This window comes from Nelumbo lutea, chromosome 1, assembly GCF_056320005.1.
Source record: "Nelumbo lutea isolate HS-2025 chromosome 1, American lotus-T2T, whole genome shotgun sequence".
NCBI lineage: Eukaryota > Viridiplantae > Streptophyta > Magnoliopsida > Proteales > Nelumbonaceae > Nelumbo > Nelumbo lutea.
This window is the reverse complement of record NC_142684.1, coordinates 93,317,096-93,461,274: the sequence shown is the minus strand read 5'-3', so window position 1 is coordinate 93,461,274 and position 144,179 is coordinate 93,317,096. Positions and strand designations below refer to the sequence as shown.

The 144,179-nt window shown below is 38.6% G+C and overlaps 3 protein-coding genes and 2 long non-coding RNA genes across 10 annotated transcripts; all 5 read left to right on the top strand.

Annotated features, from left to right (window-relative positions):
* The first annotated feature begins 13,428 nt into the window (after positions 1-13,428).
* Positions 13,429-17,460, top strand: LOC148876181 (uncharacterized). The gene is made up of 3 exons (XR_016098478.1): positions 13,429-13,820; positions 14,154-14,220; positions 17,219-17,460. It is a non-coding gene; the product is annotated as an uncharacterized LOC148876181 (long non-coding RNA).
* An 11,370-nt stretch (positions 17,461-28,830) lies between these two features.
* On the top strand, positions 28,831-56,714 carry LOC148876180 (uncharacterized). The gene is made up of 5 exons (XM_088966583.1): positions 28,831-28,956; positions 29,590-30,010; positions 30,173-30,322; positions 55,208-55,626; positions 55,967-56,714. Exons 1-5 carry the CDS (start codon positions 28,831-28,833, stop codon positions 56,171-56,173), a joined length of 1,323 nt encoding a protein of 440 aa, XP_088822709.1. The 3' UTR covers positions 56,174-56,714.
* Positions 56,715-57,423: 709 nt separating this feature from the next.
* LOC148876179 (uncharacterized) lies at positions 57,424-58,178 on the top strand. Its single transcript, XR_016105180.1, has 2 exons — positions 57,424-57,995; positions 58,149-58,178. It is a non-coding gene; the product is annotated as an uncharacterized LOC148876179 (long non-coding RNA).
* A 24,025-nt stretch (positions 58,179-82,203) lies between these two features.
* Positions 82,204-93,783, top strand: LOC148876178 (protein ACCELERATED CELL DEATH 6-like). Its single transcript, XM_088966575.1, has 5 exons — positions 82,204-82,318; positions 90,385-90,879; positions 90,994-91,116; positions 92,157-92,584; positions 93,130-93,783. Exons 1-5 carry the CDS (start codon positions 82,204-82,206, stop codon positions 93,727-93,729), a joined length of 1,761 nt encoding a protein of 586 aa, XP_088822701.1. The 3' UTR covers positions 93,730-93,783.
* An 878-nt stretch (positions 93,784-94,661) lies between these two features.
* Positions 94,662-100,684, top strand: LOC148876177 (uncharacterized). 6 transcript variants are annotated; one of them, XM_088943369.1, is made up of 6 exons: positions 94,662-94,866; positions 94,972-95,032; positions 95,284-95,339; positions 95,482-95,553; positions 95,629-95,677; positions 100,419-100,684. In XM_088943369.1, exons 1-5 carry the CDS (start codon positions 94,784-94,786, stop codon positions 95,657-95,659), a joined length of 303 nt encoding a protein of 100 aa, XP_088799495.1. In that variant the 5' UTR covers positions 94,662-94,783; the 3' UTR covers positions 95,660-95,677; positions 100,419-100,684. The 6 variants fall into 6 exon arrangements, 3 of the variants coding, with proteins under 3 accessions (XP_088799495.1, XP_088799500.1, XP_088799508.1); XM_088943374.1 differs by having other exon boundaries at positions 100,411-100,684; XM_088943382.1 differs by lacking the exon at positions 100,419-100,684 and adding an exon at positions 95,842-96,251.
* Positions 100,685-144,179: the final 43,495 nt, after the last annotated feature.

Below are 144,179 nucleotides of genomic sequence, written 5' to 3'. Positions count from 1 at the left end.
GACTAAGAGAATTTACTAAAATCATCAACAAAGACTACATAATACTTGAAACTATTATTTGACTCTACTGGATTTGGCCCTTAAACATCTGAAAACACCAAATCTAAAGGACCTTTTGACTACACTGAGGACAATGATAATGACAACCTATGACTCTTGCCTAACTGATAGGCTTAACAAACTACTTCACTCTTAAATTGACCAACATAAGGTAAACCAATCTTTAACAAAACTGACCTCACTACATGAAGAATTGGATGTCCAAGCCTGCGATGCCAAACTTGAATTGAAACTTGTTCACCAACTAGTATTTTAGCAGACTTATTCAACAAACTACTACTAACTAGAAATTGATATAAAGCATCTGTACTAGACCCTCGTAGAACTATTCTCTCCATGTAATCCTTCAAGAGAAAGAAATCCTGATGAAATTCAAAATATAGATCATTATCATGTGTAAATTTGCTAATAGATAACAAATTTTTTGTCATCCTTAGAGCATGAAGCATATCATTCTCAATGCGAATCTAGGCTGAGAAGAATATAAAATTGACTACCCAACATGCATAGTTTGCAAACTTAATCCATTACCAAACCTTACTTGGTTACTACCACCATACTCTGATCAACTTTGGAGATTATCAATATCTGGAGTCATGTAGTGGATTGCACAAGTGTTTAGATACCAAGTGGGATCGAATGTAGTTGAAACTCCATGTGAATGACTGTTTAGATACCGTGGCTAAAGGTCAACAAAACCGTAGCCTATGTTCGCATGGCTATAGCCTTACAGCTATGGTTCAATTAATCTGTGGCTATACCCTATATAAAGCTACAGTATCTACCCGTAGCTAAAGGGGCAAACACATACCATATGAACCTTTAGCCACGAGCTGAACCATAGCTATGGTTTTTATATCCAAATGTATAAACACGGATTTTTACAAAACTGTAACTATAATTCTATTTATAGCTACAATTTGTTACAAAACCATAGCTAAATGTACTAACCTATAACTATGGTTTTTTTTGTTAAAACCGAAGTTAAATACTCTAACCTATAGCTATGGTTTTTTGAAAAATCGTGGCTAAAAGGTGCAATATATGCCCAGAATTTCTTGGAAAACCATAGTTAATTGTTTCAATTTATGGAAAAATTATGGCTATATTCCAAATAAAATAGTAAAATAATGACAATTAGGAATGCCACCTTAAAGCAACACCCTATTTTATTCATACATCACATGAAAATTATATAATAACAACTAGCAAATACTTATATTATTGTAATAATTCAATAAATGACACATATAATTTGAATACATACATTGTTCCATAAAAAAAATACATCCATTGTTTAAAATGTATTACAAATATTAAATTTCCCTCAATACACATTAAAGTCTACATGACTTTCAAAAAAGATAATGAAATTTTAAATATAAAAGAATTATCCATTGTCTTCAACTATGTGTTAAGCGTCACTGCATCTTTAACCTATAAAGAAAAAAAATTAGAACAATAATTAACTTGATGATCTAATTAAATATGCAATATACAATGAAAAAGTATGAAGAAATATAGGTAACAAAATCCACTAGTATTTTGTTTAATGCAAGATAAATTTTGAAATTCTAATCAACATGTAAAAAATGTCTTACAAGTGCCAATTTGTCTTATTGCATATAATAAACCATAATAAAAATGAGAAATATTGATCTCAATCACTTCATCCATGTATGGTGTTGCTCCTTACATATGCATTCAACAAGCATAACTACAGAAAAAAATATTTAATCTAAAAAAACTAACTAATACCAAGCAAGAATAAATCAGCATAAAAGAAAATCCTCCTTTTTTTTAACTCATTGCTATTATTATTTTTATCATTTTTATTGTTTTTTATATCCTTTTTATTTTCTTTTTGGTATTATATTAATTTATTCTCCTCGACCTATCATCTTAATAACCACACCTTACACCAGCAATCATCCTCGGCTGTAGTTAAATGTCGCCTAAATACAGATTCAACATTTCAGTCCAATTTCAAGAGATCAAATTAGGTTATCCTTCATTTCAACTCACATAACTCATATGTAATTTGCTAAAAAGAATTAAACATCCAAACTAAGAAAATCAAAAGCTAAGGAAAACATCATAAGATTCATGCTAAATTCAATCTAGGGTATTGTAAATATAAAATAAATAAAAATGAGTTTCAAAACTTAATATTCTTGTTTAAACATGACCGAATCATCATAGATGAGATCAACTAAACACTAACATGAACAGTAGCATTAGAAATAGAATCAGAAGAAAATAGCGTTGGGATCGGATTCATGTCAAGGGTCCATAACAGAGACAGTAAAATGAAAAGAGAGGAGAAAAATTACCGGGTTGGATTTAGGCCTTAATATGAATGACACAACATGGAATTTCTTCGTTTTGGCTGGTTCGTCTTCAACAATGACGGTGACAGTAACTGAGGTAGAATCCGAGAGGAAGATGAAGGACCTTTCTGTTGTGGAGTTTGCCTTGTCCATTACAGTGTAGCAGCGGGTAGTGGCGAGGACTCATCGCCGCCGCTCTGCTTTAGATTTGAATGGCTGGGAAGGTGATCAGTGCGGAAAGATAAAAAAAAAGATTAGTTTCAATGGGGAGGGAGATAATGGGTAACAGAGAGGTAGAAAGAGAGGATGAGAGGGATCTGGTGGCTAGAGGTTCACTTCCACTTCTCTACTCGTCGTCTATAGTTTGGCGGTGACAGAGCAGCGGAAATGGAGAAGAAGAAGAAGGAGAGGGAAAGAGGAAACGAGAGAGAGATAGAAGGAAGAAGAGGTTGGAACTGGGCCCAGTTGCCATGGTGGTGATGGAACAGAGGAAGAAAAAGGGGGACAATGATGGGAAAGGAGAAGAAGAAGGAAAAGAAAAAGACATAATAAGAGAGTGGGAGAGAGAGACCGGGAATGGGAGACCTTGCCGCCGCCACCGCTACTTCTGGTTCGAACGGGGGAAGAAGATGAGTAGTGCCTTTCCTTCTGTCGGAATTGCACAGTGAAAATAATGTAATTTGTATGTGCACAAAAAGAAAATAAAAAGCAGATAGCAATAAAGAAAGAAAGAAGAGAGAACACCAGATTTACGTGGTTTGGCCAAATTGCCTACGTCCACGGGCAACAACTCGGAGCTTCCTTCTTACTATAAACAGGAGAAAATACAAAGATGGCCTTACTGGAATCATACCTATACCCGACACTCAATACACCCAAACTCAATACTCCTTTCAACACACACTGAAATGAAATGGAGTATATATGAAATAACATAGGGGGGACCCCTATTTATACTTGAGCTAAGGGGTATAATCGGGTTTTTTTTTAAGTTTCTTCATAGTTAAGCAAACCACAACCGGTGGTTTGCAAATGGTGTGCCACCGTTCAATATGGTGTGCCACCGAACAGAATGGTGGGCTCAGCTCGATGGGCCACTGATTGCAAATTCGGTGAGCCACCGATTGGCCCACCTTTTTTTGTTTTTCAACATTCTCCCACTTGAAGACAATTTTCATAGTGAAAAAACTCACTCGAGAATAGCTGCCGATCATCTCTAGCTATGTGGCTTAAAGTCCTAGAGAAGTTCTGCACCAGATGAACTTCTCTCTCATCACTGGCATTGTCAATATATCAGCAACGTTGTTATTAGTGTGGATCTTCTGTAATGAGATCTGCACATCTTCAACTATCTCACGAACAAAGTGGTACTGTACATCAATGTGTTTAGTCCGTGCATGAAAGACAGGATTTCTTGCTAAGTGTAATGCGCTTTGACTGTCACAATGAATAGTCACCACTTCTTTCTTGATATGGAAATTTTCAAGCAACCTCTTTAGCCAAATACTTTCTTTCCATGCTTGTGTAGCTGACATATATTCTGCTTCTGTTGTAGATAAGGCTACTACAGATTGCAATTTTGATGCCCAACTCACTACACCATTAGCTAAAGAAAACACATAACCAGTAGTTGATTTTCTATCATCGCGATCTCCTGCATAGTTTACATCCACAAACCAACTAGTTTTAAGCTTTGGCCACTATAACAAATAGAGATTTCAGAAGTACCCTTCAAATACCGAAGGATTCTCTTCACCACAGTCTAATGATCTCTTCTTGGATTTGCCATAAACTTACTGACTGCTCCCACTACTTGTGCAATGTTTGGTCTGGTGCACACCATGGCAACATAAGGCTCCCTACTGCTGATGAATATGGCATGTGGGACATCTCTGTCTTCTCAGCTTCAATGCTAGGTGATTGTTCTGAAGACAACTTGCAACCAACAGAAAATGGGATACTGACTAGTTTGGAATCTTGCATGTTAAAGCACTGCAAGACCCTTTGAATATAACTCTTTTGAGTTATCCAGACTTTCCTGTTCTTTCTGTCCCTATATACCGTCATCCCAAGAATTTGATTAACCGCCCCCAGATCCTTCATGTCAAACGAGCTTTCAGTGTTACTTCTTTTATCAGTACCTGCAACTAGCATGTCATCAACATATAACAACAAAATGATGAAGTGATCATTACCAAAGTATGTGTAGGCACAATGATCTGCTTTGCATTTGCTAAAGCCCAAGCTCACAATAAAGGAATCAAATCGCTTATACCAACACCTTGGTGTTTGTTTTCGTCCGTAAAGTGATTTGGTCAGCTGACAAACCAGATCCTTTTTGTCGTCCTCAACAAAGCCTTCAGGTTGAGTCATATAAATCTCTTCTTCAAGATTACCATGCAAGAACGCAGTTTTAACATCTAACTGCTCCAGCTCCAAGTCAAGTACTGCAACCATACTTAATAGAATACGAATAGTACTTAATCGAACAATAGGAGAAAATATTTCGTTGAAGTCGATACCTAATTTCTGAGCATATCCTTTTACAACTAAGCAAGCTTTGTATCTTTCGATATTCCCACTAGTGTCCTTTTTGAGTTTGTACATCCATCTACAACCAATGGCCTTTCGATTCTTAGGTAGTTTGACTAAGTCCCAAGTTTTATTTTTCTTCAGAGCTTCCATTTCTTCCTCCATTGCCATTTGCCAATGACAAGCATTTGGACATTTGCATGCTTCCTAGTATGAACAAGGTTGGTGCTCTCCTGTAATGCAAGCATAAACTGTTACATAATTCTAAAGCCAGACAGTAGGTCATGTAGCTCTCCTCAATTGACCTTGATCACCGTGAGTCTCTCTTCAAAATTGTCAACATGTTCTTTAGGTACATCAACAGTTGTATCAATTTGTTGCTCTTGAATCTTTTGAAAAGATTCCACTTCAATTTTCTCTGTTGTCTTAGAGCTTGATTCTTTCTGCATCGAATTTTCATTGAAGACAATGTCTCGGCTAACAACTATCTTGTGGGTAATAGGATCCCACAATCTGTATCCCTTTGTACCTTCTGCAGAGCCAAGAAAAAAATACACTTTTTGGACATTGCCTCTAGCTTGGTCCTTTGTTCCTTAGGAATCCAAACATAAGCATCACAACCAAAGGTACATAGGAAAGAATAATCAACAAGGTTTCTTGACCATACCTCTTCTGGAGCTTTGTAATCAAGTGCCGTAGTGGGAGAGCGATTTACTAGGTAACATGTCGTATTGACTGTTTCTGCCCAAAATTACTGCTCCAGCCCAACTGCACTCAACATGCTTCTAGCTCGATCCATAAGTGTATGATTCATCCGTTCAGCAACTCCGTTTTGTTGTGGAGTTCGTGGAACCGTATATTGTCTCAGAATGCCATGCTCATTGCAAAAATCTTCAAATTCTTTCGAAGTATATTCTTTCCCATTGTCGGTTCTCAGACACTTGATTCTTTTCCCCTTCTGATTTTCAACTAGAGCTTTGAACTTCTTGAAATAGGAAAAAGTATCACTCTTCCGTTGGAGTAAATATACCCATACCTTCTTGGAGAAATTATCAATAAAAGAGACAAAGTATAATGAACCTCCAAGAGATTCCGTAGTAGCTTCCTACGTATTAGAGTGTATTAGATTTAATACCTATCTACTCCTAGCTTTAGACTTGTGAAAACTAGCTCTGTGGTGTTTCCCAAATAAACAATCTTTATAGAAATTTAAATCAGTAGATTTTAAACTAGGAAGTAGATTTTGATCAAGAATCATGACGGAATCGGTTACAGCATTTGCAACGATGGCATCGCCGACCATGGTATCCCCGATCAAGTGGTATAGCTTCCCTTGTAATTTGCCTTTTGCAATTACCATAGCTCCTTTACTGATCTTCAATTAATCATTTTCTCCAGAAAACTTGTAACTATCTTCATCAAACTTTCCCAATGGTAGGAGACTCTTTTTCAATTCAGGAACATACCGTACACCAAAGATTGTACAAGTGATGCCGTCAAACAGTAATTCTAACGTCTCCAATTCCCACTATTTTGCATGTGCTATATCGTCCATGTAAATAATCCCACCAACACACGATTGGTATGTGTAGAAGCGTCATATGGAAAGAAGCACCAGAATCTAATATCCAGTTATGCTTTAAATTTTCACAAGAATCAATAGACAGTACCTCACCATCTTTTAATGAATTACTTCATTCTGCAATGTTTCCTTTGGAATTATTTGAAGCCGGATCTTTGTCAAAGTTGGGCCGATTTTGTTCTACTTTGGGTTACCAACAATATTTTCGAAGGTGCCCCTTCTTACCACAATTCCAACACTTGAGTCCTTTCTTGTTGCCTATTGATTTGGATCTCATTTGATTTTTGATAGAGCCGTTTCTCTCATTTGATCTACCTCATACCATCATTACATCACCTGAAGAATTCTCACCAACTTTTCTATGAGATTCTTCCGTAAGCAACATAGAAATAATAGATTCTAATGATAGATCTTTAGTATTGCTCAGATTCATTATCAAACTATCCCAAGAGTCTAGCATAGAACAAAGAAAACAACATTTTCTTTGTCATCAATACGTACCTCTGCAACTACTAATTTGCTTACGAGAGTGTTGAACTCATTCAAGTGTACTTGCAAAGAGGCTTCGTTCTTCATTCTCAGATTGTAGATTTATCGTCGGAGAAAGATTTTGTTGAACATCGATTTTCCCTCATAGAGATTCCACAACTTGTCCCATAAACCTTTGGCAGTGATTTCCTCGGACACGTTGAATAGAACGGAATCTTCTAAAGCAAGAAGAATATTAGCCATGGCTATCTGGTTTTTCTTCTCAAAATCTTCGTCTTTCATATCAGCAGGCTTCTTCTCTTTTCCTTCTAAGGCAATTGCACAATCTTCTTTCACCAATACAACATGCATCTTCAGCTTCCAAATTGCATAGTTGGATCCGTTGAATTTCGGTATGTTGAACCGAGTAGAGCTCGAACTCGCCATATTCAACACGTGCAATACCGAAACAACAAATGTAGATTTCGACAGAATCCTGGAACATAACCGTGTGTCTCTAATACCAATTGTTGGAATTGCACAATGGAAATAATGTAATCTGTACGTGTACAGAAAGAAAATAAAAAGCAGATAGCAATAAAGAAAGAAAGAAGAAAGAACACCAGATTTACATGGTTCGACCAAAATGCCTACGTCCACGGGCAGCAACTCGGAGCTTCCTTCTTACTATAAACAGGAGAAAATGCAAAGATGACCTTACCGAAATCAGACCTATACCCGACACTCAATACACCAAAACTCAATACTCCTCTCAACACACTGTATACACTATACACTGAAATGAAATGGAGTATATATGAAATAACATAGGGGGACCCCTATTTATACTTGAGCTGAGGGGTATAATGGTTTTTTTTTCTTCATAGTTAAGCAAACCACAATCGGTAGTTTGCAAATGGTGTGCCACCGAATAAAATGGTGGGCTCAGCTCGGTGGGCCACCGATTGCAAATTCAATGAGCCACCGACTGATCCACCTTTTTTTGTTTTTCAACACCTTCCAATTCTTTGAATTAGCAGCTTCGGGAAGAAGATGAATAGTTTGGAGAAGGGAGACAATACACCGGAGCTGGGGTCCGCTTTGGTTCTCTGTCAAATGGAGTATATATAAAATAAAAACATTAACCAATAATTATGAATTAATAATTAAATTACTATGTATTAATATTAACTAATTAACTAATTATTTAATTAGATAGTTGAATAAAAAGTTTAATAATATAAACCAATATTGATTAAAATAATATTTAATATTTAATTAATGAATCATTAAATAACCAATTAATAAAATGAATCAATTAACAAATTAATTAATGGAATATTAATAATAATATTTAAAGTAAAATATAAAACAATACAAAAAACATTGAATCTGGGTTTATGAACTAATAAAATAAAATAAAACATTAACTAATAATTATGCATTAATAGTTAAATTACTATGTATTAATATTAATTAATTAACTAATTATTTAATTAGATAATTAAATAAAAAATTTAATAATATAAACCATTATTGATTAAAATAATATTTAAAATTTAATTAATGAATCATTAAATAGCCAATTAATAAAATGAATCAATTAACTAATTAATTAATGGAATATTAATAATGCTATTTAACTTAGTCAATTTACATGTTAAGGAAAACCCATGCTTAACAAAGCTTGTAAACATTGCTATATACTAGGGGTGAGCAAATGAGTAGGTTCTACATGGAACCAAATGGAACCAACCTCGAATCGGCCTTGAATCCCAATTTATTACAAGATAGGGTCTAGTTCCATTCTTAGAACCAACCCCCACCCAGGCAGTTCTAAGGTCTAAGGGTTTATCCCATTCAAACTAACCTTGGTTGGCCTTGGTGGAACTAGGGTTTTTAATTGGTTGGGGCCCGCCTTGATGGACCCAAATCGATTAGGCCGTTTTTTCCTAGAACCAATGGGTTGATTCCAAGTCCTAATTAGTATCAGTTTGGAACTAGTTCCACCTAGTCCAAACCTGAGCTATATACAAATAATATATATAATATAATATAAATTACATATAATATGTATAATGTATAATATATAATATTTAATGTATATTAAATGTACATATTTATTTATTTATTTATTATAATTAAGTCCATCAAGTTAGACTTGATTATCTCGAGAACCAATTGGTTTGCATCAAACGGATTGGTATTGTTATGGATGCAGACAGATCAGATCGAATTCGAATAAGGGTTTATCTGAATCCAATCCAACACTATTCGTGTCGGATCCAACTTGAAGATCTTATCAGATCTGAGAGGCTTCAATTTGAACTCAAATCCTATTAGTAAGTTAGATCTTTGGATATGATCCGATCCAAGTTGTTTTCTATAAAAATTAATAAATTATTAAAAGAAAATTAAAATATTCCATTTTAAATAAGGAAAAACAAAAATATAAGTATTTTTTATTTATTTATTTTCATCACACATATACATGTTTTTTATAAAAAAATAAATAATATAACAAAATTATAAAATACAAATAAATAAATAAATAACATATATTGGATCGAATCTTCTCGGATTGAATAAGAGCAATCTGAATCTGATCTAATTTCTGATAGGGTCCTATTATCCAATTCGATATAAAGATCCAACCAGGAGTGGTCTAAATTTGACCAAATAGGATCAGATATCAGAATGGATCATGAGCTGATCCATTTTCACCCCAGGACCCATGCCCCATACTTATATATATATATATATATATATATTTTTTTTTTTTTCATTGTAAATATTATAATTTGAGGCAAGGTTTGAAATTTCAATACGTATTAGGTTGTATCAGCTGATACATATCGAATTGGGGGCTTCTCAATATGCCCTATAGGGTGTATTTTGGGGTTTAACCTAGTTCATGGGGTAGACAAGCCTTAACCCAACCCCTCTAAACCAGGTTTGAAAAAACTAAAAAAACAAAAGGAGAAATGAGCCTCAGTACATGAGGTGTATCGATTGTATCGATGTTTTAAACCTTGATTTGGGGCCAAAAAATGTGTTTTTATAAAAAAATAGCGAGGTGATGTGACTTAAGCACTTTAGAACACAGATAGAAAAAAGTTACTCAACATAAAAAAAGAAACAGATCATCCAATAGGACAACCAAGTGGAAAGTTATGGCCTCTAGAAATTTACATATAAGGTAAATTAAAAATGGTAAAAAAATTCGTTGTTCACACATAACAGGACCGGTTCATTGGTTACCATGTTGAACTAGGTAGGTGGACAATTTTGGCCAATTATTTGGAGAAAATAGAGTTAGGGGTATGACCGACATAGCCAAGGGTTGGTCAACAAGTTTTGACTTGTTCTTGTATTCAGAACTATATTTATATGTTGTGCTGAAATTAGCATTGAATTGATAAAATGTTAAGAAAAAACTAAAGAACTTTTTGCAATGGATTAGATTGGGCATTATAGTTCTATGACTACCCTTGATATGGTCATCTCCATAACATGACCATATTAATTATTAATTAATTAAGCATTAATTTTAAATCAATACTTAATTATTAAGCAATTAATTATTTGTATTTTATAACTATTAATTTATTAATCATTTAATATGAAATTATTAAAAATTAAGTTTAATTATCATTAACTAATTAATAATATATTATATTTTCTCATTAATAACTAATTAATAATTAATTAATTAGCAATGATGAGTAATATATGATTTATTATTAAATAATTATTTTATATTCATTAATAATTTATCTACATAATTAAATTAATTTTTTATGATTAGTTTTTAATTAATTACATATTAATTGAAATATTTATTTGTATTTTACAAATTATTATCTTTTTATTTATGCATTTATGAAATTTTTAGTAATTTATTTGCTATTTTGTTTATTATTAAAAACTATTAATTGTTATTTTTTCATTAGTAATGAATAAATAATAATTTATTAATTATTAATTATTAGACATATGTATTTAGTTTAATAATTATAGTAATTAATAAATACTTAATATCTTTAATCAATATATATAATTATTATTTATTAGTTTTCCATACCTTACATTTTTTAATCATTACAATAAATATTTACTAGTTTAATAATTTTTATCAATTTAATCATTATTTAGTATTTAATTAATTTACAATATATTTCTTATTTTTTAAATATTTTATACTATTTTATAATCAATTTATTAAATAGTTTCCAAACATATTTGTTCCTCAAGGATATGATTGTTAAACATTTTTGGTATCATATTTATATTACTCATAACTAAAATTCGTGGCTAAAAGAGCAATTGTCATTTAACCACAAATAAGGTTGCTGTAGCTAAAGATCAATTTCATAGTTATAAGGCTATAACTATAAATAGCTTTTAGCCACGAAAAAAAAGACGTAGCAATAGGTCAGCTTAACTTATAGCCACGGATGTCTAAAAACCATGGTTATAAGTAACTATTAGCTACGGACAAACTATTTTTACTTATGGACAAAATGATCATAGTTAAAGCTTAACTTTTTGCCACAGATAGGAGGATGTCTGTGGCTATAGCCTAACTTTTAACTACAGTTTTGATGTCCATAGCTAAAGTACATATAACCCCATTTTCCTGTACTGTGAACATCATCTTCCCTTAGCTCGACCATGTATAGGTTCCGTTCTGTTGAAAACTTTGACCTTTATTCTTGACATTAGCAAATGGCTGAACAGGTTCAAAGGCATGGGCGAATCAAGCCATGCTTTGTGATTTAGTAGGATTCCAAGGACATGATGAACATCTAGCTAGTAGATCAAGGTCTGAGATCAGTTTGTGATAGTGGTCACCACCAATTAATATTCAAGCCCGAAGCCACAATGGAAGTAAATGACAAGATCCTCATGCGACATAGTTTCCACTACATCAGCTATACTATTAGCAAGACTTGGCCTTATGAGCATATTCTGTAATGGTAAGCGTGCCTTTCTCAAGAATGAATTTGATTCAGGAGTTGTAGCTTCCTCGAACGACAACACATTCACTTACTTTAGCTACGGTCGTAAACAATCGTAGCTAAAACATGAATATAGCCACGGTTTTAAAGTGTCCGTGATTATAAGTTACAAAAGTAGAATTAGACCTATAACCACGGTCGTTTTGTTTGTAGCTAAAGCTCTTTATTTGTGGGTAAAAGCTACTTATAACTATAGCCACAGATAATAGTTATCCGTGGCTAGAAATTGATTAGAAAATATTATAAAACAATGAGTATATTAAGAATTAATAAACTAATAAATATTTAATAAACAGATAAAAATTAATAAGCTAGTAAATATTTTTTAAAATAATATTTAATAATTAAGAATTTCTATTAATAATAATCAAACTATCAAATAATTTATTAATAATTTCATAAGTACATTAATAAAAAGATAGTAATTTATGAAATATAAATAAACATTGATTATTGTTTAATTAATTCAAACTAATCATAAAAAAATTAATTTAATTATTTAAACAAAATAATAATTTAAATAAATTGATAATAGTTAATTATCAATGAAAAATAATATTGACAATTAAACTAAATTATTTAATTTCATAAAAAATTATTTATAAAGTAATAGTATAGTAATTATTAATTAAATAATTAATAAATGAATACTTAATTAATTAATAATTGTATGTGCTTCATGGACCAAAGGCACCTTGGCTCACCCATTTTACCAAGAAATTAAACCCGTTTTTCCTCAAAATGTAATTTTTTAGCTTTTTTATTTATAAAAGATGAAAAACTAAAAAGAGTTATAAATAAGATCTATATATATTATTTATTCTATATATTTCAAAACTATATTATTTATTCAATATAATAAAACATATACACACTACCAATGCTTAAAAAGGTGAACCAAACCGGCTAGCTAGTCGGTCTATATACTAGTTCGATCCTACCGCTAACCTTGTTCTCTTAAAAAAAAGGGCCCAAGACTGTACACCTAGCTGGTCAAACTTAATAACCAATGAATCAGTCCTGGTTTTGTGTAACTACTAATCAATTTTCTCACTTTTTTAATTATACTTTGAATTTATCTTGTATGTAAACTTTTAATTTAATTATACTCTGAATGCACCTTACCTTGTTATATTTGCGGAAAAAAATACCTATTTTTTGGCGTCAAATCCTAATTTTTTATATTAAAATTTTCAAGGTAGAATAAAAGATATATGTTGTAATAGACTTTGAATTTATGGATTTAATTTATTTTGAATGGATAATAAATCAATAAAAAGCATTTTCCACACAACCCGCTCTTAAATTATATTAATTTATTCTATAATCCAAAATTATTGAATCAAATATTACATTAATTGGGAAAGAACCGAACCGGCATAATCAGTTTGGTTCGGTTCAGTTAAGTCTGGCAAAACCAACCCATTGACAACCCCAAGTGAGATGGGTTTTGTTCTATTCGAAACCCTCTCCTGCTCTTCGTCCTTACGGTCTGCTCTCCCTCTCCCGCTCTGTCTTTCCTCTCACTCTCAGTCTCAATACGCCGACCCCCGAAGTCGCCATTCGCAACACTGGCCATCGTAGTGGCTTAGCCCTATTAATCGAGCCCTATCTCAGCCTCTCTCATTCTCATTTCTCACTTAGCACTACCACCGCTGTTCATTGATCTGGCCACCCATTCATAGCCCTCGACCGCTCCGACCACCCATTCGGCATTGTCTAAGCAATTGTCTTGTCGTTTACTCACTGTTAAGGACTGGAGTTCGGCAGCTGATAGCGATTCCAGGTCTACCAACGTTTGGTTTAGAACAGGAAGATCGATTCCAGGTCAATAACCTTTCATGTAGCGTGTGAAGAAACCCATCTGTGTTTCTTTTTTTTTTTTTTTTTCTTTTTTCTGCAATTTTTCCTGTCTAATATGTTGTAGTTTTTTTAGATTATCTGTTTTTTTTCTTCGATTTCAATCATCTTCTCACAAAACCTCAAACTGTCATTTGTTCAGAAGCCACTTAAGAGTCTAATGAGAAGCTACACTTGTAATCCCTTTGCTCTCTCCTACTAATAACCATTATCACCTTCATTTTCGCTATTGTTCTTATTTTTAATTTCTTCAATCTAAACCTTCTGCTACTAATGATACTTTTCACAAAATCTGATCAGACGTGATTTGCGAATTTTGCTCAACATTTCGCCTACTCTAACCGAGGCTGCTGGTGCCATTGTTGATGTAAGTTTCTGTTTTTGGATCTCTACTTCATTCACTTCGACATTGTTTCTTCTTTTTCTAGTTCTGTTCAGATAAATGCAACAACATATTTAGTGGTGCCACCTCAGTTGTACAAGAGTTTTGGGTGTTGAAAAAGAACAAGGTTTCCTAAATGTACACATTTTCATCGACATATTTATTTCTATTCTGATATAGAATACCTATGGGGCGGGAGATTATTGTAAGACTTGGTGATTAAAATGGTACTTGATTTATTTACTTAGGGCTCTGAGGTTGCACAATTCTGAGGCTTATTTTGGCTCTATATGCCCATATAGCTCTGTCCCAAACAGATTCCACAAAGAAAAATATATTTTTGAAACTTCTGACATACTGAAGCTTAGAAACATACTGAATGATAGAAGGATACACAAGTAAAGGTGTGGTTGAAGTGAAAGAAAGAGAAAAAGAAAAAAAAAATGAAAGCTAGTTAATTAATAGAGATATTATCCAAAAGAGAGCAAATAGGCAGAACGGGATTCATGTAACCGGTTGCAAATAGTTATACGAGATGAAAATGGATGGACAAGGAGGATTTGTAGCCATTAGGCTGTTGCAAGTTTCATTTGGCTCAAATTTATATCATCAATAGTATGGAAGGAGCAACACTGTATGGGTAAAACTGGCATGTTTAAAGTGTCTTTTCAATTAAATATATTCAAGAAACAAATGTCTACTGGTGAGTGCCTTAGGTGAACAAGCAGATATTGTCAAGTGTGGATTTGAGATGTTAGTAGGAGGATCGGCCAAGCTAGTAACAACCTGCAAATCCCATTCCAATAATTTGAGATGAAGTTGTACCAAAGGAATGAACAGAATATTAGAAAACCAATATAGAGATAAAATCCAAAAAAACTGCTCAACGTAGAGACAAAATCCACATTTACCAGTCCAGGTATCTGCAGAATAAGATTGATTCCAACTTACACAATGTACACAAGGAATAGTCTTCAAAAGAAGGCATTGTTTTCACAACAGCTGGATTCACCCATTCCAAAATCTATGCATTTAAATTTCTACAAAATACTTGCATATCCCACCTAAGTGGTCTACTTGTTATTGTAGTGAAGTACATTTCATTAAAGAGAAATGCTAGTGTTATTAATAAGGAGTGTTGTGGGCCTTATTTCCTTAAATCACAAGAAAAATGATAAAACCAAATAGGGGATGTTTTGCAAATAAATGGGTTATGTGCAATTTAGTTTTGTTATTTTGTGATTAAAGGGGAAGGGTAGGACCAATGAAGCAACCATCAGTCCCCATTACAAAATTGAGTTCCCAGACCTGCTCCTTTGTTCTGAACCTGGTTTAGTTGTTTCCCAAACCATCTTACCTGAACCTGTCTCCCATAGCCTAATGTAACCAGGATGGATGAAGGTTCAGTCATAGCTTTGTTATTGATACAAAAATGAGTTTAAAATTTCAGAACTAAACAGGGAGTTGAAAGCTCTTGAGGGTATAATGGTGTCCACCACCAAGGAATCTCTTAAAATTAAACTTTGATGGCTGTAGTCTATGCAATCCTGGAATTTTAGGCATTGGAGGAGTTTTCAGAAACCATGAAGGAGGGGTGACTGCTATTATTCAGGACTAATCAAGTAAAAGAAATCATTGGAAGCTGAATAAATTGCAGTACTTTAGGGACTGAAGTTGGGCTAGTCACTTGGGTACAAAAATTTTATGGTGGAAGGTGACTCAAAGACAACCATTAAGTGGCTATGTGAAAACTGTCCAGTTCAATGGAAACAAAAGCACATGGTAACGGAAGCAAGGAATACAGCAAGGAAGCTGAATACTACAGTGGTCTGGTCATGAAGAATGGCAAATTATGTGGTCCAAACCAATTGTTTTAGGAGACTAGAAATAATGAATGGGAGGGTAATGTAATGGAAAGAAAACGAACTACCAATCATGGTTGCCACTAGATATATCCCAAATTGCACTTGGATCTTAAAACAACCAAAATCAGTCATAGGTAAACTTACTAAAATCCTACAATAGTAAATTCTGTGTTGGCACTTGAAAGAGTCAAAGACTAAAATAATTGAATCAGCAATAGTGATCACTTATCCGTTGTAGATGCAGGGATCTGGTAGATCATTCCAATGGATTGGCCCACATGAGTAATTGTAGTAGGCAAACAGCAATCTCAAATCTGTGGTAGCAACCTTATACCATAAATGCCGAAGCAGAGATATCTTCAAGGTGTCTGTATGGTTCTAAATGTGCCAAAATCCAGTCATAAATTATAATCAGAGATCTGACCACCATTGGCAATCCAAACTAACTCATAATCAAACCAACGTAATGGGAAAACGCTAGCCCAAGTTGGAGATGATGGTTTTAATATTGCTTTTGGTGTGATTGCTGTTTACTTGGCCTAATAAGGCTGCAAGAGAACAAGTACCTTGCGGACTAACCCCCCCCCCCCCCCCCCTTTTTTTCTTTTCTTCTTCCGGGAAACCAAAATCTGAAAATGCAAATGGCAATTGGCCCCATCTTTCTCTCTCTCTCTCTCTCTCTCTCATCAGAAGGTTGTACAATGTACGTGGTGTTTAGTTTCCAAGTTCCAACCGTATCCCATTAGAGAAGACTCCCAAAACCAAAAGTTGTTCCATCAAAACTCAAAAGCAACATTGCTTCATGCAATTCATCCTGGGCATTTAGTTAGTGTTAGAGCATCTACCTCAATTATTTGGATTGGAGCAATTGAATTTCTGGGAGCATGGGGCTCAGGTTAGAGCTCAGGTTAGATTTGGTTGTTATAAAATTTGAAGAATTGCTTCATGAGGCCTGAATCTACATTCTACAATTCAAGAGATGGTTGTATAGATTGTCTATTATAGGGTGGCAGGAAAGAATTAAAGTTAGAGATAAAGCAGGTGGTACTAACTGGCACTTCTGATTGATGCATGATTGGGACCCCAAACTCATTGTATGGTTTCCCTTCCTGAAACAGAGAGTGAAAGCTTTGACTAAGATTTAAGGGAGTGGTGCTGCTCTGCCTCACTACTTTCACTCACTCATCGCTCAAGCGCTCGGATCAAATCAAAGCACTCGGCTCAAGCGCTCAGGATTGAGTTTCATGTATTTAAGAACCTTGAACTTGTAATAGATTTTAAACACATGGATATATTAAAACACCTTGAGATGCAATTCATTTTTTCATTATAAAATCTTTTATTGGAATTCTGAAATCAAGTTTCATCTTTTATTATGAATTGAATATGTTGTGCTTATATTTGATGCAGGAAAAAAAAATGCCATCAACCATATATCAACAATTTTAGCTATGAATAGTTAAAAACCGTAGCTATGATTCATGCTTTTTTTGCTAGAGACTACTTAGACCATAGCTATAGGTTCTTATTTTAGCTACGGACAACCTAAGTTCATGGTTATAGTTTTTAACTTTTAGCTACGATCAAAGTAAATTGTAGGTATAGATTCATATTTTTTGTACGGTCATCTCAAGGCCGTCGCTATAGATCTAAATGTTATAGCTTTGGGCATTTCCAAACCGTACCTATAGAGCAACATTTAACTACGGTTGTAAAACAAACTGTAGCTATAGTGTCAAATTTGTAGCCATGGTTAACTAAAAAACCGTAGCTAAAACTTCACATATAATTATTGAATTGGTCTTTAGCCACAGACATAAACCGTAGCTATAAATTAGTTTTAGCTACGGATGATAGATATTACCTATAGCCACCACGACTTTAGCTACTGTTTTGTGACTGTAACTAGTCCATAGCTATAAACCTATAGCTACGGTTTTTTGGATTTTTAGCTATGGTTTTGTTCGTAACCAAAGTTCATTTTTCTTATTGTGATTGTAGAATAGGATTTGGAAAGAGAGTTCCATACTTAATAAGAGGATCGCAGACCAACTACTTGTCCCATAGTGGTTTCGGTCAAGGAAAAGAAGAGACAACTGAGAACAAGTTGATCCAATTGAAACCACTTTTCATATGCTGGATTAATTACCTTCTTGCTTGAATCATTGGGATCTGGGATTTCCTTGGCAGGAGCAATGCTGGAACCATCAACTATGCCCATTAGTTTGAGTATAGAGGTTGGGGATGAATTATGCTCTCCAAATTAAGTAGTTTTTTTTTTTTTTTTTTTCTCTTCCATAAAAAAGTAGTTTTTTTTTCAACTCAACCAACAGATAGTGTGTCATGCACATTCGGTAACTGAGGAGGAGAATTGGAATCATCACAGTGAAGACATGAGTCACCGGGAGGAAGCAATGAGTGAAGGGTTTGATACGTGTGTCATGCACTTTCCTTTGGGAACTATTTGAAAAAATAAAAAATCTAACAAATAAATAAAAGATTACTTAACCAAATACAAAGTCAAAGAGACAAAGACTCAGTAGACAACAAATTGAAAGAAAAATAGGGATTTTATTTCATTTCAATTTGAATAATACAAATCATATAATGGTTGGATGAATAAAATATGGAAATTAAAATGGAATAAATTGATAAAACATAAAAAAATACAATATAGTTACAAACTGAAAATAAAAAATTACATTATTAAAAAAATCAAGTAATTTAAATAAAATTAAAACAAAATTTACAATAATTTGAAAAAATGTTATACAATTATTGAGTATACAAAAAATATTGATTTCATCATGTTCTTTAAGTTCCACCTAGGCCTCCATCTCGTCGACTTTGATCATCTACTTCAGGTGAAATATCAAGTGTATTGTTATGCCCAACTTTGTCTTATAATCTATCCTTAGCATCCAACAATTTTTAAAGTAGATGCGCATCTCCAAACTTTTATCATTCATGCAGTTTTTCTTGTTGTCCAACACCTTAGTACCTACACTTAAACAAGATTTCGATGGAATTATAGTCACAAGGGGTTAGTAGATCACGTGCCATGGCGGTAAGAATTAGATAATTTTTTTCATATTCACTCCATCAGGTTAAAATATTAAAATTATTCATTTCTTTCGAGGTGAAGGAATTAACAAAACTATAAAAATTTGCTTGTAAATAAAAACTAAGTTCAGTAAATGAACTTGCTGATGAAAAGGCAATAGATTTCTGCCTCCAACGTATTTGATGCCAAAATTTTTCTTTTCCACTTACTGGAAGTGGTGCCAGAAGTGGACGATGCACTTGCGCAAGGAAATTTCTTGTGCCCTGTTATTTCAGTTTCATACAAACTATACATTTCAATTAATAAATTATTAATATCTTCTTTTTTATTTTCAATTTCAATATTCATATTTTCACAAAATGTTTCAATTAACATATCTAAACCATCTTTCCTAATCCAAGGATCTAATATTGTAGCTAAGCAATAAAGAGGAAAAATGTTCTAATATTTTCTATATCAATTTTCCATTATTTCAACTATACTTTTAGATTGTGAATTGTTTTTATATTTTGCAAAACAATCACTAATCATCATTAATTGATAATCTAAATTACAACTATTTGGGTAATAAACACTCGATAATTCAATAGTTCATCATAAAAAATGTTTTAAAAATCTTTTTAACAAATTTATATTTCCTATTCTTAATTTTAATATCATTTGGTATTTTTGCATTATAAAAATCAGTAAGAATTTGTTTGTAACAAATACAATTTTCTAACATAATATAGGTATAATTTGATTTATGTTTAACATATAATACAAAATGTTTATATTTTAAATCATAATTTTGACATAAATATTTAAATTCTTTTTTTCTTTTTTTTTTCTTGCTCTAGAAATTTTAATATATACAATACAATTTTTAATTTTAGAAATATGATTAAAAATAATATTTAAAGCATCCTGAATATGTAAATTTATGATGTGGCATGCATATCTGTTATGAAATAATTTACCATTTAAAAATGGTTTTAATTAATATTTTAAAATATTTATTGCTAAATTATTATTACTAACATTATCTAAATTAATAGAAAATAGTTTATTGTCAATTCCATAATCATGTAAAGTATTTAAAATACTTGTAGTAATAGTTGGGCCAATGTGTTGCCATTTAAACCTACTAAAACTTAAAATTCTTTTTTGTAAAATCTAGTATTCATCAATTAAGTGATCGGTAACACAAATATAACTTATATTAAATTTATAAGTCCATATATTAGAAGTAATTACAACTCTAGAATTAAGATTTGATAAAATATAAATTAAAGTTTGTTATATGAATAAAAAAATATTAAATCATTTGATCTAATAGTATTCCTAGAAACTTTTTAAAATTGTAGATCTATAGAATTATGTAAAAATCTTTCAAGTTTAGTATCTTCAACTAACAAAAATGGTTGTTCAATATGTACCATTAATATATTTTGCTAAATTCTTGTATTTCTTCTTGAGAATATTTAAAAGTGTCAAAAACCCTATGCCCAATTTGTGTTTGTGTTGTTTCTTTCCCATCTTCTTATTTTTTTTCTTCTTCTTCTTTCTCATGGGTGAGCAAATGTCTACCCAAGTAGCAGTACCGCCCTTGTTTCAATAGTTGAAGTTTTTCCTACATTTTTGGCAAATGACTCATTTTCCCTTCCCCATAACCTCATCTACTTTAAATACTTTTCAAACTAGGCTAATCAACCTAGTGGCATTCTTTTTCTTTCCCTTAGTATCATTATCAGTACTAGGGGTGAAAATTCCATCAATATCAATAGCATCCATATCGTTTCTAACACTATCATGTTGCGATTGAATATGGTCAGCATTGAACTTGTTGATGTTAGGGAATTGGTTTTAGAAGGAGCCAACCATTTTATTAAATTCTAAAAGATAAAAATTAATATAATTGCACTTACTCGGATTGCAAGTTTGGAATCTCAATTTGATTTCAACGATTGAAGCCTCAAAGCCTCCCAAATTACTAACTTGAGATACTTGAGTAAGCATTTTTTTTGTTGAAACTTCATTAAAATTAGAGAGTAGAGTGTAGAGAGAGAGAGAGTATGAGAATTAGAGAATGTATGAGAGATTGAGACTTGAGAGAGTATGAGAACTTGAGAAGAGAATTGTTGGATTTGTGTGATGAGAATGGTAGAGGATAGGGCTATTAATAGGAATTGAAAATAATTTAATTGCCCAAAATACCCTAAAAACCAGTCATTTTTTAATTGTTAAGAAGGGTATTTTGCTTAGTATAAAGTTATTTATCACTTTACCTAAATGCCCCCAAACTAGCAATTATATAGTTGTTGGAGGGGCATTATTATCATTTTCTCCCCTAAAGCCAAAATACATGAACACCCCTTACAGCTATTGGGGGTATTTTTGTAAAAAACCCTAAAATCTTAAACTAGCCATTGAGAGGGGTACCCCAACAAGTAGTTCGTTGGGCAGACCACGCTCGGTCCATAGGTTGTGTTGTGCTATGGATTGGGTCGTGCAAGCATGCGGGTTGCAGGCGGTACGGCACGCCGTGGACATGAAACCTCTAGTCTGATACGTCCTACATTTTTTCATGCCAGGCCAGCCAAAAATTGTGCCACGGATGGCACATCCTATCTTATAGCTCTAGAATCAAGGTATATCCAAATCTGATTCAACATTGTTCTTGTTGGACTTGATCTGATAGGCCTTGGTTTGAATTTGAATCCTATTGGTAAGTCGGATCTTCGGATCTAATCTGATCCAAATTGTTTTCTTTAAAAATTAATAAATTATTAAAAAATAAATAAAATATACCAATTTAAATAAAGAAAAACAAAAAATATAGGTTTTTTTAATTATCTTCATCATATATATATATACATTTTTTATAAAAAAAAATAAATAATATAATAAATTTATAAAATTCAATATAAATGATATATTTATAAATAAATAAATAACATATATATATATATATACAGTATATATATTTATATTTATAAATATATAACATATATTGGATCGGATCTTCTCGAATAGGATAAGGAGTGATCCAAATGCGATCAGATTCTATTATCCGATCCAAAGATCCAAACAAAAGTAATGCAAATTTGACCAAATAAGATCGAATCTTGAATCGAATGATCTTATCCATTTACACCCCTTAGATGATTATCATAGAGTTTGGATTGCAACCAATAGCTTAGAGAGGATGAATTATAACTGGAAAGAAATAGAAAAGGCAGAGTTCTAATGTAACTAGTATCAGTATTACTCGTAGCTTCAAACTCTAATGTGAATGTGTTGATGCGGTGTTCTCTAATAAGGTGAGACTTGCAACGAGAAAGCTGAATGCTGAATGTGAAACATTAGAGTGGCCAAAGCTAAAGAGACACACATCCCACATACAATGAATACATTAGCAAACCGTGATTAGTTGTTGAATGACAGTTATGGTGGTATTGCAAGGGCAGAATTGGGATTTTATAAATTTTAAACGGGTTAGATGACATTGGAATGTAACTTTCAGTAACTTTCGCAAAGGTAGGGTATTTTTAAATCTAGTGGGTAAGACTATAAGACATATTTAAGTCAAAGTTTCAACCCTCCTGTAGGGGTTCGCTTGTCTACCAAAAAAAGTGATAACTAGCTCCTCTTCTCTTATCCATCCAATGCTCTTCAAATCTTTCTCCTTTTTTGTTTTCCTTTTTTTATGAATTTTTAAAAATAAAATCCCACAATTTGAAAGACGGATCCAATGTAAAAGCATTGAGCATACATGGCGGTGTATTTCTTTTATTTACTTTTACTTTTTCTAAAGAAACAATACTTGTCTTCACATTTAGAAAAGAAAGGAACCGATACTTATCTTGTTATTGAAACTAGTAATACTTCTTAAAGGCAAATAAGAAATTGATACTCCTCAACAAGCTAATAATTTTCTTACTTTACCAAACAATCCCAACTTGTGTATGCTGAAAAGGGCATTTTAGTCTTACAATAGTTTATCAATAATTTTCTTACTTTATTTACTTGGAAAAAAAAGAACATGGATAAATGCATTTATCCAGACAAGTATTTCATGGGAAACCCTTATCCGGATAATTTTATTTACCCAAATAAATAACTTACCAAAAAGTGAACGGGTCTAAGTGATTTATCCACTTAGCAGAAGAAGAGTAACACTTATCATGGGAAATAAAAGAACATGGATAAATGCATTTATCTCGACAAGTATTTCATGGGAAACCCTTATCCGGATAATTCTATTTACCTAGATAAGTAACTTATCGAAAAGTGAACGAGTCTAAGTGATTTATCCACTTAGCAGAAGAAGAGTAACACTTATCAAAAGAAGTAACACAAAAATTTACAAAAGGGAAATGCACTTTCGGTGATCCTCCCTACAAAAAAAAAATGCATGATTGACCAACTTTGCCCCCATCCACCACCAGTGTGGAAGAACAAGGCCTTAGAGAATGTGCCCATTAGGGTCAATCCACCCACCTTGGAATCCACCCATTCAATTGGCAGGTCAATATGGGTCGAGTAACCCATTAGAGTCATTGGAAAAGGGTCAAGGTGGGTTGGGTCGAGGGTACCCAATAGAGTCATTGGAAAAGGGTCAAGGTGGGTTGGGTCGAGGGTACCCAATAGAGTCAGGGTGGGTTGGTCTATACTCACCAAATCTCAAAAATACGATTATAGTTAAAGTGACTTGGACTCAGGTCTCTTAGCATGCATACATCTTATTATGAATCCAAACCACCATATCACCTTTCATTTGTGGTTTCAAATGAAATAAAATAGATTTTATTAAATTTCATGTTTAAATTCAATTTTACACGTAAACACTTTTACAAAAGCAATTTTAAAGTAATTTTATGAAAAGTACTTTTACGAAAGCACTTTTATAGAAGCAATTTTACAAAAGTACTTTTACATGAAAGTACTTTTGTGAAAGCACTTTTATAGAAGTACTTTTATAAAAGTTCTTTTATGAAAGTACTTTTACAAAAGCACTTTTACACGAAAACACTTTATGAAAGTACTTTACAAAAACAGTTTCAAGAAAGCATAAAAGCACATTTATAAAAGTACTTTTACAAAATCACTTTTACAAAAGTACTTTATGAAGGAACTTTTACAGAAGTACTTTTGTAAAAGTACTTTTATGAAAGCACTTTTGTAAAAGTTTTGTACTTCCTGCAATTTTCTATAATTTTTTGGTATTTTTTGCTTTTATTTGCAATTTTTGGGTATTTTTCTACATTTGAAAATTTCTAGTATTTTTTTTGCATTTTCTACAATATTTATGCTTTTCTACATAATTGCTGCATTTTCTGGTGTTTTTTATGCATTTCTTGTAATTTTCTGGTTTTTTTTTTGCATTTTTTTGTAATTTTCTGGTATTTTCTATATATATTTTTTTCATTTTTTGTAATTTTTGTTTTGTGTTTTTTGCATTTTTTTACTATTTTCTAGACTTATCTACAATTTTTGCATTTTCGAGTATACGGGTTGACTTGGCCCGTTGTTTGTCACGCGGTAGTCTTGAAAGAGATAATTCTCTCAAAAATGTTTTTTAAAATATATTGATCAACCCAACCCGTTTCTGTCATGTGGTAGTCTTAAGAGAGATGATTTTCTCAAAATGTTTTCTTTTTCCGAGTATGTGTCAACCTGGCCCAGTTCTTTTCACGTGGCATCATTGAGAGAGATAATTCTCTCAATGATGTTTTTTGTCACGTGGTAGTCTTGAGAGAGATAATTCTCTCAAAAATGTTTTTTAAAATATACGGATCAACCCAACCCGTTTCTGCCATGTGGTAGTCTTAAGAGATGATTTTCTCAAAATGTTTTCTTTTTCTGGGTATGTGTCAACCTGGCCCAGTTCTTTTCATGTGGCATCATTGAGAAAGTTTATTCTTAGAAAAATTATTATTTTCGAGTATATAGGTTGCCTTGACCCATTTCTTCCACATGACAGTTTTGAGAGTTGCTCATCTCAAAAATTTGTTATTTTCGATATATGGGTCAACCCAACCCGTTTCTTCCATGTAACAACCTTGAGAGAGATGTTCCTCTTAAAAATTATTATTTTGGGTATATGACCCATCTCGCCCCATTTTTGTATTTATAGGTGAATGTGGTTAAAGGTCAATATGGATGGGTCAAGTGGGTCAATATGGGTGGCTTATAACCTTCTAACAAGGATTGATGATAGGTCATGGTGAGTTGGTGAGTCAATATGGGTGGTTTGGTATTCAACCCTTACCCAACCTAATCTAATCCACCCATTTGCCACCCCTAGCTTGGGTAATAATTATATTGTTTTTATGATGCATGCGTACACAAATTCTCTAGTCTCTACATGTTTAGTTGAACTTAATGGTTATGCGAGGGGCTGTGTAACCAATAATGACATCTCACATCAGCAAATACAACGATTGTGCTCAGGTAATTCAAATTTGATCTACCTTTTCTCTCTCTCTTGAACAAACAAATATAGTATAAGAAGCAAAGAAAATTCATTAGATCTAAACATGACAAAGTAGAAAAAACTCTAGGAAAAACCAAACCAAACAAAAAGGGGCTAGTGAAGACTTGACAAACAAGAGGGGGTTGTTATACAAACCTTGGATTTTATATGCTAACCAATAAACTTTGTCTTATAGGCATGTAAGATTTGGGGCCTGTTCATTTCCTCTTAACTCTTATCACTTAAGAGGAATCTTACAACTTTAAGAATAAATGGGCGTTCAATTCCTATTACACTTCTCTTAAAGAAGAATCTTATAACTTTTTGTTAGTAGCAAATTTTATTTTGCTTACCAAATATACCCTAAAAACACAAAGCACTTATCCTTATAACTCAAGGATGTCATATGCAATAATAATAATAATAATAATAATAATAATAATAATAATAATAATAATAATATAATATTTGTCCCATGATAGTAGTATGGGATGTTGTTGTGGGGTATATATGTGCTTGGGTTTTCTCCCTTTAACAACTAGTTTTTAGGGGTGAATTCTCTTAAGGCACATAACAAATGGTATCAGAGCCTGTACTATGCCTCATAGTTGCAATCGTGTGAAGCAGGTGATGACATCGATATTGCAGTGTTCAGTCGGGATTAGGTGGACTAGTGCAAAGCCTACCTACGTGGGCATTGGGTCTGTAGAAGTGTGGTAGGATATTATGATCCATTTGTCACATTTTAGTAGTATGGGATGCTGTTGTGGGGTATATATGTGCTTGGGTTCCCTCCCTTTAATAGTTAGCTTTTAGGGGTGAATTCTCCTAAGGCACATAACAAATAATTAATAATAATAAAGGATGGATTTCTTTGTTTGCTTTACTGCAGTTTCCCCTATTGGTTGACGTGGTAGTCTCCACATATGGATCTAGCATCTTTGATCTAGGAAAGTGATAGATCAAGGCTCTTTTTGTGTGCGAGAGAGAGATTGAAAATCTAATGTAAAATATATTCAATTCTTTTTTGGTTTGTTCTGTTAATTTATTACTTTCGTTCGTTTAGATTTGTGATAGGTTACTTTGCTTTTATAGAGAATCCAAGCTGAAAGAGAAAGTACAAGGAATAATTGTAGCTTGCTATTCCTGATATCCAAGTGCCCAAATTAATTAAAGGGTGAACCTGAAGTTTGAGGACAGGAGGGTTAATTAATACTTTGCCAAGCCTATGTGTAATTAAAGTCGTCTATGTAACAGCTTAAATTAATTCTACTACTTTGAAGAATCGAGTCCTTATCTCCTGCCCATACAAAATCTGTTCTCGTCTATCCACATAACATCGCAGTCACACATGAAGAACATCTCATCCTCATATATAGTATTATGCAGGGGAAATGCTCTCAATTCACGGGAATGGTGTGTTGTGGATAAACATGAACAGAGTTCTCGTGAACAGAAAATCCAGAGTCTGAAAAATCTCGTCAAGGTTGACCGTTTGGCTAAAATAATATTGATTGTAAATATTCTTTTATGCCACCTCCCATGGTAATTAGTTGTCATTTGTAGGAAGCTCAGAAACAGTTTGGGCTGTTTTTTCTACACTTTCATAGAAATGCATAAATGGCTGTATCAACATTAAATTTCCTTCTTCATTTTTTTTTTTACTAAACATTGCTTATATACTTTGTAATTAGGCCTCACCTCTCAAAGCCAAAAACCGCAGGTTGAAAGCCCCTCCAAATGGTAGGGATGATTATTGGCTGGCCTGGCCTAGGCCCACTCCAATTAGATGGAACTAGCTAGTTTTGAAACAGATTTACCAAAGGTATCTAAATGTTTTCCATTATTATTCGGTGTCCACTAAAATCAAGAATTTTCTGTCTTCTTTTCTTCTTTCTTCCTTTGAACCCATGCATTGATACAACTAAATTAGAAACTATCCTATGATTTTAGATTGAGCCTTTTAATGAGATTCTTTCTATTTATTGGTTATGTATTCTTTCTTAGACATTTATAATGTTGTTTATGCATTATATAAACTTTGTTTGAAAAACCATGTAGTTTTGAAAAATATATTATCATACTTATTTAATATTATAATAAATGAATTGTTTAACACCCCATTCCTTTTAATATTCATGGATCAATCGTTAATCATGAATCACGGAAGGAATATCGCTGCATAAACATTAAACAAAAGATGTGATTCCTTCTTATTTCTTGTTCAACAACCTCTCCTTTTTAAAATGTTCATATCAAAGCTTGTCTTTTTCTAATCAACAACCACCAACAATCAAGAAAATATCTCTAGCTAATCGAAGCTTTATTTAGTTTCTTGTGACTGGGACCTATGAAGGAATCAATATCAGACTAGGAGAAGACAATATTAGAGTGCTTGAATAGTGTTTAATTAATGGGAAGTGGGAGTTTTGGTTGAATATTGTTTAATTAATGGAAAAGTGGGAGTTTTTTTGTTTACATACTCTTCAGTCAGTCTACTCTACAAGGGATGAAAAAGCTGTTTTCAGTTTTCACACTTGTGTTCGCTAACTGTAAATTACACATCCACATATCATAATTTATGCACACCACACACATATCTAGAGTCATTCATGGGACCTATGAAGGAATCAATAGCTTTTTGTTTTGTGCTTGGGCGGTTGAAGGCCCGCTAGCCCATGCCCCTAAAGCGCGCCTGAGCCTGACCCAAGACTCATAGATGTGTTTGATTCTTAATGAATTCAAATCTGTTGGATTTCTTATTGAATCAAATTCAGACATACCTATCCTTATGCTCTTATGAGTTTCTTCCATGGTTTTCCGATTTTTAATATTGCTCTAAATAAAATATAAACGAAATATATATTTTACACTAAGAAATATTAATACCATGATCATGAAAAATAAATAAAATCCAAAATTAATGAGGGCGCTATCATTTGTTACAGTACTAGTCGTGTTTTCTTTTGTTAACTCAAGATTTCTCATGCCTTGGCTATTATTTTCAATTACGTACATAACATGACAGAAAAGGATCGATGTCATTCACAAATAAAATAGCACCACGTGCAATCGTCCCTGAACTCCTTACAAAGGATAATTATAAAAAATGGAGAGTTTGACTAAGAAACTACTTTCTGGGTGAAGAGCTTTGGGAAATTGTTGATGGAACAGAGCCTATCCCTGAAGCTACTCAACCTCAGTACAAGATGTGGAGAAAGAAGAACGCACAGGCTCTACACACTATCCAGATTACATGTGGAGCTGATATGTTTTCTCAGATTGAACTAATTGATGTAGCTAAAGATGCCTGGGACAATTTGGCCTCTATTCAGGTAAATGTCTATTATAGGACCCACTCTTTTTCCCTCAAATTTTGCCATTGGATTTTGCTTTGTTTCAGCTTTCAAGGGAATCTCAATTATTTCGGAAATTTTAAACTGCTTGTCTACCGCCAAGATAACTTATCATCTCAGGTCTCAACCCATTCCATTCATGTATCATCATGTAAAATGGGTTTTAGTCCTGACTCCACAAATAGAAGTGTGAACGTTTTTTAGACATATATCTGTACTGTTACAAAAGTTTCGCCATTCAAGTTTCAATTAAACAGCAAAATTAAGATTACTCGGTCATTTTAGATTTTGGGTTTCGGTATCAATCGAAAGGGATGCTGTCCACTCTAGCAAACCAAAGGGCAAAATACCACTCCAATTGTCTACCCGGCCTCATTTTCTGGATGAATTTTTGGACAGAAAAGTTATGAACAAGTATACAAAGAAAGCTTTATATATTGACCTAGGATAGTGATCAGATTTCCGATAATTTAATTCCTGCCTACAGAGTACAGACCATGGCAGCTAGAAATATGATTGAGTACTGAGGGTTAGTGCATCCATCATAATTATCTCCGAAACATAACTTGAAAGTTTGCTAATTGAATCAAATTTGTGACAGATAATCTCCAGGACTATAGTATGTATCTGCCCCTACAGAAGGCGGTCGACCAGGGTGAGTGGGAGAATGCCAAAAGATTCATTGATGGCCATCCAGATGCAGTGAGGGTCAAGATCACAACGATATGGGATACTGTTCTACATATTGCGACTGACAATGGCAATGTTCTCATGGTGGATAAGCTGATACAATTAATGTCCGCAGAAGACCTGGAACTGAAGGACATTAATGGTGACACAGCCCTTTCCCGTGCTGCCTTGGGTGGGAATACAAAGATTGCGGAGTTATTGGTTAGAAAGAGTACAGGTTTGGTATGCATACCAAATAATTATGGTTTTATCCCAGTTACTGTGGCTGCTGGCTTTGGCTTCAAGGATACGGTGCGCTTCCTTTACTCAGTCACACCAGAGGTTGAATTTGATCCTCAGAAAAGTAATAATAATGGAGCCAAACTTCTTACTTAAGCAATTACTGCTGAGCCTGAGATCTACGGTGAGGGCATAATGTTATAAGCTTATATTTTAGGGTAAAGTAGCAGAAGCACTTCATCACAATATATACTAACACCCTTATTGTTGTTTGTTTTCTTCCAAGATGTCGCTCTGGATCTACTCCAGCGCTACCCACGGTTAGCTATTACTGAAAATAAAGATGCTGATACAGCACTGACTGCACTAGCTGAAAGGCCTTCAGCATTTCCAAGTGGAAGTCAGCATGGCATTTTGACACAATGGATCTACTCAAGTAGGTGCCCCCATTTCTTCTTTCGGTCACACTCATTTGAGTGCAAGAATGATTTTTCTTTTTTTTTTTTGTTTATATGATAAAATAAAAAATTATTAGAAAAGAAAAAAAAAGCATATATAGGAGATCCAAGCAGAGCTCAAATCAATTAAACGGAAGCCCCAACACTGCCAGGTAAGGATGGCAATTTTCCCCATTCCCGACGGGCACCCGACTTCTCCGACCCGGTTGGATTGTGGATGGAGACTGAGGTCCCCACCCTACCTCAACCCAATTATATATATATATATATTTAATATATATTATTATATTATTTATATTATATGTATCAAAACATATTTAAAACATTATTTATAATTTAAAATTTGTATTTGATTTAAATAAATTTATTTTTCTAAAAAATATTGTTATCTAAAAAATTTCGGGGATTCGGGTCTGCATGAGGAACCCGTCCCCACTGGGGATTGGGGATGGAGCACAAATTTTATCCTTGGTGGAAATCGGGGAGAGGATGAGATTAATTTAAGAATCATGGTTGGGGATAGGGAATATGATCCCCCGCCCTGAACCCGCCACATTCCCATTCCTACTGCTAGGACCCAACCATAGATCCTCTACCCCTTCTTTTGGTACTCTTCAAGTCTCTAGGACCTATTTGATGAACAACGCTATCTACATACAAATCCACAATTTTCCTAGGTTTTTCTATTACACGACAAACCCCCAAAGTGAAAGTTGATATCAGCTTCGCCCAGAGAGTCATTTTTTGTTCGATCTTAATCCTCCATTTGCCATTGATCCAAAGCAGCCCACAAATAATCCCCATTTCTCGGGCACTCTTTGCCTAAGAAGAAAAGACCTAAGGTCTCACTCATCTGAACTGACTCCTTTACAAGTTTACCCTAGTACCCTACTCTCACAATACGCTTATGCTCCGAAATGATCACTTTTACCCCATCTTCTCTCTCCACAGAGAGAAGATGTCAGCGAAGTACTTTCTTTTTCGACACTCGCACAAATGCCACCAGGGTTCACCCTACCACCATCTTCACTCATAGCTTCTAGGCCACCTCCACCTGAATCGAGCAATTAGCAAAAACATTGATTCAAAGGATTTCATTGAATTGCTTTAGAGATGCTTACACAAGAAGATTGAGTAGAAAACATGTTTTGATCAGAAAGCCCGAGCATTCTTTAGGCTTATCGAACCACATCAAGCACAACCACTAGAGAGACTCCGTTCAGTCTGGTGTTTGGAGACAAGAAAGTAATCCTTGTAGAGATTGGGTCCCTCATACTCCAAACCAAATTCTACAATCAAGAAGTAAACAACAAAGATATACGGATTGAACTCAATCTATTGGAAGAAGCCCAAGGCCGAGCACATGTCAGGATGGTGGCACAACAACAAAAGATGGCCAAGTACTACAACACCAAGGTCCACGAAAGAGAGTTCAAGATAGGGATCCCGTTCTTTGCAAGGTCATCATACCTGAACCTGGTGAGGACAAACTCAGACCCAATTGGAAAGGGTAGTACAAAATAATAGTACATTCTTAATTTATAAGAACTCAGAGTCAACCTTGCCAAAGACTTCTGGGCACCTACCGTCCTAAGGTTGGGACAAAGTCAATCGAAGACCACGGCTGGCCTGGCTGAAAAGCATAAGATTTATAAGGCTACGTGCCATTGAGCTCCCAACTACGACCTTTGAGAGCTCAAAAACACTTTGTCTAGTAGGAACCAAGGTGGTCTAACAAGAATTTTCGCCAAGTGATCATGACCAAGAACCATAGTTAAAAACAAAGCAAAGTGCACAAGAATGGAGTCAAAAAGAAGAAGTTTTCATTCATTTCGAGAAGATTATTGTACAAGGCAAAATCTCGGCATCCCGAGTTATACATCAAATCAAAAAAGAAAAAATAGAAAAGAAATTGTGGTCATCACTACTCGTCTGCTGCGTCGTTGGCATGAGTCTTCTCCTTGAACATGGTCACGTTATTAGGCTAGGCAAGTTGCTTTCCCGTCATCTCCTCAATGTCCCACGAGCCAAGCTTCTCCACCACGGGAGCCACCTCAGGGAACAAGTGCAAGACCCTCCTCTTGCACTGAGAAAACCCGATCTACTAGGAGTCAATGGCATAGTTGTTAAGCTCAATTAGGAATGCCTCAAATGCCTTGTACTCAGTGATCGCCTCCTTATTGGCCCAGACCAGCTTCACCTTAGCCTTTTTGGCCACCTTCTAGGCCTTGACCTAATTGTCTTTTAGATTGTGCACCTGACTCTTTAGCTTCCTCAGGCCGTCATCCCTATCCGCCATGGCATTCTTCAGTTTGGTCACTTCAGCTTTCAAGTAGGAGTTCTCCACCTTCCAAGCCTCAACCATTTGTCAAAGACTATGTATCCAATGTCACAGTACAGACAACACCATTCTTATGTTGTCTGATCTGAGGTGTGCTAAACCAAGGACACTGTTAGATAAGTCCTACCAACTAGACGAGGCCAAGGTGGAAGGACGAAGAAGTGCATTGAGGTAATTTGCAAATGCAAGGAGTATCAAAGGCCTAGGAAGTTGTTCCCTGGGTAGGCATTCCGGCGCTCAAGTTAATAAGGCAAATGGGTGTTCGGTTAAGACGAGCCAAAGAGAAAAAAACTAGTCTGAACGATGGTGAATGCAAGGGATGCAGAAGTAGGTTGAGATGAAAAGTCCTTTGTCTCAAGGAGGTCCCTCTTTACTCGGTGGGGCATGTCTTCTTCTTCGTGTGGGACTCTACTCTCTTAGTGTACCTTTCAAGATGTGACCACGATGAGCTGTGCTAATGTGGTCCGAAGACGCCGGCCACAGAGGCTAACACGTGGCAGCTTCGGCCAATTGAGGCATCACCCGAACACATGGTTCATGGGTTATTTGTGTAAGCTTACCTTGCAAATTTGGAAGCCGTTGTGGGAATGACCTTTAAAATAGGCACTAAAAGTCTTAAGTTTCTGGCCCAAATCTTGTGAATATACCCACCCCAATTTGGGTCCCAAACTAGAGAAATGAGCTTTACAATGCTCCCTAACCAAAGAAACTCAAGCTAAGGGTCCATTTCATTCGTAGATAGGACCAAAATCGAAATTGGATCACCTATTTTTGATGTATGTTTGGTTCAATTAAGAAATAAATTCAAATTCCATTTGTTGATGTTTGATTTACTAAGAGTTGCAATCAGAGTCAATTGAAAATTTTTTATTATGTATTAATCTATTTATTATTTTATTAATATTTTATGTATATATAATTATTATTTTATTACTATTTTGAAAATTTTCTATTTATTACTATTTTATTACTCTGTTATTATTATTATTATTATTATTTTATTAATATTTAATAATTAATAATTTGTATTTTATTATTACTTCCATTTTGTTATATTAATATTTTATTTGTATTTAATTATAATTATTATTTAATAAATAATATTTTTGATTTTTGTTATTACTTTGTTATTCTCATTTTATTAATATTTAATAATTAATATCTAAGAACTTGTTATTAATTTATGAATATTAATATATTGTTCATTTATTATTACATTAATAATATTTTTATTACTATATTTTCTTAATAATTTGTTATTTTATTCAATTTTATTGTTATTTTCTTATTAGTTTATTAATTTCTATTATTTGTGTTTGTTATTTTAAAATTAATTTATTATTATTGAATAATTCATGTGTTAGTATTTTAGTATTACTTTAATTATAATGTATTAATATTTTATTTGTATTGAATTATTATTGCTAATACCTTATTATAACAGTATTATTTTATGAATGTTTTACTAATATTTCATTACTATTTTATTAATACTATGGTGTTATTGTATTATTTAATTAATAATTTTTTATTATTATGATTTTCTTAATACTTACTAACATTTTATTTATTATTATATTTAACAATTCATATCTTTGTTTGTTGTTATTAATTTATTAATACTTTATTATTTTATTAATTTTAGGGTTTGGGGGATTTTTGTCATGAGTTCTTTACTGCTTGACGAACTTTGGAATGGGAATCTGATTGGGGCGAGGGGGCTAGAATGGCCATTCTCCCATGTGGGGGGCACCCATTCCCCAAAAAATGGGAATCAGAATCCGATTCTTGCTAAATAAATGGTAGGGAATCAAAATAGAAACCAAAATGTGCCATTCTGATTCCAATTCGAGGCACCTATTCCTAGAAACTGAATGAACAAGGTTGGGCTTGTAAAAGGCACCAAATATGTAGCTAGGCAAACCACTTTTGCTACAATAATGTTGTGCTTTCACTAAAACAAGAAAATCAAACCTTTTGATACAATGGTACAACACCTCAAATTAGATGACTTGACATTTTGGTGGGGTTACAAAAGAGAACTCATCTCTAGGAGGGGGACTTTGGTCACTTCTAAACAAAATGATAGGGGATAAAACCATTACAACGTGAACCTGACCAGAGGTGCTAAGGTATACCAATTCCATCTTCTCAACTCGATAACTACCTAGATGACTTTTTGACTGGAAGATAAAAAGCCTTAGGTTGTGTTCGGTTTGATAGAAAACAATAGAGAAACAAAAATGTGAGAGAAACTTCTCAAGAAACTGTCATATTTGTTAAAACTTTCTATCAACTTTTTGTTCCTATTTAATTGTTTCCCTCTCATTGCTATATATATCAAACCAAACATAACTTTAGCCTCTGCCACCGATGTCTTTGGACCATGTCAACACACCAAATTTTGGCTACACCACGAAAATGCATACTGAGGAAGTAGAGTCATACATGGACAAGGATACATGCCTCACTGAGGAAAGGGGAACCTCCCATGAACCTAAATGGGCAACCTCATTCTAACAACCCCGTAGACCTCATTTGAATACAATATGGATGTTTGGCTATATAAAGGCATCTCATCCTCGAGATAAAGGACTTTTGGCTCTCAACCATGATTCAAACTAGTATGTTCTCTTTGGTTAATCCTAACCCATCACCCATCTCCCTTACTAAGTTGAGCATTGGAATGTCTACCAGGGAACAACTCCTCGGGCCTCTAATCCTCTTTGTGATTGCAGATTACCTAGGTGCATGTCTTCATCCTTCCACCTCGGCCTCATCCCATTGGTAAGATTTATTTGACTATGTCCTGGGTTTGGGACACCTCGAATCAGACAACATTAGATTGGCACTATTTGTGGGAATGCACAAAAAGCCTATTCCCTATTCTCTTTCTCTTTCTCTCTCTCTCTCTCTCTTTCTCTCTCTCTTTCTTTGTCTCTCCCTCTCTGTGCCCTAGAAACAATGTACCATTTTTAAGAACATTGTCTACAACTCTAGAGCCCATTCCCCATCACTAGGATCTCGCTCATAGCACAACTCCCCTATATGGGAGGCTCAGCTACAAGCCCAAGTCAACCCCATCTAGTTCAACACTCTATAATAGGTCAACCACATCATCACAATGATGGTAGCACTGGGATAGAAAGGACAAGTCCCCCTAGCCACTACCCTAGTGGTGTAAGTGCCCACGATGGTTGATCCTTGGACTGAGGACCCCAAAAGGTGCCCTACACACCAATCGAAGACTAAGATCAAACATGAACAACCCCAACCATCTCGGAAGCTTGACTCCCAACCTTGGACTCAAGTGAATGATGCTCACACTCAGTCCTACCACACTAGCACTCGACTCCCTACCAAAGAATGACTTGGCCAAAGCTCCAACCATCAGCAACTGCAAATCTTGTTTGTTGAGTCCAACTCCGTCTAAGATTGACGAGCAGTGCCCAAGATAGAGAAATCAATGGACATTACCAGAACATGGAAATTAGGAGTTTGCAAGAGAAACTAGATGAGCTGGAACGCAGCTACGAAGACCTCAATGTGGCCCCTCTGGCAGCCCGCTTGCAAAGCAATGCCCTACAAAGGAGCTGGTTTTTGTACAAGAGATCATGGATGAACTCCTTCCCGTTGGGTGGAAACTCAAATAGTTTGAGAAATATGATGGGACCAAGGACCCCAATGACCACCTTGAAGATTCCACGGCTGTAATGATGTTGCACAACTCATCCAGAGGTCTTATGAGCAAGGCTTTCGTCGTGACCCTCCAAGAAGTAGCCCAGACATGGTACGCTACCCTACCACCACGCTCTATCGCTTCATGGGAGTAGCTTAAAGCATGACTTTTGGAAAAATTCACTTCTATCCATCAACATTGGAAGAGCTTGGCTAGTCTTATGTAGGTGCAATAGAAAGAAGGGGAGACACTGAAGGATTACCTAACAACGTTCTACACTGAGGCCCTCCAAATCTAGTGCTTGGATCAGTTAGTAGTTATAGCCTCCATCATGAATGGGCTGCGCTTGTCCAGGTTTAGATTCTCCCTGGAAGAGAATCCTCCTCCCACTCTAACTACAGACGTGGCACACACAATAGTACATAAATGCCAAAGAAGCCAAGAACTTCATAGATGAGAAGAGGAAGCTCAACATGACTGAAAGCACTTAGATCGTGGTGATGGAAATATAGACTGTGACGGCAAAAGGTAGGACCGCTATGGAGACCACAAGCCGAGGACCCAACCATCGATGTATCGCAACTTCACCCCACTCAACATGTCATGGACCGAGGTGCTGATGCAAATTCATGGTTGTAGTTTTGTTCAATGACTAGAGAAGATGAAGTCCCAAGGCAACAATAGGAACTGGGACAAATATTATGACCTCCATCACCACTTGGAAGACCTCGTCCATCATTGGTACCTCAGCAGGTTTGTGGACATCAAGGAACAAAGACCGAAAAAGAGCATGGCCGCATTGAAGTGCCTATAGCCCAAGACCCTCCGATCGAGGTCATTATTGTCATTTCAAGCAAAATGACTTCATGAGATAAGAGCAGCTCAGCCCAGAAGGCCTATGCCTGGCTGCACAAGGTTGATATAGGGAGCCAAAGAAGTCGTAGGGCGCCTTCATCACCTTCATTGATGATGACCTCAGTGTTAGACAATTTTGTATGCCCTTAGCTTCAATCAAAATTGATGTACTTTATGAGTTTATTGTAAATGAATAAAAGTGCATATTTGATTCATGTTCCCTTGGTATGTTTCTGTGTAATACCCTTAAACTGGACACTTATTGAGACTCGTGTTAGTTTAGAATGTTCACAGCCAGTGGGTCGGTCTGGGGAGACCTATCTTAACAAGGCTGACACTGTGGTGCCACCAAGTCGGTTGGGGTGGCTTGTCTCAGCTACCGGGATGAGACCCTAGGCACATACAGTGTGGGATTAATTGAATCTTTGAACTGAACCAGATTTCTAGTATTGCCCTGGACCTTGGAGATTGATGGGCAAAACTGGAAAGTTACACCCGACCCCTAGACTCGATTATGATACTGCACTAGGTGTCGGATCGGGCTGTCTTTGATGTACCAATCAGTGAGATCCTTAGCGGGGGTCAAAACCTGGGTATGTTGGGACAATCCGAGAATTCATCTGAGTGGGTGATCATAGTGACAGGATCAGCCCCTTTGTCGGACAAAGGTAATGATCGGGGATGCACTCTCACTGTTGGAAACCAAGACTGCCGGCAGCCGATTTCAACCGTTGAAATTTGTTTTGCAAAGTATATTTTATATGAGATATAAAAGTATATATATTATGGTTTCTAAAATATTTGCAAAAAGGTTTTTATTCCCGAGATCCATATAAGTAGAGAGTGCAACATTGTTCCTTGCAGCCGAGGGAGAGGTCCTCTCTTGTCGGGCAGTGTATGATCATTAAGGGCTGACAGGTTAAGTGTAAGACCATTGAGGATAATACCTGATGGGATAATCTTGCATCTGCCCACAATCCCTGAGTGTTACAAGGTGGCTTGGCCCAGGGACCACTTAGGGTAAGTGTTGGGCCCATAGAGCCCATTCGATGGGTTTCAGGGGGTGCATTGTCTTTAACAGTGTATTCGACCAGGCCTTGTAACAGAAGCTGGTCCAAACCCATGTGGCTGATGTGTAGATCAATGCTTGGGTCCCACGCCATACAAGGAAGCCCAACTGGGCAACAGTTAGGAAGGTTAAGTGAGCACATAAGCTTAATGGGCCTAAAGCCCATTTCGAACTAGGCTATTTATTTAGTTAATTAAAGGGGCGAATTCTAAGATGGATTAGTAGATAGGATATGGTCTTAATCCTATCCACTCAGAGAGTCCAGATCTGAATGTGATTTAGATCTAGAAACCTCCTAATGGGATTAGGAGAAAGCTAATCTAATCTGCAGATAAGATAAGGGTTTATCCTTATCACTAGAAGAGAAGGCTGATCCAAATATGGTTTGGATAAGTAGCTCCTAATGAGATTAGAAGCTGATCTTTTAAGTTAACTAAAGAAGGAGGGGGCGGTAGCCTTTAGGAGATATACATCAGATCCTCTTTAGTGCTGAAATCAAGAAGAGAGAATTCTGCACCCTGCGAATACTCTCTTGCCGCCTCCTTGTTCTTGCCGCCCTGTTTGCCAGTTCGATCTCCAGTTGTGGGAGAAGTCAAGATTGGATCTTGACATCAGTTCTTTGAGAAATGATTCAAAAGGAAGCTGTGCTCACGTACCATTCTACTGATTCTTGCGAAGAACAGATTTCTTGGGGAAGAACACTGCTGATTCTGCTCCATCCTGCACTGCGCCATATTCAGTGGGAGCAGTCTTTGGATCCTTCCTTGGGCGTGAACACCTTCGTTGGGAGATATTACTTCTCCGTATCAGGTATAATTTTCTCCTATTCCTTTTGGTTCAAATTTGATTCAGTTTAAGGTTCAAGAATGATCATTGAAAACATGATTTTCTAAATAGGGAATGTGATTCCCAATTGAAGGGAGAGAAAATTTTTTGAAATTCGCCCCCTTATTCCACAATCTTTGGGCGTCCATGGGATGAATCTCTCATCCCTTCAGTGGTATCAGAGCCAGGTTCAAATCTTGAGCCATTCTGTTTCAGATCTGAACCTGCGCAGTTAGGGAGAAGGTGTTCTACCCAATTTGCGCAGATATGATTTTTTGGGAAATTTGTTCCCAAAACAGATGGACAAATAATCTGAAATTAATTTTAAATAAATCTGATTATTATTTAGAAATGTTCTTTATAATTTTCTTGATTTATGGGTTGTTCGTACAAGAGGAGATCGAATTCTTGGTTTGCGCAGGGAACCTGCGATTTTGCAGTTCTTGAATTATTTTTGGGTCTGTAAATAATTTTTTTTTTTATTTTCTAGACTCAATGTATAGGTATTCGATCTGATGTAATTATTGATAAAATTAGGATTTCTATTTTTTTTTTATTTTGGACCGAAGATGGCGGCGCAGAAAAGAAGATTTCACAGAGAAGGAGATTTCGCAAATGGGAGAAACGCTATCTGCGATTTGCAGTTTGTGAAACTGCATTCTGTGATCTAATCTCTGTTTTGCAGGATGGATTGTGCGAACAACCCTGATTGACTGATTCTTGTTTTTCCTTTTATCAGTATTAATTTCAAATTATTTTCTTGAATTAAGGATTTAATTAAAAATCAAACCCTAGACCAATTCGAACCGAGATTCGTTCAAACTGTTTGGGCCAATTCTAGGGTTTAATCAAGGCTGAAAGTCAGCCTTAATTTCCAACTAATGGGCCTAAGGATTGATATTTAATTAAATGGTTAATTTGGCCCAGCTTGTAAAGGCCCAGTTTTAAATAGTTAAAACTGCAAAAGCCCATTTTAAAGGATAAATCTATATGGGCCGAATTGGGTAACCCTAATTCAGCCCATATACCTAGATAATATTAATGGTTAATATTATGGAATTTTAACGGGCTTCCAATGGGCCTTAGAGATAATTAATTGATTGGATCAATTTATCCCTGCATGAGATGTATGGATGTGTGATGTGCTGCGTACATGGGCCAAAAGTACTTGGCCCATGCTCATTCGACAGTGGCTCTTGCGCACACCATGGCTGAATGCACATCATTGCCATGGTGTCCCTTTTGGTCATTGGATGACTTTCCTCAGTGGTGGGCCCCACACCTCATCAAGAGGTTACGTGCGGAACCCTAGCCGATTCAAGGCCCACCGAAATCTGGCTTTATGAAAGTCAGTGGGAGCCACTTTGGTTTGACCTAAATCAAACTAGGGCGTAATTTTGTTCCCTCCAACTAATATGAGTGCATGTGATAGGGAGATTCATATGATGAACTCTCTAAAGGCCTTCCATCATTAGCATGAGGATGGGTCCTTCAGTAATGAGGAAACGCACCAGAAAATGGGCTATCCATTTTCTGTTGGGCTTATCTGAGTGTTTCATAAGATGATAGGGACGTCATAGACCGATGTGGGAGGGGCTTCATCAGAAAATGAGAACTCTCTCACGGTACCTTGGCGTTCACGAATATGATGGGTAAGCACTCACTGGACAGAAATGTTTACCTGAAAACGGCTCTGAACCTTGTCTGACAGAGGCCAAAGGGAAAACTCATATGATGAGTGGATATGATCCTTCACAGAAAGGTGGTGGGGTTATGTAGCTGAAACAGTTGGCTCCATGCACCCTATATGATTTCCCACATTTCCAGAGACAATTCGTAGTATCCGTCACTGAGAAATGAGGGAAATCTCAGAGACGAATAAATGGAAATGGATCGTAGATTAAAATCCATATCTATGAAATGAACATAAATCAAATTAAGTTGTGGACTGATGTTTGCTCTTTTATCAGAAAATGGCAAACGGATCTTTTGCAAAACTGCTTGATGACAACAAGTTGAAGGGCCCAAACTATGCTGACTGGTACATGAACCTTATGCTGGTCCTAGCTTCTGAAAAGTTGGACAAAGTGGCAAAGAATCCTGTCCCGGAGCGTTTGGGTGATAGGGCTTCTGAGGCCCGAAGGAGAGACTATCAAGAATGGGAGGAGAAAAACTCCCTTGCCCGGTGTTACATCATTGCCTCCTTGGACAACCCGATACAGAGGCAGTTCGATCAGATCGAACTTGCCAAAGACAGATTGGACAGTCTCAGGACAATGTATGAAGAGTAGAATCGTTCTACTCGACAAAAGGTCTTGAAACAGTTCATGACCGCACAAATGTCCAAGGGTCAACAAGTTCACGACCATTGTCTTCGAATGATGGGATACATCAGCGAACTGGAGGCTCTTGGATCCGGGCTGGACCTTGCAACCCAGATAGATGCTATCCTTAACACTTTGCCTCATTCCTTTAATCCGTTCATCATGAACTATAACATGAACAAGCTGAATGTCAGCTTACAAGAGCTCAGCAATATGTTGCAAAGAGCTGAAGAGTTGATTAAAAAGGATGAGCCTGTAGCCATGCTTGTTGAAGCTGGCAAGACAGGCAAGAGAAAGAGGAAGGCAAAGAAGCCTCAGAAGAAAGCCACTAAGAGCAAGAAGCAGAAGAAAGACAAAGCATCGGATGCCTGTCACTTCTACAAGAAGACCGACCACTGAAAAAGGAACTGTCCTGCCTACCTGGAATCCAAGAAAGGTAACTTCGAAACTTGTGTTATAGAAACCAATTTGTTGGTAGCTTTTGCGTCTTGGTGTATTGACTCTGGGGCTTCAACTCATGCTTGTAACTCACTGCAGGGGTTCAAGGTAAGCAGAAGGCTGAGTGAAGGGGAAGTCACACTTTACTTGGGGACTACTGCAACTGTTGTAGCCGCAGCCATAGGAACCATGGAGTTAATTTTTATAGAATGAACAATTGTATTGAAAGACTGTCTTTATGTGCAAAATTTAAGGAGAAATTTGATTTCTATCTCAAAACTGTGTGCAGATGGTTATTCTGTCTTCTTTAGAAATACGATTACTATTAAAAGAAACAACAGATTCATCGCATATGGGGAACTAGAGAACGGTCTCTATGTTCTACATCCTTCTCTAGAAACTAACATAACTGAATCTACGTCGGCTGAAATCCCCAAGAAGAGAGCCTGTGATACAGTTAATCCCACGTGTATATGGCATTATCGACTTAGCCACATCGGTATTGACCGAATCACAAGGTTGGTAAAGGATGGTCCTTTGGATTTTCTAACTGTAGAAGATCTTCCCACTTGTGAGCGTTGCCTACAAGGAAAGATGACGAAACGACCATTTAACGGTAATCCTGAAAGATGTACAGGCACACTGGACCTAATACATACTGATGTATGTGGTCCCCTGAGTGTTAGGACACGAAATCAACATGTGTATTTCATCACCTTCACAGATGATTTTTCACGATACGGTTACGTGTACCTAATGAGACACAAGTCTGAATCCTTTGAAAAGTTCAAAGAGTTTAGACAAGAGGTCGAAAAACAGTTAGGGAGAGAAATTAAGGCCCTTTGATTAGATCAAGGTGGCGAGTATCTCTCTGACGAATTCAGGGACTACTTAAAGGACAATGGGATAGTATCACAATTAGCTCCTCCTGCTACACCACAACTTAACGGTGTTTCGGAGAGGAGGAATAGGACCTTATTGGGTATGGTCCGGTCACTTCTCATACACTCAGAGTTACCCACATCCTTTTGGGGTTACGCATTAGAGACTGCGATTTCTGTGCTGAATCGAGTTCCAACCAAATCGGTTCCGAATACTCCATATGAACTTTGGACCGGAAAGAAAACAAGTGTCAGACACTTGAAGATTTGGGGTTGTCCAACACACGTCAAAAGAACGAGTGCAGATAAGTTGGAATCCAAGACCAGTCGTTGCCTATTTGTAGGCTACTCAAAAGGCTCTGTAGGTTATCTATTCTATGACCCAAGTGAGCAGAAAGTGTTCTGCAGTCATAATGCGCAATTCTTGGAAATCGACTATATCCTGGACACCCATCGTCAGGAAGTTGTTCTTGATGAGGAGAGCTCTGGAGCAGTGGGAGATGTCCCACAAGTTCCAGGTAGTGACCAACCTAGAAGATCCACTCGGGTATCCAGGCCACCAGTCCGTTATGGTTATGACCAGGATAGTTACCTGATGGAAACCTTGACTAGTGAGGAGGATCCCGTGACTTACACGGAAGCTATGTTGGACATAGATTCCCAGAAGTGGGTGGAGGCCATGAGAGCAGAGATAGACTCAATGGAGACCAATGGAGTCTGGACTCTAGTAGATCTGCCCTCCGGGGTAAAAGCAACCGGTTGCAAATGGATTTACAAGAGGAAGAAGGGCCCCGATGGTAAGGTTGAGACCTTCAAGGCTCGTCTGGTGGCGAAAGGGTACACTCAGAAAGAGGGCATCGATTATGAAGAAACCTTTTCGCCTGTGGCCATGCTTAAATCCATTAGGATCCTGCTAGCTGTAGCAGCATACCATGATTATGAGATTTAGCAAATGGATGTCAAAACTGCATTCCTGAATGGAGATCTTACTGAAGATATCTATATACAGTAGCCGCAAGGCTTCATTGTTGCAGGTCAGGAAAACATGGTATGTAAACTTAGTAGATCCATTTATGGACTTAAGCAAGCTTTTAGAAGTTGGAACATCCGTTTTGACTCAGCCGTCAAATCGTTTGTCTTTGAGCAGAATCCGGATGAACCTTGTGTCTACAGGAAGTACAGTGGAGATAAGGTTACCTTCTTGGTTCTGTATGTAGATGACATTCTACTCATTGGGAATGATGTAGGTATGTTAACTACGGTGAAAGTATGGCTATCACAACAATTTTCTATGAAAGATCTTGGAGAAGCCTCCTATATACTGGGTCTTCGACTCTATAGAGATAGATCAAAGCGGATAATAGGATTATCCCAATCTGCCTACATTGACAAAATAGTCAAAAGATACAACATGGAAAACTCCAAGAAAGGAAATGTTCCTTTCAGGCACGGAGTCACTCTCTCCAAGAAGATGTCTCCCAAGACTTCTGAGGAGATTGATGGCATGAAAGACATTTCCTATGCCTCTGCCGTAGGGAGCATCATGTATGCCATGCTGTGCACTCATCCTGACATAGCTCAGGCAGTGAGTGTAGTAAGCAGATTTCAGGCCAACCCAGGGCAGGAGCATTGGACTGTTGTGAAAAACATACTTAAGTACCTTCGAAGGACAAAAGAGTTTTGTCTAGTTTTCGACGGTAGCTCACTACAGATCCAAGGGTATACAGATGCCGATTTCCAGTTAGACCCAGATGATAGAAAGTCTACATCTGGATATGTTTTCACGATAGGATCGTTTGCTGCTTGCTGGAAATGCAGCAAACAGGGGTCCACTGCAGACTCCACGACCGAGGCCGAGTACATTGCCGCAAGTGAGGCTGCCAAAGAAGCCATGTGGATGAAGAAGTTCATTCATGAGTTGGGAGTAGTTCCGTCCAACACATCACCCATCCCATTGTTGAGCCATTGCTCAGGCTAAGGAGCCACGAGCCCACTCGAAGTCGAAGCACATCGAGAGGAAGTACCACGTACCACAGGAGATTGTTGGTAGAGGGGACGTCTTGATTCAGAAGGTAGCGTCAGCGGAAAATGTAGTAGACCCATTGACAAAGCCACTATCACAGAAAGTGTTTGAGAAACACGTGGAAAGCATGGGACTCCGATTAGTACCTGATTGTACCTAAGTGCAAGTGGGAGCTATTAGACAGTTTTGTATGCCCTTAGCTTCAATCAAAATTGATGTACTTTATTAATTTATTGTAAATGAATAAAATTGCATATTTGATTCATGTTCCCTTGGTATGTTTCTGTGTAATACCCTTAAACTGGACACTTATTGAGACTCGTGTTAGTTTAGAATGTTCACAGCCAGTGGGTCGGTCTGGGGAGACCTATCCTGACAAAGCTAACACTGTGGTGCCACCAAGTCGGTTGGGGTGACTTGTCTCAGCTACCGGGGTGAGACCCTAGGCACATACAGTGTGGGATTAATTGAATCTTTGAACTGCACCAGATTTCTAGTATTGCCCTGGACCGTGGAGATTGATGGGAAAAACTGGAAAGTTACACCCGACTTCTAGACTCGATTATGATACTGCACTAGGTGTCGGATCGGGCTGTCTTTGATGTACCAATCAGTGAGATCCTTAGCGGGGGTCAAAACCTGGGTATGTTGGGACAATCCGAGAATTCATCTGAGTGGGTGATCATAGTGACAGGATCAGCCCCTTTGTTGGACAAAGGTAATGATCGGGGATGCACTCTCACTGTTGGAAACCAAGACTGCCGGCAGCCGATTTCAACCGTTGAGATTTGTTTTGCAAAGTATATTTTATATGAGATATAAAAGTATATATATTATGGTTTCTAAAATGTTTGCAAAAAGGTTTTTATTCCTGGGATCCATATAAGTAGAGAGTGCAACACTGTTCCTTGCAGCTGAGGGAGAGGTCCTCTCTTGTCGGGCAGTGTATGATCATTAAGGGCTGAGAGGTTGTGTAAGACCATTGAGGATAATACCTGATGGGCTAACCTTGCATCTGCCCACAGTTCCTGAGTGTTACAAGGTGGCTTGGCCCAGAGACCACTTAGGGTAAGTATTGGGCCCATAGAGCCTATTCGATGGGTTTCAGGGGTGCACTATCTTTAACAGTGTATTCGACCAGGCCTTATAACAAAGGCTGGGCCGAACCCAAGTGGCTGATGTGTAGATCAATGCTTGGGTCCCACGCCATACAAGGAAGCCTAACTGGGCAACAGTTAGGAAGGTTAAGTGAGCACATAAGCTTAATGGGCCTAAAGCCCATTTCGAACTAGGCTATTTATTTAGTTAATTAAAGGGGCGAATTCTGAGATGGATTAGCAGATAGGATATGGTCTTAATCCTATCCACTGAAAGAGTCTAGATCTGAATGTGATTTAGATCTAGAAACCTCCTAATGGGATTAGGAGAAAGCTAATCTAATCTGCAGATAAAATAAGGGTTTATCCTTATCACTAGAAGAGAAGGCTGATTCAAATATGATTTGGTTAAGCAGCTCCTAATGAGATTAGAAGCTGGTCTTTTAAGTTAACAAAAGAAGGAGGGGGCGGCAGTTTTTAGGAGATATACATCAGATCCTCTTTAGTGCTGAAATAAAGAAGAGAGAATTCTGCACCCTGCGAATACTATCTTGCCGCCTCCCTGTTCTTGCCTCCCTGTTTGCCAATTCGATCTCCAGTTGTGGGAGAAGTCAAGATTGGATCTTGACATCAGTTCTTTGAGAATTGATTCAAAAGGAAGCTGTGCTCACATACCATTCTACTGATTCTTGCGAAGGACTGAGTTCTTGGGGAAGAACACTGTTGATTTTGCTCCATCCTGCACTGCGCCATATTCAGTGGGAGCAGTCTTTGGATCCTTCCTTGGGCGTGAACACCTTCGTTGAGAGATATTACTTCTCTGTATCAGGTATAATTCTCTCATATTCCTTTTGGTTCAGATCTGGTTCAGTTTAAGGTTCAAGAATGATCATTGAAAATATGATTTTCTAAATAGGGAATGTGATTCCCAATTGAAGGGAGAGAAAATTTTTTGAAATTTGCCCCCTTATTCCGCAATCTTTGGGCGTCCATGGGATTGATCTCTCATCCATTCACTCAGTGAGGGTACAAGTGTCACACGATGATGCCTTGGTAATATTGGTGGAGATCACCAATTTTGAAGTGCGTTGGATCCTCATGGACATGGGAAGCTTAGCGGATATTGTATTCGATGTAGCATATGAGAAGCTCGGCATAGGGAAGGAATGCCTTCAATAGATCAACACCCCTTTCGTAGGCTTTCTGTGGACATGCTAATACTAGAGGGGAATATCAACCTGCGACTAATGATAGATAATGACATCACTACTAGCACAGTCATGGAGGAATTCATCGTCATTTGGGTCCTATCCCCATACAACACCATTATTGGCCAACCAACATTGAATATGCTAGAAGCTTCAATCTTAACCTTCCACTTGGCAATAAAGTTCTTAACCGTGCATGGGGTGGGCATCACCTGAGAAAACCATCTTATTGCAAGGTAGTGCACTATGACAACCTACAAGGGAAGACCCACACAGCATGGCCAACCCATGGAGGACCTCATCTAGGTACCCCTCTTTGATGGTGACTCAAAGAAAACAGTCAAGATAGGGTCTCTCATTGAGGAAAGTCTCTAGAACAATATCATCCAGTTCTTAACAACTAACACTGATGTCTTTATGCGGTCTATAACTGACATGCTAGAGATCGACCCCAAGGTCACCCATTGGTTCAACATCGACCCACACTACCGACTCATGAGGTAGAAGAAGAGCAGATTCACCTCTGAATGGTGGCAAATGATAAATGAAGAAGTCCATAAGCTACTAGATGCCAAATTCATTTGAAAAGTGGCCTACCTAGATTGGCTCACGAATGTGGAGAATTTGCATTGATTTCTCCGACCTCAGCTAGGCTCGTTGGAAGGATAGATTCCCCTACCATGTATAGATCAACTTGTCGACACAATGGTGGGGCACAAGCTCTTGAGCTTCATGGATGCCTTCTTCATCTATAACTAGATATAGATACAACCTGATAACCAGGAGAAGAACCCCTTCATCACCAACTGATGTCTCTATTGCTAAAATGTAATGCCTGCCTTTCGGGCTCAAGAACGCCGACACCACTTTTAAAAGGATGGTGAACCAATTTTTAGAGAATAGCTTGGCCAGAACGTGGAGGCATATTTGGATAACATGCTAGTGAAGAACAAAAAAGGTGGAGCTACACTTGGCTGACTTAGAAGAGGTCTTTAGTCTCCTTAGGCAATACCGCATGAAGCTGAATCCAACGAAGTGTGTATTTTAGGGTTGGCCCCAAAAAGTTCCTAGGGTTTATAGTTACATAGAGAGGGATGCATAAGGAGGTACAATGCTTGAATCTAGAAAAATTCAAGCCATCCAAGATATGCAATCATTGCGGATGCATAAGGAGGTACAATGCTTCACAAGGCAGATAGCCACTCTGAGCAGGTTCATGCCAAAGTTTGTAGACCACTACCTCCCCTTTTTCAAAGCCCTCAAGCAAGTAAAGGATTTCTAGTGGACCAAGGAGTATGAACGGTCCTTTCAAGAACTGAAACATTATCCGAGCTCGCCACCCCTATTAACAAAGTCGACCTAGCGATAAACTCTTTCTTTACCTCTCTGCTAGGGACAAGGTGATCAGCTTGGTCCTAGTAAAGGAAGGTCATATTCAAAAACCTATCTACTACACTAGTAAGGTTCTTATGGACACAAAGATGCAATACTCAAACATGGAAAAGGTCGCCTTGGCCCTCGTTACCTCAACATAGAAACTCAAGCCCTACTATCAAGCACATAACATTGGGGGTACTCACCGATCAACCACTAAAGTAGATACCACAGAGGTCAGAGACATCAGGGTGGCTAATTAAATGGAGCATGGAGCTTAGCGAGTTTGACATCGACTATGCCCCTCAGCCAGCCATCAAAGCCTAGGCCTTGGCTGACTTCTTAGCAGAATACACCTTCTCGGTCTAAGACCTAGCCAAAGGACCCTCATCTTGGATACTTTATGTCAACGGTTATTCCAACCGACAAGGGAGCAATGCCGGTTTCATACTCCTCAGGTCATTCTCGAGCACACACTTTGATTTGAGTTTAAGACCTCAAACAATGAAGTAGGGTATGAAGCCCTAATGGTCGGACTCTACCTTGCATGAGAAGTCAGAGCAAAGAGAGTCAAACTCTTCTATGACTCCCACTTAGTGGTGAAGCCAGTTCGAGCTCTTTGCCATACAACAGATACTGAGAGCCAAGAACATCCAAACTAACGCCCTATCTAAGCTCACAAGCTTGTTGCAAACAGATCTTAGGAGCACAACTTGGATGGACACTTTAGCTCACCCCAGCATCTCTGAAGTGGCCTTGATAGTTCTCTTGGAGAAAAAGGAGTCATCCAAGATGGGCCCCACTTTGCAATATCTATAGAAGGATACATTACACGAAGACTTGACAGAAGCGAAGAAGCTCACTCATAGAGCAGCTCGATACCTCATCAGGGGTCATCTCTATTGCAGATTGCACACTCTACTATACTTGAGGTGCCTCCATCCAATTTAAGCCGACTATGTTGTTAAGAAAATGGATAAAGGCATTTGTGAAGACCACCTTGGTGCTTGAACCTTTGTATACAAAGCCCTCTAGAAAGGCTACTTTTGGCTCACCATGAAGTAGGACATAGCCCAGCTTGCCCAAAAATGTGACGGCTAGACACTCCAATTTGTACCACTACCCAATGGTCCCGCTAACAACAATTCCTAGTCCATGGCCCTTTGCTTAGTTGGGTATGGACATCCTCAGAGCATTCTCTATTGCTTCCAGGCAGAATAAGCTCCTCGTCGTCGTCATGGATTACTTAACCAAGTGGTTCGAGGTCGATCCCCTAGCCCACATCAACGTTCAAAACATTCAGGGATGCTTGTGGAGAAACATCATTTGCTGCTTCAGCATTCCTCGAGTGATCATCATTGACATTGACTCACAGTTCATTGATAAGATGTTCAAAGTTTTCTTAGCCAAGCTCAAAATAAACCATCGCACAATGTCTATGCATCGACCTAGAGCAAACTCTAACCCAACTAGGAAGGACCATGCAGGGTAACTATAGTACTTGGACCGAACTCGTACACATTGGAAGACCTTGATGGCAAACCAATACCGAGGAGCTATTAGGTAAACACTATTATCACGTAGTACACATATAGGCCTAACCAAGGCCTAATGATCACCACACACAAGCCCGATTGACTTCTAATAGTTGGGACCTAATAGTCACCACACACAGGCTCATTCGACCTCCAAACAGCCGAGGCCTAACGATCATGAAACACTCAAAGGACCGGCCAACCTTTGGTAGCCGAGGCCTGATGGTCACATCACAGAGGAAGACCCAACTGGCCATAAATAACCAAGGTTCAAAAACCAGCCAGCCCTAACTAGGCACGGTGGGAATGATGCCCTTTCCACTTATGGCAAGAGGGCATCCATCGAACTCCATGCACCCACCCGACACAGAGTTGAGACAAAGCTAATCAACCATGGCCAACATGACTAGAGAACATGAGCCCTACAAGACTAGGCGCCATCTAGTTCCCTACCAATGTCGAGAGCTCAGAAGCACCTTAACCACTACGACCCGAAGTGGGCTACCTATAGGATTTTTTCCAAGGATAGGAGACCTAGGTCACTAAAAGACCAAGGTGTACCTCAACTCGGCAAGCTTAACACAATAAATAGACATGCAAACTACAAGGAAAGGGATAAGAGCACAAAAAGTTTTCATTAATATTAAAAAAGTTTCACACAAGTATAAAAGCTCAACATATGGAGAGGTATACAAGAGCACAAGAAAAAGGAAAAGGAAGAAAAGGACGCTCATTCCTCTATAGGATAGTCTTCAACTCAAGCTTGACCATTGGTAGCCACAGTGGCTTCAGCAGTCATAGCTCCTTGCTCTTGGGGCAACTCCTCGAGATCGAACAGGCCAAACTCCGACACCACATTCACAGCCTCGAGAAATAGGCACATCACCTGCCTTTGACAAAGAGTGAAGTTGTCCTACCAGGAGTTGGTGGAATAGTGGTTCGGGTCATTTTGATAGGTCATCAAGGCTTTGCACTCAAAGATTCCCCCCTTCGTCCGAGCTACCTTCTCCTTAGCTTCTTCCAACCCCTTCTTCAACTACTCACAGGTCTCCTTGAGATCGTGGACGTGGCTTTGTAACTTCTAAATGGTCTTGTCCCTCTCATCCATCCCGCTATTTGGGTTGGATAACTTAGCCTTCAAGTGAGTGTTCTTGACCTCCCTTGCCTTGTACAAGCGCCCAAGACCACATAGATGGTCAACTAGATCGACCACTAAGCACACCAACTGCAGCAAAACAGGAGTTAGCGAAGACATAGGAGGTTGAGAAGAAGATCGAGGAAGGACTTATCGCCATGATTTAATGCACAGTCGAGCTTCCCAGAAAGCTATTGATATGGTTGTCGGTCTCCCTTTTGATCTCTAGGAGCATGACGCCTTAGGTGAACAACTCGACTACACCTTCGGTCTCTAGGGTGTTAGTAAGCCAGAATGTCCAACGTGACACATAAATGCACCCTCTTCACCGTGGCCACCCCCTTTGAGTCCACAATGATCACCACCTCAAATGACCTTGGCCTTTTTGATTGCTGAGAAGTAACCTTCACAGAACGGTGCTAGAAGTCCATGGCGTCTGACATTATGATTGAGGCCCTCACCGCTTCGGCTTTCCTCATGGTTGTAGCCTGCATATGCCTAACACAATCCTTATTGCCACCAGCTATGTCTGAATCCGCACAAGACAATCACACCAATCAAGAAATAGAATAAGTAAATGGGAGCATGTCATGAACTAGTCACAAGACAAACATATCAAACTGGAACTGATCAGCTGAGGGATGCATCAACCCGACATGAATCAACATATCAGGTGAAGTGTACTCCTTAATGTGCACCTGCATTACCCTTCTAATGGCTGCTATTTCCTCCCTTGACAGCTTGCCACAGTTGGAGCCTTGTCCTTTGTTCAAGGGAATAACCAACTCGAAAGAAAATGACTAGCTATCTCAGTGCTTGACAAAGAAGAAGTCCTCCTTCCATTGCTTAATCGAGGAGGGGGCTCCAATGAGCACCATAGGGTTTAGCCAGGCAGATAAATAGTAACAACCATGCTAGTGCTTATCCAAGTGGAAAAGTGCCTAAACATCGGCAGGGTGACCTGTATGTTCTGAAGGGTATAGTAGCGGAGTAGCCCGACTAGGTACCTAAATGAGTTCGACATCAATTGGATAGGCTGGACGTGATAACCCCTCAACATTGTTATAACTCCTTGGTCTAAAGGGAACCTAAGACTCATGATCATGTTGTTTTGTCTCATACACAAATCTCGCTAGGATGGGCCAAGGTGGCCCTCTCGCCTATATCACTAGGCACCTCAACTCAAACTCCTCGAAAATGCTATATGCCTCCCGGATGTGGACCATGTCTATCGATGAAAGACCGTAGGGAGCCAAGGTGAATTACTCCTCGAACCTCGTCTCAAGAACTTGCTCTTCCTCTAACTCTACCTCGGCCTCGATGTTGGACTCACTAGTCTCTTCGATGCCAACCTCTCTTTGGACCTTGGTCCCCCCGACCTCGGTCTCGTCCTTAGGCACCCTAACCTCAACAACCTTAAACCGACGACTACATTGCCTCTCACTCCTTGAAGTAAATCCATTGAATAGTGAATAAAATGAAGAAGGCAAGGTCAAAGACATCCTACCGAAGAAAGAAAGAAATTGGGTCACCTGAAACACCAAGAAAGAAATAGTTCAAAGTGTTAGCCGAACTTCAAGGAACACTCCCTCTCAAAATGCTAAATTGAAATGGATCGCTCACTATAGAGGCAGCCAACAGTCCAGATGTAGTGCTGCACTTTGCACATGTGTAAACTCGAAAAGATAAACGATGTGACTTCCAACCCGCATGGACTACGACAAAAGTGTTGAACCAGTCGAATGACCTACCGGCCCGATTTGCCGAAGCTTCAACCAGCCAAAGAAAAATTGAAGTTCTTTAATCGAGGACTTAGTAGCTCTTCCTCTCGATCGCGATTGAGCACTACACTCCTCAATTCTAGAACTAGGGGAGTGATGTTTGAGTGGTGCCTCAGCTAGCCAAAGCTGCCATGTGTTAGCCTCCGTAGCAGACATCTTTGGACCATGTCAACACACCTCATTGTGGTTGTGCCATGAAAAGGCACACTGAGGAAGTAGAGTGCTATATGAAGAAGGAGACATGCCTCGTCGAGGAAAGGGGAACCTCTCGAGAACCTTAGTGAGTGACCTCATTCCGACAACCCCACGGACCTCATTTGAATACAACACGGATGTTTTGTTATATAAAGGCGTCTCCCCCTCAAGGTAAAGGACTTTTGGCTCTCAACCTACTTCTGTATCCATTGCCTAAACCATGGTTCTAACTAGTCTGTTCTCTTCAGCTTGTCTTAACTGATCACCCATCTTCTTTACTAACTTGAGTGTTGGATACCTACCCGGGGAACAATTCCTTGGGCCTCTGATCCTCTTTGTGATTGCAGGTTACCTTGGTGCACGTCTTTGTCCTTCCACCTCAGCATGATCCCAATTGGCAGGATTTATCTGACTATCTCCTTGATTCAAAACACCTCAGATCAGACAACATCAACCTTACAATTTTAATATATTTAGTTAGGGAATAGAAAGACCATAATTATGTGATTTGGACAACTTAAGGGAAATTTTACCCATCATTCCAAAACAGATCTTTTAGAAAACTTACACCAAAAATAAGTTCTAGTCATTGTAACCATCTAATTTTATTACACTCGGAAATTTCCAAAAGAAGGTGACAATTGGAAAAATGTCTCTCTCTCTCTCTCTCCATAAACTTTTGGTTTATTGGAATAATATCTCCTAAAAGCAAAATCCCACGGACACTCTGTAAGCACATCTAACCACACATAGAGAACATCTATCAGGAATTTGAGAAACATGTACAGAAAATATTCTTAATGAACGGTTGGACTTTGTGTTTTCAGAGTTTTTGCTCTGAGGAGATTTGGCTCAGTCTTTTGGGTCCTTTGCTAAGTTTTAAGCCCCAGCTTTTAGTGAGCAAATCTTGGACATTGGCCTCGATGACTTGACCCAACTGCACTGCTACAACTAGCGGGGCCTTCATTCATGTATAGATTCTTATTGGAAGATTGAGTTTAGTTTTTACAAGCTAAGTTGCTTTGATTATCTTAGGTTATGTTTGGTTTGAAGGAAAATGCATGTAAAGGAATGAAAAGGTAGGAAACCTTAACAAACTTTGTATAGGTTTTTCTATCTTTCCCTTCCTTTCCCTACTTTTTCCTTCAAACAAACATAGCCTTGGGATTCGTTGTCATCATTCGAAGCTTGAAACTTATCTTTTAGCATAGAGAATTAATAGAAATTATGGATGGCTAATTACTATGACAATTGTCAAATTTAGTATTTCCTCTCAACTTTCTTTCTTTTGTACTTGAAAATACCCCTATCCCAGTTGTGAAAATCACCGGCGTAGACAGTACCGGCAACGGAGATCAAGTCCAAATCATCCACAGAGGTCTCTCTCTCTCTCTCCATGTCCGGATCTCTTTTATTTAAGGCATTATGCTAAAATGAGTGGTTTTGATGAAGTCTCAATGGTTAGTGTATTATATGGCACAAAGCCTAGCAGACCCTGACTCCTCTTTCTCTCTCTCTTGAAAGTATCCACAAAATTTGCTACCTGTCCCTTTGCTTGGAATAAAACAGCCTGTTGTGGGATGATCATGGATCCTCTTTAGCAGACTAGCTGGGTAAGAATCTTGCATAGCTGATCCATACCATCTTAATACTTCATTTAACTTGATCTAGAAAAATTCTCTGAAAGAAAAAAGAGAGAATTCTAAATACTAACAAAAGCCAAATCAGATAGTAAAAATTATCAGATAATGCAGACTTTTGGTAGGGCAACAGTTTTAGATGATAAAACCGCCATTATCAAGTGGTTGTTCATGTTTCTTGAAATGCATACGTTACGGGTGGCAAGTTATGTTGGCTCAAAGACCCTATTGCTTCTATAACCTAGATCAAGAGGCTACCTTGGGTAAAATTTATTCCTACTAGTAATAATATATATTTTCAACTTTTCATCATAAGTGAAATTCTTATAGTTTATGTTGGCTAGCGTGGAGTGCCTTTAAACTATTAGGTATGAAAAAAAGAAAAAAAAAACTTGGATCATTTGATCTTTGGTTAAGTCATGATATTTTTTTTCTTTTTCTAATTATTTTGTCAACTGCTCAGGAATTCAGCAATTGTACAGAAAGAAGCTGATATTGATTCAAGTAAAAGAAATACTAAAAGTCATTTGTTCTGAAATTGAGAAATTGGATGAATCACATCTTAACAAAGTAGAAGGTGACATTATTACAGGTGTCCAATTTGGGTTTGTTGAGCTTGTTGAAGTTATCAGGTCCATTCCCGTAGAATTATATGTCCTAGATCATAATAATCGAAACCTGATTTCACTTGCAATTGTACATGGACAACATAAAGTCTTCAACCTCATATATGGGATAGGTGCAAAATACAACCATCTCAACGATATTGATAACTTTGGCAACAGCATGTTACATTTAGGTGCAGAGTTATCACCTTACAAACAGCTTAGTAGAGTGTCTGGGGCAGCTTTGCAGATGCAACGAGAGCTTCAATGGTTTAAGGTCAGCTCTTCTTCATTAGTTAGTTCTAGATGATGAACAATTTGAGTCCAGATCGGTTGGAGGAAAAACCATGCATGGGTCCAGTGTGCATGATTTTGTTTCCAGCCAATCCGGTCCTGAACAATGTCATTTTAGTCTTTGCATGATGCTGATTGGTATGTTATATGTATCAGCTCACAAACCACTTTGCTATGATGTATTAATGTATATGTTTTAGTGCTGCGCTAAAATAATGAAATCAGAGCCTTCAATGTATTTTTGTGGCTCTACCTTGAATTAAATGAAGTGACATCAAGGTGGCATAATACCTCTAAAACTCTCGAAAACTGTCAAATAACAGGAGGTGGAGAAGTTCATACCACCCAAGCACAGAGAAAGTCGAAACAACAACGGCAAAACACCTCAAGCTTTGTTTACCGAGGAGCACAAGGACTTGGTCAAGGAAGGAGAAAAATGGATGAAGGACACAGCAGTCATGTATGCTTATGGCTACTCTGATTGCTACATTTACATTTGCAGCAGCATTCACTTTGCCAGGAGGAAATAATAATGATACGGGCATTCCTATTTTCTTACATACCACAGCTTTCTTAGTTTTTATTATCTCAGATGCATTATCGCTCTTTTCTTTTTCTACCTCAGTGTTGATCTTTTCAGGAATTCTCACATCACGATATGCAGAACAAGATTTCCTCGTATCATTGCCCAGGAGATTGATAATTGGTCTTGCCTCCCTATTCTTCTCAGTAGCAACTATGATGGTAGCCTTTGGTGCAACCCTTTTCCTTGTTCTTCATCATCGAGCTCAATGGGTAGCCATTCAAATAACTTTGCTTGGCAGTGTCCCAGTTTGTTTGCTTTACCGCAGTTTCCCCTATTGGTTGACATGGTAGTCTCCACATATGGATCTGGCATCTTTGGTCTAGGAAAGTGATAGATCAAGGCTCTGTTCATGTGTGAGAGAGAGATTGAATATCTACTGTAAAATGTGTTCATTGATTAGTTTTTCTTTTTTTGGTTTGCTATGTCAATTAATAACATTTGTGGGTTTAGATTTGTGAATTTGTAACTTAATTGGGATTGTCGAGAAGTAGTTTAATTTGGATTATTCCAATACTTAACTAGGCTGTTTAGATTGATAATCGAGAGAGAGAGAGAGAAAGACTATTTAATTACTGTTGTTTCAACAAGTTACACATTTTTTTACGATTTCATGATAAACAAATGATCCTAAACGCGACTATATGTAATAGTCATAGGTTACTTTGCTTCTGTAGAGAATCCATTCTCAATGAGAAAGTACAAGGAATTGTAGCTTGCTAATCCTGATATCAAGTGTCAAATTAAAGGGGGAACATGATGTTTGACGATAAGAGGGGCAGTAATTTGCTAAGCCTCTGCGTAATTAAAGTCGTCTATTCAAGCATCTCTGTTGCAAATGGTTTAGGAACCGTTTGGGGTGGGACTTTAACTTCAAAGATATGCAACTGCTTAAATTAGAGCCTGTTTGTCAAGTCTTTCTGCGCTGTCTTCCGTTTGTTTAAAAGTCCGAAAGACGAAAAATCAGTCTATTTCCGTTTGGTTCGCGCAGGATCTCGCCGCCGAAAATCCTGCGCCAGGCCCAATTTGGGCTTATTTCGTCGTGGCTTCCGGGTTTTTACGCCCTGCCCTCTTGGAGCTTCACCATACGTGTGCGACCGCTCACACGCACACAACTATGAATAGTAAACCCTCGATGAACCCCCCCAAACCTCTCTAATTCGTATACCTGACACCTCTTAGGTCTCACAGGTTCTCTTCCACTTCCCCCTCTTCCTCCTCGACCTCCTTCCCCTTCATCCTCTTCTCCTTCTTCTTCTTCTTCTTCCTCCTGCTCCGACATCGCTATCCTCTGCTTCGTCTCTCTTCCGTCGTCGCATCCACCACAGCTCCACTAATAATTTTTTTCCCTTTTTTGCAGGAGATTACAAATCCTCTGCTTCATTCTTCCGTTGTCGTCGCCTTTGACGCCGGCTTCTTATCGGGATCACATCCTCCTGACACCCCTTGTACCGTCGATGTCCATGAGGAAGACCCAATTATTCGAGCGATTCCGGACTCGGAGAGTAGTGATTCTATCGGTGAGTCGAAATGGTGGGCCGACTTGGCTGCCAGCGTTCATGTGTTCACTGGATCTATACTGAGGATGGAGCCTGCGGAGATGGAGATGATCAAGGCAAGGGAGGCTTGGCGGGTTGAAAAAGAGAGGCGCCTAATTGAATCGGAAGCCGAGATGACTCAGATGTTGCTGGAGACACAATTGCAGGTCGCCTCGTTTCTCTTGCAAAAGAATCAGAAGCGAAGCGAAAGTGAGTCAAAGATGAAGACGGGTAGAACTCCGATCGCCTCCTTGTCACTGTGTTCGTTATTTTTAAATTAAACGATGACTTGGTCGAATTTCTTTTTTTTTTTTTTTTTTTTTCAATTCTTAACTTTCTGAAACCAGTATAAGTATTTACATTGTGCTTTTTCCCTAACTCCAGATTTTGAGCATGCAGTAACAGTGCCGGTTGTCATGACTGTAACCTTACCATAAGTTCGAATTATCAAAACATGGACAAATAGCCCAGATCAGTAATGTGCAATAACCACGCTGATATTGTCCTCCAACGGATTCATGAATATGTATATTTACTAAACGTGCTTCTTTTGACTGTCAGATTCTCAAAAGGATTTGCCAAATGAGCCATTAATTTAACTACTTTGAAGAAGCTCATCAACTTGAGCTGTTTGGGAATAACAGCTAGAGCTTCTATATGACATGTTATCCCACTCAGCTCTAATTGTCTTTTTGCTAAAATAACATTGATTGTAAATACTCATTTATGGCACCCATGGTAACTGGTCATTTGTAGGAAGTTCGGAAACAGTTTGGGTCGTTCTCTTCTAGAACATAGAGACGCATAAATAACTGTATCAACCATGGCTTTTAAAACCAACCTAGAGACCGAACCATTCAAGGGTCTGGTTACCGGGTCAAACGGTCTGACCATTTGAATTGAACGGTCGGTCTGTTCTGACAAAAAATAAAAAATAATAAAAAATAAAAAATGGTTAAAACCGTTTGAACGGTTAACTGTCCAGGTCAGTGATTTATTGACCAAAATCAACGGTTTTTTAAGAAAATCCTGTTTTAGGGAAAATCGAAACTGATCACCTGACCTGTTCCCGGTTTTTCGATCCAACCATCCAGTCCGGTCTGATTTTGAAAACCATGGTCTCAACATTAAATTTCGTTCCTCAATTTTTTTTTTTTTTTTTTTTTACTTTACCAAGCATTTCTTTTATACTTTCTAAGTAGGCCTTACCTCTCAAAGCCAAAAACCGCAGCTTGAAAGCCCTTCCAAGTGGTAAGAATGATCATTGGCTGGGCCCGCCCAGGCCCAGGCTGAGCTTAATACCTATTATTTGTGTCATATGTAAAATAACAAAAAGTACACATGAACAGAAGAAAAAAAATTTGGGCCCAGGCCCATAAATTTTTTGACTAGGCTAGTTTTATTGACCTTAAACATTCGCTAGCCAATTGACCGAGAAGCCCAGCCTGATCTTAATAAGCCAATCTTAATGCTAAACTTTCTTAATAAATGAGAACGTGCTTATCGAAAAGAAGTGAAGAAATTGGGCCAATTCGAATCCAACCCAGATATATAGGCTCAATCCGACCCAAAGTTATTAGGTTTAGTAAGAGCTAGGGTTGGTGGGTTGTTCAACAACTCAGATTGGGTAAGGGTTGAATTAACTTCAATTTGGTCTGATTTGGTTCAACTTGCACCTCTAAGACAATGGTATCCATTTGTCTAATACTCAACCTGATTGGGTTTCAGTTTATCAGCTCATTGACTAGGGGCGCTCGTAGTTTGGTTAAGCCTATTTTTGAAACTGAACCAGGGTTCCCGGTTTATGAAAAACTGGTAACCGAAATTGAATTGAAGCCGAGCGGTTAACCGATTGATTGGTTCGATTCATCGGTTTTTTGATTTTTAATATTTACAAAATATTATAAAAAATATATAAATATATAATAAAAACTAGAAATATATAAAAAATATTATATTTAAAATAATAAATAATACTTGCAATCACGAGTAGCAACTTGCGATTTTTGCGATTTTGCAAGTGGCATAACTTGTGATTTGTGATTTCTCCCAATGTGTTTAAAAAAATTGTAATTTGCAATTTGTGATTTCATAAAGTCCATGGCCTGTGATTTGGGATTTCACAAAATCTGTTATCTACAATCTACAATTTCACAAAATCCATTACCTATGAACTACAATTTTGCAAATACTAGAGTACCTCTTTGCACACATGTGTGCACGCATTCTTACTTAAAATCTCAAGTTAGATTCAATAATTTTCTAGGGACAAGGCTTAAAAGAGGAGAAAACAAGTTAAAACAAAGGGGGTGTTCGTTTTTTGGATTTTGAGAGGCGAGAAAGTTGGTCAATGGGATTTTGGTTCCCATTGACCAAGAATCCCATGTTCATTTTTCAGATTTATGTGGGGACCAGGGAAAGTTTATTTTCCTATGTATCACTTACACGGGTAAGTGATACCCATCTCCTAGGTGGGTAAATAACTTTCCCACCTAGGAGGAAAGTTGCGAACACTTCAATGGGACAAAAATACCCCTTTTAATAATGGATCTTTATGGATAAAATGGTCATTACCTTATTTACTTAAGAAATAAAAGAACATGGGTAAATGCAATTACTTAGGTAAGTGTTTCTAAATACTTACCTAAGTAATTGCATTCACCCGGATAAGTAATTTACGGAAAAGTGAACGAGACCAAAAAATTTTGTTAAAAACTTTAAAACCAATTTCCAAAATAAAAGTATAGATGTATAATTTATTATGTAATTAATTAATCAAATACCTGATGGATTAAAATCTCTAATGGGATTAAAGTCCAACATATCATATTCAATATGTTCACTTATTGTTTTAGCAATAGTTGGGATTAGGGGGCGGCTACACTTTACATTATCATGGATAATTGGCCCAAACACTTGGGCTATCAAGTATCAACTTTACCTGGTCATCTCCTGTGCAGTTAGTTTTCATGTGTGCCACCAATACTCAATTAAATTTGATCAACAATCAAAGACCTCAAATCCTGAACTAAATCTAAGGTCAACATTTCTTAATCTGACAGCAAGGCAGAAATCTTTTGATGTGCCTGGTGTATTGTATCTTGGAGGTCTATTTTGTGAAAATTTTCTGTATAAGTCACCCTCAAGTAGGAATTGTTGGTTGGTCTATTTTTTCAAAGGTTCATGTGAATGAGATTGTTGCAACTCTTTTTTGTGGAAGCTGACCTAGATGGTACAATGTATAGGATTATAGGTGAATATTCTTACTAAATGGTCACAAAAATATGCTTATTCATGAGGAACTAAACAAATAGTTTAAGTGCTGAATAAGGTTGAATAACATGAAGCAATAGTATCTAAATGTAATAATTTAGTATTGCTACCAACTCATCTCAATCAAATAAGAGCATAAAACTAAAAGGAATACCACTCTCAGAAACAGTTAAAGCATCTATTGAAGACCTTGCAAATAAATTTATCTTATTGCACTTTTATGAATCTCAAAGGGAAATGGAATATTCACCTTAAATAGAGACCTGCATTCAAAGAAAAATACGAAATTCCATCAAACTCTCACTTTCATTATATAAAAAATTAAATTAATTAAAAATCTGAATTAAAACAAACGGACCCAAACTGTTCTCGGAGAACAGGTAAACCATGAATGGAAAGGATATGGCGTACGACTCTAAATGTAGGATTACCAAAACGAGCATGCTATTGAAGAATCGTGGCACATTCAGCAACATTGGACTAAATAATGGGTTGGAATGCATGCAAACTGAACGTATTGGGCAATTGATAGAGGCCATTCCTATGGGGCCCATGAAGAAGCTCCTTCCCCGACATATGATTCTTCAAAACAAAATAATCAGGGTGAAATTCAAAAATGGTGTTATTGTCACGAGTAAAATGAGAAATTGGTAAAAGGTTCTTGGAGATAGATGAAACATGCAAAATATTCTTTAATTGAAAGGTAGAAAGATGGATAGGAAATGGAAGAGGAACCAATGTGTTGAATTCTCAAACCTGAGTCATTATCGATTCGGACTTGATCCTAGCTATTGTATTCAGAATGAGTTTGAAGATTCTAGAAGCCTGGGGTCAATGTGATTTGTGGCCCTAGAATCAAGATACCAATTTACGTCAATAAGGGGAAGCAGGAGAAGCATGAAATGCTTGAGCACTGGTGGGTTTAGATTCACCATTATAGGAGATTTCAAAGTGCCTTTGACAAGTGAGAAGGAAATGTCCTGGTTTAGAACAAAGTTGACAAAATAAATTGGTGTTACGATTACCATTATAGGAGCCACGACCGCAGTCATTAAAACCACCATGACCATGATCACAGGAGCCTTGACCACGACCGGGATTGCTATTGTTGTGAGAGGATGAGTTGGTTTGAAGGAGCATGGGAATCGGTATGAGCAACATTAGTAGAGGGCATTTGAGAGTCAATAGAAGCATGACACTGCCGAAGTAAGATTTCAGGACAGAATAGTAAACCATTAAAGTCATCAACAGAGAGAATGTCAAATTCAATCTGTGTAGTGATGGGTGAAACAAAGAACTCATAGTTCGGACCAAGGCCTACTAATAAAGCAACATATCTGTAGGAGAAACTGGATCAGAAACACTAGCCAATCTATCAACAATGTTTCGGGCTTGTTGAACATACTCATTGTGATCGAAAGAGAGCCTTTCTTCATAGTTTAAATATGAAGTCGCAATTGAAGAATCCATGCTCGAGAAGGAGAGCCATAAGAACATACAAGGACATTCCAAGCAGCAACTGATGTTGAAAAACCAACAACCTGTGGTATCACCGCTTCAGTCAAGGAATAGATAATCCAACTCAAAACAAGTTGGTTATAGCGGTACCAATCATCATAGGTTGGATTGAAGATGGAGCGGGTGGTATCACTTGGATCAGGGATCTCCTTAGGAGGGGCTGTTATAGGCCCGCGAATAGGATCTCATCGCGGGTCGGTCTACGGGAAAAACCTCATGTTTTCTCTTGTTCCTCCTTTTTCTTGAGGAACCTATCTTGGCATCTTAATGGTGATTTGTTCAAGAGATCACCAACTCTCCTTGTTCTTTCTCGACTGAAATTTTCGATGCCTTTATTGAATATTATCAGTTCCTTAAATAGGAGATTACAAAAGATAAGAGTCCTACTTTTAGGAAGACTCCCTACTAACTTATACTACTAAACAGATAAGATAAGAACACTGAATAGATAAGACTCTCTACTAATCCTACTACTAAAAACAAATAAGATAAGAATGCTGAATAAATAAGATAGAACTGTATCTAACTGGAATTAGATAAGATGAGAGCTGAGAACACCCAATTACTGCTATTGCCGGCGGCAATACTTCTTCCCTATAAACACATCCACATCAGGGGCTTGAACAGATTCATCAACTAAACCCATAAAGTTGTAGGTGTTGAATAAGAGGTATGCCAAGAAGTATAGTTATCAGGGGTTAGCTTAATGGGAAGAAAGTGAGTGGCATTAGGGATGGCATTGATGGTGGAGGGGATGCCAAAGGAAGAGGAGGATGTGGTTGATGAGGTAGTAGAGTTCACAGGGGAAGAGGATGCCATCGAAAAAGAAATTTGAGATAGGCCTATCAGGTTCTGATGCCATCTAACAGTAATTGAGAAATTACACTCACTTCAATCACCGAGTGCAAGTGCTTGTATTAATTTATAGCTGAAGTGTTCGAATACAAAAAGAATTGAATCACACAGGGGTTAAGATAAACGTTGTACAAGATATACATTAGTTGGGTTAGATAGACTACTTAGAGTTCGTTTCATTCTGGGTTACATCGGTGGTAAGAGGAGTTTTGTTTATGCAAGGTTTCTTCACCGACGTGAAATGTGTGAGAGAGAGATTGAATATCTACTTAAAATGTGTTCATTAATTAGTTTTTTTTTGGTTTGCTATGTCAATCAATAACATTTGTGGGTTTAGATTTGTGGATTTGTAACCTAATTGGGATTGTCGGGAAGTAGTTTAATTTGGATTATTCCAATACTTAACTAGGCTCTGTTTAGATTGATAATCGAGAAAGAGAGAGAGAGAGTATTTATTTACTGTTGTTTCAACAAGTTACACAGTGATAAACAAATGATCCTAAACGCGACTATATGTAATAGTCATAGGTTACTTTGCTTCTGTAGAGAATCCATTCTCAATGAGAAAGTACAAGGAATTGTAACTTGCTAATCCTGATATCAAGTAGTGCCAAATTAAAGGGTGAACATGAAGTTTGACGATAAGAGGGTTGGGTTAGTAATTTGCTACTCCTTTGTGTAATTAAAGTCGTCTATTCAAGCATATCTGTTGCAAATGGTTTAGGGAACCGTTTGGGGCGGGAGTTTAAGTTCAAATATATGCAACTGCTTAAATTAATTTAACTACTTTGAAGAAGCTCGTCAACTTGATCTGTTTGGGAATAACAGCTAACTTCTTTGAGAGCTTCCTCTATATCACATGTTATCCCACTCCCGTGGTAACTTGTCATTCGTAGGAAGTTCAGAAACAGTTTGGGCCGTTTTCTCTTCCGGAACATAGAGACGCATAAACAACTGTATCAACAATAAATTTCGTTATTCAATTTTTCAATCTTAACACTAAACTTTCTGAAGAAATGAGAACGTGTTTATCGAAAAGAAGTGAAGAAATTGGGCCAACTTGAACCCAACCCACATATAGGCTCAATCCAATCCAAAGTTATTAGGATTGGTAAGAACTAGGGTTGGTGGGTTGTTCAACAACTCAGGTTGGGTAAGGGTTGAATTAACTTCAACTTGGTCTGATTTGGTTCAACCTGCATTACATAATATTCAATCTGATCGTGTTTCAGATTATCAGCTCGTTGACTAGGGGTGCTCACAGTTCGGTTTTGCATATTTTTGAAATCCAATCAGGGTTCCCGGTTTATGAAAAACCGATAATCAAAACTGAATTGAAGTCAATTGGTTAACCGATTATTTGGTTTGATATATCAGTTTTTTATATTTACAATATATTATAAAAAATATAAATATATAATAAAAAACTAGAAATATATATATAAAATATTATATTTTTAAATAATAAATAATACTTGCAATTTTTGCGATTTTTCAAGTACCATAACTTGTGATTTGTGATTTCTCCCAGTGTGTGACTTGCAATTTTAAAAAAATTTGTAATATGCAATTTGTGATTTCACAAAGCCCACGGCCTGTGATTTGTGCTTTCACAAAATCTGTTATCGACAATCTACAATTTCACAAACTCCATTGCCTATGATCTATGATTTCGCAAACTCTAAGCACCTGTTTGCACACATGCGTGCACGTGTTGCAAGGTAGCAAATCTGTAGGTTCCTACTTAAAATCTGAAGTTAAATTCAATAATTTTCTAGTATGGGACAAGGCTTAAAAGAGGAGAAAATAAATTAAAACAAAGAGTTTTATTAGAAACTTTAAAATCAACCAAATCAGTAGCCTACACAATACCCATTTACCAAATGAGGGTGTCATCCTACCCAATAAGATTCTACCTACCGCAATAACAAAAACTTGCAACACTTTGGTGGAAGGCCTCAAAAGATGTTAATACACATAATCTGATGTTCAAGCTTTGCAACTATCAAGAGATGTTAATACAGTTAGTAGTAAATAAACTGCAGAAAAAATTGAAGCAAGATATAAAAAAAAAAAGATAAAGCAAATAAGGCACACACACATACACATAAGACAAACAAGATTTATAGAGGTTCAATATCAGCCCCTGCCTACATCCTTTACCTCTTTCCACCCTTGAGGATTTTTCACTAGCCAGCTAGGCTTTCATTGGTGTCAATAAAGCCTTGACATCTAGCCAAACATCTAAGTGCCTGTAATACTTTTTCTAGTAGGACTTGTGCGTATCTTCAATACGTTGTAGTTGAGTTTTAGGGTGCCAACAAAACTTTAATGGCATTTAAACTTAAACACCTGCTTGCACACAAGATAATACAAGCATAGCACAATACAGGTTATTACACAAGAGACCTTTATGTAGGAAGATATAGCAATATAAAGCTCAAACTACTTAGTTGCAAGAATTTTCTCAAGATGTTCTACCTAATGAAGTGATCTACAATAGATAGGTAAGATTGTACAAACTCAAGAATCTCTTCAACAAAAATGACTTTTGCTAACTTGCTCTTATGTACAAGGATAATACGATTTTTTCCTCTCAATTCCTCTTGCTTTCTTTGAATCAATCTAAACACCTCTATTTGTAGAGGATATAAGAGAAAATGATCATTTTCTAGCCATTAGAGGGATTTTTTCCTTTCTTCAAAATGATTGAAATTTTCACCAACATAATGGAAGGCTTTCCAAAGATGGTAATAAACATTTGAACCTTCAAATGGTCACTTTTTGAAACTAATATCCATTTGAACTTTGTCTGTCTAGGTTAATCTGTTGTGCAGTTTTGGGTAATCGACTATCTCTTTTAGAAAAGGCATTTTTATGTCTCGATTATCGCAACAAGTTTATTATACCTTTTAGGGTAGTCAATCATGTCTGAATCTTAACAAGATATGCCTTGGTTGTCACAGTTATTTACCTATTCCTTTTGGGGTAGTCAGCTATGTTTCATAGACTTGGCAAGACATGTCTTTTAGATAACCTAACACTTAAAAACCTTGTAAATGTTTTATCCAAAGGTTTGGAAATTTTCCCTTTAGCTTTTAAATAGAATTTTAAGATTGTAATTTCTTATATAAGTTCAAGAAATCCTAGGAACCAAATCCATTCTAATCATTGATTTTAAGGTTGCCGAATATGAGATCAGTCTTGTTGAGCATCATAAAAAGTGTATCTTAAATAAGTGATTACATCAAAACCATAAATGACTAACACATTTGAACATATCTTAAACAATTGATTACATCAAGATCATTACAAGAAAAATGATTTTTAGTAGCATTCAAAACTGCTTCTCAAGGTCCCTAAAATTGTCCTTAAAGACTACTCGCAGCCAACAAACTACTGCTAAAAGAACTGTCGCTAGACGTTCTAGCAACAATTTTCTCAATTGTTGGTATAAACATAAAACTGCCACTAAAAATAATTTTAGCGGTAGTCGTGACTGCCGCTAATACTGAATTGATTGCCACTATAAGTTTGGCATACTTTGTTTTAGCGACAGTCATGGGCAGTTGCGACTGTCACTAAATCTTTTTTTCTTTTTTTAATACAATCCATAATTTCTTTTTAAATTATTCCTGCTTTCCTTCAAATAATATATTTTGTCTACATTCATCTAAATTATAATGAAATACAAAAATCAATACAAATGTAATTTAAAAACCTTCAAGTACAAGAAAATTCATTTCCAATATCCTAAAAAGTCTTGGGTGAGAAACTCTGGTTGGGAAAGTTGAAGATTCTCTAATGAAAGTTTCTATGAGCCAGTAGTAGATTGGACCGAGAGAGACAAGAGTGATTTTTAGTGAGAATTGATCGAAAACTTGTGTGTTAATCAACTTGGATTACATCTTTTTATAAGTTTTGGAGAGTTGTCACGGAGAGGGGTGTGTCTATTTGAAGAGGCTCTTTGTACAATCTCAAATTTAAAATTTGTGACAATTCTCAGTTAATATGACTATTAACATTTGAATAATGTCCCTTGATTAATTATTGAAGGAATGAGAGATCCATCATATGGATGGTCGAACCCTATAGGAAGGTTGGGCGAAATTTCAAAAAATTTTCTCTCCCCTCATCTGGGAATCACATTCCCTGTTTTAGAAAATCTGCATTTTCAAAAATCAATCTTGAACCATAAATCGAACCAGATCTGAAAACAGAAGCATGAGAGGGATATACCTGATACGGAGAAACAATATCTCCCAATGGAGGTGTTCACGCCCAAGGTAGGAACCAAAGATTGCTCCCACTGAAAATGGCGTAGTGTAGGATGGAGCAGAATCAACAGTGTTTTTCCAAAGAACCAGATCCTTCACAAGAATCAGTTGGACGACACGTGAGCACAACTTCCAATCAGCCTTTTCACAAAGGACTGATATCAAGATCCAATCTTGATCACTCCTACTGACGTGGAGATGCATTGGCAATGGCGGCAGTGGCAGGGAGAAATCAGCACAGTCTTACTGGAAGTCGTTTTCTCTCTTTTGTAAACTCTTCTCTGTAGCTGAGAATGTGATCTTCTAAAGGCTGCCGCCCCCTCTTCCTTTTATATCCTTAAAGGGATCAACTCCTAATCCCATTAGGAGTTGCTAATCCAAATCGTATTTGGATCTGAATTCCCCTTAAGTGATAAGGATAGACCCTTATCTTATCTATAGATTAGATCAGCCCTCTCCTAATCTCATTAGGAGGTTTCTAGATCTGAATCTGTATTTAGATTTGAACTCTCTGAGTAGATAGGGTAAGACCCTATTCTATCTACTATTCTAATCTCAGATCCGCCCCTTTATTAAACTGATCAAATAAGCTTAATTCGAAATGGGCTTTAGGCCCAATAAGTATATGTGCTCACTTAGCCTTCCAAACTGTTACCTAATTGGGCTTCATTGTATGGTGTGGGACCCAAGCATTGATCTACACATTAGCCACAATGGTTTAGCCCAGCCTTTGTTACAAGGCCTAGCCGAATTCACTGAAAGCCTAGTGAACCCATTGAGCCCATCACATGGACTCTAGAGGCCCAACACTTACACTAAGTGGTCCCTAGGCCAAGTCACCTTGTAACACTCAAGGACTGTGGGCAGATGCAAGATTAGCCCATCAGATATTACCCTTAATGGTCTTACACTTAACCTCTCAGCCCATAATGATCATACACTGCCCGACAAGAGAGGACCTCTCCCTCGGCTGCAAGGAACAGTGTTGCACACTCTCTGCTCACATGGATCCTGGGAATTAAAATCTTTTGCAAACAATTTGAAACTATAACATATATATTTATATCCATATATAAAATATATTTTGCAAAATAAATCTCAACAATTGAAATCGGCTACCAGTAGTATTGGTTTCCATCAGAGAGAGTGCATCCCCGATCATTACCTTTGTCCGACAAAGGGGCTGATCCTGTCACCATGATCACCCACTCAGATGAAATCTCAGGCTGTCCCAACATACCCAGGTTTTGACCCCATCTAAGGATCTCATTGATTGGCATATCAAAGACAGCCCAATCCGACACCTAGTGCAGTATCATAATCGAGTCTAGGGGTCAGGTGTAACTTTCCAGTTTTGCCCACTAATCACCAAGGTCCAGGGCAATACTGAAAATCTGGTTTGGTTCAGGGTTTCAAGTAAACCTACACTACATGTACCTCGGATCTCACCCTAGCAGTTGGGACAAACCACCCTAACACTTGGCGGCACACCAGTGTCAGCCTTAGCAAGATAAATCTCCCCAGACTTATCCAACGGCTACGAACATTCTAAACTAACACGAGTCTCATTATGTGTCCAGTTTAAGGATATTACATAGAAACACACCACTATAACATGAATCAAATATGTACTTTATTCATTTACAATAAATGTCATAAGTACATCAATCTGATTGGAGCTAAGGGCATACAACTGTCTAACAATTATACCTGATCAAGTTATGACCGTTGAATTAACTTAAATGTGAATGGTCATGGTTCGGCCACTAAGACTCAAACACACCCTTATGTGTAGTTCAAACCAATTAAATGCAGTTTTCTTAAGTCATTACTTGCAATCGCGAGTTGAACTTGCGATTTTGCAAGTGGCATTACTCGTGATTTCTGATTTCGCCCAATGTGTGACTTGCAATTTTAAAAAATTTGTAATCTGCAATTTGTGATTTCACAAAGTCCATGGCCTATGATTTGTGATTTCACAAAAATCTGTTCTACAATCTACAATTTCAGAAAATCCATTGCCTATGATCTATGATTTTGCAAACTCTAAAGCATCTCTTTGCACACATGCATGCATGCATTGCAAGGTAGCAAATTTTTAAGTTCTTACTTAAAAGCTCAAATTAAATTCAATAATTTTTCTAGAATGGGGCAAGGCTTAAAAGAGGAGAAAACAAATTAAAACAAAAAGTTTTTTTAGGAACTTTAAAACCAATTTTCAAACTACAAGTATGGATGAATCAATCAAATACCTATTGGATTTAATCTCTAATGCGGTTAAAGTTCAACAAATTTAATTTCATCCTCAAACTACATTAACCAAATTAGCAGCCTACACAATAGCGTCATACCTTCCCAATAGGATTCTATCGCAATGTCAAAAAAGTAAAGTTGTAGACACTTCTCGTGGAAGGCCTCAAAATAAGAAAATTCACTAAAAAAATCGGGCTTTTATGACATTTAATTCATGACGTTGATACAAAAAGTTGTAAAAAATAGTTGAACTTGTAAAAAAAATCAACTTTTGGCAACGATGAAAACCGACAGTTGCTAACATTCTCCTTTTTTTAACAATGTTTCTTTGGGTTTTAGGGATTTTACCCTCGTTAAAACTTCTTTCCTGTCACTTGTGCCAAATGCTTTACAGCTCCAAATTTCATGCAAACATCAATATAAGCACCACAAAAAAAATCCTTTTTCGCCAAAAGAAATTGGTGAGAAAGGGCCTTCTTTGATGTTATTCTAAATGTCATAAAAATGTTAAATAATTGTCAATGTAAAAGTGTAATTAGTTATTAATTAGAAATTATAAATATTTTATTAATTAAATAGTTGGTTGATTAATGCTAATAATAGTTATTTAATTATTGATTAATTGAATATTAAATGCCATTTTAATTAAATTTGATTAACAATTAATTGATTAGTAAGTAATGTTCTATATTACTTTATATTTTATTGTTGCTTATTAATTTGTAATATCTTATTATTTACCAAACTAAGTAATTACTAAATTAATTAATATTAATAAATAGGAACTTAATTATTAATTGATAATTATTAGTTAACATTTATTTTGTTAACTCTTATTATAAATTACTTAATTAAATGCTTTTCAATAAATGTAAATGAAAATGCTTAGCCCTACTTGAACCCACATCTGGAACCCAACATATGATTAAGGGTGCAAGTTGGGCAAGCTAGGTTGGATTTTAGATCCAGGCCAAACCCTAAGAATTAGGCCTGAGGCCCAAGTCAGGCCTAAGACTGAGGTCATGCCTATACTATTTAGTTCAAGCCCAATGTTGGGTTTGATGGCCTTACCCAAGAGGGGGTGAATTAGATATAGTTTTTAAAACTTAAACTCCTGAAAGAATTAAGCTTAAAACCCTTCTCCCAAAAACTGAAACTAAGTGTTCTTGTTAATTCAAAACAAGAGGCAATGGAATAAAGCTTACTTAGTAGATTCATTAGATAATTAAGAATATGTTCTCAACAATTAACTTTTCTATTGAATATAAATATATAGCTTCAAGACAAATAAATAATATTATATCTAGGGCTACAGTGGTTACTAGTTCAATAGATATATAACAATGATAAGCATAAGTAATTGCTCAAAGTAAATAGCAACTAAAAGTAATTGAAACAAAGAAATAAACAAGTTGTTAAGTGGTTAGTAGTAATGCAAGAATAAGCAATAAATGTAAATAATTACAAAATATAAATGGTAATTGAAAGTAAATAAACTAAAATGTAAACAACATTATTCGATAGAGTGCCTATTAAGATAGATGGAAAGACAAGACTAGTCACAACATAATAGCTAAGAAATAGACCAACTATTCAAAAGTAATCAACTTGAGATTCAAGTAGTTGTTAGCTGCTACTAGAATCTCAATAATGTAACAGATAATTGTTTGAAAGAGTAAATAACATAACTAAATAGTAAATAAAACAACAAAACTAATAATTATTGAAAAACTCTGGATCTGGAGTGAGAAGCAAACAAATCTTCTAATGCACCCTATACTTCGGCTGAGGAAGACATACCTATGACTTGGGTAAGAACACCTTTGTAAGTGATGAAACTATCCAGCTTAGTACCAATGATCAAAAGCTGGGTTGAAAATCTTCCTTGATAGATCCTCTGGGTCATTGATCTCTTTAGGGTGAGTAGGAGTTTTTCCTTCTACTATTACCATTAGTTTATGGATTCTGAGAATTGGTAGAAGTTGAGCATGCCATAGAAGATAGTTGTCACTGTTCAGTTTGATGGGAAAATAATGTGTGATGTTTGGCATCGATGTTGGTGCACCTGAAGTTATATCTGAAGTCAATGATCCAAGACTATTGTTACCTCCTTCAACTGAGCTATTGATTGACGACATGAAGAAGAGGCTTTGATACCAAGTTTGAAATAATAAGAATATTAAATAGAATAGGATTTTGAGAATGATTCGAATAGTTGCTTTACCATAACCATGATCAATATTTATAATTGAACCAAAAGACTCCAAATACAACACTAACTAGTATGGATTACAACAAAAGAGATGGGAGGATAATGATTATCTAACTAGTTTATCTAGAGAAGAGAGAAATCCTAGACAAACTATAATTGGGATTAACCATTTTGATTTGAGTCTTGAAATCTATCTGATGATGTGGTAACTATTGGTGACATATCACCTTTATCCTCAATACCCAACATCAATAAGTGATAGCTTGGCCCTTGTAGTTTGTGCTAGGTTAGATCAAATGCCCTCTATATTTATATATACCTGTTTGAAGAAACATTGATATATTCTTTAAGAAATAAATTGGAAAAGAAATCAAAATCTATGGGTGTTTACTTGAACACTTGATTGCAAAATATTTTCCTTTATGTGAAGATGATATGTTTGCAGAATATTCTTTAGGGTTCAGGTCCTCGGTCGGCTTCCCCAAACTCTACCACTTCGGATTGTGCCAAGGCATTCCCAGCGATGTCTCCCCTCGGCCTCATAGAACCAGAACTTTCATCAGGAGACTCACTACTCCACCAGTCGCACTTAGCGCCTCCAAGAGTAGTTCTCTCCCTCAATACCTAGACCTCGGGCCTCTGAGGTGAGCCCTTAGACCCGTTGCTAGAACTCTCACTACTGGACAAGGTGGAATGTGTGGTGCTAGTGTCAGAGAGATCAGGAAGCTCATAGCACTCAGGACCGGAATCTAAATACGACATGGTTCTAGAAGGAAGTCCTTTACCTAGTACTCCTAGCTGAAGAAGAAGGTTAAGGGTTCAACTAGTAAATGGCTAAGGTCTTTAAAGACTTAAGCATAAGCAAGCAAATGGCGGTGGCACCCTCAATCGGTGGCCCTATTTAAAGTAAAACAAATGGCTCAAATCACTTTGATCCAATGGTCATAGAGCTTCCAACCTAATAGCTTGAACTGATGCATGTCATGTGGCATTGACCTCGGGAATGCAAAATGATGCTGAGCGAGTTAGTCGGTCGCCCGCCGACCCCAGGTTAGAAACAATCCAACCCAATTGACCCATCGCCCATCTTGCATACATTCATAATCAACCGATCCATCGCCCGTCTCACGTACGGCCATGGCCGACCAACCCGTCGCTCGTCTCATGCATTGTCATGGTTAGTCAACGCCAATGCCTATCCCTTGTATGGATCCACAATGACACCTGTGAAGAACATGGCCGATGAACACAGATGCCTTATGCCTGTACAAGATACAGCTCTGCACCCTCTGCCTTCTGTGATTCTCCTAAGAGTTTGAGTCAACAACAAAGCAGTTGCCACAGGACGACCAAGTGGAGCTCTCAGTAGCCAAGGCCAATGTCTCTGTGCTTTTGAATGATGCTCTCTTCAGCCAAGCTGAGGCCTTTGCCTAATGCACCATCCAATGCCTTTAGGTGACATTGTGGCACTCTCTTCGGTCAAAGCCGAGGTCTTCGCACAACCCGCCATTGGACCTCGTCCAATACAGCCTCTAGTGTATGGGACAAGTGGTATAGGTGCATGTGGCAAGGCCCAGGATGGCACAACGTGGCACCGATTGGATTCAATCCTGACCGCCCATTGTTAACCACCTCCAAATATTCCCAAGGCAAGGTCAAGTATAAATAGGGGTGCCCCTCTCCAGGTAAAGTCATCTTGTTCATTATTGCTCTCCTGCTTATTAGCTCTCAAGTGACCTCGTCTTAGGCCTCGTCCGATCCCTTTCATACACTTAACTAACTTGACTGTCGAAATTTCTGCCCTTGGGATAACACCTGGGGCCTCTGACGTATTCTGTTACTCTCAGGTTGGACACATCAGCCTCGACTAAGGAAGCAAATTTACCTTGTTGCCTTCGGCCCCATTCTTGGCAACAATAGACACCACTCTCAAGCAATTCCCAAACATATCTCGGCATTATTACATACTTCAATTTGAGTAAAGCCAGTTTTGGATCTCAAATAGCTGATTTATAATCAGGTTGAACATGGATCCACCCCAATCAGTTCCAGTTATATGTATATGCATGCATATGTATACATAAATATAATATGCATACTAAAGTGGTTTAATAATGTGTTTTTGTAAACATTGCCAATGAAAAGAATCTTGTGAAAAGGTCATAAGTACAAATCTCATGGAAGTTAATTATTTTAACTCACTTTATTAGCAATATATAATATCAAAATTATCCATAATTCATTTTATTAACAATATAACATTCTGGTTTAATTTATTGATGTTATATATTACCCGAGTCTGAAATATGGATATAAATCCAATGGATAAGGCTCAATTCCATCCAAATCTTAATAAGATTGTATTCTAATCTAGGTGTGTCCAATTTGAACACAATTTGTTTACAGCTACAATGGCAGGATTGTCCTATATCTAGGATCTTGTGCTTGGAGAGAAGTTGAAGAAATATCAAATAAGTCAAAGAGGAACAATAGTACACAATGACTTTATGCAAAAATTACAAAAAAAAAAAATGAAAAGCCAATTCATTACAACATTACAACCAAGGTCATTGCTGTAGGATCATGCTAGTTAAATGATCTCACTTGTTTGAGGATATGGATCATGGTTTTGCTTTATTTTATTATCATCTGATACACTATGTTTGCAACTAATGCATTCAAAAAAATGAGGCCTTGTTTTCATTGTTCTTCATGGCATCCATCAACTGGAGTTTCAAAACTACTGACATGGTTTACAGCACCATAGAAAAGCTCTTCTCAACCTGAAAAAAGTATCAAAGATCCTTCAAATTGGCTCTCCTCTTAGGATTCAAATAACAGAGAAGATTGTTGTAGATGGTAACAACTTTGGAGGAAATCAAATTCCAGATTTCCTTGATTCAAAAGGCCCCCAAAATGGCATTGTGAAGGGATCATCTCTTATACAAACCAAGAATCTATAAAATTGAAAATAAGATGTATTTGTGATTCAAATGATTTGAATGGATAATGGGTGTTTAAATTTTATTTGTAATTGTTGTTTTTAATTTTTTGTATTTCATTTCTGATGGTGCGCAATCTGGAAGCTCCTAGCTGGAAGGTCTCATGCATGCTGTTAGTGTTGCGAGTTGGACTAATCTGTAAAACAGAGATCAAAGAGACCGAGGTGGATGACTTTGGAGATTGTTTCAATGCTTAAGTCAATACTCTAGTTACTAGTTGCGAGTTGAAAGTTTGAGTGCTAGAGAGCTTATATGCTAGTAAGGGTTGATCCCCTTTTATAGCTAAGGTGCCATGGATCTTCTCAAAACATTCTCGAGATCTTCGGCCCAAAACATTAGGATTCGTTATGCTTTAAGAGGAAAGTAACATATCCATTAATGGGGTTTGTCACTTCCCTTTGGTCTAGGTGGGATGAGGATAAGGCCGATGATCACGCGGCGTGATCCAAAGAAGTTCGGAGATAGCTGGAAAGTCATCGAGTTCAGTGACATGGTACTTTAGCGTACATGGGTAACGAGGTGCTTTGGTCCTGAGGTGACCAAGTACTCAAGCTCCCTCAATCTGCTAACGGGGTGCCATATGCTGACTCGTCATCCTACTGGTAGATTACATCCATGTGTCCTTTACTCACTAGGTCGGGCCAACTCACCCCTCATCAATTGCCCCCCCACTCCTCGTGTCAAGGGTCCTAACTTGGCATGGGGAGTTCATGCGAGTTCAGGTGGATTTGGCACAAATAGTTTATTCGACCTTAGTGGGGAGTCTGGCAATGTCGAGGTGGGGACCTCAGCACAAGTGAGAGAGTCTCAACTCATTGAGGTGAATGCCTCAACACGGGGTCCTGATTTCAACCCATCCGAGGGAGACACACCAAGGAAAAAGCGTGGGGTCTCTAGTAAGGGGACCTCCACTTCGTGCCGGTCTCGGGTACTAGACAACTTTGGTCCCTTCATCATGACGACGGATAGGCTGCTATCTCTTGTAGCTCGGTATAGGTTGCTCGGTGACCTTGTCTATAACATTCCTTTGGGAAGATTTCCTTGGGAGCACGATCACAATGAGATCATAGTCTTCGAGGAGCAGCTTATTGCTGGGCTGCGCTTCCTACCACCCTTTTATTGTTGAGGTTGTTAAGTTCTTTAACATCGCCATCAGTTAGCTTCATCCGAACTCCATCTGCAACATGGTAGGAACCATCTCTCTCTTTCATGAACATAACTGTCCTTTGACCCTTGATATTTTCTCCTCGATCTGTTCCATTAAGAAAAACTCTACTTGTACCCTCCCCAAGCATAGGTGAACTTATTATATGTCTCCTCGACTTGGCAACAAAATTTTACACGACCTCCCCAACAAGGTTCTGGCCTAGAAGACATGCTACTTCGTAGTTTGTAATACTGCGGGGTGGCCGTTTCTCACTCACTGGAGATTGAAAATTTAGGACCCCAACATCAAGTTCGACAAGGAGACTTAGAAGGAAATCCACGCTTGGGCGAAGCTCAGGTTAAAGTTCGATAACTTCATGTCTAAGGAGAAGCTCATAGAAGTCGGTCTGAGTCCTTCTGGTAGGTCATCACTTTGGTGCACACACTTGTTTGTTTTGTTGAGTTTGCTCTCACTTTGACTTTGCTAATCTTGTTGTCTCTATAGGTGCTATGGATAGAGTCTCCACAAGTGCACTCTTCAGAACTATGAAGAAGGGGAAGAAGAGGAGGGCAAGCAAGAAGCCTCGTCTTGAGGAAGTTTCGAGTTCGCCTATCATTGCTACCGAGACCCCCATGACCCCACCTATCATCAATCTAGTCGATGAAGATCCACATCAGAGTCCTCCACACCAGAGTCCACCACCTCACTCTCCCGACGAAGCTACAACACCTGAGCTCCAAGCCACTCTCAGGGTGAGCTATTCAACTGAGGGCTCCAAGGCAAGGCCAAGCATCCTAAGGGACCGATTCAGTCTCATGAAGAGCAAGGAGGTGGTCTACGAAGAGGAGATCATCCAATTCTTTGAGTTTCCACTTCCTGAGCTCGCACAAAAGTGGCGAGCTACTGTATGGTGGTACACTTTTATGCTTCGGGTACTTTTTTCTCTTGCCTTATTTTAATACTTAGAGGAACTTTCTCTTCTTTCGATAGATGAACTCTATGATCCATGGCCTAGTTCAAAAGTGTGATCGGCCAATGTGGAAGGTTGCAGAGGTTGAAGAATCTTCTAAAGCTGCTCAGCGCAAGCTGCACCAAATTCGTCTCCAAATCCATCAGTTGGAGGGTGGTGCTCGGGCTCAAAAGGAGTTGATCAACATCTTGATGGGGGAAAAGGAAAACCTTGAAGCCCTTTTGAAGGAACGCAAGACGACCTTTGATGAGGTGATTGAGGAGGCCCATGTTAAGGCTATTGATGAAGCTCGAGCCAAGGTGGTCAAAGAGTACAAGCAGTCGGAAGAGTTCGACAACACCATCCAAGAGGCCGATGCCAGGGCCGTTGAAGCCTATAGGAATTTAGAGGAACTCAGGGAGGCTTGTGTAGATGCTTATCGTAAAGGCTTCAAACTCAGTAGGTGGTTGACCCGGTGGGCTTCCCCCGAGCTCAACCTCAAGGCAGTCACCATAGTCAGGTTCGCTCAGGCCATGGCCGAGGAAGCTGAAACAGTCCTGGACTCCAAAGAAGAGGGGAGCGACGATGACTTGGGCGAGGAGATAGCGGAGGAAGTCGGGGAAGCCATGGAAGCTAACGCTGCTGGTGATGCCATGGAGACTAATTTTTTGGAAGGTATGGATGGGGTCGAGGAGTCCCGAGCTGATTGAATCATTGCCTCTTTTCTTGGACCCCTCATATATATGTAATGTCTCAAGCCTTCAAGCTCGAGTTAATAGATGTAGATCTTTCCCTCCCTTTTTTTTGCAGGTAGTCTGAACTTTCCTCTATCAATACAATGACGTAGATTTTTCCCAAAATCTTTTCTAAGTATGGATTATTCCCAAAGTCCCAAGCTAGAGAGCTAGACCCAAGTGCGAATAACCTGACCTTAGTGTACATTGAAGTGAGCAGACACTGTAGGGTATGTGCCAACCTATCTGCACATGAGCTACTTTTTATTTTCCCATGCCGAAAAGGTGACTAGGTCTTAACATGCCTATGTCGAAGAGGCGACTAGGACTTGTCTGCCCATGTCGAAGAGGCGACTAGGTCTTAACATGCCTATGCCAAGGAGGCAACTAGGACTTGTTTTCCCATGCCCAAGAGGCGACTAGGACTTATATTGTGTCGAGGTCTTTTTTTTTAAATCAACACCATAGCCCTTAGGATTAGGGAGTGACTCATAGTCCTCTCTCCAGCTCGGTGATCTTATGGACTTAGCGGATTTTTGGTTGTGTAGAAGTCGCGAACTCATAGGTAATATCTTCTCAAGTTGTCGACATTCCAGGCTCAAGGTACTTGTTTCCCTTCCATGGTCTCGAGCTCGCATGTGTCTTCGTCGAACACTTATCTTACTCAATACAGGCCCTCCCAATTCGATCTAAGCTTACCTACGCCAGGCTTAGGTACCACTACCTTATAGAGCACCAGGTTGCCAACTCGAAACTACCATTTTTTGACCCAGGCATTATAGTACCGAGCTACCCATTACTGGTAGGCTATAGTACGACAAGTCTCATACCTCTTCAATCAGGCCCAAGTTGGCCCTGAGCTTGTCATCATTTGCTTCTTGGTCATATGCCTCGAGCCTCAATGTTGGTACTTCAACCTCTACTGGAATCACAGCCTCCGTTTTGTATGCTAGGTTGAAGGGTGTTTCGCCTGTTGTGGTTTTGATTGTCGTCCGTTTTGTACGCTAAGAAAGTTTTCAGTCTGCGGAGGATAGCCCTATTTGTCACTTCGGACTATCCATTTGCTCATGGGTGTGCCACCAAAGTGAAATTTTGTTGAATCCCCATCCTGGCACACCAACTTTGGAACTTGATGTCTTCAAACTGTTTCCTGTTGTCTGATATCAAAACATTTGGTAGACCAAAATGGCACACGATATTCTTCCAAAATAAGTTCTACACGTTTTGAGCTGTAATGTTTACTAGTGGCTTAGCCTCCACCCACTTTGTGAAGTATTCTACTGCTACGACCAAGAACTTTCTTTATCTAGTTGCTAGGGAAATGGTCTAAGGATATCAATCCCCCATTGCACGAAGGGTCACGGGCTAGTCAGGTACTTCAAATTGGCAGCAGGCTGATGAAGTATGTTGGCATGCCTCTGGCATTTGTCACATTTCTTGACAAGCTTGCTTGCATCTACCTTCATGGTGGGCCAATAGTAGCCCTGCCTTAGTGCCTTTTGGGCAAGTGCTCTACCCCCCAAGTGTCATCCACATAGTCCTTCATAGATGTCGCAAAGTACCGGTTCAACTTTTGAATTTTGCAAGCAACATAGGTAGGGGAGCATGAAGGACCTCCTATACAGCCATCCATCTATAAGGACGTACCAGGCTGTTTGACGCTCGACCCTTCGAGCTGCACTGCGCTATGTTGGTAAGGTCCCGTGGAGCACATAATCAACAAGCGGGTCCATCCAGCTTGGTTCCGCTGGTAAGGTCCCTTGAGAATGCTAGGCCAAGGCAGGTCTTCTATGTACATAGTTCGCATAGTGTTGTCACTTGTGCTTGCCAACCGTGACAAGGTGTCGACCTTAGCGTTCTTGGACCTGGTATTTGCTTGACGAAACATGACTCGAAACTAGGTAGGATTTCTATGACTTTGGCTAAGTATGCTACCATAGTTGAGTCACAACCTTCGTATTTTCCGTTGACTTGATTTACTACCAATTGAGAGTTGTTGCACACGATGAGGTGTTTGACATCGATTTCCTTTGCCAAGTTTAGTCAGAAATTAGTGCCTCATACTCTGGCTCATTGTTCAACACTTTGAATCCAAACCGTAGAGCATACTCCAACTTCTAATAGAGCCTGGCGTGAGGTTTCTATACCAAGCCTGGGCTAACCCTTTGAATGTGGTGTAGAAAGACACACACATACATGCTTCATCTGCCCCGACAAGATGCATTTGAGACTGAAATGCATCCACATGATCGTTGGGGTTAGAGTTTCCATCATACTTGTACAATGGAGGTACCTTAAAGTCTTTTGGCATCGAGACTACCAGTAGCTCTGGTGATAGGGGGAGGATTGGCTCAACATCAGTGGAGCCGATTGAGTAGTTGTTGAGCTTGCCTCCTCCCTTCCCTTGTTCTGATCTTGAAGCTAAGTGTTCTTGGCCGAGGAACGATGAATCTTGTGACGCTACCGTTGTTGCTTCTTTTCCAATTCTACATTCGAGTTGTCGACCTCTATCTTCTCTAGAATTTCTATTTTACTCCAAATATTGGAGCGAGGTAAATCCGAAGTCCTTCCTTTCGATCGCGAGACCGATGCTAGCTGTTGCGGGGTGCCAAGGGGTCTTGATTTGAGCTTGCACCTCGGGCCCCGATCTGATGATCATTGTTCTCCTGATGTTGCCTTATCCTTCGAGTTCCCCCTTTGAGAGATGGTGTGTTTGGAAGCGTGCCATTAAGCACTTCAGAACACCAGTTTAATATTTATAAAATTTTTTTAATTCTCAAACAATTACAAGCGCAGTATATGGTGAGAATGGGTTATATCCATAGGGAAGCAACGAAAAAATTACTACGTACTTAAGTTCGGGAAAGAGAACACAATTGGGAGTTGCAAAAACACATAATTTAATTAATTAAACTGAAATTCATTAACATAAAATTCAAACAGTGGTGGAAGTGAAAACTGCATAAAAATAAATAAATAAATAAAAGAACTAATTAAAAAGTCTATAATCCGATCAGAGGTAGCAATCTCCATATCTCTCCTTTGACCCTCAAACTTCTCGAGTTAGGCCTTCCGTCTTACCTGGTCAAATTTTAGATCTGCAGAAAAGAAAACAAAAATCAAACTGAATGAAAGTAAATTGCGGAAAGGAGAAAACGAAACTAAAAATTAAAGAATAGAAATAAAATCTTGAACTAGTGGTTGAGATCTGAATCCAAAAGTGGCAAAAGTGGCTTAGGTGAATTGCAAGCAGGAACCTCTCCTCTTGCCTGGGCGTCCTCCTCTTCCTCTACCCTTGAGCTTCTTAAGATTAGCCTCCTGTCTTACCTAGGGACAGAATTCATCCCTTTCTCAAGAGCCCTTGGATCCTTTTTATAGAGAACGGTGGATACAAGTGCAATTAGAGAGAGAGGGGTGGCAGTTGGGTTTTAGCAAAAACATGGGCACCCTAGGGTTTCTAATGAAGGGTTAGGATGGTTCTAGGTTGATCCTAAGGCTGAGAACAAAAGAAGAGGGCACCCAATATTATGTAGGGCTAAGATTTGGGCGCCCAAAAATAGATGGTGAGGATTTAGGTGCCTAGGGTTGAAAGGTGGAGATTAAAAGGAGTGGGTGGTGCCCTAGAGTGGATGGCTGAGATAGAGGATGGAATGGAGGGCTCAAAACTAGTTGTTATGGGCTGAATGGTGAGGATTAGAAGTTAGGTGGCACCCTAGGGTTTAAAAACTACAAAGAGAGTGCCCTAGAATGAATGATGGAGATTAGAAGAGGTGGAGGGTGGAGATTAAACATCTAGGGGCGGCTAAGGTTTGCTAAGGATGAAAAGAATGGGTTAGAAGGCACCCTAGGGTTTGCTAAGGAGAGGGGGGCATGCTAATACAGTAGGAGGGGCGTCATTCTAGGTTTAGAAGATAGGAGACATCCTCCTATTCTTAGTTTTTCACAAAAACACTCTCTCTCTCAGTTGGACTTTACACCAGCTTCCCAAAACTACAATTCAGCCATGAAACCTTCTCAGTTTTGCACAGAGACCCTAAGAGGTCACATCATTGAAATTAACTGGGAAAATAACACAACTTGACTACTCTAAGGCCGAAAATACCCCGAAAATGATGCCCTTAATGCATCAAAATGTAGAGTTATCAAGAGACTGGGGGAGTGAGTTGCCGATCTACTCTACCCCAAGGTGGGGTCTAACCCTTGGGAGGGACCGGTACTTATGAGGTTTTCCCATCCTGAGGAGGAGATCGGCGGACGCTCTGATGAGCCTGGTGCTAGGTTTGTCCTACTTGTTGGTTCAGCTGAAGAGGTGGAAGCTGTTGTTGATAATGCTGGTAGAAGTAGTACTGCTAGAACTTCCGGAATTGATGCATTTGTTGTATCTGAATCTGCATTGCCCTAATGCTCTGGGCGAGGTCTATGAACTGAGAGTGCCCGACCCCAGGAGGGATCACCGGAGGCTCCAAGAAGGTGGTAACCGCTTGGGGCAACGGGACACTGATCTGTTGTGATGTCTAAGGTGATGTTAGAGAGAGGATCCCTGAAGCAGTTAGGGGGATCGTGAAGTGTCCTATGGTCACTAAGGAGCCTTGGGGAAGTGACATCAAATACTCTTGCCCCTAGTGACGTTCATCTCAATACTCTTGCCTGGGGAAGTTGTCATTGAAAGGAGAATGTGGTAGATAAAGGTAGAGAAGCTAGACTTTTTGCTAGCATCCCACTGACGGCGCCAATTGATGGTGCGTGATCTGGAAGCTCCTAGCTGGAAGGTCGCTTGGATGTTGTTAGCATAGCGAGCTGGACTAATATGCAAAACAAAGATTAGAGAGACCGGGGTTGATGACCTGGGGAGGTCATTTTGATGCTTAAGTCAGTACTGTGGTTATTGGTTGTGAGCTGAAAGTTTGAGTGCTAGAGAGCTCATATGCTAGTAATTGCACGTACTTGGGTCTTAAGGGTTGATCCCCTTTTATAGCTGAGATGCCATGGGTCTTCTTGAAACGTTCCCGAGATCTTCGGCCCATAACATTAGTTTCCATTCTGCCTTAGGAGGAAGGTAATGTATCCGTTAATGGGGCTTATCTTTTACCTCCGATCCGGGTGGGATGAGGATAAGGTCAATAATCACGTGGTGTGATGTTGAGAAGTTCGAAGACAACTGGAAAGTCATTGGGTTCGATGATATGGTACTTCAGCGTACATGGGTACCATGGTGCTTTGGTCCCGAGGTGACTAAGTACCCGATCTCCCTCAATCTATTGGCAGGGCGCCATATGTTGACTTGTCGTCCTACTAGTAGATCACGTCCATGTGTCCTTTATACCAAATCACCCCTCATCATTTTCAATTTAGATGAATGTAAAGAAAGTAGGTTATCTAAAACAAATTAGAAAAAATTAAAAAAAAATGATTATATGAAAAAAAAGTATAGATTTACCAGTAGACTTATAGCGATAGCCGCTAAAGATGGCCTTGACTTAGCAGTACTCACAACTGCTGCCAAAAAATCACGTGTCAGACATATAGCAATTGCTGCTAAAGATGACCTTGACTATCGCTAAAAATCACGTGTCAGTAAAGTTTTAGCAACAATTTTGTATTTATACCTAGTGGCAATTTGCTGCCAATAAAGTTTGTAGCGGAAGTTTTAAAGACCTTTAGTGGTCAATTTTCTTGTAGTGCACATCATCCTAGCGCAGTCAGGCCGAGTGCATGCATGTGTGTGGCAGTCCGAGTGCACTCTCTCCGCAAGCCCTATAATTCAAACAAAATACATAGGGCAATAGATAAATCCAAGAATAGTGCTCTTCCTACTCCATGTGGGACTCAACACTCCACTAATAACAAAATAAATACCAAAAAGCAATGATGAATCTAATTTAGATCACGAAAAACCCAAGAAAAAATGTACCAACATATTAAATTTGAAAATGACCTAAAGTATCGCCATTATTAAGGGCCACAATTCGGGTCATGACCTAACTAGGTCATTCTTACAATACTGATACTTTTGATTGATCACCCAAACCTTGTTAAGCTTCACAGATACTATATTGTTACCTGAGGGGTTCCTCCTCTTCTATGGCTATTGTCTTTAACGGAATTCTGGCCATTTCTAGGGTATGGGGTCCATGGGGATAGGGTTTTTCATTGGTACAGGAATGGGGAGTGGCTCCCCATCTCTGTCCCGGCTTATTGCCATTCCTAGGGAGATAGAATCCTCTAACGAATTCATCATGACCTTTAGGCATTTCTCTTAAACTCGTCACGATTTAAAAAAAAAAAAAAAAAAACCTCCAAAGAGCCCTATCAATGAATTTTATTGTCAAAAACATACTTTCCATTAAGATTTTCATCACATCACCATTAGTGATCATTAATAGAAGTTGTCCAATAAGCATTTAAGTATTTTATATGACCAAACTATGCCTAATGACCACTCTACCTTATTAAATATTTTTACGATAAAATTACCCCCAATTACTATGGGCCTAGAGTAGGTCTATGCTTGGATTAGGCATAATTTTGTCATGAAAAATATTTAATGGAAATCTTAAATGAAGGTGAATTTTGTACAATCAAACTCGAAAGCTCTCTAAAGGTTTTAAAAAGCGATGCTAAGTTTAAGAGAAGTGAGAAAAAATTATGATGGGTTTTAGATAATTTCCCAAAAAAGTAATTTTCACCCAAAATATTCACCCAAAAAAGTAATTTTAACTTCAGCTCCTCCACTCTTGCCCTATGATACTCTTCAAAATATTCTCCATTTTTTTTTTCTTTTCATTAAGTGTTTTAATATAAAACCCCGCAATTTCAAAGATGGATCCAATGTAAAAGCATCGAGCATCCATGGTTGCATCCGTTTCTTTTATTTGTAAGTGCCTATAGGACCTGCTTTTACTTTTTCTTGAAGAAATATTACTTTTCTTCACATTAGAAAAAGGATCTGATACTTGTCTTTCCTCGCTGTACTCCTAAAGAAGCTAAATAAATACGCTCCCCCTCCCTCCCCCCCTCCCCTCTCCAAGTTTCTCCAATCTCATCTTGCAGAGAAGGTCCACGTCATCTGTTCTAACAGGTACACCTCCTTCCTCATTCTCTCTCTCTGAGATAGATTTTCATCTTTTTTGTTAGTGTAAAATGCATTTGAATGATAAACCAGGTAGAATAGTTTTATAAGTTGTAAATTGTAATGATATTCATTCAATCCCTGGCTGCATTTGTAAACAATGCAAATAAGTGTGAATGCCAATTTGTAGAGTGTAAAATGGTTTATATAAATTGTAAAGTTGGGTTAGTTTTGCACTGACAAATTTATCTTCTTACCAAACAGACTTTTAGTTGTACTGGATGCAAAGACAAATTCCAATAAACATATGTTTTTTATTTTTTATCAAAAGCCCACTTGAATGCAAATTTACTTCTTTTATATTGATGTACTTTTATAATTTATTATCAATGTAAATATGCATTGGTCCATCGTTTGTCAATACATAAATGTAATGTTTCCAAATACAAGCAAAAATGAACCAGAGTACAAATTTATCCTGAACCGGGATTTATATTCCATTTGCATTATTTTCAAACACAGCCTTAGCCTTAATTATTGGGAAGAGCGCAAATACAAATACATACAAAATACAAAATTTTGCACTCTACATATTTGTATTTGTACTTCTTCTAAATGACTATTATGAAGTTGCATGTGTCATGTTGGACAAGAAGAAGAATATCTCCATCAGTCAAAAGAGAATGAAACTTTGTGTGTGTGGCACAATTAAGGCCTTGTTCCTGTCCTGAGAATGTATTTACTAGGGTACTGTCAAATTGTGTGTGGCTCAATTGAGCCATTGACCAATTCCCCACTTTGTACAGTGTGAAAAAATGAGGCCTTAGAGCATGTTCCTAATTTATAATCACTTGGTGCTTATAATGCATGCACACAAATTTTCTAACACCTTTAACTGAAGTTGATGTTGTGAGGGGATTTATAACCAATAATTAATGACATCTCCACATCGACAAGTGTATATGCCCCCAAATCACTCATTATTATTGGTTATATAACCCCTAGTATACAGCCATCATGTTCAGATGATCCAGGCTAAATCCGTATTTTTTTATGCATTAAACGGCAAACTTCATTCATTAAGCAATGCTCAGATAACAAATCAATAGATCACAAGCAGCAAGAAAAACCGAAGAAAAACTATTAGATTTGAACATGACAAAGTAAAAACACTCCAGGAAAACAGACCAAACAAAAGGGGAAGGGGCGAAGGCTTGACAAGCAAAAGGGGGACTGTTTGAATGCCAATCTACTGTTAGGAAGTTACACTCTATATAAAATCCAGATTTCCTATACAAACTAATCTGTATGACAGGCGTCCAAGACTTTGTGTGATGCTCAAATGTTACTCTTTACACAAGTAAAATGGAAAATCTGCCATGCAGTAGTTGTCTAGTATAGAAAAAGAAGAGTTGAAAATCCGGTATCATTCCATTAGAGAGATTTTTTTTTTTTGAATTTCCTTTTACTTTCAATATATTTTTCCTTTTGGGTTATTATCTAAAAATTTCTCTTCACTTTTCACCATTTCTCTTCAATTTACCCTAATTTTTCCAAACCTGATCCCCTTGTTAGATCGTCTCTCTGCCAAAAACATCAATCCAAATTTTACAAAACTAAACTGATTAAATACATACCCACCGAGGAAGAAGTAGCAATTATTGTCTAGCTTTGATACACAATAAGTACTAACGTGTCAGGGAAATTCCCGTAAAATTTTTCATGAGACTCAACCTTGAGGAAAACGCTGTGTCTTGATCCGGTGCTAGTGATATTGATGACTAAGAATATTTAACATTATGTTGGTTCGATTGTAAGATGATTGATTGTACTCACAAATTAACAATTACTATCCCGTAAGCTTATGCAGCAGATGGCAATGATGATAATCTTGGTCAAGGCCCAGATCGGACTGGATGGTCGGACCAGAAAAACTAAAAATCGGTCACTTGATCAATTCCATTTTTTTAAACCGTTTTTTCTCTTAAAATCGTTGATTTTGATCAGCAAATTGTTGAATCGACTGGTTAACCGTTCGAATATTTTTGACCGTTTTCCAATTTTTTAATTTTTTTTCAGAATGGGCTGGTCATTCAGGTCGAACAGTCAGGCCATTCGAACAGGTAACCGGACTCCTGACCGGTTCAATCTCCAGTTCAGTTTTAAAAACCATGCTTAGCACCTATAATAGTGGGCTAACTTAGGCCTGGGCCCAGTTGCCTCTGCACAGTACAAAGCCGGGATTCCAGCCTTTCAATTCTGGGCCGGCCTATACTTGTATGTTGTCATTAGCGGGGTTGTTCGTGAGATGTAATGCAGAAAAAAAATTGTGAAAATTATTCAGTACTTTTCTTGAACATTATGTTTCTCTCTTATTTTCAATTAAACGGAACACAGACTAAAATCATAAGTATGATATTCAAAAATGGCACTGATCAGAGCTGTCCTTGAGAAATTCTGCTTCTACTTAAATACCCTAAACTTTTCGGGTATTTAAGTATAATTGGGTTTAAGAGTAAAGAAAGAAATCATGATATAGTAGGGGTTTTGAATCTTTTTACGCAAATTCCCTGTTTACATAAAATTCACTGTAATATATTTAACAAGTTTACTGTTTCTGGAAAATTGGATTCAAAGTCTAATTTAGAAGCCTTCTAGCCTATAAACATGCCTGCAATGACCAGTATAGTATGTGATCATCTTGATAAGAAATTCAATTTTCCTTGAATCATTTGTTGCAGTTGCACTAGTCATTTTTTCTTTGTTTACTCAAGATTTCTTATGCCTCGGCTATTATTTCCTTGTACATGACAGAAAAGATGTCATCCACATATATAACACCAAGACCAAGCTCAACAGAGGAAGGCAAATGTCCACCCTTTTTCCATTAAATTATACCATTGAATTTTGCTTTGTTTCAGCTTTGAAGGGAATATCCAATTTGATGAGGAATTGATTAAAATTGAAACAAAAAGACCAATCCCAAGTATTGCTCTTGTTAGGCAAAATTGAAGCAAAAGAAGCCCCATAACATTCTCGATTGGGTTAAAACTAGTTTGAGCACAATCCATGTATTGTTTTGTGGTCAGATGGGCTTTACGAAATTTTATTAATTTTTCTTTTAATTATTAAATTGTAAGATTGAATTTATTTTTATTAATTAATAAAATTTGCATTTTATTAATGCAATTAATTTTTAATCAAATTTATTACAAATAATTAATTTTAAAGTTACCCAAGTTATGATTAATTATAATTGTTATAAAATTATTAATGAAATTTTTTAATGTAATATGTGTTAAAGTTTTGTTACTTAATTTTGTATTTTTATTAATTAATTTTTAAATTATTAATTATTTAATTACTCAAAAATTAGACTTCAAACTTTAAATTTATATGGCTATTAAAGTTTCATCCAACCACATGCTTTGGTGATACGAAGAGAACTTTAAACAGCAAAATTAAGATTATTTGGTCATTCTAGATTTTGGGGTTTTGGTTATAATAAAAAAAGATAGTCCATCATAGAGGTAGGGGTGGTCACGAGCCGAACTGTTTACGAATTTTTCAAGCTCGGATCGGCTCGGTCTTCTAAACCAAGCTTTGAGCTGAATTAATCAAGCCAAGCTTGAGTTGAATACAGCTCGGCTCATGCGTCTCACGAGCCTAATTGAGTATATGTACATAGGGTGTCACCTCAGCTCGACTATTGAATTTGACCTTGGCTCAGCACCTCAGTTACTGAGAGAGACCTCGGTTCGGCACTTCAGCAATTGAGGGAGACCTAGGCTTGGCACCTCGATAGTTGAAGGAGACCTTGGCTCGGCACCTCGACAATTGAGAGAGACATTGGCTTGACACCTCATCAACTAAGGGAGACCTCGACTTGGCACCTTGGCACCTCGACAACTGCTAGGGGTGAGCCCAAATAAAACCGAATTACGAATCAAAAATTTCAGTTTCGGTTTTTTTGGTTTGGTTTTTTCGGTTTTTGGGTAATTCGGTTTTCGGTTTTGGTTTTCAAATTTAGAAATTTTGGTTAATCGAAAAAACTGAATTAATTAAAATTTATTATATGATATATAATATAATATGCTATATATTTATATATTATTAATATATTATATATAACTTATTATAATGAAATTAAATTTCATAATATATATTACAATATATATATATATATATATATATATATATTAGGTTATAGTATATAATATTATATATATATTAATTAAATTCGGTTTTTAATCGGAATAATCAAAAACCAAACCAAAAATTTTGATTTGGTTATTTCGGTTTTATTGTAATTCGGTTTTCATTTCGGTTTTCAAATTTTTAATTCAGCTTTAAAAATTTTGATTTATTTGATTCAATTTTTAACCGAATATTCACCCCTATCGATTGCTAGAGAAACCTACAATCAAAGATAGTAGAACTTGAGCCAAACTGAATTCAAACTTCTGAGCTTTTAACTTGAGCAAAACTCGAGCTCAAGTCTCTAGTTCAAATCAAGCTTGAACCAGATAATTAACGAGCAAGCCGAGCCCGAATAGTTTGATATTCAACTCACCTCGCCTCGAATCCACCTCTATTTTCAGGACCAAAGGGAAAAATACCACTCCAATTAATGCTTAACCGGCTGCCTCATTATGTCCATGAGTCTCTTGACAGCTGAAAAGTCAATGAGCAATTATACAAAGAGAGATTTATTTATAATTATTAGGGCTGTCAATGGATCTGGTCAGACCCGATAAGTCCGATGAACCCGGACCAATTGGACTGATTCTGGTTTCAGAACATGTCCCGATGAATCGGTTCCAGATTTTTAAAAAATCCCAATTACTATAGGATCGGAACCGGGTCCGCCTTGATCCGAACTGATTTTGGACCCAACCCCCCCCCGGCCATCTCACCGTCCATCAGCCGTTCATCCGTCCGGCAACTGTCCGCCCGTCCAGGTTGTATCTGTTATATTTTAGTTGGTTTTTTGTTGTTTTTTAACAGGGTTTTAGCTTTTAATTATAGCATCGTCGGGTCCATCCGATCGGATCCGATTGTCTGAAGAACCGATCGATTCAATTCTAAGTCCAAAATCACAGACCCTACAGTGTCTGGATCGGTTCCGGGTCTGTGGGAATGCTATTGGTTCCAGGAACCCAGAACCTATCCGTTGACAGCCCTAATAATAATTATCTACGATGAAGATCAAATTTCCAATTATTTCGTGTCTGCTGTATATAAACCATACTAGGTAGAGATATGGTTGAGCACTGACCTTATGTGCCAAAATAAGTTGAAAGTTTAATTGGTTTGGTTGGATCAAAACAGTGACAGATAATCTCCGGGAGGACTATGTAAAGTATCTGCCCCTATACAAGGCTGTGGATGGTGGTGAGTGGGAGAGTGCGGAAAGATTCCTTGCTGTCCATCCGGATGCAGTGAGAGCCAAGATCACATCTTTAGGGCAGACTGCTCTGCATATTGCGACTTTGAACGGCAATGTTGTAATGGTTGAGAAGCTGGTACAGTTGATGTCTAAAAATGATTTGCAAGTAACGGACAACCATGGTATCACAGCTCTTTCCATTGCTGCCGTTGGTGGAATCACAAGGATTGCTGAGGCCATGGTGAATGGAAATAGAGGTTTGGTATGTATACGGAATGCGTATGGTTATATCCCAGTTGTTGTGGCTGCTATCAGAGGCAGAAAGGATATGGTGCGCTTTCTTTACTCAGTCACACCACTGGTTGAATTTAATCCTGAGATAAGTAACAATAATGGAGTCACACTTCTTATTGAAACAATTTCTGCTGAGATCTACGGTGAGAACGTGGACATGTAATTAAGCTTATATATATAATATATATTTTAAGTAGCAGAAGCAATTCATTACAATATGTTGGTGATATCCTTATTGTTGTTTTTTTCTTCCAAAGATGTTGCTCTGAATCTACTCCAGCGTTTTCCAAGGCTAGCTATTACTAAAGATAAATTTGGTGAGACAGCACTCAGTACACTGGCTCGTAGGCCTTCAGCATTTCCAAGTGGAACTCAGCATAGTATTTGGGCGCAATGGATCTACTCAAGTGGGTGCCTCCATTTCTTTTTTTATTTGATCACACACGCATATACATATATACATGTACATATATATATATTCACGATTCTTGAAATATATATGGTACATGTGACAAGTTATGTTGGCCCAAAGACCCAAGGTTCAAAGTACCGATATGATACTCCTAATATAGGCCGTATCCTATCCATGATTATATATCCCACAAGTCATGCATATTGGCATGATACACCTCGACATTGGATTGTATTATACCGTATCGGTGGATACAATTTGATATGCATCGATACAGAAGTGTATTGATACCTATTTTAATGAAATTGTATATTGTGTTTTTGGATTGATTTCAAACTTCAATGAAAATGTAAAATTATAAACTAAATAGAAATATAATTATAAAAACTAAACTAAATAATTTAAAATTTTATTTCCCAAAAAAATTAATAAAATACTAAAAATATAAAAATAAAATAATTATATGTTTAAAATATATGTCAAATATAAAAAAATATTTATTATCTGAAAAAATAAAGTTATTATTTATATAAGAATTCTAAGTAAATTATTTTTTTCAAAAATTTAATAAAATTTGAAATAGAGTGATAATCATCGTATGATGTGCATGTGTTTTTGATTCCAATATTATTGATTATAATGTTTCTCTTCATATAAACTGTTCATAGATATTTTGACTTTAGATTTACTGTTACTAATATGTTTATGTGATTTTATGCATTTCCCTACATGTATCTGAGCATTTTTATATCTTTCATCATTATTCATGCATTTCTAAAATGTATTCATATCAAAATTGTTTGATACTGCTAATAGTCTGAACACTTTCAACATTTTATCATAAGTGAAAAGTGTAATAGTTTACGTTGTAGTTTTCTGGTTGATACGTCGAATAGCATGGAGTGCCCTTAAACCATTAGGTATGCGAAAAAATCAATCACTTGGATCATTTGATCTTTGGATAAATCATAATCTTTTATTTTTCTAACTATCTTATTGACTATCCAGGAATTCAGCAAGTGTACCAAAAGAAACTGGTACATATTCAAGTGATTGAAATACTAAAAGTTATTTGTTCTGAAATTGAAAAATTGGATGGAGCGCATCTTCAAGAGGCAGGAGTGTACTTTGCAATGCATAGAGCTGCCAAATTTGGGATTGTTGAGATTGTTGATGGAATCATCGACTCCATTCCCAATACACTATATGCCTTAGATGAAAATGGTCAAAGCATAATTACAGTTGCAATTGTACATCGACAACATAAAGTCTTCAACCTCATATATGGGATGGGTACAAAAGAGAGCTACATCATGCCATTTGATAAACAGCAAAACACTATGTTACATTTAGCTGCAATGTTATCACCTTACTCACAGCTTAGTAGAGTCTCTGGGGCAGCTTTGCAGATGCAACGGGAGCTTCAATGGTTTAAGGTAAGCTCTTTTTTATTAACTCCGGATGATGAACAATTTGGGTTCAGATCTATTGGAGACAAAACCATGCATTGCCCCAATGTACATGATTATGTCTCCAACAGTTCCAAACAATTTCATTTGTCTTTGCATGACACTAATTAGTATATTATCAAACAATTTCATGTTATTTTAGCCAAGTTCACGTATACGCCTCACATAGTGCACCCCACAGGCGCCTGGCCCAGAGCACATCTGAACCGTGTACCGGGAACATCTCCCAATGACAAGTAAAGAAGATGTTTCCAATGCACTCTAAGATATGCATGCATGTATGGCACCTATGGGACACTGATGTAATCTCGTTTTAGCCATGGGCTAGAAAAACAAGGAAATCAGAACCTTCAATATATTGTTGTGTCCCTACCTTGAATTAGATGAAGTGATGCCATGGTGATGTTACAACTGAACATCAGAGGCAAAGGGCTAAAACCATGTCCTAGAAAAAGTGAACTCATCAACTCGTGGTATCTACCTCTAAAACTATTTAAACTGTCAAATAATAGGAGGTAGAGAAGTTTGTACCACCCAAGTACAAAGAATTCCAAAATTCAAATGGCCAAACACCTCAAACATTGTTTACAGAGGCACACAGGAACTTGGTCAAGGATGGGGAGAAGTGGATGAAGGACACAGCAACATCATGTATGGTTGTGGCAACTCTGATTGCAACAATTATGTTTACAGCAGCGTTCACTATGCCAGGGGGAAATAATAGTGATTCAGGCATTCCTATTTTTCTACACACTAAAGCTTTCATGATTTTTATTATCTCGGATGCATTTTCGCTCTTTTCTTCTACCACCTCGGTGTTGATGTTTCTAGGAATCCTCACATCACGATATGCAGAAGAAGATTTTCTAGTATCATTGCCCAAGAGATTGATAATCGGTCTTGCCACTCTATTCTTCTCAGTAGCAACTATGATGATAGCTTTTGGTGCAACACTTTTCATTGTTCTTCATCATCGAGCTAAATGGACAGCCATTCCTATAATTTTGCTTGGTAGTGTCCCAGTTGCCTTGTTTGTATTATTGCAGTTTCCCCTTCTTGTTGACATGATAGTCTCCACATACGGATCTGGCATCTTCGGTCTAGGAAAGTGATAGGTTAAGGCTGTGTAGGTACATGTTTGAGAGAGAGAGAGAAGAGATTGAATATCTACTATAAAGTGTGTTTTATTTTTTTCTGACATATTAATTAATGACATTCGTTGTTTTAGATTTGTGAATTTGTAACTTGGGATTGTGGAAAATTGGATTAATCTATTATTCCAATACTGAACTTGGATCTGATCAGAATGATTTCGAGAGAGAGAGAAAGAGATAGAAAGAAAGAGACGGATAAATTATACGAATCTCCTGAATTACTGACGTTTCAACAAGTAACACAATTTTTTACGTTTTCATGATAAAAAAATGACTATATGTAATAGTCATAGGTTTCTTTTGCCTCTGGAGTCTCCAAGTAGTGAATGAGAAAGTACAAGGAATTATGGCTTTCTAATTTGAGGATGGCTTATTGGTATATATGTTTACTGGTTTGCTCAAGCATTGATGTGGAATCAATTTCCACCACCATCAATTTGAGGAAATGGGGTGGGGTGGGGTGGGGGGTTATTATAATTAGTGTGTGTGTTCACATTAAGGGGTGAACCTAAAGTTTGACGATATGAGGCTTTATAATTTGCAAAGCCCTTGTGTAATTAAAGTCGTCTATATAAGCATATATTCACTATCCACATATTATGTTGCAAATGGTTTACGGGGCCATTTTGGAGTATTTAATTAACTTCATATACAACTACTTTAATTAATTCAACTGCTTTGAAGAAGCTTGTCCACTTTGGCTGTCTGGGAAAAGCATCCTTATTGGCTAGTTGCTTGAGAGGTTCATTCGCATGACACTTTACTTCACCTAGACCGCCTTTGTCAAGTCTTTACACGCCAGCTGGTAACTTTTTAAGAAGCCTGGAAGCTTGGTTTTGTGTCTTTCTCCGTTTGGATGGAGAATGATCTTCTGGCCAGAAGACGTGACCCCTAAAAGATGCAAAAAGCCCAATTTCTGTCTAATTTCGAGAAGCTTGAAATGACCGCGCTTAGATGCGTTAAGAGCTTGCTAATACGTGTGTCATTGATGACACGCTGACCAAAATAAACAATGCCATTTCGATGGTTTCCCATTTTCTCAAACATTTGGGGCCTCAAAACTGATGCCACTCCTCTTCTTCTTCGTCTGGTCAGGCATGTCGCTTCTCTTCCTCCTTCATCTCTGCGTCTTCTTTCTTCTTCTTCCTTCATTGTCCGTTTCTATTTTTTTCTTGTTTTCTTACCATTTTCAACTTGCAGAGGAACCATTGAAGAACGATTCTGCCTCTGTGACAAATCAGAAGTGATTTTGGCAGTCAAGGTACAACCCACACACTACAGGAAAACTAGGCATTAGCGGCAGTTTTTTAACTGACACATAAATGGCTGCCGCTAGAAATACTTGTCTTTAGCGACAGTCATTTAAAATTTCCACTATAACAAGCCCTGTGAAAAATACGTTTTTCTTCCTCCCGCTCTTCTCTTTTCTCATTTATTTGTCTTCCCGCTCTCTCTCTCTCTCTCTCTCTCTCAGAGTCAGACCTCTGCTCACTCATTTCTCATTTCTCTCAGTCTTCCTTCACCATCGAACGCATCCCTGTGACGGCACCGGCAACAACGTCTAATAGGTAAAACTCTCTCTCACTCTATGGGCGACATGGATTCCGGCTTCTTCCAGTGAGCTTTAGATTATAGGAATCTATGATTGAGATGGTTTTCACATTTCTATTTCTGCGTTTCCTCAATCCCATTATCAAAAGGATTTCACAGGGGAGGATTTGGCAGAACCTGCGGCTGTGATCTCATGAAGCTATTTGCTGCATTTCCAGTGGAAATTCTTGGGTAGGTACATCGCTGAGATAATTTGGTTGTTATTTAAGAGGAATAAATCCATTTATGACCAGATATTCTTCACAGGTGTTTGAGGATGCGTACAAGTCACCATTGAACATTGCTGCATTTCCAGGTAATTCCTCATTTGACATTTTTGTGGCTTTCATATATGGGTCGAATTTGTGTGCTTCATTTCACATGTGGGTCGAATTTGTGTTAAGTTTGAGATTGTCCGGTCCATATATAGGGTCATCGTTTAGGGCTCAAGTATTCTTGTTTTGGCTTTCATTATGCAAGGCTGCGATTTTCTCCGCCTCTGCTCTTCGCTATTTGCTGCGAATACAAGGAAGCTTCGAGCATTCATCCATATGGGAGGAATGACGTGGCCAGTTCTTGTCACTGATGTAATACACAGCAGGAACGACCTTTTTTACTTTCTTTTGGCTGGCCACGTTAGTCGTTTCTGTGTGCGTGTCTGATTTTTGTGGCCACTCTATCTCCATACAAGTGAAGTGGTTGAGGTTTCAAATGTTTTAATTTAGAAAATAAAGACTTTTGTTGAATCAGGGCACCTGACACGAGGGGACAGTTCTATGTTGACAGATGAGATAACATTAAAGGCTGAAAGCCTGTCTAGCTTCAGTAGTCTTTCCTCACTCAACTAATCAAAGTGATGAATGAATTGAAACCTTTAGCTCGCTTGGAAAGATAGTGCAAATAAAATACATACAAAATACAATAAGTATTTGTATTGGTACCCCTTCCAAATGAGCCAGCCTTGGAGGATGACTCCATTGGCTGAAAAAAGAGCTACTAATAGATGATAAAGTAAGGAACAGTGTCGTTACAGACTAGAAAGCATTGTAATTGGCGTTCTGCAACTTTCTCCACCACATGCACAGATGCCACTTTAGTTTTCTTTTTTTACTTGGGTTTTGTTATATATCACCTTATAACAGGTCTCTAAGGATGAATTGCAACATTGATCCCTGACATCTACGGAGTGTGCTTGTAACCTGATACTTTGTATATCAGATTCCTAAATGACTGGGAAATTTGTTGCCTTTGTTTCTGATGGGCACCTAAATGTCTTATTTCTTTATTCTTCTTATCGAGGCTCTTTTTGCGACTCAATGAATTGATCTAAGATGGAGAGCCTGTGAGTTCAAAATTCAGCCATTGGCAATTAGGTCATAATTTTGTCACTATCATTATCATATTGGTTTTAATTTCCACTTCATTTAACCATTTTTAGTTAATCGTATAACATATGTATAGAATCAAATTGGATTTAAGTTGAACAAGAAAGTTATTCCGTTTGAATTTACTATTGTAGTATGATTTCTAGTGTAAAATCATAGTTGGCTCTTATGGAAAAATGCTAGACTCTTAACCGGTTTAGTAGCTTAGTACCTGTATTTTTTATATGCAAATCCAGGTTGTTCTATTTCCTTTTAATTGAAAAGAATTCCCAAATCTTTGTGATATTAATTTGTCATTATGTAATTTCTGGATGGTTACTTGAACTAAATAGCTTATCTAGATTGGCCTTGGAGGTTTGGACTAGTTTTACATTTGATTTTATTTTGCTGGCCTTAGGGTAATTTGGAAACTGATTTAGTTTTTGTTGTATTGTACCCACAATTATAAGAAAAGATGCAGCTTTGGATTTTGATCTCCTTGTCTCCCCTCCATGATTGATATTAGAATGAATATTGTGCTTTATGGGCAGAAATTTTGGTTGCAATAAACTGAAGCCCCTAGTTGATTTATTTGTCCCATGGAACTAGAAGCATGAAATGTCTGAATCCACTCTGTTTCTGTTAACTGAAACAGGGATTTGATGAATAGGCCAATGGGTTGAAACATATTTCATGTAGTATTTCATGAATAAGCTAATGATTTTCCTCTTCTAGTGTTTCCTCTTCACTTCTAATGTTTATCAGTTTTAATGCTTAATCGGTTTTACTGATTTATCAATTCTAATGTTTATCAGTTCTATTGCAATGATTTATCAGTTCTAATGCTTCATGTTCTAGTGATTTTTTTTCATGATTTTATGAACAAAGTAAATAGTTTTTATTGAATTTATTTTCTGTAGATCTATAAAAAATATTTGGGTAAATTACAAACATCCCTGTACTATGGGTCTGCGCGACAAAGACCCCCTGTATTATGAACGTCAGACAAAGACCCCATTCTGTTAGCCTTCCATCCAAAAATGCCGTTACAATATTTTTTAATCCCCAGATTACCCTTGTAATATCTATTTCTGATGAGAAATACTATTCATCTTCCCCAACCTCATGATACATGAACCAGCGGTGGTAATTCCCATATGGGAATGGGGTCGTGAGGCTGGTAAACGTCGAACACCTTACTGGTAAAACAGTTTGAACTTCAACCCAGCAAACAAAAGTTTGAACTACAGATCTAGAGAGAAAAATAAAAAAGAGCAGCAGAGAAAAACAGAGATCAGTTCCAAGGAAGAATCCGCCAATCCTTACATGATGAGAGATTTCCTCCATTGAACACCTGACTAGTTAGAGGCCTCTAGCTGCAACTACTTGCCCTATAACCTATTAGCCTCGTTGAAAGGAAAAAAAAAAAAAAAGAGGGAAGCACAGTGATGATGGAAATAAGAGAACCAAACCACAAAACACAAACACAAATGCACCCCAATGGTCAAAGTATCAAACAACAACACAAATATGATCAAGAAAGCGCAAAATGAAAAAGAATTTCAACTGCCGCCGTCACCACCATCACTACCGTAGCCCCCAATAACAGCATCACCGTGATGAACATTACCGCCTCCATTTTCGTCTCCGTGACCACCACTATCATGATGCTGGGTAGCAACTTCACCAACATGTTCGACAATATCATCAAAGCCATCCCCTTTATCCTCGGCACCATTTCTAGAGGTGCAGACAACATCAGTAGCAGCTGCTGCAATACCGCCCGCACCCAACAAAATGGCCTTGCCACCATCTTTGGTTCTCTTGTGCTTAGTAGCTACTCCTTGTTGTTCTATATCATCGTATCATGAGAAGCATTGTGAGCCAAAGGCCTACGACCTTCACTTCTGGGAACCTTGCACGGTTTGATACTTCGCTTCTTACGGCCGCTCTTGCAGAGGCAAGCTAGAAAATCTCCGAGCAACATGGTCTACTATAGACCCACGGGCAGTACTCAGAGCAATTGCAAAGGCTTCATCTTCCTTGTGGATGTCCCCCCACTATTGGTTCTGTATAGTGTATACCTTAGACTTTGCATTGTTGTTATGCAGCAATAATTAACCAGAGGAAGACTTCTCTGCTGGGTCTATATCTTCCTTTATTATTAAGGTGACGCTCTTTTCCTCGTCAAGTTCTTGTTGTCGTATGCATGTTCTCTTGAGCCTTCTTGACGAATCCGCACTCTAATTGCGGACTGTAGACAATCATGCATGGTTTTAGCGAAAACAGAGGAAGGTGGGAAGAAGGAGAGGAGAGAAAGGAGAAGGGGAAGAGAGACTGGGGGAGAGAGAGGGAGAGAGAGAGAAATGTGAAGGAATTTGAGGTAAAAGGGATTACCGTTGGTTCATATATGGTGAGGTCAGGGAAGATGAACAGTGTTTTCTTCCAATTATTGTTATTACAAGGGTAATATGGGGATTAAAAATATTGTAACAAGAGAAAAACTACAGAAGGGGGTCTTTATCTCATGATCATAGTACAGGAGGGTCTTTGTCACAAAACAAAGCATAGAGGAGTCTTTGTCACAAATCCCATAGTACAGGTGGGTCTTTGTAATTTACCCAAAATATTTTAATGCTTAATCGATTTCATGATTTTTTGTAAATTTTTTTCATGTTACCAAATTGTCTTCCAGCTTTCATGCTTAATCGGTTTCAGGGTGATTGTTTTAATGCATTGGGTTGGGTTAGGGTTAACCTCAACTTAAACACTTTGGCCCAACCCAACACAAGTTGTACCCTTAGTGCCAGTAGATATCTTTGACCTTATTCTTCAGAGCAGGATTACTATAGACATCCTTTGACATGGAACCATGTAAAGCCAAAGGTGCAAATCTGTCATGATGATAGATAAAGATATTTTGAGAAAAGAGAGAAAAGAGTTGTCGGTAATAAATGGGCCCTTATATGTTAAGATCCAAATATTCAATCAGCCCGATTAGCTCCAGACTTTGTATAGTTTGGGCTTGGATCTGGTCTTGGTGTTTTCTAATTATTTGGTTCAGAATTGATTAACCCTAAAGAGATAAGTGCACACTCCTTTTTGTTTTTATTTTGGTTTCTCATCTTCCCATCACCCCTTGTTCTTAAGTCAGTTGAGTGAATAACCGAGCTAGTGTCAAAGAGGTTGAAATTCAGACAGTTGGGTCAGAGTTGGAGCTGTCTCCCAAACCCAAACCCTAATTAAGGGAGTGTTCCAATGAATAGTAGTTTTGTTTTATAACATGAAGACAACTAGAACAGCAGCATCTTTGTGTTATCTTTTGGTGACATTTACTGGTAGTATTTGGTGATGCCAACCACCAAACATATGGCCCTCACCTTTTTACTTGGACATGGAAAAGGCATATCTATTTCTTACTCAAGCAAGGCCAGGTATCACTATCTGTTACAACGGTCTCTGTAGACGTGGATAAATGGTATAATCTTGATCAGCAATGCAAATTTATATTTGGTGAATATAAATTTCATTTCTATTTCAATCAAGCCTATTTGCCTAGGTTTATCTATTCATATTTTGATCAGCAGTGCAATCCACATAGAGTTGTGAAATTTTCTATCAATTCTACTGCCTTCTTATTCCTTTCCTATGAAGTTCCAATTTCCAACATTTGATCCTTTGATAGTTGTCCAGGTGACCTCTTGATAGGCAACATGGGAGTTGGTCCATATATCATATACTTCTCCACTATTAAATAGTTTCGTTTCATCATAAACTTCATGTTGTAGATCTGATGTAAAAAGACATGTCTACATATACCTTTTATTTAACGTATCTTTCTTACTTGGTGAACTTGGTTGCTTGGGGGTTGTACCAACAAGTTTTTTGAAACTATCAAACTCTATTTTCTTCTTTTGTGTAGTTTTATATTATGGTCATTTGCATATTTTTTGGGTTCAGCTACCACAAGTGACTCCTATCATTGCAAGTAATTTGTATTATTTGCTTATTCAACACAAAATTTAAAATGATTCTAAAAATTTTATAGCAACTAATGATCTGATTATTATATAGATGGAAAATAATGTAGTCAATACCACAACATTTGAAGATGCACCTATTATTAATGCAAATTAGACTCTTGCGCAAGAAAATATTTTCATAGATTTACTAGTAGTTTCAGTGTGAGGGAATGGTTTCTAGGTGTCTGAAACCAAGTGTTTGGAAGGATGTCCAACGAAGTTTTTTTGCACAATTTGGGTTGAAGTTTAACAATAAATACTTCAGTATCAAAATACAAGATCTAAAAAGTAGGTATAAGAAGTTTAAGAAATTGAGGTTTGGACAAATGGGATTTGATTAGGACGAAGAGAAGCAGATGGTTGTAGCATCCCTAAAGACATGAGAAAATTATTTATTGGTATTTCATGAACTTTGAATTTATTTAGAGATCACCTTTATTTGGGACCTTATATGTATGTAAATGTATATGTTGATTGGTGTCACCTTATCTTTTAATGCTAACCCTAAGGCAAAAAGATTTCATAAATATGGGTTGTCTAGAGTGTTACAAGTTTTGTATGTCCTTAACTTCAATCAAGATAATGTACTTTATGAGTTTATTGTAAATGAATAAAAGTGCATATTTAATTTATGTTCTCTTAGTATGTTTCTGTGTAATACCCTTAAACTAGACACTTAATGAGACTCGTGTTAGTTTAGAATGTTCACAGCCAGTGGGTCGGTCTGGGGAGACATATCCTAACAAAGCTGACACTGTGATGCCACCAAGTCAGTTGGGGTGGTCTGTCTCAGTTGCCAGGGTGAGACCCTAGGCACATACAGTATATGATTAATTGAATTTATGAACTGGACCAGATTTTCAATATTGCCATGGACATTGGAGATTGATGGGCAAAACTGAAAATTTACACATGACTTCTAGACTCGATTATGATATTGCACTAGGTGTCGGATTGGGTTGTTTTTGATGTACCAATCAGTGAGATCCTTAGCGGGGGTCAAAACCTAGGTATGTTGGGATAGTCTGAGAATTAATTTGAATGAATGATTATAATGATAGGATCAACCCATTTGTCGGACAAATGTAATAATTGGGGATGCACTTTCACTGATGGAAACCAAGATTGCCGGCAGTCGATTTTAATCGTTGAGATTTGTTTTGCAAAATATATTTTATATGAGATATAAAATTATATATATTATGGTTTCGAAATAATTTGTAAAAGATTTTAATTCCCGGGATTCATATAATCAGAGAGTGCAACATTGTTCCTTGCAGCCGATGGAAAGATCCTCTTTTGTCGGGTAGTGTATGATCATTATGGGCTGAGAGATTAAGTGTAAGACCATTGAGGATAATATCTAATGGCTAATCTTGCATCACAGTCATTGGGTGTTACAAGGTGGTTTGGCCCAGGGATCACTTAGGGTAAGTGTTCTGTCTATAGAGCCCATTTGATGGGTTTCAGGGTGTGCACTGTCCATAACAGATTATTCAGTCAAGCCTTGTAACAAAGGTTGGGCTGAATCCATGTAGGTAATGTGTAGATTAATGTTTTGGTCCCACACCATACAAGGAAGCCCAACTAGGCAGCAATTTGGAAGGCTAAGTGAGTATATAACTTTAAATGGACCTTAAGCTCATTTCGAATTTGGCTAATTTGATTACTCACTTAAAGGGGCAAATTCTTAAATGGATCAGCTGATAGGATTGGGCCTAGACCCTATCCACTTAGAGATTCCAAGATCTAAATAAGATTTAGATCTAGAAGCCTCCTAATTAGATTAGGAGATGGTTGATATGATCTGTAGATAAGATAAGGGTTATCCTTTATCACTTAAAGGGACTTCTAATCTAAATATGATTTGGATCATCAACTCTTAATGGGATTAGGAGCTGATCCCTTTAAGGTTATAAAAGGAGGAGGGGGCGGCAGCCTTTAGACATGCAAGCAATCAACTCCTATCTTCAGAACTGAAATCACAAGAAGAGAAAATTCTGCTCCCTACGAGTACTCTATTACCGTCTCCTTCCTGTAGCCACTGCCTCCAACAGTTCGATCTCCTCTCTACAGGAGTAATCAAGATTCGATCTTGATACCAATCTTTTGGAGAAAAGATTGGTTGGAGCTATATTCACAAGCCATTCAGTTGATTCTTACGAAGAGTCAAGTTTTTTGGAATAACGCTGTTGATTCTGTTCCACCCTGCACTGCGCCATCTTTAGTGGGAGCAGATTTTGGATCATTCCTTGGGCGTGAACACCTCCATTGGGAGATACATTTTTCTCCGTATCAGGTATAATCCCTCTCTACTCCTTTTGGTTCAGATCTGGTTCAGTTTATGGTTCAAGAATGATCATTGAAAATATGATTTTCTAAATAGGAAATTCGATTCCCAGTTGAAGTGAGAGAAATTTTTGAAATTCGCCCCTTATTCCGCAATCTTTGGGCGTACATGTGATGGATATCCTATCCCTTCAGTGGTATCAGAGCCAATGTTCAAATCTTGAACCATTTTGTTTCAAATCTGAACTTACGCAAATGGGCAGAAGGCGTTCTACCCAATTTGCATAGATGTGGGTTTTGGGAAATTTGTTCCCAAAATTGATGGGCAAATAATCTAAAATTAATTTTATATAAATCTGATTATTGTTTAGAATAATTCTTTATGATTTTCTTGATTTATGGGTTGTTCGTACAAAGAGGATATCGAATTCTTGGTTTGCGCAGGGAACCTACAAGATTTGCAATTCTTGATTTATTCATTACATTTGGTTCAAATTGTTTGAACCGAATCTAGGCTTTAATCAAGGCTGAAAGTCAGCCCTAATTTTCCCACTAATGGGCCTGAGAATTGATATTTAATTAAATGATTAATTCGGCCCAACCTGTAAATGCCCAGTTTTAAATAGTTAAAACTATTAAAAGCCCATTTAACACATAAAACTATATGGGTTGAACCATTCGGCCCATATACCTAGATAGTATTAATGGTTAATATTATGGATTTAAAATGGACTTCAAATTGGCCTTACAGATGATTAATTGATTGGATCAATTTATCCCTACATGAGATGTATGGTTGTGTGATGTGCTACGTACATGGGCCATAAGTGCTTGGCCCATGCTCAATTGACAGTGGCTCTTGCGCACACCATGGTTGGATGCACATTATTGCCATGATGTCCCTTTTGGTCATTGGATGACTTCCCTCCGTGATGGGCCCCATACCTCATCAAGAGGTTACATGTGGAATCCTAGCCGATTTAGGCCCACCGAAATCTGACTTTATGAAAGTCAGTGGAAGCCACTTTGGTTTGACCTAGATCAAAATAGGGCATAATTAACTGTTCCCTCCAGTTAATATGAGTGCATGTGATAGGGAGATTCATATGATGAATTCTCTAAAGGCCTTTCATCATTAACATGAGGATAGATCATTCAGTAATGAGGAAACGCATCAAAAAATGGTTATCCATTTGTTGTTGGGCTTGTCTAAGTGTTTCATAAGATGATAGGAGCGTCATAGACCGATATGGGAGGGGCTTCACCAGAAAATGGGAACTCTCTCATTATACCTTGGCGTTCACGAATATGATGGGTAAGCACTCACTGCACAGAAAGGTTTACCTGAAAACGGCTTTGAACCTTGTCTGACAGAGGCCAAAGGGAAAACTCATATGATAAGTGGATATGATCATTCACAGAAAGGTGGTGGGGTTATGCAGTTGAAACAGTTGGCTCCATGCACTCTATGTGATTTCCCACATTTTCAGAGACAACCCGTAGTTTTCGTCACTGAGAAAGGAGGGAAATCTCTGAGATAAATGAATGAAAATGGAACGTAGATTAAAATTCATATCTATGAAATGAACATGAATCAAATTAGGTTGTGGACTGATGTTTGCTCTTTTATCAGAAAATGGCAAACGGATCATTTGCAAAGCTTCTTGACGACAACAAGCTTAAGGGCTCAAACTATGCCGGCTGGTACAGGAACCTTATGTTGGTCTTAACCTCTGAAAAGTTGGATAAGGTAGTCAAGAATCTTGCCCTTGATCGTTCGGGAGATAAGGCTTCTGAGGCCCGTAGAAGAGAATACCAAGAATGAGAGGAGAAAAACTCCCTTGCTCGTTGTTATATCATTGTCTCATTGAACAATCCAATTTAGAGGCAGTTCGATCAGATCGAACTTGCCAAGGATGTATTGGATAGTCTCAAGACAATGTACGAAGAGCAGAATCGTTCTACTTGGCAAAAGGTCTTGAAACAGTTCATGACCGCACAGATGTCCAAGGGCCAACAAGTTCACGACCATTGTCTTCGGATGATGGGTTATATCAATAAACTGGAGGCTCTTGAATCCGGGCTGGATTTGGTAACACAAATCAATGCTATTCTCAACTCTCTGCCTCCATCCTTTAATCCATTCATCATGAACTACAACATGAACAAGCTGAACGTCAGCTTGTAGGAACTCAGCAATATGTTGCAGAGAATCGAAGAATTGATTAAAAATGATGAGCCCATTGCCATGCTTATTGAAACTGGCAAATCGGGCAAGAAAAGGAAGGCAAAGTGAAAGCCCCAGAAAAAAGCTGCTAAACCCAAGAAGCAGAAGAAAGACAGCATCGGATGCCTCTCATTTCTGCAAGAAGATCGGCCACTGGAAAAGGAACTGTCCTGCCTACCTGGAATCCAAGAAAGGTAATTTCGAAACTTGTGTTATAGAAACCAATTTATTAGTAGCTTCTATGTCCCAGTGTATTGATTCCGGAGTTTTAACTCATGCGTGTAACTCACTGCAGGGGTTCAAGGTAAGTAGAAGGCTGAGTAAAGGAGAAATCACACTCTACTTGGGGACTACTACAACTGTTGCAGCCGCGGCCATAGGAACCGTGGAATTTTTTTTAGAGAATGAACAATTGTACTGAAAGATTGTCTTTATGTACAAAATTTAAGGGGAATTTTGATTTCTATCTCAAAACTGTGTGCAGATGGTTATTTTGTCTTGTTTAGTAATACGATTACAATTAAAAGAAATAACCGATTCATCGCATACGGGGAACTGGAGAACGGTCTCTATGTTCTACATCCTTCTCTAGAAACTAACATAACCGAAACTACGTCGGCTGAAATCCCCAATAAGAGAGCCCGTGATACAGTTAATCCCACATGTCTGTGGCATTATCGACTTCGCCACATCGGTATTGACCGAATCACAAGGTTGGTAAATGATGGTCCTTTTGATTTTCTAACTATAGAAGATTTTCCCACCTGTGAGCCTTGCCTACAAGGTAAGATGACGAAACGACCATTTAACGGTAAGCCTGAAAGATGTACAGGCACAATTGACCTAATATATACTGATGTATGTGGTCCCCTGAGTGTTAAGATACGAAATCAACACGTGTATTTCATCACCTTCACAAATGATTTCTCACAATATGGTTACGTGTACCTAATGAGACACAAGTTTGAATCCTTTGAAAAGTTCAAAGAGTTTAGACAAGAGGTTGAGAAACAGTTAGGGAGAGAAATTAAGGCCCTTTGATTAGATCGAGGTGGCGAGTATCTCTCTGACGAATTCAGGGACTACTTAAAGGACAATGGGATAGTATCACAATTAGCTCCTCCTGCTACACCACAATTTAACGGTGTTTCAGAGAAGAGAAATATGACCTTATTGAATATGGTCCGGTCGCTTCTCATACAATCAGAGTTACCCACATCCTTTTAGGGTTATGCATTAGAGACTGCGATTTACGTGCTGAATCGGGTTCAAGCAAATTGGTTCCGAATACTCCATATGAACTTTGGACCAGAAAGAAACCAAGTGTCAGACACTTGAAGATTTGGGGTTGTCCATCACACGTTAAAAGAACGTGTGCAGACAAGTTGAAATCCAAGACCAGCCGTTGCCTATTTGTAAGCCACCCAAAAGGCTCTGTATGTTACTTATTCTATAACCCAAGTGAGCAAAAAGTGTTCTGTAGTCGAAATGCACAATTCTTGGAAACCGATTTCATCTTGGACACCCATCGTTAAGAAGTTGTTCTTGATGAGGAGAGCTCAGGAGTAGTGGGAGATGTCCCACAAGTTTCAGGTAGTGACCAACCTAGAAGATCCACTCGAGTATCCAGGCCACCAGTCCATTATGGTTATGACCAGGATAGTTACCTGGTGGAAACCTTGACTAGTGATGAGGATTCCGTGACTTACGCGGAAGCTATGTTGGATATAGATTTACAGAAGTGGGTGGAGACCATGAGAGCAGAGATAGACTCAATGGAGACCAATGGAGTCTGGACTCTAGTAGATCCACCATCCGGGGTAAAAGCAATCGGTTGCAAATGGATTTACAAGAGGAAAAAGGGCCTCGATGGTAGGGTTGAGACCTTCAAGGCTTGTCTGGTGGCAAAATGGTACACTTAGAAAGAGGGCATTGATTATGAAGAAACCTTTTCACCTATGGCCATGCTTAAATCCATTAGGATCCTACTAGCTGTAGCAGCATACCATGATTATGAGATTTGGTAGATAGATGTCAAAATTACATTCCTGAATGGAGATCTTACTGAAAATATCTATATGCAACAGCCGTCAGGCTTCATTGCTGCAGGTCAGGAAAACATGGTATGTAAACTTAATAGATCCATTTATGGACTTAAGCAAGTTTCTAGAAGTTGGAACATCCGTTTTGACTTTGCTGTCAAATCGTTTGACTTCGAGTAGAATCTAGATGAACCTTGTATCTACAAGAAGTACAGTGGAGATAAGGTTACCTTCTTAGTTCTATATGTAGATGACATTCTACTCACTGGGAATGATGTAGGAATGTTAACTACGGTGAAAGTATGACTTTCACAGCAATTCTCCATGAAAGATCTTGGAGAAGCTTCCTATATACTGGGTCTTCGACTATATAGAGATAGATCGAAGCGAATAATAGGATTATCCCAATCTGCTTACATTGACAAAATAGTCAAAAGATGCATCATGGAGAACTCCAAGAAAGGAAATGTTCCTTTCAGGCATGGAGTCACTCTCTCCAAGAAGATGTCTCCCAAGACCTCTGAGGAGATTGATGGCATGAAAGACGTTTCCTATGCCTCTGCCGTAGGGACATCATGTATGCCATGCTGTGCACTCGTCCTGACATTGCTCAGGCAGTGAGTGTAGTAAGCAGATTTCAGGCCAACCCAGGGCAGGAGCACTGGACTGCTATGAAAAACATACTTAAGTACCTTCGAAGGACAAAAGAGTTTTGTCTAGTATTCGATGGTAGGTCACTACAGATCCAAGGGTATACAAATGCTGATTTCCAGTCGGATCCAGATGATATAAAGTCTACATCTGGATATGTTTTCACGATAGGATCGTGCGCTGTTTGCTGGAAAAAACAGCAAACAGGGGTCCACTGCATACTCCACGACCGAGGCCAAGTACATTGCCGCAAATGAGGCTGCCAAAGAAGTCGTGTGGATGAAGAAGTCCGTTCACGAGTTGGGAGTAGTTTCGTCCAGCACATCACCCATCCCATTGTTGTATGACAACAATGGAGCTATTGCTCAGTCTAAGGAGCCATGAGCCCACTCGAAGTCGAAGCACATCAAGAGGAAGTACCACGTACTGCGGGAGATTGTTGGTAGAGGGGACATCTTGATTCAGAAGGTAGCATCAGCGAAAAATGTAGCAGACCCATTGACGAAGCCACTATCACAGAAAGTGTTTGAGAAACACGTGGAAAGCATGGGACTTTGGCTAGTACTTGATTGGACCTATGTGCAAGTGGGAGCTGTTAGACAGTTTTGTATGCCCTTAGCTTCAATCAAGATGATGTACTTTATGAGTTTATTGTAAATGAATAAAAGTGCATATTTGATTCATGTTCCTTTGGTATGTTTTTGTGTAATACCCTTAAACTGGACACTTAATGAGACTCATGTTAGTTTAGAATGTTCACAGCTAGTGGGTCGATCTAGGGAGACCTATCCTGACAAGGCTGACACTGGTGCCACCAAGTCGGTTGGGGTGCCTGTCTCAGTTGTCAGGGTGAGACCCTAGGCACATACAGTGTAGGATTAATTGAATCTATGAACTGGACCAGATTTCCAGTATTGCCCTGGACATTGGAGATTGATGGACAAAACTAGAAAGTTACACCCGACCCCTAGACTCGATTATGATATTGCACTAGGTGTCGGATTGGGCTATCTTTGATGTACCAATCAATGAGATCCTTAGCGGGGGTCAAAACCTGGGTATATTGGGACAATCTGAGAATTCATCTGAGTGAGTGATCATAGTGACAGGATCAGCCCCTTTGTCGGACAAAGGTAATGATTGGAATGCACTCTCACTGATGGAAACCAAGACTGCCGGTAGCCGATTTCAATTGTTGAGATTTGTTTTACAAAATATATTTTATATGAGATATAAAATTATATATATTATGGTTTCGAAATGATTTGCAAAAGGTTTTAATTCCCGGGATCCATATAAGCAGAGAGTGCAACATTGTTGCTTGTAGCCGAGGGAGAGGTTTTCTATTGTAGGGCAATGTATGATCGTTATGGGCTGAGAGGTTAAGTGTAAAACCATTGAGGATAATACATGATGGGCTAATCTTGCATCTGCCCATAGTCCCTAGGTGTTACAAGGTGGCTTGGCCCAAGGACCACTTAGGGTAAGTGTTGGGCACATAGAGCCCATCTGATGGGTTTCAGGGGGTGCACCGTCCATAACAGTGTATTCAGCCAGGCCTTGTAACAATGGTTGGGCTGAACCCATGTGGCTGATGTGTAGATCAATGTTTGGGTCTCATGCCATACAAGAAAGCCCAACTGGGCAGCAGTTTGGAAGGCTAAGTGAGTATATAAGCCCAACTGAGCAGCAGTTTGGAAGGCTAAGTGGGTACATAACCTTAAATGGACCTTAAGCCCATTTCGAACTAAGCTAATTTGATTACTCACTTAAAGGGGCGAATTCTGTGATGGATCAGCTGATAGGATTGGGCCTAGATCCTATCCACTTAGAGAGTCCCAGATCTAAATAATATTTAGATCTTGAAGCCTCCTAATTAGATTAGGAGATGTCTGATCTGATCTACACATAAGATAAGGGTTATCCCTTATCACTTAAAGGGACTTCTAATCCAAATATGATTTGGATTACCGACTCCTAATGGGATTAGGAGCTGATCCCTTTAAGGTTATAAAAGGAGGAGGGGGCAGCAGCCTTTAGACATGCAAGCAACCAACTCCTATCTTCAGAGCTGAAATCACAAGAGAGAATTCTGCTCCTTGCGAATACTCTCTTGCTGCCTCCTTCCTGCTGCCGCCACCTCCAACAGTTCGATCTCCTCCTCTCTACAGGAGGAATCAAGATTCGATCTTGATACCAATCTTTTGAGTTGTATTCACAAGCCATTTAGTTGATTCTTGCGAAGGGTCAAGTTTTTTGGAAAAACACTGTTGATTCTGCTCCACCCTACACTGCGTCATATTCAGTGGGAGCAGATTTTGAATCTTTCCTTGGGCGTGAACACATCCTTTGGGAGATACTGTTTTTCCGTATCAGGTATAATCCCTCCCTACTTCTTTTGGTTAAAATCTGGTTCAGTTTATGGTTCAAGAATGATCATTGAAAATATGATTTTCTAAATAGGGAATTCGATTCGCAATTGAAGGGAGAGAAAAATTTTTGAAATTCGCCCCTTATTCCGCAATCTTTGGGCGTCCATGTGATGGATATCCTATCCCTTCACAGAGTATAACAACCTTGAAATTATATTTGGGGTACAATACCTACAAGAAGGTTCTCTACATCTCTAGCACGTGGCTTTGAATCTCCACCCCAAGAGGATGGGCATGTCTCCAATGATCCACCCCTTGAAGAAGTTCAACAACCATCATCTGTCATTGTTGATTCAACCAATATTGATAGTGATCAAATTTCTACTACAACCACCAAGAAAAATGCTCGTAGGAAGAGGTCATCTGAATTTTCTAATGCAATTGTTGAACAAAATGTATAGGCATATAAGAGATTTGAGAAGTTGGTGGATGCAATTAATGGAATGAATAAAAAGCCGAAGAATCATGTATCTACAAGCAATGTTTTAACAGAGTTGAATTCTATTGAAGGGTTGGATCATAATGACTACCTAAAACTTTATGAAGTGTTTGAGAAGCCGGATGCAAGAGAGTGGTTCATGAACATGCCTGCTCATATTTGGAAGAATTGGGTGTTGGGTGTGCTTAATCCTTAAACTCGTCATCCATGAACTCTTTTTCTTTTAATGTTTTAGGTGAGCACTTTTTTAGAATTGTTATGACTTCTTAAACTACTCCACAGGTGTAGGATTGAACAATGGTTTCAGTAGTTACAAATCATATGGTATTATATGGTTTTGTGGATTGCTTATTGATTATTGTTGGATGGTTTAATGGGTAGGGTAGCACATTTGGTCCTTAATTTATGAAATGCATATTTGCAATTAGTCGAACATAAAGAGCCTTATGTTTATATGTAATTGTTGTGTTATATTCACAATGATTGATAGTCCGACCAAGAAGGTAGTGTTGTAATCAATTTTGGCTGTTGTTATAGATGAAGAGCAACAAATGATGACAAATGTCCTCATTGTGAAGGAACTTGAGAAGGAAGATGAAATGTATCTCTCCAAGACACTTTACCACAATGACATTTTGACAAGGTCAGAGTGGTTAAAAAATGTCATATACAATGAAGGTAATAGGTGTTTGGAAATGTTTAGAATTGTCCCATAAGCATTTGTTAGCCTAGTAGGTGCATTGAAATAATGAGGGTTAGTGAAAGATAGTAAATACGTATTAGCTGATGAGTAGGTTGGAATTCTTTTAAAGATCCTAAGACATAACAAATCAAATTGAGATACTACAAACCACTTTCAAAACTTTAGGGAAACCATTTCACGACACTTTAATTCCATGTTGAAGGTAATTTGTGAATTTGGTAAGGAAATTGTATGACCCGGTCATCTAATTGTTGTACCACCTGAGATACTCAACAATCCAAAATATTATCCATGGTTCGAGGTATCTCATACTATAAGTGAGATAATTTTTTTATTATTTATTCTTCAATAAAAAAATCCATCACCAAACTGGATAACCACCCAGAATGTGATGTGTAGGTTCAATAGATGGAACACATGTTCATGCTTGTGTTCCATCTGGTGATCAAGTTCCATTTAGGGCAAGAAAATCAATAACCACCCAGAATGTGATGTGCGCATGTTCATTTGACATGCTCTTCACTTTTTTTGAGGCGGGATGGAAGGGTGTTGCACATGATTCAAGAGTTTTCTTGGAGACATTTTAAAACCCTGCCAATCTGTTCTCATTGCTACTAGAAGGTTAGCAAAAGTATCAAATAACTCAGGAGTCTTTTATTCAATACACTACTACCTACATTTGTGCTATCATATAAGAAAATATTACATAGTTGATTCGGGTTATACAAATATGCATAGATTTTTATCTCCATATCAATCAGAGAGATACCATTTGAGAGATTTTCAAGGAAGAGGTGGTCAACCCAAGAATGCTAAAAAGTACTTTAATTATGTTTGTTCTTCATTGAGGAATGTCATAAAACGTTGCTTTAGTGTTCTAAAGGCAAGATTCTCAATACTAAAGTTGATGCCTTCATACCCACTTCACAAGCAAATTAGAATTGTATTTTCTTGTTGTGTGTTACATAATTTCATTCGATCATCGAGAATACAAGATATGTTTTAGAATGATTTCCTTCAAGATGGTTCAAAATGGCTGATCATTACAAATTAGTTAGGGATTTCAATAAATTATTGAATAATTAATGCTTATATTTTTAACTATAAAATTATGGCATTGGTATGTTCTCCACTAGTGATCATGTGCTTGTTGGAAATTTCATAAATGATTTATTAGGTCACAAACAATTTTATTGTGATGTGATGCTCAATTGTTTTGTTATTTAGTTATGGCAACAAATCCAAGAGGACTGATGTGTCCATAAGGGTGTAGACGTATGAAATTGTGGATGGAAAAAATTGAGAAAATTTACGGAAGATGGTTTTATAAATGTCCCATTCGGTGAGGTATAAGTCCAATACCTAAAAACTATATTGATCAATATTTGTGTCTGACATAGATTGAAAATTATTAACATTTTTTTCCTCTATCCACATGAATATGACTTCATGTGGGCAAATAACTACACCCCAGAAGAACTCGAAGTCCGCATCATTGAACAACATAATATTGCTCATGAACATGCATTCTACAAGAAATAGTGGGTTGTTGTAATTGGAGCTTGTGCTTGTTGTTGCGCCATGATGTGTTTGATCTGTTTTTTTTGCTAATTTTGATTATCATTTTGTTAGTTTGGAAGTAGGATAGATACCACTAGAAGTGTGGTTAGTATGCCACTATCATGAACTAGTGTATGGTTTTCCATTTCGGATATGATTTGTAGTTGCATAATACAATGTAATATTAAAATTAAGCTTATTATGCTACTGACATGTACAAAATATTTGAATGTGTAAGTGAGCCCTACCTTGAATGTGTATGTGGAGCCCACATTATACATCATGCATATGTTCAATTGTACATGGGGCCCACCTTGAAAAATATTTATAGGCTTCAAAATGAAGAATATGCATAAGTAGACTCACATGGGACCCACCTATAGCTATTGATGTAGGATCCTAGGCATTTAGACGTAGGAGGCAATCAAATTAGTTAGGGATTTCGATAAATTATTGAACAATTAATGCTTATGTGTAGGACTCACATGGGGCCCACTTTATGCATTATGCATATATTGAAATGTATGTGGGGCCCATGTGGGGCCCACATTACGTATTATGCATATGTTAGACTTGCATAATGAAGGATATACATAGTTAGACTTGCATGTGGGACCCACATTACGTATTGTGCATATGTTGAAATGTTTGTGTGGTCCACATTACGTATTATATATATGTTGAAATGTAGGTATGTAGGGCCCCACTTGAAAAAATATTTATAGGCTTGAAAATGAAGGATATGCAGAAGTGGACTTATATGTGGGGCCCATTTATGGTGAGTGCAGGTGGAGCCCATAACTATGAAATGCACATTTAAACTTATATGTGGGTCCCACATGTGTTAAATTAGTGGTTTTCTAGCCTACGCATAAGACATTCATATATACATTGTATGAAAAATGTTTTTTTCCAGAGATCTATGAAAAATGTTTCAATCAAACATTGTTTAATCTTCCAATATCTATTTCCAAAAACTCACCAGGTTTTTTAACCATAAAATCTTGCAACAGATCTTCTGAAAAAGACTTACCAAATAGGCACTTAGTATCTTATTGTCTTTTTGGTTAAAACACTATTGGTTGTAAATATTCTTTAATCCCACATCCATCATAAGTTTTTGTAGTCCACATAACCACATAAATGGATGTCTCAACATTAAATTTGGCTCTTCATTTTTTTACCAAACATTGCATATATGCTTTCTTAATAGACTCCACCTTCCAAAGCCAAAAACGACAACTTGAAAACTTAAATTTAGCATCCTCATCCTCTTTGATATATATATATAGTTCACCACATTCTTCCATTGCCTTCCCAACCCTTTTCTTTTCTTCGTTTATTATTTTTTTCAATTGGAATTTCCTATAGAACCTTCTTTTTCTAAAGAAATAGATACTTTTCTCCTCGAAAAAATAAATCGACACTTGTCTTTTCGTGAAAAGAAAGCAAGAAATTGATACTCCCAAGGTGATAAGTCCCCCACTCTCCAATCAGTCCAATCAGAATTTACTAGGCCCAAAGTATAAGGGGAATGCATCATGATCGTGAATTGATGCATCCTGTGTTTCCATACTTTTCACGAGCAGGATGTGGTTTATAGGGGGAGAGGGTTAGTTGTAGGGGGGAATGGAATTCAGAATTCTGCATCGTGTGTTTCCGTACTTTTCCCTTTTATGGTATAGACTTTAGACTTATTCGGCAAAAAAGAATTTAATGTCATGGTACGTCATTCCTATATTAACTCAAATTGATGCCTTTACTAGGGGTGTTTAACCAATAATGACGTCCCACATCAGTTATAAGGTGAATATGCCTATAAACCCCACAACCAATGTTTTCAAAACTGATACCAGACTGGAAAAACTACGAATCAGTCACTTGGTCAGTTCCATTTTATTCCAAAACCGTTTTTTGGCATAAAATTGTTGATTTGGTCAGTAAACAGTTGACACAGGCAATTGAATCGGCCGAACCAAGATTAGTTTTTGGCCATGTTTTTGGTTTTTCTATTTTTTTTCAGAGTTGGTCATCCATTCAGATTAGACAGTCAGACCGTTCAACCTAGGAAACCAAACCCCAAAACAGCTCCTTGTCCAGTCCAGTTTTAACTTGTCCACAACCACTTAATCTCTCACTTCATGTGCATGGTTGATGTAGGATACATCCCCTAATATAGCCATTATGTTCAACTAACCTCTATACTTGGTTTAGATAGGGTACATCCTCTATATATACACCCGATTTTTGCTCAGTCCGCCACCTGAACCTCTAATTTACCTTATACACCCATTCTACTTCTCCGAAACACCCAAAAACCAAAAAAATCCTAAATTTCACCCCAAGTGCCCTCAGATCCACCGTTGAACCTGCCCGATACTTATCCAATGGCCCTGATCAACCCCCACTTTACACCTCAACCATTAGATTAGACACAACCATTAGACCCAGGACCTCCCAAAACACCTATCCATGAAATTTCAGCCCTAGATTCCCCTGTTATCCATTCATTAAACAAATATTCCATTTCAACCTTTCTCGTTAACCTAAACTCTCGGAACCCAAATTCCCTTGATCTTAACACATTTGAACTGATCAAACCACACCATTAAACTTCAGATACATAAAAACATTTGCCCATAAAGTTTCAACCCCAGATTCCCCCCATTTGCCCTTCCATCAAACCAAGATCCTATTCCGAAGCATCCCGTTGACACAAATTCCTACAACCTTAACCCTCCAAAGCCAAATCATACCACATCACCAAATCCTAGGCACCCCAAATACCCATCTATGAAATCTCAACCCAAAATACACAGTGGAGAAAAACCCGATGGTGGTTAAATTTGTTGTGGAGGAAAACCTGGTGGATGATTTCTAGGAGTCGCAACCGGTTGACTCGATATTTGCTCTACTTCTCTCCTTGCCTTGGCTTCGGCTAGCCGTCCTATTTTGCTTTCTAATTTATCGATGGATTACTGCTGATTTAGGATTAGCTGCTGAAGTTGCATGAATTGATCATCTACTGTATGGGTCTGAGGAGGTTGGGGGTAAGCCTGATACGGTTGGACCAGTTGGTTCCTAAGGTACACCTATTGGAATGAACTCTATACTTGTGGCCTTTGAAATTGCTGGACCATGGAGTTAGATGGGTGGTATTGCTAGGACTGTTTATATGTTTGACATGGTTGAGCCGGTTGAGTCCCAAGGTAATCATTGTACTTCCAATGGGTCTGGGCTTCAGACCATTGGGAGTGCCTCTCTGGCAGGGGGATTTCTTGGTTTTGGGCCCTATAAGTGAAGTTGGGCTGATTTTCCCACCCAGGGTTATATGGACTAGAGAATGAGTTAAAATTGGGTTGAAAAATCTATTGGCCGCATGTACTTGTTTTGGAATAACTGGTTGACATGGGCCCGCCGTAGGGCACTGGCTGACATGATGGGCCAGGCATGCATAGATGGAACATGATGGATATGATGACAAGGTTGGGTATGGGCCACTTTGTTGACGACGTGCAAGGACTTCGTCAAGTTTTTAGGCCATACCATTAATCTTGTCTAGCTGTCGAGACACGTGGTTCCAATTTATTTGTGGCTCAGGTTAGAAGTAAGTTCTCATTCTACAAACTCTAGCCATTGAATTCATTTTATTTTAACCCCTTTTTTCTTCTTTTTTTTTTGGAATTTGAAATTTAAATTTTGAATTTTAATTTCAAATTTAGATCTTGAAATTTAAACTCAAATTTGTGTTTTTAATTTTTTAATTCAAAATTTAAATTTTTGAAATTTAAATTCCTAAAGTTTAAATTCAAATTTGAATTTTCAAAATTTTTTTATTTTCTCTTTTATTTTCTTTTTTATCTTTTATTATTTTATTGAAAGGTAAACAAATTAACCACACGACCTAGGAGCTAACCTGGGGTTTCCTAAACTAGTGGTTCAACCAATGTCAATTCTTTTAGGTTCACTTGGAATTACACCATTTCCTTTAGCCAAGTAAGAGGTGGAGATGTGGGAGGCTCCCCTTGCTCTCGCAAGGACCTAATTAAGTAACCACAAAACCCGCTTAGGCTTAGCCATTTAACATCTTTTCTTAGACACCAATCACCGGTTATGGAAAATAATTTCAAGCTCTCCTAAAACTCAACACACCTTTGAACCAAATGTGAACCTTCCTTAAAGGATCTTTCTATCCAAATTTTAAATTAGGGTTAGGGTGAACCGCATATGAATGGTGGTGATTTTTGGGCCAAGGAAAGGTGATGAAATCCCCACCTTATCTTATTTAAGTTGGGCACCCTTAAATGAATTAACGAAACAAAATTAGTCAAACAAAATGAATGCAATTAATTACAATGCATTAACAATTATTGAAATATTTTTTTTTCCTTTTAACTTTTTTTATTTTTTTTTTCATTTTTTTTAATTCGAAAATTTAAAATTTAAATTTTGAAATTTGAAATTCAAATTCAAATTCAGATTCGAATTAAAATTTAAATTTGAATTCAGATTTGAAATTTAAACTCAAACTCGAAAATTTCAATAATTTCCTATTTAGCAATTAATTATTCAATTAAAAAACTAAAAGAAAAGAAATTAAATAAAGGAACAAATAATAATTGCAAACAGAAAATAAAACAATAATTAATTGTGCTAAACAGAATTAACAACTACCAAAAATAAATTCTAACAAACTAATTGTTAATCTAAAAATTAAATTGAACTGGGCGTCTGAGATTTAATGGCTAAAGGCTAAATGGTGAAATTTAGAAGTTAGGTGGCTCTTGGGGTTAGAATGCTAAAAAGAGAGTGCTTTGGAATGGATGGTGGAGATTAGAAGGGATGGAAGGTGAGGATTTAGTAGTTAGGGTTGGCTAGAGTTTGTTAAGAGTGAAAAGAATGGGTTAAAAGGCGCCCTAGGGTTTGCTAAGGCCTAGGGAGCATGCTAATACAATAGGAGGGGCGCCAAACTGGGTTTATCAGGTAGGAGGCGCTATCTAGTTTTTAGTTTTTCACAAAAACACCCCCTTTCTCAGTTGGACTTCACACCAGCTTCCCAAAATCTACATTTCAACTATGAAAGCTTCTCAGTTTTTCCTAGATTTTGCACAGAGACCCTTAGAGGCCACAACATTGCATTTAACTGGGAAAATGACACATCTTGACTATTCTAAGGCCGAAAATACCCCTGAATTGATGCCCTTAAGGCATCAAAATGCAGGGTTATCAGTTATCACATTGGAAGGGCCATCTTTTTCAAAGCTATCTAGTTTTCGCAATTTTACCCTGATTCTGTAAGGTTTTCACCAAGGAGGGGCTGCCTTTTCAAAATATCCAGTTTTTTACAGTTCTACCCTGACTCCGCAAGGTTTTTACCTAGGAGGGCCATTTTTCATAGTTTTACCTTGACTCCGCAAGGTTTTCACCTAGGAGGGCCATTTTTCAAAATATCCATATTTTTGCAGTTTTACCCTGACTCCGCAAGGTTTTCACCTAGGAGAGGCCATTTTATAAAAAATATCCAGTTTTCACAGTTTTATCCTGAATCTGCAAGGTTTTCACCTAGGAGGCTAGGGGTTATTTTTCAAAATAGTTTTCATAGTTTTACCCTGACTCTACAAGGTTTTCACCTAGGAGGGACTATTTTTCAAAATATCCAGTTTTCATAGTTTTACCTCGAGTCCACAAGGTTTTCACCTAGGAGGGGTTGTTTTTCCAAATATCCAATTTTCCCAATTTTACCCTGACTCTGCAAGGTTTTCACCTAGGTAGGGTCGTTTTCCCAAATATCGAGTTTTCATAGTTTTACCCTGACTCTACAAGGTTTCACATAAAAGGGACATTTTTTTCAAAATATCCAGTTTTCATAGTTTTGCCCCAACTCTGTAAGGTTTTTACCTAGGAGGGGCCGTAGTTCATATAGTATCTAGTTTTCACTAACTCCACAGGGTAAACATGATAAGTTGCTTTCATCACTGTTTTCTATTTGTTTTCTTTCTTTTATGACAAATGTACTGATTCTGAAGATTCTCGATACCTAGGAGGGGTCACTTTGCCAACAATAAAATGGCCTTAACATAATGAAATGATGTTGTACGGGAACTCTTCTTCTTTGCCTTCCCTTACCATAATCCTCCCTCATCGTCTCGCCCCTCTTTCAAGGTTGTCATTCGCAAAAATCTCTGTGGTTTTTTGGTCTTTGTTGTTTTGTAGTTTTCTACCTCACAACAAAGAGGGACAGCTGTTAGCCCTCGATTTTTGCTCTGTTTGCCGTCTGAACCTCCAATTTATCTCAAATATTCATTCAACCTCTTTGAAACACCCAAAAATCCCAAATTTCACCCCAAGAGCCCACAGATTCACCGTTGGACCTGCCTGATACCTATACAATGGCCCCAATCAACCCCCACTTATACCTTAACCATTAGATCAGACACAACCATTAAACACTTATCCATGAAATTTCATCCCTAGATTCCCCTATTACCGACTCATCAAACAAAGATTTCATTTCAACCTTTCTCATTAGCCTAAACACTCGAAACCCAGATTCCCTTGATCTTGACACATCCGAACTGATCAAACCACACCATTAAACTCTAGATACATCAAAACACTTTTAACCCCAAATTCCCCCATTTGCCCTTTCATCAAACCAAGATCCTAGTCCGAAACATCCTGTTGACTCAAATTCCTATGACCTTGACCCTCCAAAGCCAGATCAAACCTCATCACCAGATCCTAAACACCCCAATACCCATATGTGAAATCTTAGCCCAAAATACCAAGTCCTTCCGTCACACAAAGATTCCGTTTCAAGGCTCTAGATTGACCAAATTCCAAGTCCTTCCGATCCAGGCCCATTTGACTCAATCTGACCTTACCAATCACCTCAGACTTTCCAAAAACCCTACTTTGTGAAGTTTGACCCAAAATTGCTTTTGTTTGCCCCTTGATCAAACATAGATTCTGTTTTGAGACTCTAGATTAACCGAATCGATTCCTTTCCCGACCTTCCTAATCCGGGCTCAGTTGGGCCAATCCAATCCTTCCAATCAACTCAGAATATCCTAAAACCCCACCCTGTAAATTTTTAGCCAAACATACACTCATTTACCCTTTCATCCAAAAGAATTCCGTCTCCGTCAATTTTGCTAGTCACACTTGCAAACCCCCTCCGTGGTGAGACCCATTTCAACCCTCCAGTTTTTTCCAAAAATCTCAGCCCTCTATCCATAACCTTGGTTTGACCATACTTTTTAAAATTACAAAAATGCCCCTTAGATTCCCCAATATTACAAAAATGTCCCTGCCTCCCATATTAATTCATTAATCCAACGTAAGCTTTCTTTCGCCCTAATGGGAAGAATTCAAAGCCAACCCACTGTTCTCTTCTCTCCTCTGTTCGAACGAAACCAGCGAGCGACGAGCGACAACGATCTCCCATCAAACATCCTCTTTTCTCCGATCTCTCTCCTTCCTTCTTCTTCTTCTTCCCCGATATGATCCATTCTATTGATTCTTTATTTTATTGTCTTGGGATTTTATTTTTTAGCTTTACATTCCGTAAAGCCATCCTCTGCAAATCTTTATTTTACCTACGTTGATGTTGATAATGAGATCCCTGTAATCATTCCTTTAGAACCGTTTTTTCTCTCTCTCTCTCTTTGTGTTTTGTCTTTAAATCCTGTTTTGAATGAAGACGTTAGAGATGCTTTAACTCTGATGTTGTTTAGTGCCAGATTGCCTACTATTGTCGGTCATAGTTTCTTTACTCTCCGTGGCTGAGGTAAGAAGCTCAAGATATGTAGGTTATTCAGGGACTCACGTGATGGAGGGTGATTTGACCCGACCTCCTGACTAGGCGACACTTGGACATGACTGAATGTAAGTGACAGCTCAGCATGATAGTCTGGCTACAACTCGGCATAACAAGCTTGCTAAAACCCAGCCTAACAGGTCGCTACAAGGCAGCTACTCGCTATGAGGCAGTTCGTTACCAGGCAGCTCGCTACCAAGCAGCTCGCTATTGAGCAATCCGAGGGTTTCGGGAAGTTTCTTATCTGACAAGACCGTGCCCGTCAGACTGCTCCCACGTCCCTTGTCTGACGGCGCAACACCTCCCAATCCAAAGGACTGCACTCACGTCTCTCGTCAAGCGGCGTCGTGCCTACCAGCTCCAAAAAAAATGTCTCTCGATTGATAGGGTTGTACCCTGTGATGGTTACTTGCGCCCACCTGCTCAGCTCTGGCAAATAATGGCTGCAACAAAGAATCAGAGGCGGTTACACCCGATTTGATAGAGCATTAATATATAAGGGCTCCAACCCCCAAGGAAAAAGGTAATCGAAAATTGTGCATCTTCACTCCTAGCCTTTATTTCTTTGCAACTCTCTCAGTTCTCCACCGAGTTCTAACTTAAGCATCGGAGTGTTCTCATCGGGCAAGCTCCCCGGGAATCCTTCACCTTCTTCTTTGCAGATACCTCGTCCAACGCCAGTTAGGAGCATAGCCCCTCTAGCTAGGAGTGATCAAATCGCGCACCATCATTTGGCATCGTCTGTGGGAATCGCATCGAGAAGCCTTCTTCCACCAAGTTTTGTAACCTCAGTATCCATGGCTTCCTCCAGCAACGTCGGACGCAACTCAGGCGCGAATACTTCCCCTGAACCTCAACTCCCTATAGTGTGCGTCGGACAGTTCACCCTTCCTCTCTCTACGAATGGGGTCCCGATGCTGAATGTGCCTTAGATCACGGCACCGATGAGCGCTTTGCTCCCCTCTGCTGTAGGCACCACTTTTACTGAGCCTTCTCTTCCCCCGCTAGCTGGATCAAACCAGCTCGAACATCTGATGCATTGCATGTGAGCCATACAATCTCAAGTGCAACAAGTCCAACAACTTCAGTTGTACCAGTAGCAAGCTCTACACCATGTATACCAGCAGCAGTATCAGCAGTAGTTCCCCTTGTTGCCTTTGAACCAGCCGCCAATTCCACCATGGCACTCGGCCCCATAGCAGACTAATCCTCGCCACCGGAATGAACGCCCCTCTTGTTGGGGAGAGACCTCCCAAGAGCCAAGTCTCGTCTGGCGGTAGGAGGGAGAATCTAGTCACAGCCAGCTCTCTGCGTGCGGTTAGGTCGGGAAACTCTCAACCTCCCAGACCCGCATCACCATAGCTTTCCGAGTTAGTGGCCCCTCTCCTTGAGAACTGATTCAAAATCCTGGCCGCGGACTCTAGGCAAGGAACAGTCGCCATCAGCAGTCTAAGCCACTCCCTGCAAGAACCGTTCCTGACAACATAGAAGCGAGCAACACCAATGCAGAGCCCGTGAAGAAGCAGAGGAGATGTCGCCGAGCTCACCGAACTATGACACACCACTTGCCTGAACTCAAAGAGAAAGAAGAGGTAAGCTCGGACGAAGTGAAATCCACTCTGCTCCTTTTTGTACCATCCCCTTTGTCTCCTAAACTCCTGGTTGTCCCAATGCCCAAAGACTTTAAATTACCTCCACTAGACAAGTATGACGGATTGACCCGAATGATCACGTGGATGCCTTCCAGTTGCAGATGCACCTGGCAATGGCAAGCGAGTCATGCATGTGTGTGGCCTTCTCTACCACTTTCAAAGGAGTAGCACGCACGTGGTACAGGAATCTCGCGCCCAAGACAATAAAAAGTTGGGCACGGTTCGTGCAGGTCTTCACCTCCCACTTCGTCACCAGCAAAAGATGCCCGAGAACCCAAGAAAGTCTCCTCGACATAGTCTAGAGGGAAGTGGAGTTTATCCGCAGCTACATCAAGCAGTTTAATGATGCTTGTCTACAGATACCTGACTTAGACCCCGTAGTGCGCCTCACAACAGCCAAGAGAGGCATAACACACGAGGAGTTTAAGTGGCATGTAGTTGTCAACTGACCTAAGACTGTAACCGAGTTCCTCAAGCTCGCGAACCAGTTCATAGGGACGGAGGAAGAGATTAACCAAAAGAATGAAAGTTTGCCTGAAAAGAGGAAAAGAGAAGTCGAGTCCTCGACCCAGGACAGCAAGAAGAAGATAGACCCAGCTCGGGGAGGAAGGCCAGGTCAGTCTTTCCGAGCTCCTTTAGAAGAAAGTACTGACTACACACCTCTGAATGCAAAGCAGGTCGAGATCCTCATGGCGATCAAGGACGCCCCGTATGTGAAGTGGCCACCTCAGCTCCGAGTGTTAGAAATAAAAATTTGTATTGTAATTTTCATAAAGATCACGGTCATAGTACCAAAAGTTGTAAGAACCTCCGCAATGAGATAGAGGAGCTCATCCGTCGCGGATATTTAAGAAATTTTGTACAGAATGACAATAAAACAGGTCGGTAGGGCGAGCAAGGCAGCAGAGATGTCCCCGAATCTAGCAGCATGCAAGGCAAGTACTCCCTTAGTGGGCTTTAGCGGAGAGAAAGTCAGGCCCTTAGGGAGAATCACTGTACCTGTGGAGGTCAGCACCTGGCCTAGCATAGTGAGACTCAACCAAGACTTTTTGGTGGTCATGACTCCCTCCCCGTACAACGCCATAATAGGTCGGCCCATCACCCATGCTCTACTTGCGGTGGTCTCCACCTATTATTTGGCGATGAAGTTACCCATGAACTTTAGAGTTGGGGTAGCGTCAAGCGACCAGCTCGAGTCTCACAAGTGCTACGTCGCCACACTCAAAGGAAAAGCTAAGGTGGCAGATGACCTCGAGCTGGAGCGACTTGTGGGGCATTGCGAAGAGCGAGCTGCACCTACGGAAGAGACTATTTCCGTACCAACTTCGACAGAGAACCCAACTCGGACACTTTAGATCGGCGCTTCAGTCAAGGAGCCTCTGCGATCTCAACTAGTAAGTTTCTTACTTAAAAATTTAGGTGTTTTTGCATGGTCCGCGGTAGAGATGCCCGGCATAGACCCTAGCATCATCACTCACAAACTGAACACTGAACCTGTAGTTAGGCCCGTTAGACAAAAGAAATGCAAGCTAGCCCTGAAGCGTTGGAAAGCAGTTGACGAGAAGGTCGGGAAGCTCCTCGCAGCCGATTTTATCAGGGAAGTCCATTACCCGAGCTGAGTGGCCAACCCCGTTCTGATAAAAAAGGCTAACAGTAAATGACGCATGTGCGTCGATTATACTGACCTGAACTAGGCTTGCCCAAAGGACTGTTTCCCACTCCCCAGAATCGACCGTTTAGTGGACGCGACCTCAAGGCATGAGTTGCTGAGCTTCTTGGATGCCTATTCGGGCTACAACCAGATCAGAATGGAACCTCCTGATGAAGAAAAAGCAGCCTTCATAACCAAGTTCGGTCTGTATTGCTACAAGGTCATGCCCTTCAGACTAAAAAACGTTGGGGCAACATTCCAAAGACTTGTAAACAAATTGTTTGAGTTGTTGATCGACAAGAAAGTAGAATGCTATATAGAAGATATGGTCGTCAAAACACAGTTTTCAAGTGATTTAATAAAGGACTTACATGAAATTAAACCCAAACAAGTGCGTTTTTTGTGTCACCTCGGGTAAATTCCTAGGTTACATCATCAACCAATGTGGCATTGAGACTAACCCTGAAAAATTTAAGGCAATCATAGACATGAGACCACCCTGGAAATTGAAGGAGGTTCAGAGGTTGAACGGCCACATAGCCGCTCTAAGATGCTTCATGTCCAGATCGACAGATCACTGCCTGCCTTTCTTCAAGGCAATTAAAAGCAAAGGAATTGAATGGACCGAAGACTGTCAGCTCACTTTCGATGAGCTCAAAAAGTACCTCGCCCACATCCCAATCTCGACCCGACCCGAGGTCAGAGATACTTTGGAGCTATACCTCTCCGCAAGTGATGAGGTAGTCAGCTCAGTACTAATAAAAGAGGTAAATCAGGTCCAACGGCCTATCTACAATGTTAGAAAAGTGTTGTAGGGGCAGAAACGAGGTACCCAAAGATCGAAAAGTTGGCATATGCTGTAGTTGTTGCAGCTCGGAAGCTTCGTCCGTACTTCCAAGCTCATACTATCGTTGTTCTCACCAATAAGCCTCTGAGGCAAGTCTTGCTCAAGCCCGAGGTGTCTGGTAGGATGACGAAGTGGGCCATCGAGCTCAGCGAGTACGACATCCAGTGCAAGCCACGAACTGCTATCAAGGCCCAAGCCTTGGCTGACTTTGTCGCAGAATGTAGTTTCAGCACCAAAGTCCCCAAGCCAGACGAGCCCGAGCACCACAAGGGAATAACCAGCATGGCTTCTCTCCTAGTTAAATTAAACCCGAACTGGGATGAGGAGCCATGGATCCTTCACGTGGACGACTCGTCAAATCAGTAGGGTAGTGGGGATGGAATCATTCTGTACGGGCCAAGCAATGCGAAACTGGAGTACGCACTACGCTTTTAGTTCGTTGCATCCAACAATGAAGCGGAGTATGAGGCGTTAATAGCCGGGCTGGCTCTAGCAAATGAACTGAAAGCCAAGCACATCGTCATCTGTAGTGACTCCCAACTCGTGGTCAACCAAGTTATAGGTGAATATGAAGCTCATGAGCCAACCATGGTCGCCTACTTAGCCAAATTAAGAGAGACTCTGCTCAACTTCTAGTACCACTTCATCAAGCAAATCCCAAGATCTGAGAACGCTAATGCCGACGCCCTATCCCGACTAGCCAGCACAAGTGATAATACCATGATAACCGTGTACATAGAGAACTTGCCTTGGCCTAGCATTCTCGGGGGGCAAAGGAGGTCAGTCCTATCGTACAAGCAGAGCCGAGTTGGATCGATCCGCTCGCGAGCTTCCTGCTACACGGGATCCTCCCTACAGACCGTAATGCTGCTAGAAGGGTAGAGTGTTAAGCAGCCAAATACGTCATGATAGACGAACGGCTGTACCAAAGATCTTACAAGCTCCCCTATCTGCACTGCTTGCGACCTTCCAAGGCCAAGTTTGTGCTCCGCGACACTTATGAGGGCATGTGCGGTGGACACTTGGGGGGCAGGGCTCTCGCCCAAAAATCGCTATGACAGGGATACTACCGGCCAACAATGAAGGCATATGCGATCGAGTTCGTCAGAAAGTGCGACAAATGTCAGAAGCATGCCAACATCCACCACCAGTCTGCTGCTGACCTAAAATACCTCACCAGACCATGGCCTTTCGTACAATGGGGGATCGATATACTCGGGCCATTTCTACCGGCGACAGGTTAGAGGAGGTTCATAGTGGTAGCAGATGATTATTTCACTAAGTGGGTGGAGGTCGAACCCCTCGCAACAATCATAGCGCGGAATGTGCAAAACTTCTTATGGAAGAATATAGTTTGCCGTTTCGGACTACCCCAAGTACTCATCTCTGACAACGGCAAGCAGTTCGAGGACATTAAATTCAGAACTGATGCAAAGATATGGGAATACAACAAAATTTTACCTCGGTGGCACACCCTCAAGCGAATGGTCAAGTGGAGGTCACAAACAGAGCCATTCTCCGCAGACTAAAGGTGTGCCTAGACTGAGCTAAGGGAATGTGGGTAGACGAGCTACCCAGCGTACTATGGGCTTATCGAACCACGGTGAAGACAGCAACAGGCGAGACCCCCTTCAATCTCACGTATGGCACCAAAGTAGTCATCCCAGCTGAGATCAAGGTCCCCACGCTACTTCTGGAAGCGTACGATGACGAGACAAATGGGGACGAGCTACGCACCAACCTTGACCTACTTGACGAAGTACGGGACCTCGCATATATTAGGACCGCGGCCTACCAGCAAATAGTAGCTTAGTACTATAATGCCAAGGTCAAGAGGCAGAACCTTCACGTCAGAGACCTGGTCCTTTGTAAAGTCATGGTACCTGAGCCCGGTGTTGTTAAGCTCGGGCCAAATTGGGAAGGACCCTACCGAGTAAGGTGGGTGCTCGGGGAAGTAACGTATGAGCTTGAAACCCTAGAAAGGAAGCAGACACCTCGAGCATTTATATTGTCAACATGTATTCGAAGTGTGTCTGATTTTCCGATTTCAAAAAAATCTTGAAGAAAAAAAGGGATCGTATTCACATTTGCACCCCACAAAGTGTGTCCCATAAGCGGCCCAATTGCACATCTCAACATGTATTCGGAGAATTGGAATTTTCTCCTCACATAGTGCACCTCACACCGACCTCAGAACCCCATCCCATTGTGTATTGGGAATATCTCCTCATGAATAACAATACAAAATATGGGTGATGTTCCCAATACACGGTGGGATGGGACTGTGAGGTCGGTTTGTAGTGCATTCAGTGGGGAGGAGATCTAGTCTTGCATTGGGAACATCTCCCTATCCTTTCATTGGGAGGTGTTCCCAATACATGGTTCAGATGTGTTGTGAATTACTATGTGGAGCACCAATGTGATGTCAACAGAAGGGACTACATGTTTAAATGTAGATGTATGCCTTAGGCTCAGTTTGAAAACAGCCCAAATATAAATATGAACAATGCAATCAGGCTCAGTTTGGAAAGAATACAAATACAAATATATATAGCACATGAATACAAGGTTTAGAAATACTGAATTTAAGGCCCACTTTGGAAGGGGGAGTATAAATACAAATTTGTAGAATGCAAAATATTGCATTTTGTATTATTTTGTATGTATTTATACTATACATAATTTGTATTTGTACTCTTTTCAAACTGAGCCCAAGGTTTTGTACTGTATATATTTATATTTGTGCTCTTCCCAAACTCTATTTAGAAGGAGTATAAATATAAAATATATATAATAGTACAAATGCATATAAAATAATACAAAATACAAGATTTTGAACTTCACATATTTGTATTTGTATTCGTTGGAAACTGAACAAACTGAACCTTTGTTTTAAAGGAAAAGGTAAGAAAAGGAAGGGAAACCTGTAAAGTAAACACAACCTAAGATTAAATTTTTTGCATTCCTGTCTATATAAATCCAGATTTCCAACACTAATCGATCACTATGTGACAGATGTCGAAGACTTGGTGAAAAGCTCAAAGACTTTATGAGAAGTGTAGAACATCCGCTCTCATTCCATGAGAGATACCCTCTTCCTCCTTTACTTTGGCTTGGGGAACGAGAAAACCGGGATATGCTACCAACAAACATGTCCAGCAAGCCTTCCAACAAGAAACTACAGCCGCATATTACATATTAGTGATGTTGATGGTTGAGAAGATTAATAACTACCATCGTGAAAGATTATGCAAGATGGTAATCTTGGGCTATGCCCAGGGCAAACTTGGCGCCTATAATAACAAGCATAACTTAACTCTACACTCGGCCAAGCTCTACACCGACCCGAGCTGGACCAACAGTTTATAACCTCTACCACTGGATTAAGAACTGGGGTATTTAAGAGTTGAAATAGCTAGCTAATCATTTCATACAGTTATTTAATTAGAGAATCAATGAAGCAATCAAACATGGAGACTGGATCTTATGCATACACCGACCCACAAGACACCACATTCGCACATTGTATTCTGTAATTCATATGCGGGTATAGCAACTTATGGGTAGAATTAAATGGGATGCATGTATGTATGAAGCAAAAATCAGAACATATAATATGGAAGAGCAGAATGAGTTTGAATATAATTAAAAGGACATTAATGTCAGAGAAATTTTGTAGGAATTTACCTTTCTTATTGATTAAAGGCTGCATTTGGTTGCAGTGTAAATCTATACAAGATAAAAATTTTGCATCTATTTGTTTGTACTATGATTTGCACTTCTACTTGATACAAAATTTGTATCTTTTGTCTCATTTGCATTCACTAGTAGTGTAAATTTTGCATCTCAAAAACCATGCAAATTTTGCAGTACTTTCCTCTTACCTCAATTCTCTATCATGTAAAGTGGTGATTAAATCACCTTGTTTCCTACCTCACTTCCAAACAAATAACCCTTTTCCAACCTCCACTCTCTTGCATATAAAGTATAACCACTCCATTTTACTTTCTGTTTTACTTTTCACAAATAAACAACACAAGATTACATCTGAAGCATGCAAAAGTAAACCAGAATCTACACACACAGTTCTTAAGAACTTTCCCTCTATTTTCTGTTTCTCACTTATTTTTTATCAAACCTAGCCTAAATTGTGCGTATTATATCCGAAAATAGCACAGATCGAGAACAGTTCTTAAGAAATCCTACTTATACAGCCATGAAAGTTGTTATACTCGAAAATTTGTTATTTTATGTATGCCCTACAAAATTGGGGTATTTGAGTATAGTTGAGATTAAGAGTCAAAAGAAATCATGTTTTAAGTAGGATTTTGAATATTTTTGTGCAATTTCTAAACTTAGATGATAAAATTCAATATTATTTAACAAGTTTATCGTTTCTTTAAATTTGGATTCAAAGTCTAATTAGAAGCTTTCTAGCCTTTGTAATGATTAGTACATGTGATCATCTTGATAAGAAATTTACTTTTCCTTAATGTGAATGCAAATATATATATATATATATGTAGAGTGTAAAATGGTTCATATAAATTGCAAAGTTGGTTAGTTTTGCACCAACAAATTTATCTTCTTACCAAACAGACTTTTAGCTATAATGGATGTAAATACGAATTCCAATAAAGAATATGCCTTTTTTTATCAAAAGCCCACTTGAATGCAAATTTACTTCTTTTTATGATGTACTTTTACATTTTATTATCAATGTAAATATGCATTGAAAAATGTATTTTCTATCATTTATTAATACATAAATGTAATATTACCAAATACAAGAAAAGTGAATCAGAGTGCAAATTTGCCCTGAACCAGGATTTATACTCCATTTGCATTGTTTCCAAACTTAGCCTAAATGGTTTGTTGCACTAGTAGTATTTTCTTTGTTAACTCAAGATTCCCCGTGCCTTCGGTTATTATTTCCTTATAAATGACAGAAAAATATGTCATCCACGTATATCAAGACCAAGCTCAGAGGAAGTTAAATGTCTTTATAGGACCCACCCTTTTTCCCTTAAAATTTACCATTGAATTTTTCTTTATTTCAGCTTTGAAGGGAATCCCAATTTTTTCAGAAATTCTAAACTGCTTGCTTACCACCGAGATCACTTGTCCCCTCTCTCAACCCATTCCATCCATGTAGATGGATTTTAGCTCTCACTCCACTCTCCACAAATAAGAAGTGTGAAACTATATCTATATATATGTAGGTGAACGGCGAGCAGCCAGCAGAAGAATTAAGATTAATATCTAGGTTTCAATTAAACAGCAAAATTAAGACTAATATGACTTGAGTAAGGCTAAACTCATTGATTCCACAGCCGGCTAAACTGAACAGCCAGCAGCCACGAATTTATTGTTATAATATTGGATGCGATCGATGACTGTTCAGAGAGCCTCTCATTTAAAAGATGCGAGTGTCATGTATTTAATACTAATATGAAATATTATCATTGATTCTACAGCCAACTGAACATCCGTCACGCTTAGCTTGTCCGAACTAATATTAGTTTTGGGGATGTTTGGAAGTGTGGCTGTTATTTAGAAAAACAGTGCTACATCGTGTCTACATAGGCGATTCAATAAATATCCATATACATCATTGTTTGGTTTAAGCGATTTTTTTGAAAAAATATGCATGTCTCGTTAATTGGGACTCAGCCATTGCATGAAACATCAAATTTGGTGTTTCATGCTTTGGTGAACTGTTGCCCCCAACGGACGACTAATGTGGCAAATACCTGTATCCTATGTGGTGCTTACCTGTCAAATGAGTTGTGACTAGTGGGAATGTTCCGGTGCTTCTCGGCCCATTGATGTTTTGTAACCTCTACTCGTTGTCACTGTTGTCACCAGAGAGGTTGGTTGCTTGAGCCACATAACTTGCCATTAGTCTTAAATATGGACGATCAGAAGAATTTAGCAGATGTTTGGAAGAAATTAAGCTTAATTGGTAGAAAGATTGAAGAATATTCAAAAGAAAAGAAAAACAAAAGGGAGGAATATATATCAGTTACCAAACAGAGAAATATCTTTGTCTTGAAAGGCTGGGACTTGTCCGAAGGGCTGTTGTAGAGAAGGTTCAGAATGGAACTAAAATATACAGGGGATAAAAAATGTGTAGTTAAGAGTTTGAGAATTGGTATGGTTGTATCATGTCCATACCTGAAGCTTGAGAAAATTAGGTTTCTTGTGTTGGCCCTTAGACATGTTAACACTGATGAGCTGAAACTGAACTTTTTCAAGGAGACATAACAAGACCCTTGAAACCACAGTGGACATGGGTGGTCCATATACTTTCACAGACATTGCCATTACAGGTTTTACACCGGTCATCGGTAGCTTCCTCGTTCCTGTGTCAGTTTATGCATTTCCAGCCTTCTGGGCTAAAAGAAGAGATGGGACTTTATCCTCAGGTCAGAGAGGGTGGTCGCTTGAGCCAGATAACTTGCCATCAGTCTTCAATCTGGACGATCAGAAGCATTTAGGAGATGTTTGGTTAATATATTCTTCTTCATTCTTCCCACTAGTCACCACTGTACTTTTCTTCTTTGTGTGGCAAGTGATTTGCTAAGGGTGTTTACACCTAAAACATATAGCAAGAAGGTGAATTGAGAACCTTGGTATATCAGAGATGTAATCAGAAGCATTTAGGTGAATTGGATCATGCAGTCATTAGATATGATGCCATTATTCATGCTGATGTTGTTGATCTATTCCAACATGTTCAACCATTGGATTTAAAATTTTAGGCCAAATATTATAAAATAATCATCCAATTAATCTGGACCATTTGATAAGCATGGTTATATATTTTGGTGTAATATTAGCATGCATCATCTTATGGGGTAATGTGCACATATTCATGAAAAACGGTGATGAAAATCACCTTACCAAACAAAATAGTATTATTACTCATTGCATACGTGGCAGGAATACTCGCAAACAAAACCAAAGCATTTTTTTTGTGAAATACAAGCCTTGAAAATATGAATATTTTTTTTGAAAATTGATCCAAAAAAATGTCCACGCTTCCAAATACCATCGTAGTGAATCAAAACGGATTGTCCAATACTTTTAACGGGACAAAAGGACAAAATACCATTCTAATTAATGCCTAACTGGCCTCATTTTCTCTATGAATATTTATTGGCTGAAAAGTTATGAGTAATCATACAAAGAGAACTTTATTGATTGATCTAGGATAATGATCAGATTTCCGATTATCTCCTGCCCACAGACCCGTGCTAGAGACGGTTGAGCACTAAGGGTAGTTCATCCATCTTATGTCCCAAAATAACTTGTATTTGCTTGGATCAAAGCTGTAATAGATAAACTCCACGACTGTACTCTGTATATGGCCCTACACAAGGCCGCGAATAATGGTGACTGGGAGAATGTGGAAAGATTCCTTGATGTCCATCCAGATGCTGTGAGCTCCAGGAATACATCATTAGGGTATATAGCTCTGCGTATTGCGCGTCTATAAATGGAAATGTTCTGCTCGTGGAGAAGTTGGTACAGTTGATGTCTGCAGAAGGCGTAAAAGTGAAGGACATTTAATTATGGTAACACAGCCCTTTCCCGTGCTCTCATTGGTGGAGTTACAAAAATGTTTGATTTTTTAAAATGAAAAGGAAGATACCAATACTTTCCTTTTCTTTGATTTTTGATATGATGAATAAGAAAAAAAAAAGGTTCTCTTGGGATTCTTCATACTGAAATTGGAGTTTATTTTTACTGTGATTTTGTAGAATGATTGATGGTTGGTATTGCATGAGAGGAAGACAAATGTTGGAAGAAATCATGTATGTTGCTCATATCTGAAGGTGTAAATTCTTTTTTCAACAAAATCCATGTAAAGGTTCTTTTGAGTGTCTTCGCCCTTGAAAGTCAAGAAGACGTCATGGTTGCAATGACAAGTCGAACAAGGGGAGGTAGGAGCTTCATTAGTAATATCGGAGGACAGCATGGAAAGGAGAAAATGCACAAGGATCAGGGTCTATGGTTGCCATTCGTTGCCGTGTGGTTTGGCCGAGCGTAACGAGGTAAATGTTAGACAGTTTTGTATGTCCTTAGCTTCAATCAAAATGATGTACTTTATGAGTTTATTGTAAATGAATAAAAGTGCATATTTGATTCATGTTCCATTGATATGTTTCTGTGTAATACCCTTAAACTGTACACTTAATGAGACTCGTGTTAGTTTAGAATGTTCACAGCCAGTGGGTCGGTCTGGGGAGACCTATCCTGATAAGGCTGACACTGTGGTGCCACCAAATCGGTTGGGGTGGCCTGTCTTATCTGCCAGGGTGAGACCCTAGGCACATAAAGTGTATGATTAATTGAGTCTTTGAACTGGACCAGATTTCCAGTATTGCCCTGGACCTTGAGATTGATGGGCAAAACTGAAAAGTTACACCCGACCCCTAGACTCGATTATGATACTGCACTAGGTGTCAAATTGGGTTGTCTTTGATATACCAATCAGTGAGATCCTTAAGGTAATGATCGGGGATGCACTCTCACTAATGGAAACCAAGACTGCCGGCAGCCTATTTCAATCGTTGAGATTTGTTTTGCAAAATATATTTTATATGAGATATAAAAGTATACATATATTATGGTTTCTAAAAGGTTTGCAAAAGTTTTTAATTCCCGGGATCCATATAAGCAAAGAGTGCAACACTATTCTTTACAGCCGAGGGAGAGGTCCTCTCTTGTCGGGCAGTGTATGATCATTATGGGTTGAGAGGTTAAGTATAATACCATTGAGGATAATACCTGATGGGCTAATCTTGCATCTACCCACAGTCCCTGGGTGTTACAAGGTGGCTTGGCTCAGGGATCACTTAGGGTAAGTGTTGGGTTTATAGAGACCATGAGATGGTTTTCAGGGGTGCACTGTCCATAACAGTGTATTCGGCCAGGCCTTGTAACAAAGGCTAAGCCGAACCCATGTGGCTGATGTGTAGATCAATGTTTGGATCCCACGCCATACAAGGAAGCCCAACTAGGCAGTAATTTGGAAGGCTAAATGAATACATAACCTTAAATGGGCCTTACGTCCATTTCGAAATGGACTAATTTGATTAGTCAATTAAGGGGCGAATTCTAAGATAGATCGGATGATAAAATTGGGCCTGATCCTATCCACTTAGAGAGTCCAAGATCTAAATGAGATTTAGATTTGGAAACCTCCTAATTAGATTAGGAGTTGGCTGATCTAATCTGTATATAAGATAGGGGTCATCCCTTAACACTTAAAGGGACTTCTAATCCAAATTTGATTTGGATCAGCAACTCCTAATAGGATTAGAAACTGATACCTTTAAGTCTATAAAAGGAGGAAGGAGTGGCAGCCTTTAGACATGCAAGCAATACACAATCTTGTCTTCAGAGCTGAAATCACAAGAAGAGAGAATTTTGCACCCTGCAAATACTCTCTTGCCGCTTCCTTCCTGCAACCGCCACCTCCAGCAGTTCGATCTCCAGTTCTTGGGAGAAATCAAGATTTGATCTTGATACCAATCTTTTGGGAGCTATACTCACAAGCCATCCAGTTGATTCTTGCGAAGGGTCAAGTTTCTTTAGTAGAACACTATTGATTATGCTCCACCCTGCACTGCGCCATCTTCAGTGGGAGCAGTTTTTGGATCCTTCCTTGGGCGTGAACACATCCATTGGGATATACTATTTCTCCAGATCACGTATAATCCCTCTCTACTCCTTTTGGTTCTGATCTAGTTCAGTTTATGATTCAATAATGATCCTTGAAAATATGATTTTCTAAATAGGAAATTCGATTCCCAGTTGAAGCGAGAGAAAATTTTTTGAAATTCGCCCCTTATTCCACAATCTTTGGGCATCCATGTGATGGATATCCTATCCCTTCAGTGGTATCAGAGCCATGGTTCAAATCTTGAACCATTCTGTTTCAGATCTGAACCTGCGCAAATGGGCAGAAGGCGTTCTACCCAATTTGCGTAGATATGGGTTTTAGGAAATTTGTTCCCAAAATTGATGGGCAAATAATCTGAAATTAATTTTATATAAATCTGATTATTGTTTAGAATAGTTCTTTATGATTTTCTTGATTTATGGGCTGTTCGTACAAGAGGAGATCGAATTCTTGATTTGCGTCAGGAGAACTGCAAGATTTGTAGTTTCTTGATTTATGTGTTACATTTGGTCTGTAAATAATTTTTTTTTATTTTTAGACACAATGTATAGGCATTCGATCTGATATAATTATTAACAGAAATGGGATTTCTATTTATTTTTATTTTGGATCGAAGATGGCGGCGCAGAAAGGGAGATTTCGCAGATGGGACATTTGCTATCAGTGATTTGTAGTTTATGAAACTGCAAAATTGTGATCTAACCTCTGTTTTGCATGATGGATTGTGCGAACAGCTCTATTTAACTGATTCTTGATTTTCTTTTATCAGTTCTTTAACTTCATATTATTTTCTTGAATTAAAGATCAAACCCTAGACCCATTCGAACCAAGATTGGTTCAAACTATTTGGACCAAATCTTGGGTTTAATCAAGGCTGAAAGTCAGCCCTAATTTTCCCACTAATAGGCCTGAGGATTGATATTTAATTAAATGGTTAATTCGGCCCAACCTATAAAGGCCCAGTTTTAAATAGTTAAAATTGCCAAAATCCCACTTCAAAGGATAAAAGCTATATGGGTCGAATTGGGTAACCCTACTTCAGCCCATATACCTAGATGATATTAATGGTTAATATTATGGATTTAAAACGGGCTTCCAATGGGCCTTACAGATGATTAATTGATTGGATCAATTTATCCCTGCATGAGATGTATGGATGTGTGATGTGCTGCGTACATGGGCCATAAGAGCTTGGCCCATGCTCATTCGATAGTGGCTCTCTCACACACCATGGCTGAATGCACATCATTGCCATGGTGTCCCTTTTGGTCATTGGATGACCTACCTCAGTGGTGGGCCCCACACCTCATCGAGAGGTTACGTGCGGATCCCTAGCCGATTTAGGACCCACCGAAATCTGACTTTATGAACGTTAGTGGGAGCAACTTTGGTTTGACCTAAATCAAAATAGGACGTAATAATTGTTCCCTCCAGCTAATATGAGTGCATGTGATAGGGAGATTCATATGATGAACTCTCTAAAGGCCTTCCATCATTAGCATGAGGATGGGTCCTTCAGAAATGAGGAAACACACCAGAAAATGGACTATCCATTTGTTGTTGGGCTTGTCTAAGTGTTTCATAAGATGATAGGAGCGTCATAGACCGATATGGGAGGGGCTTCACCAGAAAATGGGAACTCTCTCATTATACCTTGGCGTTCACGAATATGATGGGTAAGCACTCACTGCACAGAAAGGTTTACCTGAAAACGGCTTTGAACCTTGTCTGACAGAGGCCAAAGGGAAAACTCATATGATAAGTGGATATGATCATTCACAGAAAGGTGGTGGGGTTATGCAGCTGAAACAGTTGGCTCCATGCACCCTATGTGATTTTCCACATTTCCAGAGACAACTCGTAGTCTTCGTCATTGAGAAAGGAGGGAAATCTCAGAGATGAATAAATGGAAATGGATCGTAGATTAAAATCCATATCTATGAAATGAACATGAATCAAATAGGTTGTGGACTGATGCTTGCTCTTTTATCAAAAAATGGCAAATGGATCTTTTCCAAAGCTTCTTGACGACAACAAGCTTAAGGGCCCAAACTATGTCGACTGGTACAAGAACCTTATATTGGTCTTAACCTCTGAAAAGTTGGATAAGGTAGCCAAGAATCCTACCCCAGATCGTCAGGGAGATAGGGCTTCTGAGGCTCGTAGAAGAGAATACCAAGAATGGGAGGAGAAAAACTCCCTTGCCCGTTTCTATATCATTACCTCTATGGACAATCCAATTCAGAGGCAGTTCGATCAGATCGAACTTGCCAAGGACGTATTGGATAGTCTCAAGACAATGTACGAAGAGCAGAATCGTTCTACTCGACAGAAGGTCTTGAAACAGTTCATGACCATGCAGATGCCAAGAGCAAACAAGTTCACGACCATTGTCTCCGGATGATGGGTTATATCAACGAACTGGAGGCTCTTGGATCCGAGCTAGATCTGGTAACACAGATCGATGCTATTCTCAACTCTCTGCCTCCATCCATTAATCCATTCATCATGAACTACAATATGAACAAGCTGAATGTCAGCTTACAGGAACTCAACAATATGTTGCAGAGGGCCGAAGAATTGATTAAAAAGGATGAGCCCATTGCCATGCTTGTTGAAACTGGCAAGTCGAGCAAGAAAAGGAAGGCAAAGAGAAAGCCCTACAAGAAGGCTACCAAACCCAAGAAGCAAAATAAAGATAAAGCATCGGATGTCTGTCACTTCTACAAGAAGACCGACCATTGGAAAAGGAACTGTCCTACCTACCCGGAATCCAAAAAAGGTAATTTTGAAACTTGTGTTATAGAAACCAATTTATTGGTAGCTTCTGTGTCCTGGTGTATTAACTCTGGGGCTTCAACTCATGCATGTAACTCACTACAGGGGTTCAAGGTAAACAGAAGGCTGAGTGAAGGAGAAGTCACACTTTACTTGGGGACTACTACAACTGTTGCAGCTGCGGCCATAGGAACCGTGGAATTATTTTTATAGAAGGAACAATTGTACTGAAAGATTGTCTTTATGTACCAAATTTAAGGAGAAATTTGATTTTTGTCTCAAAACTGTGTGCAGATGGTTATTATGTCTTCTTTAGTAATACGATAACTATTAAAAGAAATAATAGATTCATCGCATATGGGGAACTGGAGAATGGTCTTTATGTTCTACATCCTTCTCTAGAAACTAACATAACCGAAACTAGGTCGGCTAAAATCCCCAAGAAGAGAGCCTGTGATACAGTTAATCCCACGTGTCTGTGGAATTACCGACTTGGCCACATCGGTATTGACCGAATCACAAAGTTGGTAAAGGATGGTCCTTTGGATTTTCTAACTGTAGAAGATCTTCCCGTGTGTGAGCCTTGGCTACAAGGCAAGATGACGAAATGGCCATTTAATGGTAAGCCTGAAAGGTGTACAGGCACACTTGACCTAATACATATTGATGTATGTGCTCCCCTGAGTGTTAGGACATGAAATCAACACGTGTATTTTATCACCTTCACAAATGATTTCTCATGATATGGTTACATGTACCTAATGATACATAAGTCTGAATCCTTTGAAAAGTTCAAAGAGTTTAGACAAGAGGACGAGAAACAGTTAGGGAGAGAAATTAAGGCCCTTCAATCAGATCGAGGTGGCGAGAATCTCTCTAACGAATTAACGGACTACTTAAAGGACAATGGGATATTATCACAATTAGCTCCTGCTACACCCCAACTTAACGGTGTTTCAGAGAGGAGGAATAGGACCTTATTGGATATGGTCCGGTCACTTCTCATACACTCAGAGTTACCCACATCCTTTTGGGGCTACGCATTAGAGATTGCGATTTATGTGCTGAATCAGGTTCCAACCAAATCGGTTCTGAATACTCCATATGAATTTTGGACCGGAAAGAAACCAAGTGTCAAACACTTGAAGATTTGGGATTGTCCAGTACACGTTAAAAGAATGAGTGCAGACAAGTTGGAATCCAAGACCAGTCGTTGCCTATTTGTATGCTACCCAAAAGGCTCTGTAGATTATCTATTCTAAGACCCAAGTGAGCAGAAAGTGTTATACAGTCGAAATGCACAATTCTTGGAGACTGATTACATCCTAGACACCCATCGTCAGGAAATTGTTCTTGATGAGGAGAGCTCAGGAGCAGTGGGAGATGTCCCACAAGTTCCAGGTAGTGACCAACCTAGAAGATCCACTCGGGTATCCAGGCCACCAGTCCATTTTGGTTATGACCAGGATAGTTACCTGGTGGAAACCTTGACTAGTGAGGAGGATCTCGTGACTTACGCAGAAGTTATGTTGGACATAGATTCCCAGAAGTGGGTGGAGGCCATGAAAGCAGAGATGGACTCAATGGAGACCAATGGAGTTTAGACTCTAGTAGATCCACCCTCTGGGGTAAAAGCAATCAGTTGCAAATGGATTTACAAGAGGAAGAAGGGCCCCGATGGTAGGGTTGAGACCTTCAAAACTCATCTGGTGGTGAAAGGGTACACTCAGAAAGAGGGCATCGATTATGAGGAAACCTTTTTGCCTGTGGCCATGCTTAAATCCATTAGGATCCTGCTAGCTATTTTAGCAAACCATGATTATGAGATTTGGCAGATGGATGTCAAAACTACTTTCTTGAATGGAGATCTTACTGAAAATATCTATATGCAGCAGCCGCAAGGCTTCATTGCTACAGGTCAAGAAAACGTGCTATGTAAACTCAATAGATCCATTTATGAACTTAAGCAAGCTTCTAGAAGTTGGAACATCCACTTTGACTCTGTTGTCAAATCATTTGACTTCGAGCAGAATTTGGATGAACCCTATGTCTATAGGAAATACAGTGGAGATAAGGTTACCTTCTTGGTTCTATATGTAGATGACATTCTACTCATTGGGAATGATGTAGGAATGTTAACTACGGTGAAAGTATGGCTTTCACAGCAATTTTCCATGAAATATCTTGGAAAAGCCTCCTATATATTGGGTCTTCGACTCTATAGAGATAGATCGAAGCGGATAATAGGATTATCCCAATCTGCTTACATTGACAAAATAGTCAAAAAATACAACAAGGAAAACTCTAAGAGAGGAAATGTTCCTTTCAAGCACGGAGTCACTCTCTCTAAGAAGATGTCTCCCAAGACTTCTGAGGAGATTGATGGCATGAAAAATGTTCCCTATGCCTCTGTCGTATGGAGCATCATGTATGACCTGCTGTGCACTCGTCCTGACATTGCTCAGGCAGTGAGTGTAGTAAGCAGATTTCAGGCCAACCCAGGGTAGGAGCACTGGACTGTTGTGAAAAACATACTCAGGTACCTTCGAAGGACAAAAGAGTTTTATTCACAGCCAGTGGGTCGGTCTGGGGAGACCTATCCTGACAAGGCTGACACTGTGGTGCCACCAAATCGGTTGGGTGGCCTGTCTCAGTTGCCAGGGTGAGACCCTAGGCACATATAGTGTAGGATTAATTTAATCTATGAACTGGACCTTGGAAATTGATGGGCAAAACTGGAAAGTTACAGCCGACCCATAGACTCGATTATGATACTGCATTGGGTGTCGGATTGGGTTGTCTTTGATATACCAATCAGTGAGATCCTTAGCGAGGGTCAAAACCTGGGTATGTTGGGACAATCTGAGAATTCATCTGAGTGGGAGATCATAGTGACAGGATCAGCCCTTTTGTCGGACAAAAGTAATGATCGGGGATGCACTCTCATTAATGGAAACCAAGACTGTCGGCAGCCGATTTCAATTGTTGAGATTTGTTTTGCAAAATATATTTTATATGAGATATAAAAGTATACATATATTATGGTTTTTAAAAGGTTTGCAAAAGGTTTTGATTCTCGGGATCCATATAAGCAGAGAGTGCAACACTATTCCTTACAGTCGAGGGAGAGGTCCTCTTTTGTCGGGCTGTGTATGATCAATATGAGCTGGAAGGTTAAGTATAATACCATTGAGGATAATACCTGATGGACTAATCTTGCATTTGCCCACAGTCACTGGGTGCTACAAGGTGGCTTGGCCCAGGGACCACTTAGGGTAAGTGTTGGGCCCATAGAGACCATGAGATGGTTTTTAGGGGTGCGCTGTCCATAACAGTGTATTCGACATGGCCTTGTAACAGAGGTTGGGTCGAACCCATGTGGCTGATGTGTAAATCAATGTTTGGGTCCCACGCCATACAAGGAAGCCCAATTGGGAAGCAATTTGGAAGGCTAAATGAATACATAACCTTAAATGGGCCTTAAGCCCATTTCGAACTGGGCTAATTTGATAAGTCAATTAAGGGGCGAATTTTGAGATGGATCAGCTGATAGGATTGGGCCTGACCCTATCCACTTAGAGAGTCCAAGATCTAAATGAGATTTAGATCTGAAAACCTCCTAATTAGATTAGGAGTTGGCTGATCTAATCTGCAGATGAGATAGGGGTCATCCCTTATCACTTAAAGGGACTTCTAATCCAAATTTGATTTGGATCAGCAACTCCTAATAGGATTAGGAGCTGATCCCTTTAAGTCTATAAAAGGAGGAAGGGGTGGCAGCCTTTAGACATGCAAGCAATACACATTCTTGTCTTCAGAGTTGAAATCACAAGAAGAGAGAATTCCGCACCCTACAAATACTTTCTTGCCGCCTCCTTCCTGCAGCCGCCGTCTCCAACAGTTCGATCTCCAGTTCTTGGGAGAAATCAAGATTTGATCTTGATTCCAATCTTTTGGAGAGCTGTATTCACAAGCCATCCAGTTGATTCTTGCGAAGGGTCAAGTTCTTTTGGAAGAACATTGTTGATTCTGCTCTACCCTGCACTGCGCCATCTTCAGTGGGAGCAGTTTTTGGATCCTTCCTTGGGCGTGAACACCTCCATTGGGAGATACTGTTTCTCCGGATCAGGTATAATCCCTCTCTACTCCATTTTGGTTCAGATCTAGTTCAATTAATGGTTCAATAATGATCATTGAAAATATGGTTTTCTTAATTGGGAATTTGATTCCCAGTTGAAGGGACAGAAAAATTTTTGAAATTCGCCCCCTTATTGCGCAATCTTTGGGCGTCCATGTGATGGATATCCTATCCCTTCAGTAAATTCACCCTTTAGGTTTTGAGTGCTAGCCGAGGACCTATGGGCCTCGGAAGAGATTGATTGAAGCCGAGGACGGCAATCTAAGCTGAAGTATTCCTTCCGAGGACTATGGTAGTTGAGGATTGTAAGTCGAGGCAAAGTCCCTAGTGACCAAAGAAACTACAAGACAGGGAGTGTTAGAGGCTTCGGGGTGGATACCCGAGGCAGAGGCTCCGACGCTCAAGTTAGTACAAGGTGTAAAGCAGGGGAGAGTGCAAAAGTGCTCCTAGAGAGAGTCCTCGGATGAACCAGATCTCCCTGAATTAATACTAGGTAGACAATGTAGGTGCAAGAAGTAAATGAGTCAATGATATTGGAGTTACTCTATTCCAGCCCCTTTTAAGGGACAGCTACCTCTTATATATACTTGAGCGTGATGGGGGTAGGTGAAGATGAAATCTCCATATGAGAGTCGTACGAGATCAGGCTGCAGGCTCTGGAAGTTACACTCGATAGTTATGTGATTGGCTCCGTACGAAAGCAGTAGAGCTCCCTCCTACTGTAGCTGATGCTAGCAGGTGTTAATGGGCTGGGCCTCCCAGCCCTATGTGGGTTGGGCCAAGCTAACCCACATCACTTGCCCCCTACTCCTGAAACCGAGGTGAGGCCTCAGCTTTTGCTTGTAATGAGGGTAGTAATTGATGTAAGGCTTCGGCTTCGGTCATTGGGAGTAGTGGTTGCTATGCCTTCGGATTCATCAGTTGAGGGATGTCCTGCAATGGCATCGTCCCTCTTCAGTTTGAAAGTGCGAGCGATGTGGATGCCTCAGCTTGGCAGGGGTGTCTCGTATCCTGCACAGTTAGGTCATGTTAGCGGGGCTACTGCGCAGGGGATGGTCATCCCAGGATTCCTGTGTTTGCCGAGTTGAACAGTTCATCCGATGGTCTGTGATGAGCGGGCCTTTCGATTCGCTTGGCGGGTTGCTACAGGCGATCTTCACGGTCCACCCGGCATAATTTTACCTTCCGAGGGCATGTGCAAGGAGGTGCAATGGGACTGGTTCACAGGAGAGGGGGGCTCCCGCATCCATTGAATTTGCGCCGATCTGAATCGCTGCTTTGGGCATCATTTGGTCTCCCGAGGGAATGCTTTAGGAGGTGCGGTGAGACTGTTTCGCAGGAGCAGGGGGATCCCACATTCATTGGATCTACATCAATCTGAACTATTGCTTTGGGCATCGTTTCATCTTCTGAGGGCATACGCTAGGTGGTGCATTACAGTTGGATGGTGGGAGCGGATTGGTTTCAACCATCGGATTTGGAGAAATCCAAGCAGTTCATTTTCTTTTAAATAGGAGCCCTGGCAATGATTTTCTTCTCCATTTGAACTTAGATGCCCTTGATCTTGAGTGAACGCAACTCCCCAACTCTCAACTCTCTAGATCTTTTCTATTTCTTTCCATCTTCGGGACTTTTCGCCCTCTCTTAGGTAATCAAAATATGTCATTTTCAGGTTCTAGTCCCGAATGCCATGAACTCCTGAACATCTTGGGAAAGAGTGAAAGAATGATAGGATCCACCATATGGACACCAGGAGGGGTGCAGAATGGGCGGGTGAATTTCAAAAATTTCCTACCTTTCTTCCAACTGAGAATCGTATTCCCTGTTTTTAGAATCAAAATTCAAGGATCCTACTTGAACCAAATCATACCAGATTTGAACCAAAAGAGAAGGGAGGGATTATACCTAATTCAGAGAAGTAGTATCTCCCAACGTTGGTGTTCACTTCCAAAGAAGATCCCAAGATTAGTTCCCACTGAAGATGACAGTAATGATGGAGCCGAACCAGCAGTGTTCGTCCCAAGAACCAAGTTCTTCTAAAGAACTTGATGGAAGACAGTGAGCACCACACGAACAATCAAGAACCTTTCTTGATTTTCTCTAACTAAGAATTCGAACTGGCAGAAAAGGTGGTGGCAGCTGTTGGAGGAGAATGCTAGAGAAGAAGGTGGCGAACTGTTATTTTCTTCTCTAGGGTTATCTGAGATCCTATCTCAAAAATGCAGAGTGTTATGCTAAAAACCCTTAGGGTTTGAATTCAAGCAAAATGAATTAGGGTTTTCCTCCTCTTTCTTAATGATTAAGAAAACCTCCTAATCATATTAGGAGTTGCCCTTATCCAAATCTGTATTTGGATTAGGACTCCTCTTAATCTTATCTGGAGATTGGATCAGCTTTTGGGCTTAACCTAATCTCAAATCTACCCCCTTAAGTGAATGATCAAATCAGCCCAGATCGAAATGGGCTTTAGGCCCAATATGTATTAAGTGCTCAATAGTATTCCAAACTGC

Bases quoted from the DNA above. Each gene is read 5' to 3' on its own strand.
- LOC148876180 (XM_088966583.1), top strand. From the start codon at position 28,831: ATGTGGAGAAAGAAGAACGCACAGGCTCTACACACTATCCAGATTACA. The intron at 28,957-29,589 runs GTAAATGTCTAT...GATAATCTCCAG, and splicing joins ACAATTTGGCCTCTATTCAG to GACTATAGTATGTATCTGCC. The intron at 30,011-30,172 runs GTAATAATAATG...TTTTCTTCCAAG, and splicing joins TGAATTTGATCCTCAGAAAA to ATGTCGCTCTGGATCTACTC.
- LOC148876177 (XM_088943369.1), top strand. From the start codon at position 94,784: ATGCCATTTCGATGGTTTCCCATTTTCTCAAACATTTGGGGCCTCAAA. The intron at 94,867-94,971 runs GCATGTCGCTTC...TTCAACTTGCAG, and splicing joins CTTCTTCTTCGTCTGGTCAG to AGGAACCATTGAAGAACGAT. The intron at 95,033-95,283 runs GTACAACCCACA...CATTTCTCTCAG, and splicing joins AAGTGATTTTGGCAGTCAAG to TCTTCCTTCACCATCGAACG.
- LOC148876178 (XM_088966575.1), top strand. From the start codon at position 82,204: ATGAGGTTTTCCCATCCTGAGGAGGAGATCGGCGGACGCTCTGATGAG. The intron at 90,880-90,993 runs GTGAGAACGTGG...TTTCTTCCAAAG, and splicing joins AATTTCTGCTGAGATCTACG to ATGTTGCTCTGAATCTACTC. The intron at 92,585-93,129 runs GTAAGCTCTTTT...GTCAAATAATAG, and splicing joins GGGAGCTTCAATGGTTTAAG to GAGGTAGAGAAGTTTGTACC.